The sequence below is a fragment of the Gastrolobium bilobum genome, unplaced genomic scaffold (assembly GCF_033153095.1).
Source record: "Gastrolobium bilobum isolate Gb01-03AN ecotype WA unplaced genomic scaffold, APGP_CSIRO_Gbil_v1 utg5148, whole genome shotgun sequence".
NCBI classification, from domain to species: Eukaryota; Viridiplantae; Streptophyta; class Magnoliopsida; order Fabales; family Fabaceae; genus Gastrolobium; species Gastrolobium bilobum.
Window position 1 is genome coordinate 125,786 of NW_026898045.1, and position 144,179 is coordinate 269,964.

Below are 144,179 nucleotides of genomic sequence, written 5' to 3' on the forward strand. Positions count from 1 at the left end.
ATGAGATACAGATTGTCCTACCAAAGAGAAATTATCAAAAAATGAGGAAAAGTTCTTGTGCTCAATTCTATCCAAAACAATTATTACCAGTTGTGGATGCGCTCAATCAACAATAAGATATGTTCATATACAGCAATGCATACAACAACAACAGTGATGAGATGAATATTGTCTTACCAAATAGAAATGATCAAAAAATGAGCCAAAGTTCTTGCAACCAATGCTATATAGCACAATGAACAGCACCCTACAAAGGCAAAAGAAAAAAAAACATGAAAAAAAAACACAAATATGTTGGAAAAAAAATAGCTATGAAAAATGTAGAAAATAAATCTTCTCCTCTATATTAGTCTTCAATACTTTTCATTGATTCAACAATACTACAAAATAAAATAAATTAAGACACGTGAAGACAAAAATTAAATTTTCTACCTAACATGAAGAAAATGATCAGACTAAATAAATACGTAAATCAAAAAACATATCAACACCCTTGTATAATAATAAAAAAAGTATATCAATATTTTTTTTAATTGAGAGTCAAACAGTAGTAATCATTGGAGAGACAATTTAAGCACATACCAAGTATCTGCTCTACTCCAATTTTGCAGAACCAAAACAACTAAATTAATCTCTAAAATACTTCCTTGTAGAAAATGTTAAATGTGCTATTTGTAACATTCACATCGTCAGCAAGTATTAAAATTTTCAATCTCGGTTTGCTCTTTACCCTTGATAATGCAACATATAATTGCCCATGAGTGAAGACAGGCTTAGAGAGATAAACACCAACACGAGAAAGTGATTGTCCTTGACTTTTATTGATAATCATTGTAAATGAAACGATAAGGAGAAATTGTCTTCTTTGAAAATTTACAGGGAACACATGGTGTAACATCCCTTGCTACAAACATTTATAAGGAATATTACATGATTTCTTTTATTTACATTTATATTTACGTTTACGCATAGTCAATGAGAAATAAGATAGAAAAGAATTAATGTTATTAATTAATACACATCGATGATAATAACAGTAAAGAAAATTATATAAACATCTCCCAACATTACTTTATATATATTGTTACGTCAGATACAAAAAGGAGTTATTTTACATAGGTCCTACAGTCTACTAAATATTACATCACTTCAGACTAAATATTACATCACTTCAGTTTATAATTTACATACCTTCATCACATAATTATACAATACAAAAGTCTTATCCTAATTTGGCTTTAGGTGTAAGTCTCCACACTCTCAGCATAGAATATGGAAGCGACTCTTTGATTTCCTACTACAATATAGAATTCTATGCGGCCCTCGTAAGAGTAAATATTGATACTCCATCCTTCACCTGCTAAGCTTGGAGTAGGCATTATGATTTTCTAGAAAGGTTAGCACAAAAAAAACACACGTGAGAAAATTCTCAGTGACATCGAGGTTTTCTAACTATAACCATTTCCAGCCGTAATAACGGAAAATACCATTCTCTCAGATAATTTAATAAAAATGAAATAATATAATAAATAATACATTATGTAATATTTAACTCAAGTTAAATATTTCCCAACTTTGTGGTCTTCTGCACATGAAAGATTTATTGTGGAGGAGCTCAAACCACGATAAGGCGTCCCTTACCCTACAATCGTCTGAACCCAAACTCTGTGGTTCAGTTCATAGCAATCTTCATCAGTTAAATATACACATTCTTTACGTAATTATTTGGTACCAATTAATTACTCCACTATGTAATCAGCAGGTGAAAAGAAATAAAATTAAAAAGGAAACCAATATACTGCAAATGAATAAAATCAAAGAATAAACATAAATAGAAGAATATATAAGGAAAAGAGTTCGGTAAAATGACAAAGGTATGAAACTTAAACATCGCTTTCCCATGATGATTGCAAAGAATACGAGAGAATGTTTTTCAACCTCTCAATATAACCTTGTCTCGTCGCTTTCCTTCTTTTCTTTTTTGCTGTTGATCTCTCTTTCTCTCTCGCTCTTTCACTTTTCACTGATCTCCCTCTCTCTTTTCTTTATTCTCATTGTCCTCTCTTTCTTCTTGTGCACAACGATGTTATATATATATATATATATATATATATATATAAAGAAACTTGCTTACGGTTACATTTCGTTAGATTCGAACGTAACTAGTAACTAAGTAATCATTACAATTCAGATAACTAACCACATAATACATTTCTAGAAAGATTCTTGTAAACGTTTATCAGATGGCCACACGTTACCTATTTACGTTTTATTTACTTACTGCAATATATTTATACATATTCTTATTTTTATCAATTATTATATTATTATTAGTATTATTTATTTTATTTATAATATATTATATATTACATACATTTATCTAAATTTTAAATTACATATTTCTTTTTTATTATTATTATTATCATTATTATTTTACATATACGTAAACATATATATATTCGTTCACGCGCTTCGCGTAAAAATTGATGCAAACGGCGTCTGATACATATCGACGCCCTTCGCGTAAGAATTGGCGCGACTGGTGCCAATTTTGGCTCTCTTGGACGCTAAAAGCGCCATTTCGGCGCTACTAGCATCGCTCTTTTTTTTTGTTTTGGTCTCTTGGCGCTGATGGTGTCAATTAAATTTTTTTTTATTATTCAATTTTTTTTAAAAACAAATTTTACTTAATTTTTTTTTTGAATATTACATTTCTCCCCTTCTAATTAAAATTTTGTCCTCAAAATTTTGACATACCTGTTAAGAAAAATTCTGGATACTTTTGTCGTAATTATTTTTCTTTTTCCCACGTTGCTTCCTGTGGTGAAAGTCCTTCTCACAATACTTTGATTAATGGAATTACTTTTTTTTCCAGTTCCTTCATATTTCTATCAAGAATCTGAATTGGTCTGGTCTTAATAGTTAGATTCTCTTTAACTTGTACTGAATCTAAATTAAGAATATGAGAGGGATCTGGAACACATTTTCTAAGCTGAGAAACATGAAAAACATTATGGAGATTAGAAAAATGAGGTGGAAGAGCAAGTTGGTAAGCAACTGACCCTATTTTTCGGAGTATTTGAAATGGACCAATATACTTAGGGCTTAATTTCCTAACTTTGAGGGTTCTGCCTACACCCGTGGTAGGAGAAAGTTTAAGAAAGACATGTTCTACTTCTTCAAAAGAAAAAGGTTTACGCCTGTTATCGGCATAACTTTTATGTCTGCTTTGAGTTTTTTCAAGATTTTCCTTTATCATCTGAATTTGTCTCGAGGTTTCTTGGACTAATTCTGGTCCAAACAACTGTTTTTCTCCTTTTTCATACCAACACACAGGAGATCTACACTTTCTTCCATAGAGTGCCTCATTGGGAGCCATTCTAATACTAGAGTGGTAACTATTGTTATAGGCGAACTCTATTAGTGGCATGTATTTATCCCAACTACCTCCCTGCTCCAAAATACAGGCTCTCAACATATCCTCTAAAGTTTGAATGGTTCTTTCAGTTTGACCATCAGTTTGAGGATGATATGTGGTACTAAGTCTTAACTTAGTTCCGAAGGCTTGCTGCAATAACCCCCAAAATCTAGAAGTAAATCTAGGGTCTCTATCTGACACAATACTTAAAGGTATACCATGAAGTTTGGCAATTTCTTTTATATACAACCGAGCTAATCTCTCAATAGAATATTGAGCCTTAATTGGTAAAAAATGAGCAGATTTGGTTAATCGATCAATGATTACCCAAATTGCATCATACCCTTCCTGAGTTCTTCGTAAACCCATCACAAAGTCAGTTGCTACATTTTCCCACTTCCATTCCGGTATGTCTAATGATTGAAGTAATCCTGAAGGTTGTTGATGTTCAATTTTTATATTTTGACAAACCAAACATTTTGAAACATATTCAGCAATATCCTTTTTCATTCCTGGCCACCAAAATATTTTTTTCAAATCTTGATACATTTTAGTGGAACCAGGATGAATTGTGAATTTACTACTATATGCTTCATTTAAAATTTCTTTCATTAATTCTTCCTTTCTAGGTACAACAATCATTCCTTGAAACTTTACAAAACCATCATTTTCTTTAATAAATCCTTCTTGTTCCAATATTTTTTCTAAACTAAGATCCTCTTGTTGAGCTTCTTTAACTTTATTTACTAACTCATTTTCAATCCTTATTTCACCAATACCTAAACTTCGAGGCAATACAGTTACAAATAATCTCATGTCCCGAAATTTTTCTAATAATTCCATTTATTTTATCATTAAACATGACATATGAAGAGACTTTCTACTTAAGGCATCAACTACCACATTTGCTTTTCCTGGATGGTATTTTAGTTCAAAATCATAATCTTTCAAAAATTCCATCCATCTCCTTTGCCTCATATTTAACTCTTTCCGATCAAACAAATATTTAAGACTCTTATGATCACTAAAAACTTTAAATTTAACTCCATATAAATAATGCCTCCAAATCTTGAGTGCAAAAACTACTGCAGCCAATTCTAAATCATGAGTGGAATAATTTTCCTCATAAGGCCTTAACTGCCTTGACCCATAAGCTACAACTTTTCTTTCTTGCATTAAAACACAACCTAACCCCTTTCTAGATGCATCACTATAAACTTCAAATTTTCCTAAGGGATAAGGGATTATTAAAATTGGTGCAGATGTTAACTTATTCTTCAAATTTTGAAAACAATCTTCACATTCTTGTGTCCAAACAAAAGGGATTCCTTTTCTAGTTAACCTAGTTAAAGGTAACACTTACTGTGAAAATCCTTTAATAAATCTTTTATAATATCCTGCCAATCCTAGGAAACTCCTGATTTCAGTAATAGTCTTAAGTTTTTCCCAGTGTACTACAACCTCAATTTTACTAGGATCAACTGTCACACCTTCTTTTGATATAACATGTCCTAAGAATTTAACTTCTTCCATCCAGAATTCACATTTTGAAAGTTTGGCATACAATTGTTTATCTTTCAAAATTTGTAATATTACCCTTAAATGTTTCTTATGCTCCCCTTTATTCGTAGAATATATTAAAATATCATCTATAAACACCACTACAAATTGATCTAGGTAAGATCTAAAAATCCTATTCATATAATCCATAAATACAGCTGGAGCATTTGTTAATCCAAAAGGCATCACTAAATACTCATAATGTCCATACCTAGTCCTAAAGGCTGTCTTTGGAATGTCTTCAGTCTTAATCCTAATATGATGATATCCTGACCTTAAATCTATTTTAGAAAATACTGTGGCTCCTCTCAACTGAGCTAAAAGGTTATCTATTCTAGGCAAAGGGTATTTATTTTTACTGGTGACTTTGTTTAGTTGCCTATAATCCACACATAATCCCATACTCCCATCCTTTTTCTTAACAAAGAGCATTGGTGCTCCCCAAGGTGACACACTTGGTCTAATGAACTATTTTGATAGAAGTTCCTCTAATTGTTTCTTTAGTACAACAAGTTCTACCGGTGACATCCTATAGGGTGCAATAGAAATTGGCCCTACTCCAGTATTAGGTCAATGGAGAATTCAATTTCTCTGTTTGGAGGTAAACCTGAAATTTCATCCGGAAAAACCTCTGAGTATTCAGAGACAATAGGGATATTGGTTGCTTCAGGTTTAACCTTTGCTTCTGAAATATTAAAGAGAACATATCCTTGTGCTCCATCTAACAAACTTTTCCTAAGTTCAGAAGTTGACAAGAATAAATATTCGCTGGGAAGTTCTGACTCTTTTGTGAAAATTATATTTTTATTTTGATAATCAATGACCACACAATTTGCAGACAACCAATTCATACCAAGGACTACATCAATGTCAATCATAGGCAAACAAACTAAATCTATTCTAAATTCTTTCTCTTTGACTTGAAGAGGACAATTTTTACAGACTTGAGATGTGGCGAATTTCTCTCCAGTAGGAAGAAAGATTTCAAGATAAGAAGGTAAAATGGAAATGGGTAATTTTAACTTTTGAGCAGAAGATAAGGATATAAAAGAATGAGATGCCCTATAATCAAAAAGTACAGTTAAAAGAGAATCTTTATTAAGCCTGTACCTTGAACCAAGTTTGAAGCTTGAGCTTCTTTCTGACCATCTAGGGTGAAAACTCTTCCTCTTGTTGTAGGTTGGTTTGCTGAATTCTGCCCTTGATTCTGGGACAATTCCTCAACATATGTCTAGGCTTTCCACATTTAAAGCATACACCTCTTCCTGCCAAACATTCTCCAACATGATTTTTCTTGCATTTTGGACATATCTGAATCTGGGAATTCGTCCGACCCACATTCTTCTTCCATTGCTAGCAAAATTGTTTCCCGAGTTTTGCACCCGTGAAAACCTCCCTCTATTATTGTCATCACTTCTTCTTTGATTTAAGGCTCTGTCCTTCTCTCTTGCATCCTCAGCCTTCTTCATACTTGCTTCAATGTCTCTGAACCTGTTTATTAATGATGAAAAATTTCTGATTTGGTTCCCTATTATCATACTTTTTAGTTCAGGTTTTAGTCCAGATTCAAATTTAGTTGTCAGTCATTCCTCATTAGGTTGATTCTGTATATAATTAGAATACCTAGATAATTCCTCAAATTTTGCCACATATTCTCCAACAGTCATGTTTCCTTGTTTTAGTTCAAGGAATTCTATTTCTTTTCTGTTTCTTACACTTTGAGGAAAATATTTTTCCAAAAAGGCATCTTTAAAGATTGTCCAAGTTATCTCTGTTCTTTAGCTTTGGAAATATCTTTTAGTATTTGTCCACCAATGTTCTGCTTCTCTAATCAACAAGTATGTGGCAAAGTTTACACGATGAGTATTAGGACAATCCATTACTAGAAATATTTTCTCAAGTTCTTTTATCCATTCCATTGTTGCCTCAAAGTTATAGTCTCCCCGAAAAGTGAATGGTTTATGCTTACGAAATTCTGTAAGTCCTTTATAATCAGAATTAGGTCCATCCAGAGCATTGACAATTCTAGGTCCACTTTCACTTTCATTATTATGGGTATGATTTCTGGTAGCACGATCCTCCCTCGACTCTTGAACAATTTGCTGATTAGTTACAGCCTGTTCTCTAAGAGCTTCTGCTACACAGGTAAATGCATCCGTTACTGGGTTAATTTCTAGTTCACAAGTTGAAGAAGATATCTGCCTTGCATCTGCCATAGATCTACATATATTGTTTCATGATAGTGAGTTGAACAGGCTTAGTAAAATAATTCAAAATATGCATAATCTATGACAAAATACCCAACAAATATAATAGTTTAGGTACTTTATTTACCTGAACCGCTACTCTGCTACCATAAAACGTAACATCCCTTGCTACAAACATTTATAAGGAATATTACATGATTTCTTTTATTTACATTTATATTTACGTTTACGCATAGTCAGTGAGAAATAAGATAGAAAAGAATTAATGTTATTAATTAATACACATTGATGATAATAACAGTAAAGAAAATTATATAAACATCTCCCAGCATTACTTTATATATATTGTTACGTCAGATACAAAAAAGAGTTATTTTACATAGGTCATACAGTCTACTAAATATTACATCACTTCACACTAAATATTACATCACTTCAGTTTATAATTTACATACCGTCATAACATAATTATACAATACAAAAGTCTTATCCTAATCTAGCCTATAGGTGTAAGTCTCCACACTCTCAGCATAGAATATGGAAATGGCTCCTTGATTTCCTACTACAATATAGAATTCCATGCGGTCCTCGTAAGAGTAAATATTGATACTCCATCCTTCACCTGCTAAGCTTAGAGTAGGCATTATGATTTTCTGAAAAGGTTAGCACAAAACAAACACACGTGAGAAAATTCTCAGTAACATTGAGGTTTTCTAACTATAACCATTTCCAGGCGTAATAACGGAAAATACCATTCTCTCAGATAATTTAATAAGAATGAAATAATATAATAAATAATACATTGTGTAATATTTAACTCAACTTAAATAATTTCCCAACTTTGTGATCTTCTGCATATGAAAGATTTATTGTGGAGGAGCTCAAACCACGATAAGACGTCCCTTACCCTATAATCGTCTGAATCCAAACTTTATGGTTCAGTTCATAACAATCTTCATCAGTTAAATATACACATTCTTTACATAATTATTTGGTACCAATTAATTACTCCACTATGTAATCAGCAGGTGAAAAGAAATAAAATTAAAAAGGAAACCAATATACTGCAAATGAATAAAATTAAGAGTAAACACCCTTTTTAGTCCCTGTCAATATCTACGAAGTCTTTTTTAGTCCCTGGCAATAAAAAAGGACCAAATTGGTCCCTGAAATTACAAAAAAAGGGTCATGTTGGTCCTTATGTCAACTCCCAAATATGTAGAGTGGCCATTTTCTTGTACTTTCAGGGACCAATTTGGTCCTTTTTTATTGCCAGGGACTGAAAAGGACTACGTAGATATTGCCAGGACTAAAAAGGGTATTTACTCTAAAATTAAAGAATAAACTTAAATAGAAGAATATATAAGGAAAAAAGTTCGGTAAAATGACAAAGGTATGAAACTCAAACATCGCTTTCCCAAGATGATTGCAAAGAATACGAGAGAATGTTTTTAAACCTCTCAATATTACCTTGTCTCGTCGCTTTCCTTTTTTTTTTTTTTTTCTGTTGATCTCTCTTTCTCTCTCGCTCTTTCACTTTTCACTGATCTCTCTCTCTTTTTCTTTATTCTCGCTGTTCTTTCTTTCTTCTTGTGCACAACGATGTTACACACACACACACACACACACATATATATATATATAAAGAAACTTGCTTACGGTTACATTTCGATAGATTCGAACGTAACTAGTAACTAAGTAATCATTACTATTTAGATAACTAACCAGTAATACATTTCTAGAAAGATTCTCGTAAACGTTTATCAGATAGCTACATGTTACCTATTTACGTTTTATTTACTTACTGCAATATATTTATACATATTCTTATTTTTATCAATTATTATATTATTATTAGTATTATTTATTTTAATATTAATGTGTTATATATTACATACATTTATCTAAATTTGTAATTACTTATTTCTTTTTATTTTTATTATTATTATTATTTTACATATACGTAAACATATATATATATTCGTTCACGCGCTTCGCGTAAAAATTGACGCAAACGGCGTCTGATACATATCCTCGTCTGATACATATCGACGCCCTTCGCGTAAAAATTGGCGCGACTGGCGCCAATTTTGGCTCTCTTGGACACTAAAGGCGCCTTTTCGGCGCTACTGGCTTCACTCTTCTTTTTTTTTTTGGTTTTGGTTTTCTTTGGTCTCTTGGCGCCAAAGGCGCCAATTTCGACGATGATGGCGTCAATTAATTTATTTTGTATTCATTTTTTATTTATTTATCTATTTAATTATATACTGTAAAATACTTGATAACAAACATATTTTTCGATGTAGAAGTTGTATGGTCACTGGTCAATCATTTTTATAGCATTTTAAATTTTTATAATTTGTTTTTACAAAATGGTAGATGTCATTTTTTTAATTTAATAATTTTTTTGAATTCTTTTACATTGATTATACATATTGTTTGCAAAATTAATTTTTATCTTTTAAGTTATAATTTTTATATTGGTTATACACATATATTTAAAATGTTTACGTTAAATATATTTTATATAAATACTTGTACAAATTGTTTTTTCTCTTTTTGTATTATTTTTTAGGTTAAATTTTTAATTTATTTTCTTTTAAAGTATAAATAAGTCATTCTAATTTTTTTTTGTATTTAAATTTCAAATTTCAAATATTTTATATCAACTCCATATATTTTTATAATTATAATTAAATTTATTATATACGTGTTTTTTCATTGTAGAAACATTAAATGCAGAACTCTTTTTCTACCCATCAAATTCAAAAATCAAAAGTTTTAATTTTAAATATTAAATAATTTTAATAATAAACAGTTAAACACTATTAGTATGCTTAACTATTTTCCAAATAGAAAGTAGTGAGAAACATTAAAATAGTCTGTAAAATACTGAATAACTAACATCATTTTACGATGCAAGAGTTGGATTGTCACTGAATAATCATTTATTCTTATAGTGATTAAATTTTTATAATTAGTTTTTTACAGAATGATAGATGTCATTTTTATTGAAATAAAAAGTTTATATTATTTTGTATTTTTTTTGTATCCAATTATTTTTTATTAGTTATACATATATTTTGAAAAATAAATTTTTAACCTATAATTTATAGTTTTTATACTTTTATTTTTTGTATTATTTTTTATGTTGAATTTTTTTTTTATTTTCTTTTAAAGTATAAATAAGTCATTCTTTTTTTTTTGAAGTTAAATTTCAAATTTAAATTATTTTTTTCAACTCTACATTTTTTTATAATTTTAATTTTTTTTTGATTTAATCTATAATTTTATATTATATTTAAATTTATTATATATATATTTTTTCACTGCACAAACATTAAATGCCAAACTTTTCCAATACCTGTCAAGTTCAAAATTCAAATTTAAATATTAAATATTTTTCACCCAATAGACATAATATTAAATACTATACATATCGTCACCAAAAAAAATAAAAAAATACTATACATAAGCTTAACAATTTTTCATGAAGAAAGTAGTGAAAAACATTAAAATGGTCTATAAAATATTTGGTGGCTAACATTTTTTTACGATGCAAGAGTTGGACGGTCACTGAATAATCATTTATTTTTATAGTGATTAAATTTTTATAATTTGTTTTTACATAATGATAGATTTCATTTTTATTTAAATTAAAAAGTTAAATTCTTTGTATATTTTTCGATACATAATTCTTTTGTATTAATTACACATATTTTTTGAAAAATTAATTTGTTATCTTTTATTTTATAATTTTTATATTGGTTATACATATATATTTAAGATGTTTATGTTAAAAAAACTTAATAAAAAATACTTGTATGAAATTTTTTAAGGAGCATGAACAATTTCCTGATATGGACTGGAATAATTTATTAAGGATAACCTTTGTTTACGTTTGCCTATAAGAATGATGATGTCATACATGTCTAATATTTTTCTAGTAAATAATTCAATTGAGTTTACCGAAAATAAAATAATGCAACTGAAATTCAAACCTGCAAGTTACAATAAATATGATCTAAATCCTTTTATTAACCCATTTCTAAATCCTTATATATTTTTTCGAGTAAATATTCTTTTTGGTCCTCAACAAATTTTACGATGCCCGCTTTAGTTCCCAGCAAATAAAAAGGCTCATTGTGGTCCCTATGAAATTTAAAATGAATCCGTTTTAGTCCTTTTAGGGACTAATATGGATCTTTTTTAAATTTGTAAGAGACCACGATTTCAATTAAATAGGTCCATTTTGAATTTTTTAGAGACCACAATGGGCTTTTTAATTTGTTAGGGACTAAAACGCGTATCGTGAAATTTGCTGAGAACCAAAAAGGGTATTTACTCTATTTTTTCAGCACAATTCACAATCCTATCATGCTAAAAAGTAATACATTATTACAAAAAAGAGAGAGTAATACATTACCCAAGTTTAGAGCTGTCTCTTCGAGTACTGTGATTATGGAGCTAAATATAGCACCATATTTCAAGCGATTATATATTTGGTGCTCATAAAATTTTACCTTATTGTGTTTTCAAAATTAGTTCTTTTCAAAAATTATATTTTATAACAAAATAAATATTATTGCTTTATAAATTTGTTATAAATAATATGTATGTCTCTAAGTCACTGTAAAGCGCACTTTATTATAAATACATTTTAGGGTTTAAAAAGTCAAAAATTAAAATTCCAAATGATATAGAAGGTTATCATTAATAGCATTAAAATTTCAAACTTTTATTTGACTATCTTTCTTTTTTTAATCATCTCATTTTTTCATGCATTTAATTACTAGAATGGCACGAAGTAATGACCTACGTTAATGGTTTTCAAATAAAATTCAATCTATTTGTTTAGGTTTTTCTTTATAAAAAAAACAAAAATTAAAATTACAAATGATACAAAAGGCCATCATTAATAACATTAAAATTTTAAACGTCTTTGGCTATCATCGGTTTTTAATCATCTTGATTTTTTAATGCATTTACTTTATTGGCACGACTAATGACCTTCTTTTCTTTTTCAAATTTCATTCATTATGTTTGTCTAATTTTTTTAAAAAAAATTTAAAATTCAAAATTGCAAATGATACATAAAGGCATCGTCAATATAATTAAGATTACACACATTTTTGACTTGCATGTTTTCTAAACATATGTGGATTTTATGATAATTATGGTTTTGGTTTTCTGATATGGAATATATATATATATATATATATATATATATATATATATATATATATATATTTATATATAACTCCAGAAATTTCTTGGAGTCTTTTCGTTTTTTGATAATTATGAAAAAAAGTATTCAATGTTTTTTAAAATGAGAGTTAACAATTCCCATGTAGAAAATACTTCAGAAATTTCTTGGGGTCTTTTGATTTTTTGATAATTATGGAAAAATGCATTCAATGTTTTTTAAAGTGAGGGTTAACAATTTCAATGTAGAAAATAATAGAAATTTAATACAGTTATCTCCCACTAAAATATGTTAAACAATTTTTCCACCTATACTATATCAACTTCAAATTTCGAATTTTAAAAAAGAAGTGAAATATTAATGCACCTGTCTGACTAATTAATACTGAACTCTTTTCGCACTAACTATTTAGTTTAAATATTTTAAATTTTGAATTAAAATAAAATATTTTTCATTCATTTGTGTTTCATTTTTTGTTTTCCATCTTATTATTATGAGTATTGACAACTCCTATTTTTATAAGGATTCCATTCATATCTCATTCATCTTAGGATTAAGTATTTTCCATTTTTATTAATGGAATTGGGAACTTATTTTTAACATCTGCAATTAGACTTATTCATAATAGGTATATTAGTTACTGTTTTTTTTTTGTAGTTAAATTCCAAATTTAAATTATTTTTTATCAGCGCTACATATATTTTTATAATTTTAAATTTTTTTCATTTAATCTATAATTTTATATTATATTTAAATTTATTACGTATATATATTTTTTATTGTAGAAACATTAAATGCTGAACTCTTTTTCTACCAATCAAGTTCAAAATTCAAATTTAAAAAATTTGAATTTCAAATATTAAATATTTTCCCACCCAATAGACATAATAATAAACACTATTAATAGACTCAACACTTTTCAATGCAGAAAGTAGTATAATTTTATATTTGTAATTAACGATGAACTATTTTTTTACACATCAAGTTCAAATGTCAAAATTCAAATTTGAAAAGTGAAATATTTTATAATGAATGCTGAACTTTTTTCCCAACTATCAAATAAAAAATTCAAATTTGAAATGTTTCTAAAAGTGAAAAAAATTAAAGTGGTTTACAGTGTGAACACAAAGTGAATATTGAAGTAGAGAGCGGCACATCAGCAAACTTGTCAAAAAATAATTTTCCTTTAGTATAGATATAGATTATAAAAAAGTATTACATTGGAATATACTAAAATTAATTTACATAGTTATAAAAGATGACTCAAATAGTAAATAAGCTGTTTAGTAATTAAGGGTTTTTATAATGAAATTTATTAATCTCCTTTAATAGAAAATAACTTGCATCATGCCATAGAAACAAAATATGTGGGTCCCATCATTTTATAAAAAGAAAAAAGAAAGAAAAAGAATGACACCGTTTTTTATGCCTCACTAGTATAAGATAATTGTCTCCGATAAAAGGAGACAATTTAAACCCTTTTTATAATTTAGACATACAATTTTTATTTTATTTTATTTTTTTCGGTTTTTCAAGTTCAATTGGCTTGGTGCTTGCTTGGACGTGTATTAGGAAATCCACTAATACACCCGCTGTTTTCATGTTAACTAATGACCCAAAAAAAATTAAAAAGAAGGAGAAGAAGAAGTCAAATTTAATGTTTTTGGCAGTGTATTCATACTTATAATTCCTTTTGTTATCTATTATATCAGTTTATTACTCTTAATTACATACTCTTATTGTAAATGATTAGAATAAAATATAAGAAAATATTAAATTGAAAGCTTTCATCATTTTCTTTCATGGACATGACTCTGAATGTTCAAGCAATACTTGAATGAATGGTTGTTGTATACAAGGAGATACTGACACTTCAAAAATTCTGACGTGTCGTGTCTGACACTTCTTGACACTTCCTGATACTCCAACACGCGTTATAGAAATTCAAAAAAAATTCAAAGGTTGCACTGCGTTGAGTTTTTGGTTCCAACTATTAAATTCGTTGGATTACGATTACAATTTTATTGAGTTTAATATATTATATTATATTTCTTTACAAAATTGATGAATATTATAAGTTTAGTTTCATTTTTTTGTTAAATTATTGAATATTAAATATAATATACACTACATAAATTAAAAATATTATTTAATATCAAAACATGTCCTAACGTGTCAAAATCTAACATTTTTTAGAATTAATGTGTTGAAATAACGTGTCGTATCGTGTCCCGTGTCGGTATCGATGCTACATAGGTTTTATATGTATGATAAATTTATTACGTACTACGTTTCATACCATGACGCTTCTTTTATTTAAAAATAATGTAAGTAAATACAACGAGCGTTACAAGTTTTTGTATTTCAGGGCTTCAGCCCGGTTACTACATTATGTAATTAATAATTATATAAAATTTGAATCGTTTTAAATAAGATTTACATTCAAGTAAAAGTTAGCTCAAATAAAATCATAAACAATGAATTTTTACATGTATGCCAAATATATATATATATATATATATATATATATATATATATATATATATATATATATAACATGTACGATATGTAATAAAATTAAAATATTAAGAATGAAACCAATTATAATTAGATAATAAAAATCATGTAAATGTAAAATAATGTGAGAACAAGTGTAAATGTACTATAAATCACATGTATGTCTGATTTTACTTAGACTAGTTTATTTAAATAATTTTTTTTACTCTCTTTCACACAAAAAAGGTTTTATCCTACCCATCCTTCTTTAGGTTGGATAATCAACATTTATGTTCATATAATGTGTATGGGAATATATTGATTCTTTATATACGGAAATAGATAAATTTTTATTTTGAAATAATTTAAATGCTGGAATATTTATCTTACCCTGTTGCCATGGCACCCGATACTTGGCTTGCATATTTTGATAATTCATATTAACTCCATTCACATTGGAAGGTCTAACAAGTAATAACTATGCATCATTTTCATACATCCATTTAGCAAAATGTACAGGTCAATCGAATTAATAAACGCACTAGTGATTGAAAATAATCAATAGTTTTTGTCTTGACTCTGTGAACTCGTTCATTATTGACTAGTTTATGTATTCTCACTCAAAATTACCTGAATATAACATGGGCTTTACTAATCTACAGTTGCATAAGGGAGATTATCTTTTATTACTTTCACAATCATACAATGGGACTCACATAATTGTAAAATAAAAAAATACAAATAAAAAAGCTAAACGTCCAATGTCTCTGTAGAAAAATAAACTACTCTCCCGCGGATGGAGAGTAGTTTTTCCCATATAATATTCAGCCATTTAAGTATTAACTTCGATAAATAAATAAATAAAATAAATTAAGTTGAAGTGAAAGAGTCTCAAGTAAAATTTGTGGTTGATTTGAGATTAACAAGGTTTTAAATTACTAATCGTAATCCCTATATAGAGCACAGGTTAATTTTGATCTCATACTCTTTTTTTGGAGGTAAAAATAACTTACCATTTCAGGAATTGACAGATACAGAAAAATAGAAGATAATAGTGATCAATTTGATCTCATACTCTTGCCAAGGGTTTCAATTCTGATAGAGATACACAAACCTACGAAAACTAAGTCAATTGCCCCATGGAATTAATGGTATAGAGTATAGACATGTATGTATTACTCTTTCAAACTGAGAGGTCAGGTCTAACTACTAATTAAAGCCATTAATGCTGATTGATATACTAGAACCTGCGTAGACTCAAATGAATTGACATGTTAATGTCATGTTATTAATATTATATTTGGTTTGGGCCTTAACTTTGTCTTTTAGTTTATGTGTGGATATGCAAGTCTCGTACCGTATACATAATAATGAGGGTCCTTGGTCTTTCAGTGTGATATATAGTTGCCCTCGTAGTGATCTTTGGGGTCTCTCTGGAGAAGAATATTACTTCAAATTTAACTTGCCGGCAGTGGGTTGGTGGGGGCATTTATTAACACCATGGTGAATGGTAAATACCAATATAAAATTTCTCTCACATTAATTTTTTTTTTTTTTTTTTTAGTACATTCTCATATTATAATTTTACATGAGAGTATTATGTAAAAAAATTTGTGTATATTTTTTTTAACATGCATTAAATAAATGAAGTCTATTCAACATTAATAAAAAGAGAGATAAAGATAAAAATTTCACACAACCTGCGGTGCTTCTGGAAGGTTCAGTTCTTGTCTGTTATTACATGCGGCTTGAGGGACCTCGGATTTATGGGGCACCCTTTCACAGCATGTCGTGGCTAACCTTGATTGGAAGTTGCCTTTCCCTTTTCTTGTTACATGATGATGATTGTTTTAATTTTAAGGACGTGGTTTATGACTCGTGGGTTAACTTATTAGGTAACCTTCTTGAAAATATTTCCTTCTTTACTTCTATGGTTAAGGTTTGAGGAGATCTATGGGGATAAACAGAGAAGAAACCACCGCTTGTTATCCAGATTAGAAGGAATCTCGAATCATTCATCTTTCACTTAAAATAAGTTTTAGAAAAGCATTCAAAAGTAGCTATTGTTGTTCAAGAAGAGAAGAGCTTACGTGGAAGCAAAAGTCTTGGTACTAAAAATATTTTTAATGGTTTAGCCACTGCTCTAGAGGCGTAGAAATAGAATGTTGGCTCTTAACTCGTAGCCATTGACATGCAAACGTTTTTATTCTCACCCCTAGTCTTGTTATAATTCAATCTTCTGTGTATAGCGATTATTTATAGCAAGTTCACTGTTTCCGGGGCTTTTCCTCTTTTATCTGACCATGATACCAGTATGTTAGTAAGGAAGATTCTCTTCTTGAAATTCGGCTGGCTCTATTCTCTATGCAGTTTTTTTTTTTTTTTGAATCTTTTATCCTTTACCAACTTCCTCAAAATTTAATTACCTACGAAAAAATAATAACAAATTTAATTAAAATCTAACTCAAAATGCAAAATTAAACTGAATTTAAAAAACACAACTCAAAATAAACAATAAAATGCTGTTTAAGTGACACACACTGCACTAGATATAATAAGGAAACTTGATCTAGAGAGCTTTATCAGTATTTTATTTAGAAAAAACATTATATTTATGACGATTATCCGATTCAGGACCTTTGAAATGGCTAAAGTTTACAATATACGCAAAAGCTATGTATACCTTTCCACCCTGTATGAACTAGTAGTAGAGAAATAATAAAGTTTTACTAGCATAATGCAGCAAACCTAACTTTGACAATTCAACGTAAGTACAAAATTTAAATTTTCAAACCAAACCTATCCAATTCAAAAACATTCCATTAGCAAATTCAGAGTCCCAGCTAAACTTTCCCATTTTAAATTAGAAACAGAGGAACTTTAAGGAGTCTCAATTTCACATTTTCTATTACATCCTAATCAAAACTGCATCAACAGTCAAACCTGTTCATAAATATGAGAGCTTAGAAAGATAAATTATGGTTAAAATCCAGAATCAACAAAGGAATTGTCACCCTAAATCAAATGATTAAAAACCATATAAGTCATTACCCTTTAAAGCTAATTGCCCACTAATTACCTCCCTGCTTCCAGCTCGATCAGGGTATCATTAGTTTATCCATTCTTTTTTAAATTTTTTTTGTGGGGATATTTTCAACTTCAACTGAAAAGGCTTGCTATCGACTGGTTGAATCTTATCATAATACAAATGATGCCATTTGCTTGCAAAATTAAGGATAACTGCAGCAGACTAAATGTAAGTAACATCACCATCATTAGTGGAGCTTTTACTTTCGTTGCCTCAAATTTCAACATCCCGTATACATCGTAGTAACTAGTAAATAAAATCAGCTCCCAAGCATTACGGAAATTACAAAAATATAAACAAGCAGGAGGAAGGTAAAGAAACAAAAATTGGAATGCTAAACTTAAACAAAAATACGAAATTTTTTATGCAAAATATTATCTACGCAGGAGGATACCTTCTGAACCCTGCTTCTGCATGTCATGTCATTTATACAAACTGTATGATCTGTTAAAGCACAAGAAAATTCAATTAGAGATGTGATGAAAATTTTAAATCAATGCAAGTCATCAACCACAAACAAATCAGCAAGTTAATCAACGGAAACATAATTAATAAAGCTACTTGTTACACCCTCATTTGAGGCTGATACAAAAATTTTGACAGTAAATATAAAAGGTAGATAATATCTGGCAAGAAAAAAAAAATGAGTTAAAGGTCTAAACAGATAATCAGGTCACAATGCAAGCCCTCCTCCTTTTCTTAGAGGGGGAACGCACCAATATGTACGCGACATGGAGAGAGCTAATAAGTAACTACTAATGAGATACAAACTTAGTTAACAATATACGTTCTTCTTAAGAAAATGGAAAGATTAAAAAGGAAAAAGTGGTACGTCACCTGACAATTAATTTCTTAGCAATGCTTCTAGCATGCTCCAAAAGCTGAAAGCTTTTGGCATGGTCATCATCTAGTATTGCAGCTTTTAAGTTTGAATAGAATTCCTTGTAAGCTCTACCAAACTCTTGACGTGGACAATCATGTGGTTGAGCCATGAGCTGATGTGGTTCTTGCCCTTGATCAATCATCGAGGCATCCAATAGCAGCTCCTTTCCTGATCTACTATGTATTCTGCTGTTTACTAGTGCTTCTAATTTGGAAGCCATGACAATGGCTCGACTAACGCAATGGGATGGTAACTGAAAAGCATGATGTTTCCAGTTGTCTTAAATGAGATTTAAAATTAGAAAATTCAACAACTTATCATTAGCGAGCTCAGTGCACAAGCCTAGATGCCAAGGCAATCCCAAAATTACTTAGCCCTAATGTTTGTTTGCAATGAACAGACTTGCTCTAAATGAGGAAGATTTACATTTGTGTCAAATATTTCTCATCAACTCAAACAAAATCAACCAATTGCTCTAGCAGCAGAGCAAAGTAATATATTCTATAATTCTGTGAATTTACCTGTGCAAGCTGGGCCACTTTAAATCCGAAACTCCTTTCTGATACACCAGGCACGAGCTTGTATAGATAAGTGACATCTTCATGATCCAAGTTGGACTTTTTACTGGCATCATCGTGTGAGGTCAGATGTGATACGTGATATGCTGCCACAGAGCCTGGAAATTCAGTTCCCAGGTTGGCAATCTTTGGATAGTGAGTGACAAAGAGGACCATGCTTCTTTTTTGCTTTAGAAGATAATGTAAAGCCGCATAAGCAATGGCCATACCATCATGTGTACTTGTACCTCTCCCAAGCTCATCAATGATAACCAGTGAATGTCCTGTGCAGCTATGGAGTATATGTGAAGTCTCACTTAGTTCTTCGAGGAAGGTGCTTCTCCCTTGCTGAATACTGTCAGAAGCACCCATTCGGGTGTAGATCCCATCCAGGACATGCAGTTTTGCTGATGATGCTGGGACAAAGGAACCAACCTAGAGAGATCAGGGCATGTTTTAATAAAGCAATAGCCGTAAGAGACACGGTTGCCAAAGAAAAGCAGTAGGTGAAATCTTTAGGAGATGGAAATAGTTCAACAACTTAAGTTGATAATAAGGGCAGTCTGGTGCTATAAAGATCCTGCTACGAGTAGGGTTTAGGGAAGGGTCAAAACCATTATGTGGGTCTACGCCGCCTTACCTTGCATTTGCAAGAGGCTGATTACATAATTGAACTTGTGATCTCTGGTTCATCCCCTTCAATTTAAGTTGAAAATATAGAAAATAATTTGAAAGAAAAAGATAAATTAATTTCAAGACATTTGATATATCAGAACCTTTCCCAGAAAGAATAATTTCCCTTAGTCATCTACAAAGTAAAGCATGTGCTCTAGGCATGATCTAATTACCCAAAACATTGAGAACATCATTGATATATACCTCTATAACATTTATATAACAAGGCATCCAATACCTTAGTTAGGGATCAAATATAACGGATACGGTTTATGCATTAATGACAGCAAATTAAAGAAGAAATATAACAGACACTGTATATTCTACCTGAGCCATTATAGCAATCAGAGCCACCTGGCGAACATAGCAACTTTTTCCCCCCATATTAGGTCCAGTAACAATCTGACAGTACTCTCTGTCTGCATGCATGTTTGTATCATTTGGGACAAAATTGTCTTGTAAGGTAGTGTCCAAAATCTGCACAGAAATGACTTACAATAATGAGCCTCTGGTTACCAATCAACAATGAGGAACTTGAATCAACTATGACTAATTTTGATGTTTCAGTATTCTGGTTATCTGGTATCAAATAAATAATACAAAATAAAGGGTTAAGTGAACATCAGATAAAGTTGCATAGGTCATTCAAACACAAACTTTTTTATCCTAAAGCCAATGCTCTCAGCCCTCCCAGAAATCTTAGAAAAGCTGACAAACACTTTGCAGGAAATAAATACACATGATGACATGCATTAAATACAACAACCCAAATGATGACAGGTATGAATTTGCAACTCAAATAGATTCAAATAAACAATATGCTGAATTTCATATGAACTTAAAAACCATTTAATTCATACCGGATGTCTACCACAACAAATTTGTATCTGAACAGACTCATTAGCATCTACAAACACTGGTTGAACATATCCCTGCCGTAGAAAACAGAGAATTATATTACAAAATATGGCAAATATTTGCTGGCAGTTAAGAACTCCTTCAAAAATAAACCTTATTTCTTGAAAGAATGGCAAGTGAATGCAAACAATCTAAAGCAGCTAAAGCTTGAACAGCAGCTTGAAACTCAGGATAGTATTTACTGAAGTCCCTCAGAAAGCTACCCCAAGCAGCTCGACAGGCAACAGTTAGCTCTTCTTTTGCTAATGATAACTTGTCCAATGCTGTCACTACTTCAGGAGGGTGATACCTATTTGTTTTCTTTGTGCTATTTACCTTAACCCAGTTTGAAGGAACCTTTACATCAGTTGATAACTGCAGCCAAAATAAAATGAATAGCAATTACAGCTTATTCACAATCAAGCATTAGTGCAATGGAAACATATAATAGTTTTGAACTCAATTGTTAAATCATAGTTTCTGACTAAAAAACAACAAGAAAAAGACAATTGGAATTAAATATTAAGATTACGGAAAGAAAGGAAAATAAAACTGAGACAGTTAGTAATATCAACTTCAAAATTAGAAACAGTCAAAATAACCAATTGGCAACAGGCAGTAAACATTGCCAATACATCCCTTCCCTTCTTTCGAGGAGTGCAGGTGGGGCAAGGGAAAGAGAAGTATGAGCATAATTTTCCTTAAAACCACTCCTCCGGTTTATCAATTTAAGAGTTAAGACAAAAGTTTGGAGTACTAAAAATATCATACAACATCCATGCAATATGAGCAAACGTTCAAGATCAATTTTTTTATTTTTGGGGGGGTTGTGGGGGTTACAATAGGCAACAACCAAAAAGTGAGAAACAAAACACAAAGAACTGGAATACGAAATGACACTTTGTAACCGTATTTCCAGCATCTGTGATGTTGAAATATTAAGGATTTTCCATGTTTCAATTAGACTACCTCTATCAAATGAGTTATGCCAGAAACACACAAGAATTCCAAATTTCGCATTCCAAGCCGTTTGCGATACAAGTCAATCAATGAATCTAATTGCTCCACTGCCATCCGAAAAGCCTTCCGAGTTCTGATGACCTATTCATAGTAATAATATCAACAAGGTTCAGGATTAAAGCACAAAAATAAAACGAAGCCCAACAAAAGTAAATTGTAAAATGTAAATTTTTCACATAAAGGACATAGACAAACCTCTGGAAATTGTCCCTCGGATGCAATGATCAAATTTGTTAGATCTCCTTGATCAGCACAGTCTTTGTTTAAAGATGACAACATTTTTGCAGCATTGCCAATAACGCTGGCAGAGGAAGCCGTCAAAATTAACTTTTTTAAAAGATTAGACCGCAATGTAGTATTATGCCCCTCTCCAACGTTTAGCTGCTGAAGCAGTTTTCCAGCAGACAAAATTGCTTGAATAACTGCAATGAACTGTAAAAATGACAACATGATTCAAGCAATCAATAGCTAGCAGCTCTGGTCAATTAAAAATCTTCTGAGAGTCAATTTATACCCATCCAATATGATATATGAAGAATCCAAATGCCTATAACTGTTCAGATATAGCAATACTAAAATTCTCAACCATTGCTTTACACTGCCTTGAGATTCTGCAGTTCTCAAACAGTAAGATCATTTTCACCCAAAAAACATAATAATTTCATTACACTTGTTCACTTCCATAACCCTGAAAAATTCATACATGGTTTAAAAACAGTCTATATAGATTTTTATATGGACTATACCTTAGATACTAACAATATATGTAAAGAACCTTGGGATACACCACCCCAAAAGCTAGCTCAAAGGGTGGGAGTGCCTAAGGCCTTATAAACTCCACATTAGTTGCACATACAACCAATGTGGGACTATATATCTCAACACGCCCCCTCACACGAGAGTCCACTGGGCTTGAAGGGTGGACAATGGGCTTGAAGGGTGGACAATGCACAAGCTCACCTACCTGTGTGAACAAAGAAATTCCACTTGAAGAAAGCGGGGGGCGGGGGGGCGGCGAGGATCGAACGGCTCTGATACCATGTAAAGAACCTTGGGATACACCACCCCAAAAGCTAGCTCAAAGGGTGGGAGTGCCCAAGGCCTTATAAACTCCACATTAGTTGCACATACAACCAATGTGGGACTATATATCTCAACAATATACAAACAAGAGAAGAGAGATTTACTTTTAATGCACAAATTCTAAAGACCTACTAAAAGAAGCCAAAGTTTGTACAGAAAATTGGCAAACTCCTGATATATTCCTCATATTTTGGTAAAGATTAAAGAAACACTTATATATTAGGCATCAAGGCCTCATCTGTGCCACGCTCATGTTACACTTGCAAACACACTTGTACAACTCGAATGGTGTACTGAATCAAGCTTTTATCCTTGGTTGCTCCCACTCAAAGCCTCAAACCATGTACTGTAGAATTACTAAAAAATTATTGGCATGCTTGTTGTTCTTAAATATAATATGGACCAAAGACTCACATCAGAAGGTTGAAATCTTGCTATGTCCAAGCAGAGAATCTTGCCATTAAGTAATTACATAATATGTTAAGTTCTCTTCCAACCTCCATCTCTCGTGTAAAGCTCAGATGTGAAAAGAAATGACAAGGAAGATGAAGACAATTAATTAAAGGGGAAAACATTTGTCATTTTAGGGCACAACTTTGTGTCATTTTAAGTGAAACTTTGTGTTATTTGTGGAGGAGAGAGAATGTAAAAGGCCAACAAATATATACCAAAACATGGTCCTTTTATTTAAAATGACATAAAGTTATGTCCTTTAAAATAACAAACTCTTTTCCCTTAGTTAAATTACAAAATATAGTGAAATACATGAGTGGACCAACAAGAAGCCATCTCTCACCTCAGCTGGGGAAGCAGTGCAATGGAAAATTCTTGTAATCCCACGCTGAATATCAGGTGCCCGGCCCAGAGTAGTCAAAACCAACGAAAGTACGTATGCTAACATAGATTGCACAGTTGCTACATCAGAATCTTTCTCAACACATCCAAGATTCTTCGTGCCATTACAAGATCCCATGGACTCTGCAATTTCAGATACAGCATGAAGACGAGCAGAAATCAAGGTTCTATCACACAATGGGTGAGATACCTGTATCATGTACAAGAACAACAATTAAAGAAAGGACTATCGAGAATTCAACATTCAATGGTGGTATACAGGAGTGGAAGCATCCAATACCCAATGCCTAAGAAGCCTGGAGCCAAATATAGTAAGAGTGTGATTCATAATTTGCAACAAGGAACCACTTTCAGATCCATCACTGTTATTTCTTAAAACCTGAAAACATATGAAACACTCATTAGCAGCAAGAATCTGCAAAGGAAATTTTAAGCTGATATGAAGAAAACACCAAACAATTCTAGCTTACACAAGAAAACTAGTGGAAAATAAATTTCATTATATGTTGTAAAATAATAGTATGGAATCATCCATGATCTTGTGGCCCCTTGTAAAAGAATGCAGCTATACATACTGTGGCCACTAGCCAGCAAGAAGCCATGATACTTTATTGCTATATTTTTATATGAATCTACAAGAACTAATACCTGAACCAAAGAAAGAAAGGGCAGTTTAGGTTTTGATTTGACTGGATGTGATTAACTGTGCCAATTTATCCATGTACCTCAGCAGTGCCAAAAAGAAAATGGTAGTCATAGTGTACATTTGTAGGAACAGTAATTAGTGAAGACTATGGTGACACAGACATAATGGAGAAATTTAACTGAATATTAGCTTATCATAGTTATAATGAACACCTTTTGTTAGATCTCTAAGTATCAATAGTAGTTAGTTACATCCGTTAGTTAATTAGAGAGGGGAAAAAGACCCCCCTGGCCCCTAGTTAGTTAGAACATTATAAATAGTAGGAGGGAAATAATAGGGATGAGTCTTTTGGTTTGGAAGTGGAATTTGGGAGGGAGAGTCCAGGTCTCTCGAACACCTGGAAGAGTTCTGTACTATCATGTATTTTCATTTCCTCATCTCTGAGCTTGTATCTCACTGATACAGATCCAGGGACAGAGGTTTCTTTGAATAAACTTTCCATTTCTTTCCTACATTCTGATCCAGTTCTATCACCTTTCTGTTAACATTTGGATGAAAGTCTTCAAAGTTTAATTACTTTGCAAAATGATTGTGAAAACAATTTCATCCCCCACACATAAGCACAGTTAATAATTGTCATACTTCCAAACAAAAATATGTTCCGGTCCTTACTAAACATTCTCAAGAAAAGAAAAGTAAAGTGTTTATTACCTCCAGTTGTTGAAGTGCATTGGCTGAGAGGCTCATTTCCGTATTGCTCGAGAAGGGCCTTAAAGATGCTCCTGAACACAGAATTCTTTCAAAACCAAATTCCTTTAAATGGCGAATACTTAAGGCCAAAGCTTGGACAGCCAAATCTGGCATGTTCATCACCTCCTTTATATACAAAAGAGAAAGAAAGATGGTTATCAATAGAAAGTACAAAAAATGAAATAAAATTTGCAGGCATATGATTTTCTGGGGAAGAAAAAATAAAACAAACAAAACTTAAATAGAAAAGAGAAGTATATGAAAATTCAGCAATTGGTTGTATTCATCATAAACTAAAATCAACTATGATAACAAATTCCAGTGACAAGATTATTAATCAGAACACAGATGTTGACTAAGAGAACAATGCATGCTCAAACTAACAAGCAATTATGATTTTAATACTTTTCAAAGCGTACTGTAAGAATAACAACTTTTATGAATATCAGTAATTGACTAATTGGTACCTTGACGACCAACTGCTGACTTCTGTGTTCAGACAAATCATTGCTTCGCATTGAATCTGGTGGACTGTCTACATGCATGTTCTCATACACTGTCATTACTTCAGCAAGAGCACCTCCACCAGTGAAGCAATCTCGTGAGGTACGCTCCACACGAACATTTGAGGCAGGTCCAGCAAAAGCCAGTAATAACTAATAATAGATCACCCAATCACATCATAGGATCTTAGGGAGGTAGAGAATTGATATTGGTTATTTTGAGTTTTTCTATGCGGATTATTATTGTAAAGCATCTAGTGATCATGAGAATATGTCTCCATGTTAGGATTGCATGATTTAAGATGAGCATAAAATTTTCTAAAAATATTAAGGACAACAACTATCAAGTCAGAAATAAGCTTGCCAAGCATAAAATCATTTCAACAATCTTCAAGTGGTTAAAATGTCTTTCTGTTTGTTTGAAGAGAAGATTTCTACGAATACTCAGGAACATGACGAAAATAAGAAAATTGTTTCGTGACGTAGTGAATTACACGAAATTTGAGAGAATGAAAAATCATGTTGTACAGGAAAATATGCACTATGCATAAAGGGTATGCGTATAAACTCAAATTGATCCTCTAAAAACACATGTTGGTCCTCCAATGATTTTGGACATCAATTTGAATGATGCTTATTTTACACTTTGACAGACCAAAATTGATGTTCAAAATCTTTGGAGAACCAAATTGAGTACGTTAACTTAAATATAGGAGACTGGATTAATTCATACCGACCACAATGGAAACACCCTTGCATTATATTGTGTCGATAAGTGGTTCAAATCAAAACATCCAATACTAGCAACTTTGGTCCTCTGTTCAGATAATTCAAAATTCCATCCATGCATTCAAAAGAGAATCTAAACCAGATTGTCACACCAAATATCTGAATCAAGATAAGGTATTTGTATTGTATCACCATCTTCCAAGTTAGCAGTTGAAACATAATTTTTAATAATCAATGCATCGAAATGTTTTTTGGAAAAAGTGTTTGTCATTTTAAATGACAGAAAATTATGTCATTTTAAGAGAGATACAGACACAGAAAATTTGAATTTTAAATTAAAAAAAACCACTCACTTTCTCTCTCCCATGATTTCTGTTTTTCTGTGTCTATATCTCTCCTAAAATGACATAACTTATGTCATTTAAAATGACAAACACCAAACCCTTTTTTTTTATACTTTCCCTTTATAATAAACATCCTTGCCTGGAAATATTTCGCTTATTCCATCAACCAAATAGCGTGAAATATTTATTTTAAAAAAATGAATTCAGCTATCGAAATGATTCCAATTTTAAACAAGAAGCGATGTTAACAAACGACATAATTCAACATCATCCTCTAAATTGTTATCTCTTCCAACAAGCAAGCCCTGAAGTCAGGCCAAGAAAAAAGTTACCGTGAAATCTGGATTTCAAATTCTTTCTGACAGGGTCCATGTACGATACATAAACAATTGCAGTTTCAAGCATCAACCATCCATCAATCAAAATCATTTCAAATAAAGTGCAGCAACTATAGACTCGAGTTCTATTTATAACACAACAGAAACAATAATACAATTCTTAAAAAGTGAGAGTTCATTTCTTCTAAGACTATTAACACTCTTGCAGATAAAAACTACCTTCTCTGTTTGGCTGGAAAGAGGGTCCCCAAGAAGCAACTCAGCGGGAGACAAGCTCACAATAACAGCCTCAAGCGCAATCCTCAAAAAATTGTCATTAAACTCTCCATAAACAACATCCCCCGTTGATATCTCCACAGCAACAATCCCAATCCTCACATCAAAACCACTTTCCACCCCACAATTTGATTTCTCTCCCAAAATGCTCTTCTCCACAACACACAGCAAGTAATTACTCTCTGACCCACACCCCTCTTCCTCTCCCCCCAAATCCTGAGCCGCCTCCAGCGTGGCCTTGGTGTACAATGCCGACAACCCTCTGCAAAACGGGCCTAACCGGTTCGAACCGTGAGCCTTAATGGCAGCAGTCTCGGTCTGCTTAACCACACCAACCTTATACCCTGCACTCACAAGCCTCCTCACATGGACATTCAATCGAAAAGTTGGTATGCTAGCAGTCAAAAAATTATGATCCATATGCGCATAAATACCCAAAACCCTAGCAGCATTCTCAGCATCTTGGCCGAAAAAACGGTACCTGTAACCGACTTCAACCATCAAAAGAACATCAGGGTATTTAGCTTTGAGCTCCAACACCTGTTGCTCCAAAGGAGTGTACTTTAAGGGTTTGGAGGACGAATGGGGTTGTGAGTGTGGGGAAGGTTCGAGAAACTTCTGGAGGAAACGCTGGTGGAGGGAGTGATCGGGTGGAGGAGGGAGCAGAGGGTTGTGTGTGTGAGGGGACAGTTTGGGGAGTTTGGGTGGCTTGTGAGGGGAAGTTAACTGAGAAGTTAGGAGGCGTTTGGATGGAGAGAAAGTGACGGTGGTTGAGATTTTGGGAGTTGGAGGGTTCTGAACCGAAGAAGAAGATAAAGGTGAAACTGAATCGGTGGTTGGTGATGGAGTTTTGGGTTTGGGCGCGAAGAAACGGGAAATCACTTGTTGTTTTTGCTTTCCCATGTTGACGGTGGTGGTGGCGCCGGTGCACCGGAGCGCACGGTGGTGTGTTTGGCAAGTTAAGTAGATTTGGCGCGCTTCCGCCTTTATCAGAAGAAGGGTATCGTTCGTCCCTCAAGCTTCTTTTATTTTTTATTTATTTTTTCTCGTTCCCAGTCCTCCTCGTTGAGAAATACAAACAAGACGAAAATCGTCGAAGAAAAAAAATATTAAATTGTAAAGAAATTTTTTTACTACATTCACGTAAAAGTAAAAGTGAGTGTATTCGAAAATCAAAAATCTGTTTTCCTTTGAAAAATAAGTAAAATAAGAGCGCGTTTATTAAGTTTTAGAAAAGTACTGTTATGACATAATTTTTTTATATTTTTTTAGAAGATACTTTTTAAATTTCTAAAAAAGAACAAAAACATTTTTTAATATTTGTTAGGAGAAAGATATTGTCACTGCCAATAAATTTCACTGTTAGATTGATTATGTTGATCCAACGGTTATTTTTATTTTTATCTTTTTATGGTTATGATTTCTCATATTTAATATGAAAGCATTAAATATGGAAAATCATAACCATAAAAAGATGAAAATAAATATAAAGTATTAAATATGAGAAATCATAATCATACAAAGATAAAAATAAATATAACCGTTAGATTAACATAATCGATCTAATGGTAAAATTGATGTAGTAATATTGATAGCAACATTAATTGGTTGTTACAATATTCTACCCCTATTTGTTATGTTTAAAAAAGTATTGTAAATACTTTAGGCATATTTTTAAATAAAAAATATTTTTCCCTTAAAAAGCTTAAATAAACGAGTTTGAAATACTTAAGTGTTTAGTTACAAATATTAAGTCAGCTTTCTATATATTTCACCATCCTATCCAACACAATTGGATAATATATATTGAGATTAATACCACTTTATCAAAGAGAAATATACAACTCATTAATTACTACTCCATTGTTTTTTTTAGTCAATTAGTTGATGCCTTGAATAATGACTTTTTATTATCAATAGATTTCAAGAATTAACAATCAAGTTGAGAATGGATTCTTAATTATATATATTAGAAACTTCATCAATTCCTAAGCGCTAGTTAGTTCTTAAAAATTGTTGGTGGAAAATCATTCACTAACTAAGTTATGTGAAATTTTCACATGAGATGATTCACTTCCTTCTTTTGTTCAACATTTTTTATATATTTACTAGTTTATCAATTATCCAATAATTCAGTTCAAGTAGTGTTGTAGTCGTTACAAAGGGTGGACTCTCTTAACAATTTTTTCTATTGTTAGAACTCAAACTCGATACATCTCAATAAGAGGGACAAATTCCTTGCCACTCGAATACATGATTGTTGACTTTGTTCAAATTTTAAATCCTAACAAGACATTATACGATATTTGAATTTAATAAATAGCATGTTCAGCAATAAAAAAAAAATAAAAAAATTTGTTCTAGGGCTACCAATTCATTCTATGGAGCAAAAAAATAAATCAATTTCATCAAGCACAATCTTTTACCAAATTTGTTCCATAGACTAAAAATTAATAAAAAAAATTATCTTTTGGAATGTTGTCATACACACCCTTGGCCCAATAAAGTCTTAATTATAGGTTTCACATGCCTTAATTTAAAAAAAAAAATATATGATTTGAGCTATTTATTTAGGGCTTTACTAATTTACAGTTGCATAAGGGAGATTATCTCCTATTACTTTCACAATCATATAATGGGACCCACATAATTATCAAATAAAAAATACAAATAAAAAATTTAAAAGTTCAATGTCTCTGTAGGAAAATAAACTACTCTCCGACGGATGGAGAGTAGTTTTTCCCATTTATTTATTTAAGCCTTTTTTTTTTGGAAACATACTTTAATTATCTCTTTGAGGCTCGTAGGCTTCCATTGAAATCTTCACAAACTTTGACTCTTTGAGTTGGCTATAGGATTAATTCGAAGTGCATGACAGGTCAAGGATAAAAATTTTAAGCCCCTCCCAATGGTGACATATGGGGATTGAACCAAAATTCTTTCCTCTCCATTACCTTTTAGAAGTAAGAAAAAATAGAAAAAATGTTTAAATAATTATTTTGTTTTATTTAAAATAAATAATGTGATATAAGTAGGCTTATTGTTACAAAAGAAGTTGGTATTTTGAAGTTATTTATTTAAAGGTAATATTGAGAGTAAAATACCATTCTCCTAATTTTATTCTTTTTATACGTAAAAATGGTATTTTGAAGTTATTTATTTTAAAATTTGTGAATGTGTTGTTACTCTTTCTATTATTTTGATTTATCTTCTATCTTTGAGTTTGTAAATTTGATAAATGTATTAATATTAGTTATGAGAATGATTTATAATCAAAATTATAGAACTACCTTTGGTACCAAATGGATGTTAATGCAATATATAATATTTTACTGAATGATTATGATGTGACTGACCCATAAGGAGATTATAATAGTTATAGAGCAAGCGACGCCTTATCATGACTCGAGTTCCGCCATACAAAACCTTTTACATACAGAACTCAACAGAATTTGGCCGCTCACAGAATTGAGCACTACTCATTTCAGTCAGTGACGGACCCAAGCAATTTTATTTATATCTGCACATTTAGGGATAGGGGTTCGGTGGTAATGCCCCGATTTTTTTTTTAAAAAAAAGTTTTAAATGTATTAAAAAACAAAAAGAATATAAACAAAAAAAGAAAAGAAAATTAGAACTTACTACAAAAATAAAGTACCTTTTGAGTTCTCAACAAAAACTAAGAGATCTAATTTAACCCCTTAGAAAAAAAATGACTCGTGATCCCTCTGAATTTCAAAATAGACACATGTTAGTCTTTTTAAGGGACTAATGTAGGTCTTCTTTGAATTTCAGAGGAACCACAATTTTAACTAACTGGGTATATTTTGAAATTCAGAAGAACGGATAGTCGACTTTTTTTTCTAAGAGATTAAATTGGGCCCTATAATTTTTTTTGAGTAAATACCCTTTTTCGTCCCTGGAAATATTTGCGAAGCACAATTTAGTCTCTCGGTTTAAAAAAGTCACATTTTAGTGTCTAATTTTTGAAAAAAAGGGACACGTTTGTCCTTCTGTTACATGGATTGTGACGGCCCTGTTGACGGAGGACAGGTGGAACGTTAAGTGGCTGAGTCACTAACGTCCTGGCCACGTGGATAGAAAGCGACGTCGTTTAGGTAGATGTCTTGTGTCTATCCCAATGTTTGGACAGGTGACCCTTGCATGAAAGGGTCAGTGACCCAAATTCATCCCTGTCAAATTAGGAACCCTAAATCAGCCTAAGCCATGAACAAAAAAAACCCCAAAAGCTCCCCACGATGAAGATTGAATAGAGTGTCAAGTAGAAGGTGTTTACTGGCTATTTTCTGGTGCGTAGAAGATGAGTATGTCATCTGGCTTGGGGGGATCAAGTGGGAGTACGTCTATTGGTTGTAGAACAAAGGGACTACCTGGCGGTCGAAGGTGCAAATGTGGGAGGCAAACAATCGTCTATACCTCCAAAACAGAGAGAAACCCAAATAGGGCATTCTTTGGGTGCCCTAATTTCAAGGTATACATTTGTAAATTGAGTTTTGATAACTTGGAATATTTGCTTACGGTGGACTGAAATTTTGGCAGGATAAGAAGCCCTTTTGTAATTTTCTTAGATGGGTAGATGATGTATGTAATGAAAGCTTGGAGCTTGAAGATGGAAGAATCAACAAGGTGGAGTTGGATGTTGCTGAAATGGATTTCAAGCTGAAGCATGTGGACATGATAATCAGTGACCAATTGCAAGCTAAGTTGAATGACCATGGTGTGAAGATTAGTGAGCAAGAACTGAATATCAAGGTGCAGAAAAGAAAGCTGAATGAGCTATACCTGAAGATGGTGGAGGAGTTAGATAAGATGGACAAGGAAATTAGGCATGTTGCTAGGGTCTTAGTTGCTACTTGTGTAGGGTTTTTGATGATTTATTTTTTGATTGCAATTGTTGTAACAATTAAATGTAGTGATCGAAATGTTTTTTTTCTTCAATGAAATGTAATGACAATGTAGTTCTGTTTGGTGATGATTAAAATTCACAAGATGCCATGATTACATGGCTTTGTATTTCTGTTTTATGTGCTATAAAATGTGAAATTGTGTATACTCGACCCTTTCATGATATACTAAGAATATGTCAATAGCAATTGTTATTGAGTTTTGGAGTAATACAACCCACATGGCAATGAACATATGAAGTTTAATACTGTTATGATTACACTGTCATGATGGGGCATAAGCTTTTTGTATAGGGGTTCACTTTTTTGTTGTATTGGCAACAAAGTTCATGACTGTATTTTTTTGTACCCCCATAGGTTCTGGTGCCCATCATAGGTTTTGTTTTTTGACAAGCCTTTAATTATGATGGAAGGGTATGCAATTGTAACTGACTACAACTTCCTTTTTTATATCAGTTGTTTCCCATTGCTGCAAGCTGTATCTGTATGCTGATTTGTTAATTTGTGTACGAATCTTTTTTATTCTGGCTACAATGCAGGTGGTCCAATTCTGGGTACTGTTTGGTCGTTGCTGTTTGGACAAATTTGAATGCAATGTGTTCATGTCCAATTTTTGGATTGCAACTTGTATGAATTGCAGCTTTTGAATTGCTGCAGCTTGCTGATTTTTGAATTGTTGCATTATGTCTTTGTGATGAACAACTTTTGAATTGCAGCTTGTGTCCAATTTAGTCTAAACAGGTCATGTCCAAATTTTAATTGTCAGGGACCAAAAAGTGCCCCGATATATTTTTTCAAGGACCTAATTGGCCCTCGATAAAAAATCCAGGGACTAAATTGGGTTCTAGTTTATATCATCAGGGTCCAATATCCAGGGACTAAATTGGGTTCTAGTTTATATCATTAGGTTCCAATATCCAGGGACCAAAAGTGCATCTTCTTAACATTATTCATCACAGTGGTCAACAAGTCATTCAATTTCATTCAAGAAAAACTACATTTCGTATAATGCATTTCATTGTTACAACCATTGCAATCATCACTGCTTTCTCTCCTGCACCTTCATACTCAGATCTTGTTGAACAACATCTTGCACCTTCGTCCAAAATTCTGTCAGGTTGTTCTACTCCCAAATGCACCAGAAAACTTGATCCCCCAAGCCAGATAACATAGTCATCTTCTTCTATGCACCAGAAAATAGCCAGTAAACACATTCTACTTGACACTCTATTCAATCTTCAACAAAATGTGTTTTGGGTTTTTTTTTTTATTCTTAGGCTGATTTAGGGTTCTAAATTTGGCAGGGACTATATTGGGTCACTCACCCTTTCATGCAACGGTCACATGTCCAAACATCCAACTAGACACAAGGCAACTATCAATACGACGTCGTTTTCTCTCCACGTGGGCAGGACGTTAGTGACTCAGCCACTTAACGTTCCAGGTGGCGTCCGTCAACAGGGCTGTCACTTTTCACTTAACAGAAGGATAAACGTGTCCCATTTTTTTAAAAATGAAACACTGAAATGTGACTTTTTTCAACCGAGGGAGTAAATTGTGCTTCGCAAATATTTCCAGGGACTAAAAAGGGTATTCACTCTTTTTTTTTTTATTGAGGACACAAAATATACTCTCTCTTTTTCTCCAAAAATTTGTGCGTGCACTTGCACACACTTGCACCAATACAAGTCCGCCCCTGATTTTAGTTAAATATTACATGTTCCTTTATATATTTATATGCAAAAATCCACAAATGTTTGGATAGAACCCACAAAGATTTAGATATGTGAGAAATAAAGAACTCACAAAAGTATGGGCTTGAGAAGTTTCATTTCAATGTTACATATTATTTTTAATGTTTATTATTATAATGTTATACACATATCATGGGAGAATGATATTTTTCACTAAAGTGATTAGATTAGTTATAGTTCGAAAACCTAATATTACGGAGATTTTTTCTCACGTGTTTATTTATTTGTTTTTATGATAATACTCTAGAAAGTAATCATGCCAATAAGTGTAGCTTTGGAGTAGTATAAAACACTATGAATAAGGACTTTGAATACTGTACAGAGTTCAGTGGAGCAACTAATAGAATAAAAATATTTATTTTCAGTTTAGATCATGATATACTTCGAATGTAATATTGAACTTGACTTTTGTATAGTCAAATTTTAAGAATATTTTTAATTTAATTTTATTATTACGTTGTACTTAATATTATGCAATGTTAACGACCTGATATGTAACAAGGTATTGCACCTATAATTTTATAAATTTAGAGGTTAGGCCTTTTAAAAATAAATCTATTGCCTATTTTTAAAATAAGTTTTCTTTTAGGCATAAGTTTGTTATATTTTGCTAACGACAAATATAGTTTTTTGATCTATTTGCGATATATATCTCTCTATACATATGGAGTATTTTTTTTTTCTTTGCGTCATCCATACATGACACCTATATTGCACCGACATTGACACGGGACACGGGACATGACACATCGACACGTTAATTTTTTAAAAATGACATATTTCGACACGTTGGGACGCATTTTGATATTAAATAATAATTTTAATATATATAATATAATTTATATTTAATACATATAACAGTCTATAATAAGTCATATAATCAATCGAATATTCAAATTTCATAACAAAAATATAAACAAAAATAATTTTTCATACTTTGTTAATTTTTCATGTCAAATTTCATAACAGAAAAAAATATTTTATAATTTTTTTTACCTTTAGTTAATAAAGTAAAATAAAAACAAAAAAGAACGTGTCAGAGCGTTGACCGCGTGTCGGAAAAAGTTGACTGTGTGTCAAAAAAATATGTCGGAACGTGTCAGAGAGTTGACCGCGTGTTCCAAAATATTGATTGCGTGTCGAAACGTGTCTGCGTCCCACACACATTTTTTTTAAAAAATGTGCGAATCCGGGTATCACAGCATGACACATCCATTTTGGTAGCTTTTTTTTATATTTTGTAATTATTATTTGTTGATATTACTTTAGTCATCTAAATTATTTTTAAAGACATATTATAATTAATTTATAATAAAAATTTTATTAAATGAATTGAAAAATATATTTGTAACAAAATAATAAAAAATAAAACATGTGACAAAATATAAATTCTTCGTTCACAAGATTGGATTAAACTCGCTGTTGAAATGTTTATATAAAAAAAAAAACTCGCTCTTGAAATGGGGTATTTATATCGCAGGTATATATATAGGTAAAATTATTTATCCGGCTGCTAGACGTCTAGTAATAAATCTTACACCGTTGATTGATTATGATTCTTCGTATTTTAATATTTTCACCCACCTTTGTATGATTATGATTTTTTGAATTTATTTGTTGAACGTCAAGCTACTGGAGAAAAGTAAAACCCATATATATATATGGGTTATGTTTATCTCATTTTACATGAGATAAACATCTCTCCTACACACACAAAAAGGGTTGGGTCCCACCACTTTTTTTTTCTCTCTCCTCTTACATGTGGGTCCTACTTATACTTTTATTTCTACAACATGAGGTAATTCTTTTCCTACAACATAAGAAAAATATATCCCTATATATATATATATATATATATATATTTATATATATATATATATATATATATTTTAAAGTAGCTTCCTTTCTCATAATTTCTTTTTTAGTTTTAATAGAAAACATATTATCATGTAATTTTACATTATTAAAATTAAAAAAATTTAGATAATTCTGATCATCAAATAAAACAAAATTATATCTAAATTTATATTTTAACTACTTTTTAAAGAATTTTAAGTATAAAATAGAATAACACGTCAATTTTTTTTTTTTTTTGTCTATCTTCTTTTACAAATAGAGAATGTAAGACTAATTACAAAACTGAGTGTTGTTATATATAAGGTCAAGCTTAAAAAAGTATCAATTTTCATTTTTTATGACTGTTCGATCCTATGGAATCGTGTAAAGATACCTTAGGGTATATGCTCATAGATATCTTAGCGATAAATATTCTGATTGATTTATAACCAATACTCCAATCACTCCGCACTATCAACAGACATATACCAAAGAAATGAGTATGTGCACAGTGTTAACAATAATAATAAATAAGTGTAAACGAAGTCTTTAGCCTTTTATTTTCAACCTCTAAATTATAGGGATAAGAGTTTTATCCCTGTATCTTTATTATCTTCTATTGTTGAGATGTGAATAAATTGTATCATAATCTCTTAAGAAATATGCGGTTAAGATATGGATCTATTTACCATTTTCACTCTAATTTTATTTTAATCTCATATTTCATTATTTTATAAGTAGTTTCCATTACAATGACCATATGCGGTTAAGATATGGTGTTAGCTACTTTGTTATTGAGGGGAGTGGGCCATGGCCCATGATCTGGTGTTGAGGTCTGGTTTATAAGTAGTTTCCAATTTCCAGCATGAAAGCCTCGAAGACAAAAACATCAACAATAGAAATGATATAAAACCCAAAACCCAATCATAGGAATTTTCGAAATACAAACACGGATTGAGTTTCTTCCATTCTCTGCTTCAACACAACACAACATCTTTTCTGAAAAAACACACAACACAGAACAACGCAAGATGGTGTCATCTCAGGTGGTGAACACATACCCGCTGTCCAGCTACACCTTCGGTACCAAGGAACCCAAGATGGAGAAGGACACATCTGTCGCTGATCGTCTCGCTCGCATGAAAGTCAAGTTTGTATCTTTCCTCATTTTTCCACCATTTTTTCTTTTCTGTTATATTTGAAATTGAAACGGTGGTTACTGTTTAGGTCACTGAATATCAGTCAAAACCCTAGAACGCCCTCAATTCCTCTTCCAACACCACCCCAGATACCTATTTCGATTTTTCTTTTATAAAATAGAGCTTTTGCATTAGATTTTTCCACATTATGAAACCTCTGGGGAATTATATGTATTGTGGACTGTTTTTGATATTTGGCTCTTAAGGTTTCCGTCTCTTCAGTAATTTTATTCATTTTTTTTTATTGTTTTCTCTCGTAAGTATGCATCTGGAGAACATCACATTTTTGATTAATTAAAAAAGAAAAAAAAATCTTCATTTTCAAGATGGGGCGCTGAGAATAAGGAGTTTCTGAAGACATATGAAGTTTAGAACAGAACAGTTTTTTTTTTTTTTTTGTAAAGTTAACTTTTCTGAATGTAATTAGTAATTTGAATACTTAAATTGTCACATAGACAGGATTTTGAAATCTCGAGTTCTCTTCCGGTTGAATCTAGGAGAAAAATGGATTGGTGGAAAGGGAAAGGGAAAGGGAAACTTTTTAGAACTGGGGTTCTTCTTATATAACCATTTTACTTGTTTCTTGTCCCGTGTACTGTTCAAATTCATTATATACACTAGCTGTTCTGAAATATAATTATTTCCTTTGTTTCTAAACTTCAGCTATATGAAAGAAGGAATGAGGACCAGCGTGGAAGGAATTTTACTGGTACGTTCAGTATTTTTTTTAAGGTTAAAATATGAGTAGTTTTTTTAAATATTGACGCACGGCTATTTTTTAATATTTATTAGTAGTCATCTTATATAAATTCATCATTAGCTAGAAAATTATTTCTATTATCTTGATTATCTACCAGTTTGGGGTTTGCAGTTAAGAAAATTTTAATTTTTGTTATTGTGGCAGATAAGAAACAATATTGATGTCATGATCTTAACTTTGTAAACATTCTCTTGTTGGATGCTAAAAGTTGGAACTAGTGTTGGTTGAGATTTGAGTTATACTTGTGAATTGGGACAATTTTGTCAATGGCTTGGTGAACTTAAAAGATTAGTATGACAAAATTTGGTTGCAGTATTTATCTAAATAGAAGAATGCTTGGCTCGATTTTATCATACCCTATGTTGCACTGTTGTCCCATCCACTTCCCCCATGCAACTTCAATATATTGAACCTAGTTCTACAAAATTTGCATTGTAGTGCATCTTTATTCGAGTCGATTCAGAAGGTAACCTTATAAACTGTACAATAAGTTAAAATGACAAATTTGGTATAAACTTATCTTGCTGTTTTGGTTAGTAATAAAGAATTGACTGGATAGTGGTAAGACTATGTACATTTGACCCTCCACAAACCTCATAATGGTGGGAGCCTTATGTATTGTGCTGCCCATTTTGAGAGGGTGAGTTTTAGTGCAACAATAAGATTGTTAACTTTTGACTTGGTGGTCACAATGTCTAATCGTGCAAATATCCTCTCTCCTAATGGGGGTAAGGTTGTGTACATCTGATCTTCTCCATCCCCGCAATGACGGGAGCCTTGTGTACTAGACCACTCCTTTTCTTATAAAGGATGTTGCAACAAAGCCCAGACACACTGGGACCATAAGAGCCCAACTAAGTGGAAAGAAAGGGTGGGTCCCACTAAGGCTAAACTCACCTGAGACATTAAAGTGATTAAACATTTAGTGATTTACTTTTTTAATTACTTGTTCTTATAATGTGTTTTCCTTTTCTTTCTGTCATGGTAAATGTTCTATTATCCCGTTGTTACATTCTCATCCATGGCGATTCTGTTTATTCTCCTGTCTCAGTTTTATGCTTTAATTTTGCAGGTACAAGAACACAATCATCCACATATACTTCTTCTGCAAATTGGAAACACATTCTGCAAACTCCCAGGTGGTCGTCTCAAGCCAGGAGAAAATGGTAAGATCTTACTTCCTTTGAATATGATAATCTGCAAATAGCTGCTTGCAATTATCCTAATGTACTTTTCTTTTTGGGCTGTTATTTAACTTTCTTTGCAGAAATCGAGGGCTTGAAGAGAAAGTTGACTAGCAAGCTTGGTGCTAATTCAGCAGCTCTTGTGCCTGACTGGCAGGTATTATTACTTACTTTTAAATGTTTGAACTCAGAAGAGACATGTTAAATTTGGCATTTTTCTACTATGCTCATATTCGTTATTGTTCATTTGCACTTATCCTTGGAATCCTGCAGATAGGTGAGTGTGTGGCAATCTGGTGGAGGCCAAATTTTGAAACCATTATGTATCCATACTGCCCTCCTCATATAACAAAACCCAAGGTAATTTGCCAACACAATATCATTGAACATTCTTGTGTTCCTGGTTCTGTTGGTCTATTCTTACAAGATCATTGAATGTCTTGTATGCAGGAGTGCAAGAAGCTTTTCCTTGTTCACTTATCTGAGAGGGAATACTTTGCTGTGCCCAAAAACCTAAAACTGCTTGCTGTTCCATTGTTTGAACTCTATGACAATGTTCAGGTATGGCAACTGTTTGGGTGCATGTTTAAAGTTTTCATCTTACGATTGATCATAGTATTTAGTTTTGAAACTAATTCACTCAACTTTGCTTATTATTCAAGATATGCTTGTAATTTTATGCTGTGTCATAACATTTGTTCATCCCTTGGTTGCAGAGATATGGGCCAGTTATATCCACCATTCCTCAGCAGCTTTCCAGATTCCAGTTTAAAATGATCACTAACTGAACGTAAATTAGAAGCTTCCATCATTATAAAATACTACTTCCATTCGTTTTTTTTTTTCTCTAAGAACTAGGACTGAGTTAGTAATACATTATTATCATTTTGCATAGACTGGCTAGAGAACCGGAGTTTTGAAGTGAGTTTCTGAATAGAGCAGTTATTTTGTGACATGGTTTGTTTGTTTTTATTCATTTGACTAATGGTTGATTTATTGTGCTTATCAACCCAAGATCGGAATCAACTCGTAGGCTAAAGCTAAAGTCCAAGTGGAAATCAATGTAATCAAATATTTATTTTTAGAGATTCTATCTATGGTACCACTTCCCTGCCCAGTTTGCCAATCTTGGAATAGAAGGGAAAAGGAACAGACATTGGTTATGCATTGCAATTTTTCCTGAGGATTAATGTTAAAAGGAATGGAGTGGTAAATATTATACATGTGAAATTACATGACCCTCGTGTGCCATGATGTGTAAGACCAACTAATGGACAAAATTTTAATTTATTTTTACCATATTAAATGGAAAAAGTTTTAGCGCACCCCCTAAATGCCCTAAGTTGCTGCTAGTGCATGCGGGGTGAACTGCCACCTGATTTAAACGATGATTGCATTTTTTCATTCTTACTTTTTGTGTAACACACACAAAGTTCAAATGCTTTCATATGAATTCTTTAATTGATTATTAATTTATTGTAATGAGAAAATGTCAACGAGGTGGACATGAAACTATTATCGGAGACGGAAGGAAGCAATGTCAACGATAATTTAATTGACATAGAAGTAGCGTTGGGAGTAAGAAAGGAATAAGTGTGTTTGTTGATAAGGTTTGAATAAATTGTTTATGCAAGGTTGTATACTTTATGACCATCTATTAGATGAAGTATTATTCAAGTTATCTTTATGCCATCGATTATATATAATCGTTGTTTCACGTTTTTGCACTCAGATTTGTTTTTGAAAACACAGATATGTGTATATTCGGTTGTTTATGGAACCCCACATGGCTATGAAACACTTTAAAGACGCATTTCAAAACTGTAAAATATTAAATATTACAAAACAAAAAAAAAACACTCCCAAGTTTTCTCATGCATCATAACCATTTTACATTCTTAACTTGAATCCCTTGAGAATTAAAAATAAATAAAATGAAAGAGCAAAATTTTTGTGAAATTTTTTAGTCAGAATAATGACACAGTTACCTCTTAGATGGGTGAGTGGCCTCTATCTTTTTTATTTTATCTAATAACTACTCTTGTATTCTATTAAAATTTTTACTTTTTTCCTTTGCTGTAACTCAGAATTATTATGTAAATCAAAATAAGTTTTATCGCATTTTGACCGAAAGACATTTGGGATTCTTTTTTATAGCACCCCCACCCAATAGTAGCTATTAGATCAAATGTTTATCGCATCAACCACATTCAATTGCAAAGACGTGTGAGGATTTTTGCCTAACAAATGAGTGCATTGCTATATCAGACCAAATCTTTACAATTGGGCCGATCATGTGATATTTCTCTACACAGGCCTGAAACCGTCTTGGGTCAGAGCATCTTGCAGTTGGGCTGCTTTATCCCATGGGTCTTCGATGGAACGCGATGGGGTGTACTTGCAAGACATTCCGACGCTCAAGTCAGATATGGTTCAAACATGTTTAATTATGTATGAGAAGATAATGTACCTTAGTATTGATACATGTATTTATAGTGGAGAGATGTGCAGCTTGGAGGGTGCCTTTCTTCATGGTGAAGGCAAAGGTTCTTCTCTATTGATTCTTGTGGGTGGCTGAGATAAGATGCAGTTTACTTGTCTTGGTGCCAAAGTATTAGAGCTGCCATGTTTAATGTTGAGGAGCTTGATGAGATAAGGCCATTAATATTGTGCAGCTTGACGGCTGTTATGAGCTTGCTGTTATAGATGAGATAGCAGTTTGTGGAGTTTGCTGTCTGTCATGGTGCTTTTAATATTATGGAGCTTGCAGCCTTTTTGGACTAAGGCTTTTCTTCATTGTGAAGGCTTTAATTTTGGGCCTTGTATTTGTATAATATTTATCCAGATTAGTTTCTATTTGCTATAATTTTAGCAGCAGGACCTTAATTCTGGCTCTCTTCTTTTCTTTATTCTCCTTGAAACAAAATTTCCAGGATAGTAACTATATTCATTTTTTGTGTCATTGATTTCATGTCTAGTAAACAATTACATTCGAAGAAGAAGTAAGCCAAGTCAAATCTACCTAACACTTGAACCAGGTCTCATCTATATAGAGTATATTCCCGTTCTAATATATTGTTTAAAATAAGCAAGTTCGGCACTGAAATCAACTAGAGAGGCTTCACTTTCTCAAGAAAACAAAGCATATGCAAGCTGATTCGAGTCTTAACAAATTTGTGTATAACCCACCTTTAACGAGCTTGAAAAGCAATAAGTTAAATAAGCGCTCTATAGTTGACTCCACCTTCGACCTTCAAGAAATATTGGTAGCATCTAAGTGGATGTTTGCATTATTGTAGTGGATGTGAGTGAGGAAGCATGACATATGCACAGGGCTCATTTTGATCAATGGTTGTGACTTGTGAGAGCCAAACCTCGTTTTGATCCGGATAGTGCTTTGTGTGTACCAAAGCTATATTTGACTTAGAGTAGATAAATTAAAAAACTCCAATTGCAACACATAAATGTTTAATAACTAATTATTTATGCTGGGGTAGTATCCTTTGACAATGATATTAAATTTTGAATTTTGATACCAAATTATAACTGTTGATTTTCACCAATCAATAATTATCGTTTATTAAAAATTAATAATTAATTAATAAATTTAATTTTCAATAAATAATAATTATTAATTGATAAAAATCATCGATTATGATTTGGTGTAAAGTATCCTATGTAGTTTATCCATTCTGCTTTTATTGGATGTTCATGATTTGTATATAGAAACTAGTGAGCGAGATTGGCGTATAAAATTCACGTAATGAATAAAAACAGAACAAAGTTTTTGTGGATCTCATGATAACCATTGTGAGTGCAGAAGAGAGGTGTTGACGTTAAAAGCAACAACAAACCATGCCTACTATGGCACAAAAGTTTCGTGGTATGTGTCATTCCTCTGAATAAGAAACATATAAAGGAAAACAATGCCAGACCAAGATTTATTTTAGCAAGGGCGGCTGTTAGGTTATTCCTTTTGTCAGTTTGTGTGCGTTGGATTTTTTTGAAATCGTAAGAATGTCCTTGGTATATATATATATATATATATAGGGAAAATGATTTGTCATGTTACATAACAACAAACCAAATTTTATACACACACAATTCAAGCTGGGTTCCACTTTTGATTTTTTTCTCATTCCACTATATAATGGACCCCACATATATCATGAGTGTGTAGGAAAATGGTTTGTTGTCATGTAACATGATAAAAATAAAACTCATATATATATATATATATATATGAGTTTTGCTTTTTCTGCAGTTACTGCAAATAAGTTATCTGCAGTAAGTCCAATACGACGTCGTTTTGGGACGGAAATTATGGTGTTTTTGTAATTTTAATTTATTTCAGTGTTATTATAGTCTTTATAATTATAATTTTTTAATTTTTCAATTTCAAAACGACGTCATTTTGAAAGTAAATGCAGATAACTTATCTGCAGTAACTGTAGAAATATTTTCCCCTATATATATATATATGAAAAATATTTTTACAACTACTTTAGATAAGATTATTTATAGCTACCCAAAAACTATGTCGTTTTGATGAATGGAGTTTGTTTATGTAATTTTAGTGAATTAATGAAGGGTTTTCAGTAAAATGCATATGATAAAAAAATAAACAAAATTACGGAAACACCCTTAATTAATTTATCTAAAATTACAGAAACACCATTCATTAATCAAAACGACGTAGTTTTTGGGTAGCTGTAGATAACCTTATCTAAAGTGACTGTAAAAATATTTATCCTATATATATAGACTTTAATGTTTCTATAGTGAATGTAGATAAGTTATCTACATTCGCTCCCAAAACGACCTCGTTTTCGGTTGAAAAATTAAAAAGTTATAATGAAAAAGACTATTATAACCCTGGAATAAATTATAATTACAAAAATACCTTAATTTCCGTCTCCAAATGACGTCATTTTGGACTCAATTTAAATAAGTTATCTACATTGATCATAGAAAAAGCGAACACACACACATATATATATATATATATATTACCATTTTGGGGAATATTAATTTTGGATAATGTTGTCTTTTAAGCAATTTAATAAGTAAGCACTCTACCAAAAAAAATATGCGGACATTTAGAAGTTGATTCTTCTATATAGAAACTTGAAATCCAGAAGTTGAAAGCATTGACCAATCTCTGAGAACACGTTGTGGTAAGCTATGATACACCGCAAAACGAGCTCGGTTCGACGGACCAACCCGCCCAACCCATCAAACGAGGTGGGGCGGGCTGAGTTTTTCAACCCATCTCAAAAGCGGGGCGGGGCGGACTCATTTTTTGGCGGGTTGATAGCGGGCATAGGCAGGCCGAGGCGGGTCAGTGTAAAATAGGCTCGGGCTGGCGGGCCAACCCGCCCAACCCGCCAAACGGGACGGGGCGAGCTTAGTTTTTCAGCCCACTTTCAAAAGCGGGACGGGGCGGGCTAACTCATTTTTTGACGGGTTGATGGCGGGGTTGGGTGGGGCGGGCGGGCCGCCCACTTTGCCACCTCTAGATGCACCGATACTTCGATACTGACACGAGACACGATACGACACGCCGACATGTTAATTTTAAAAAATGTCATATTTCGACACGTTGGGACACGTTTTGATATTAAATAAATTTTTTAATATATATAATATAATTTATGTTTAATACATATAAGAGTCTATAGTAAGTTATATAATCAATCAAATATCTAAATTTCATAACATAAATATAAAAAAATAATTTTTTGTACTTTTTAATTTTTCATGTCAAATTTCATAAAAGAAAAAAATTAATTTATAATTTTTTTTATATTTAGTTAATAAAATAAAATTAAGATTAAAAAATAAAAACGTGTCGGAGCGTTGACTGCTGTCGGAAAAATGTGTCGGAACGTGTCGGAGAGTTGACCGCGTGTTCTCAAATATTGACTACGTGTCTCCAGATGTTAACCCCGTGTCGGACACATGTCCGAGGTTGTCCGTGTCGCACACGTGTCCGACACGCAAATTTTTCAAAAAAACCGTGTCCTTCCTTGTTAGGTGGTAAGAATCACACTATTTGTTCATGAGAACTGATAATCGTAAATGGAGTTTTACTATGGTTCAAATTAATGAGGATAAATGAGTCAATGGCGTCATCTATTTTGACAAATATTTTGGAGAACATTTAAAATTGTATTCCAACGGAATTAATTAATAAACTTAAATCTTAATAATTAATTTGTTGCAAAATATTAATTTATGAATTACTTGAATTTTGAATTATGTAACCATTATACAAATCATGCAATTATTCCTCATTTATGTTTTTGTAACCATCACAATAATAGAGCATCAACTCTCCATTCATTGTTATATTCCTATATATACATAATGCTTATATTGAAAAATAGTTGATCGAATGTGAATAATAATTCTGCCCTACTCCTCTTTGTCTTCTCTCGTTCTTCTCTTTAATTTTGTCTAGTAACAAGTCTTTTCTTGATCTCTCCCATTCCATACTTATATTTAATATTATCATATTATTTAATGAGTTTGATTAATATATCACTAATAGTGTTTTTAGTCAAACTCATTAAAGTATATAATAAAACAGGATTGAAAAATAGTGTAAAAATGTTTTATATTAATAAACCACTAAAATTAATTTCTAAATTAATTTGGCTGGCCGAGCACCCTTTATTGAACTAAAGTAATATTAACATGTTCAATGTATCAAAAAAAAATATATTAAAATGTTCCTAAAAAAATATTGGATGCATATGGTAGCGGGCCAACTACAGCCCTATAGTTTTTGTAAAATTAGAGTGGGAATGAGATGATTTAAAAGAATAATAATAATGATATTTTCACTCCAATTTCATTACGTTATTGTTACACCAATTCTAGTAGCTAATAAAATTATAAAAATCATACTTACCAATACACATTCTCATTCTCTATTTTTTTTTTTCTCAAACAAGCATAGATATGTAAAATGTCTAAAAAAATGGTGTGTAGAAATATTTTTCCTTTTAAATTGATTGAATGTATATAAGCGAATTGTAATTGTAATTAAAATAAATTACATAAGGAAACAAAGCCAAATCATTGCATTCTAAATTGCTAAGATAGGGGCGTTTCCCCTTTCTTGTACCAAAAATAAAATAAATTGCTAAGATTAACATGTGAACAGTTCTTAATTGCATGCCCAAAGGCGAGGAGTACAAAATGTGTTATTTTTAAGATAAACAAGTTTTATTATGCATGATCCCTTTTGTTTATAAAATCAATATCTCTTACCTCTTAAGAACCAAAGTTTTACATCAAAATAACCCTTAACTAAAAGTGCAAAGGATAACAATTATGAGATTCCCTTTTGCCCTACAAGATAATAGTTGGCAGATGATGATTCTTCATCCTTTCCATAAGTTTAGGCAGAAGTTTAGGAAGAATAAAATAACTCTCTTGAGGACACTGCGTGCTTCGAGTTTTGTTAGACGAAAATACGTTCCTCTTGAGCTTTTGGCACGCCTACAAATTAATTTTGTTGGGTAATTTGGTTATAAGTCTTTGAAAGATCATTACAGGTTTATACTTATTTAAGTCCTTCAGAATATCCATCTTATTAGTCGATTTAAAGGGCAATTATTGAAGACTTTATGTTTCTTCCTTCTCATCAGTATTATTATTTAATATTATTTGACAAACTGAATAATTCTTGCTACTTAGAGGAGGCCAACTTGCAACCATGCGTGACAATATCTTATCTCCTTGTAATGTATATATAGTTTTTGGACCATTTTTTTTAATGCAAGTATAATCTGGCAAAGGGATTTTTGTGTTGAACTTTAGCTAAATATAAAAATGAATTATTGTTTAGTTTATACATTGAAGAACCACATTGCCCAATCCTCAACAATAATTTTGATTCCTTGTTGACCTCAGCAAGTCATTAGTTTATTTCAATAATCTCAAATTCGGAATAATGTGATGCAAACATGCTTCGGAATTTCCTCATGAATGCTGTACCTTTGTCTTGTCTCACTCGGATTCCTATGTTCCTTGACAAACTAACTGGGTATCATTTTCTTAGTCAATAGCTTGTGTTGCTTTGGTATATGCCTGATTGAAGGAACACAATGTACAAAGGGACCCTGAGATTTCCATTTTGAAATTTTAGCATTAAATATGATCATCCTTCCTAGCTTGTATAATTCCCTGGAAATAAGATAGGTATACATGTGCATGTCCCAACTTATTTATTGTCTAATGCCTTTATTTTTTAGAGTCGGAATAATTTTATACCGTTATAAGTTATAGTTTCAATTTTGGTCGAGAATGTTAATTATATCTAACGATCCCGATTTATTATACATGTGAACCTTTAGATGCAAGTAAATCAATGATTAAGATTTGATGTAAAATTTCTTATTTTTATACCGATATAAGAATAGCGTGCCCTATTTTTAATATTTCTATTTTACCATTACGAGGATTTAAAATTTAGGAATCACCGTTGCATTTACATGGTTAATTTTTTTTTCTCTATTTATATCAAATTCAATAGATTTATTTCTGCTGAACAGAACTAAAGCAAAAATGAGGTCATTGTTGGTTTTCCGTAGCAAAAGTGTTTTAAGAATGGAGAGGATTATCTCCGGTTACCGTCGTCATGAAAATAAAAAACCTACCTCTGCTTAGTTGACCATGGTAATGTTTCTCTAACTTAGTTGCTGGACTCTTGAAAACTGGTAAGTTAGTCAATGGAAAAAAATCCCATAAAAGAGGGGATCTGTTTTCTCATTTCAGAAGCGAAAGTCATTTGTTAAAATGAACTAAAATCTTGTATATTTTATAGTATCAGTTATTCAACTAGAGTCATATGTGATGAATGCTGTTGCAATCAGTTCCCCAAAGTTTACTTCTGCCAAATTGTACAAAAGTTCCTTTTATCAAGCAATTATGAAAGTGTAATGGCTATAGTAAGCACAATTTTTTTCCTAAAGCAACTTCAGCAGCACAAGCTTGTAGAATCTTCAAGCTTACCTGATCGGATGTTGCTGGCATTTAAAACTGAGGTCTTAATTGTATTAATTTTTTTTTATATTATTCATTTATTCGTCGATGACTCGATTAGTCTAATTTGAGTTGGGTAAAATCATACCAGCGATAAAATTCTTTCTATCAAATTTAATAATGCTACTTTACCAGAAGCTCAAAGTCAAAAATACTATTAAACTTGAACGATCCCTCACCGGTTGAAGCACGTATTTGTATTCAGTTTCTCTGTATTAGTTTTTATTTTATTTTATTTTTTATTTTTTTTGGTTGTAGATTCATATATTATTTGATTAATTTAGTTCGAATTTCCAAGATTATTTTTTCTATTGTAACTCAGATCTTTGGTTGAGAGTAACGAGGCTTGTACACTTGAAGCCATGGATGTTGTTAATCATTTGTATGTTACTTTCCAATGTTAATAAAAACGGACCAGTTTGGTTGGGTCGACTCAAAAATTGATAAACCGATCATATAACTGGTTCAGATGAAGTAATGGGCTGGTCATGCATTAGAATCGGTGAGACCCAATCGGTTAAGCAGTGACCTGGCCCGAGTTCCAAAAAAAAAATTCCAAAAGAAAATTTTCAAAAAATAAAATAAATCATAATGGAGAGTATTTTTTGCTTATTGATTTACATAGGTCATGTATCTACAACACTAATATTATCTCAATTATGCACTATGCAGGAAATTTTAATTTGATTTATAGTTTGGGATGTCGTTTACTGAACTGGAAGCCCCGTATCACGATCATTATATTTTTGTTCCTTTATTGAATAATAATGTGTGATTTATTATTTTTATATTAAAATATTTGAAATTTTTATAATTTTGTTAGATATTTGAATATGTTTTTAATTTTTTAATATAAATTATAGAATTACATATAATTATTAGGTCATGCGATCAAACCAATGACCCAGTAACCTAATATTTTAACTTGAGTCAATGAACAATTTTAATAAGATTGAATTTCCTTCAAATTTATTATAAGCGTAATTTGATCTTTCTGTTTACTTGTCGTATCTTCACAAAGGAATAGTGCACATGCAAGGAGCATCAACAAAAACAGGATCCCGTACCCATTTCCCATTTGTTGCCTTATTTGAATTTGACATACGCAGTTCATGGAATTTTAAAAAGAAGTTGCAAAACCCTGATATGATTATAATCAAAATCCATAATCTAGAAAGCATATCGGCTTGGAGGATTTAAAGTTTACACGTCAAAATGCATAATTTATTTTGGATGGAAATGGTAACGACTAACGAGAATGAATCCTCTTATATTTTATATTAATATGTTTATTTTATGTAAAAATTCTCAATAATTTATTAACAAATCAACCTATAATTTTAACGAAGTCCCTAAAACAAAGAAGAGAGAATTTTCATTAATTGTTGATAATTGATTCATGATTGAATGAGGAATACTTTCACATGATATGATTATATGATAAATGAGATGATGAGTACAGTACTTCGTTAACTGCTCTTGGCTGGAAGAGGATGTGTCGGCACGAGACAAATGTTGACTTGAATAAGCCTAAGTAATTAGGTGTACTGGCTCAAAGAATAGTCTCCTCCATAGCTTGGCTTCATTCCCATTATTACCACCTCACCATCATTAAGTCTACTTAATCTGGCTAGAGAATGAAAGTTTCATCAGTTAGATTAATTTATGTTGTTGGTGAAGACTGAAGACACTTTTATATCTTAAACAAAGCCTTTCAAATAAAATAAGATTTTCATATTAGGCAAGGACAACAAAAAGAAGAAGAACTAGACTCGAGATGATAAAGACACCAGCTAGTGTTATACCATATGATCTCGAATATGATTTGTTATTTATAGTATTTGTCATAAAAATGTTTAAAATAAGTTATTTGAGTACAAAAGCAAACTCCCTCAATAGTGTATGAAAAATTAAATTATGTAACTTTTGGGGATTTTGAACAAGTGATTGTAATTTTGATAAAGGTATGGAGTAGAGAAACATGGCAAACAATGATACCTTAGGTTCCAACATTTTCCAAGTTGGCACCCTTTCAATCTGAAAGGGTGAATTTCAGTAGGTAGAACACTTTTTCAACCCATGGGGTAGGACACAAACTTTTTGAATGGAAGCTTCTTGGTTTATATATTTATTTTGTTATTTCAACGCTATTTTTTTTATAACTTTTTAATTAGTTATAGAAAAAATGCACAAGCAAAACTATCTCCTACTTTATAAATATATCATTCTGGTTGTGCACTGTTTCCTTGCCAAATAATCTTTCCTTCCTCTCTCCAATTCTGCTCTGAAGTCTTTCATATCTGTTGTAGTTAATCCAAGCTTACCATTGAAGTTAATTTCTGTCAGGCAAAGCAAAATGGAGTGCCAGCCACTACAAAAGGCAAAACCAAAACACAGGAAGGGCTTGTGGTCACCTGAAGAAGACAATAAGCTCAGAAACTACATCCTTAAGCATGGTCATGGCTGCTGGAGCTCTGTCCCCATTAAGACAGGTTGGTTTCTTTTTTCTTCCCTGTTTTGTGATCCTTTATCAAACCATACAAGTGAGCATATTCCTGATATGTAGGCAAAGGAGCATTGTTCCTTACTCTTATACTTTCATATTATTAAATGGAGACATCCTTGGTTTTCTTGAAGGAAGGTTTCTCTTCTCTTAATCTGAAAAATATGCCTTCAGCTTGTTTGCACTCAGATTAAGTTATCAAATAGTAATGTGGGCATGCTTCATTGATTTTAACACCAATAAATTTGAGATATGTTGTTGTAAAATGCACCAACAATTAAGTCTTTTTCTTTAGTTGTGTAAAGAATCTTGAGATACACCACTCCCAAAGCTAGCTCAAAGAGTGGGAGCGTCCAAGGCCTTATAAACTCCACATTAGTTGCTCATACAACTAATATGGAACTATATATCTCAATAAGTTGTACTCATTATTATAAATTTGTCCAATCAATTCTATATGAGAAAAGGTGATATTATTATGGAAAATGATACTTGGGCAGCCTTTATCCCCCACAAACCCCTCTCAGACTCCCATGCAAGCCATTGCACACTTGGAGTGTTTGTGAGATTTGTGATGATCAAAGTCTATACAAGTATTATTACTATATTGTCAAAATTTCACAATCTTCCTTGCAAAAGATACACAAAGTACTTTTACACTTCTGCTTTGCATATTTTTACACCATATGGCTGACTAGACGAGCATTTTGAGTAATAGTAAATGTAGATTCTGCTGGTAATAATAAAAATGTTGAAGTCAAAACGACAGGCATTTGTTTTTTTTTTTTTTTTTTTTCTTTTCATGTTTACCTGATATTGATGGAGTGCAATTACATATACGTACAGGCTTGCAAAGGAATGGAAAGAGCTGCAGACTAAGGTGGATTAACTATCTAAGGCCAGGATTGAAGAGAGGGAAGTTCAGCAAACAGGAGGAGGAAACAATCATGACCCTTCACCACATGTCAGGCAACAAGTAAGCAAGAAGAGTAAATCTGCTTCTACTTTCTAAATTTTTAGTAATTTCAATTTTATCAGCAAATTTTAAGAGAATTAAATAAATTTTTGTAATTTTTAAATATTGATACAGACTTGTCAGGGGTAGGTGTTAATTATCTTTTAATTAGTGCATATGATGCAAGAAAAAGAAAAGCAAAGTCTCCATTTTAATGTTTGAGTCTTTGAAGTTAGAGAATGCAATTGGATTAGGGAGTGATTTCATATTTAATTCTATTTCATAGAAGCAACTGGGTCCTATTTAAACGAAAAGTAAAAGGAAGAACCGATAGGTCAGTCAAACCATGAATTGGCTTTGGATGTCATGCTCCTTTTTTTAAGGAGGGATGAGCATTGAAAACAAAAAAATATTATACTAACTATTCCTAAGCTCTCTATGTTAATCTAATTCAATATTATTTGTTCATTTTATAGATTTTCCCTTTATATATTCCAATAGGTTATTATCAAACATTTTAAATTCAAATATACCATTCACATAAAAAATGAGTGTATATATACTTGATAACATTAATTCATAGCTCCCTTCCCGAAATTTAGAACAGAAAGTGAACACTACTTCTTTCCAATTAATATGGAGTGGTGGTGGAATTAAATTGTGCAGTGCAAATTCTTTCCCCTTTTAATAAAGACTGATGAGAGAAACTTAAATTATGTTGGGCTAGGTGGTCACAGATAGCACAGCATTTGCCAGGAAGGACAGACAATGAGATAAAAAACCACTGGCATTCATATTTGAAAAAGAGAGTGGTCAAAGCTAAGGAAATGGAATCTCATAAACAAATTCATTGTGCTAACTCAAGTTCAGATACCATGGACTCTTCACCCTCTCTCCAAAAGCTTGCAACTCAAGGCCTACAGAATTATAACTTCCCCAAAGAGGCTCATCAAAGCTCCTTACCAAAACTGTTATTTGCTGAGTGGCTTTCTCTGGATCATCTACATGGTGGAAACTCTGCAAATTCAGTTGACTCTTTGGTCTTGAGGAATGGATTTGATCACAATTCAACTTTTCAAGAAGCTGCAATGCATGATATGTCAGAAGGACCATTTGGTCGAGATTATCATAACAGTCTAACTCATAGTTCAGCCCCTCACATGTTCAATTCACAGCTAAAGTTTGCAAATCAAATGGTGGGAAATGGCTTCATCCATTGTATACCTGGGGTTGACTTATGTAGCAATTTCAGCTTGAGCAATGATTCAATGTATGTATGAGGGAAAGTTTCCAAGGCAGGTCAGCAAGGAAGGATAATTATACATACTGAAACCAATCAAACTTTAGCTATATAAAATTAATACTTCCATTTATGTACTACTACCCAATTCTAATGAATTCAATAGGATACCAGACACGTGTAATCAATTGCTATTCTTCAAGAGTTGCATTTGCTTACAAATATTTAATTTCGTTTCAAATAAAGAAGTCAACATCTGGTGATCTTCAATGATTTTGCTGTAAATCTTAAAACATTTCTGGCATTGATTTAAGTGCTGTCTGAGATTATATGTGAAGAGATTTGGTCTTGGGAACTTAAACGCTCAAGCCTCAATGATGTAGCCAAATAAAAAATCACTACCTTTTTTAGTGACAAGGGTGTTGCTATTTTTTTTTCTTTTCTTTTTTTTTAGTGGTGGATCCCATCATTTTGTGTCTTAGCATAAGATATGCTCTCTCCTCTAGGGGTGTGCAAAAAAACTGGTTCACTTGTCCTGACCTTGACCCGACCCATAAATACCCATATTTTTTGAACTAGTTTAAATACTGATCCACTTTTATTTGGGTCAGTTTTAGACCTAACTCTTTTTAATATTGACACACTGACTCAAAACTTGACCCATACCCATTATATGAAAAAAAAATCACAATTACATTAAAACAAAAGTTTTAACGTAAAACAATTTCGTCAAAAATTTTTATGGAAAATATTTTCATAAAAATTTTCGCAAAATTTTTTGACAAAAAATATTTTCATCAAAATTTGTGACTAAAAACATATCGGTAAAAAAATTTGACAGAATATTTTTTTGTCAAATTTTTTTACGGAATCTAAATTTCGTCAAAAGATTTCACAAAAAAATATATTCATAAAAACTTTCGACGAAACACATTTTCATCGAAATTCTTTGACGGAAAAAAATTTCATCAAAATTCTTTACAGATTTCAAATTTCGGCGAAAGTTTTCGACGGAAACATTTTGGTTAAACTTTTTGACAAAAAAAAATTTCGTCGAAATTTTTAGCGAAACACATTTCTATAAAAAAATTTCGACTAAATATTTTCGTCAAGTTTTTTGATAAAGAATATATCCATCAAAATTTTCAACGGAACACATTTCTGTAAACAAAATTCGTAAAAAATTTTGACAAAAATATTTCGATAACAAATTTTGACAGAAAAAATATTTTGTCTAAATTCTTTAGAGAATCTAAATTTCGTCGAAAGTTTCAAATGAAACATTTTCCTCAAAACAATTTCCATTGAAAATTTCGACGAAACACATTTCCATCAAAAAAATTCGACGGCAAAAAATTTCATTAAAATTCTTTACAGATTTCAAATTTCGGCGAAAGTTTTCGACGAAAATATTTTCGTCATCAAAAAATTTTGAAGGCAAAAAATTTCATCAAAATTCTTTACAGATTTCAAATTTTGGCGAAAGTTTTCGAAGAAAACAATTTCGTCATCAAAAAAATTTGACGGCAAAAAATTCATCAAAATTCTTTACAGATTTCAAATTTCGGCGAAAGTTTTCGACGGAAATATTTTTGTTCTCAAAAAATTTTGACGGCAAAAGATTTCATCAAAATTCATTACAGATTTCAAATTTTGGCGAAAGTTTTCGACGAAAACATTTTCGTCATCAAAAAATTTTGACGGCAAAAAAATTCATCAAAATTCTTTACATATTTCAAATTTTGGCGAAAGTTTTCGACGAAAAATTTTCGTTAAATATTTTGACAAAAAAAAATTTTGGTCGAAATTTTTAGCGAAACACATTTTCATCGAAAATTTTCAATTAAATATTTTCGTCAAGTTTTGTGATAAAAAATTTCCATCAAAATTTTCAACGAAACACATTTCTATAAAAAAATTCCGTAACTTTTTTTGACAAAAAAAACATTTTGACGAAAAAAATATTCTGTCAAAATTCTTTAGAGAATCTAAATTTCGTCGAAAGTTTCAAATGAAACATTTCCCTCGAAATAATTTCCGTCAAAATTTTACATTTCCATCGAAATTTTGAATGAAAAACATTTCGTCAATTTTTTTGACAAAGTTCTTTTTTCGTTTAAAACATTTGATGGAAGAAATCATTTTCGTCAAAAGTGTTGACGGAAACTAAATTTCAATAGAAAATTATTTTTTGTAAAAATTTTGACGAAAAAATAATTTTGTGACGAAATTTTCGTTTTTTGCAACGTAAAAATTTTGTGAGAAAACCAAGTCAAAAACGGGTCAGGTCTGATTTGACCCAGTTCAGAAACCAAGTCAGACCCACTTCAGAAACCAAGTCAGGTCAGATCCAAACTGGTTCTGAACTAGTTCAACAAAATCTAATCCAATTCAAGTCAGACCTGACTTGGATCAAATTAAAGCGGGTCGGGTCAAAATACCTGACCTATAAAAACCAAGTTGGGTCGAGTCAGACAAAAACTTGACCCGACCTGACCCATGAAGAGCCCTACTATCCTCCAACATTAGAGTAGACAAACCCTTTTAGTAATGGTTCGATTCGAAGCTGACTAATACTAAACCACATACATTTATACAACCGCATGCTTCATAAATAGTTCATGAACACATTGATACATCATACATCCCCATACATCATAAATAATTCATTTAAAATACAAGATATAACTTTCAAACTAGAGAGCAACAACTCCATGACAAATCAGAGTTTTATTCCTTTTCTCTCTCTCATTCTCTTGTTTTTCCCGGATAATGACATGCAGAAGGGATGGCAGTGGGTCACTTCATATCTTTATTTCTTTCCAACATCAAAGTTGTGTATCGTATTTAATACTAGTGGGCCATGGCATGTCTTTAAGTCCTCCCAGTATTGAAGTCTTATCATATTAAACCGTCATCTTTAATCTTGATCCGAGGGAATTGTTACCAGCTTGAAATAATAAATTCATCTGAGAGGACTAAGCTAGCCCACAGAAGAGCCATCGAAGTAATGACAATGACCATAATAGGTGTCCATTTCAACGCAATTACCTGTGCTCCAAAAGAAAAAGAAAAAAATGCATAATTAACATATTTTCCTTGTTTTCTTGCCTAGAAATGGGGTAAAGAAAATAGCACTCAGCTTTAGCCAATTTCTTAGCCCGCAGCATTAGTTTATAATTTTCTATATACCATACCTCAAGGCGTGGGGAACACCAAACCGAGGATACAGGTTGATGAGTAACTTGTAACCTTCTCATTGTTTCCGTAACTACACCAAAAAATTGCATAACTTGTTTTTCATTTTGTTAATGCTTCTTATTGTGAATAATCACAGGTATTAATATGATATTGATAAGTTGTGGAGGGGAAAGAAATCTTACCTGAATTTCTCCTCTTTTCTAAAATGTTGGACATGTCTTCAATAGCAATATCTAAATCTTGTTTCCGTTTAGCATTAAGTTTTGATAGGTTGGCCTGAGTTCTTGTATCAATGTATTGTCTGCTAAAGTTTGCAATTATACCATCTGACAAAGAAATTGTGATTGGTTTGGCAAGGAAATATGGTGAAAACAAAAATTTAAAGTCAGTTATAGTATAAAAAAAAGGGGGACTTTCATTTCCTGTGTTACTAAAGAGTAACACCAAGTGCTAGAGAGTGATATCATATTGTGGCAGACTAATGATTCAAGGGAATTACCGAATTTGACAAAGCTGTATGGCCTTGTGATTTTATCTATGAGGGTTTTATCAAACTTCTCAAACTCCTTGTGTATATCTTGTAGGTAATGGAAAGCCAGTTTCCTTGGATACGTGGACTCACACAAAACAATGAAAATAACTCCGTTCTCGACCAAGTAGCTTAATACCAAAAAAGTACAATCACAATCAAATTTATGTTTCATATTTCTTAAAAGATCATCAAGTTAGCCTGTGATAAAGGACCAAGTAATTGAATAATATGAATCATAATAGAAAATTGCAAGCATGACAACAACTTCAACAATAAAAGAAACCAAAACTAATTTTGAAAGAAACTAAAAGAACATAAAGGATATGAAAAGGGAAGGATACTTGAAGCAGTAATGATCAATGCGAATGGTCATCTTGGAAGCCATCAATGCTCCCCTTGAAATTTCTTGGAGTATGAACTCTGCTTGTTGCTTGTAACATGAAAGATAGCCATTCTCTTCGTTCATATAATTAAGTCCTTGTGCTAGAGGCAATCCATCGCTTGCCCTTCCAACTATAGTTACCTTAACCATTTCCTATATATGAACCAAAACCAGTATCAGAAAATTTATCTCAAATGGATTGGTTCTCTTTCTGAATGATTTCAACAAGATAGATGGATGCATAAGTCATTTTAATATATAGAGTTTGTGCGGTGAAGGAATGAGTCAGAGAACTTAGAGAAGAAGTTATTCCTAGTGTGTGCAAAAGTAACCATTATTGGAGGAGAAAAGAAAAGGGGGTGGCAAAAGCTATAAAAGATAAACCCCTTCAACACAAGAAGAAGAATATGCATTTCCCTTCTTTGGCAACTTTTTCCTTCTTTTCAATTGTTATGGTCCTCGTGGAAAATTGTTTACTTTTTGGTTTTTTGAGTTTTTGGTACAAGATGAGTACTGTGATTTGGACACCAAAATTATGGTGCAACTTTTGCGCCATTCTAATTCTTGCTCAACGACAAGGGAAAAAGAAGTATAATTTTTTAATAAAATGTTTAGGTTATGTTATAGAGGAATTATGTGACTCATATTTGTTTTTAAAAATAAAAAAAATAAAAAAGTATGGGTTTCACAAATTTTATCTCTATAACATAACTTAAACACCTTCCTACAGCGTTCTATTTCTATTTGATTAAGGATAAATTTATTTTTCTACACTGAGAACACAAGTATGAAATAAAATAACATGTATTTTTTTTTTTGAAACTACAATAACATGTATTTAGTATTCAAATAACATGTATAGAAATAAAAAATAAAATAAAATAAACACTTTGGTATGGTATGAAAAAATTAAGTAAGGAAAATAATATCTTACGTCATATTCACATCTATATTTCTTATAATTTAAACACCAATTAAGTCAAAAAAAATTATATATAAGTAGGGATTAAAATTTTTTATTATAACAGATAATTTTATCTTTTACATGTATAGAAGTGTATGAACTTTATGTAGAGTCAAAAATAATAAAATAATAATTTCTTATAATTTTATGAGAAAAATTATATTTATAAATTTTTTATTTGTAATTTCTTACAAATTATATTATATATTTTCAGAAATAAAGCATGAGGTTACATTATGTAAGTACACTATATATACTTAACAATATAATTTATAAAAATTTATAAAAAAAATTTATAAGGAATTTTCTCCTAATATTGTACGCGTATAACAAATAAAATTATTTTTATTATATAAGAAAGATACAATCTCTTTTCAGTAAATGGCGTGGAATGGTTGGAAAGTGTAGAAGGTGGGGAGAAGCCACGTTTGAGGAAGGTTTGACTGGAGAAGCAGTTCAGATAATAAATGCATATGCCGTCAAGAGTCAAGAGTCAACACCGTCTTCACCTTAACCAATAAACATTGATTCCATCCATCACTTCCTTGTCTTTTCTCCACCGCTTCAACTCTTTCTGCTTTTCTGCAACACACCCTCAAACCCAAACCATCATCATGTTCCTCCTGTTCCTGCTTTGCACTCAGGGGAAGGAAGGATGAGTGGACCCTTTACCTTCTTCACTCCCCTCGTTTTCTGCATCTCATACACTCTTCGAGGTGAGGGGTGAGTGAGGCTTCTCTGCCACTATTATCTTCTCTGATAATTCTGTCATTTTCTCTGCTTTTTATATTTTGCCATTAAGAAGGGTATGTTATGTACTCTTTAATTAAATGTGATTCTGCACCTCTTAGCCGCCCAATTGTCCTATACATATACATATATCCATGCATTTATACCTCTCAGTCTCACCTGATTCATCCCTTTCCTTCTCCAACACTCACTCTTCTCTCTCACACTCTCAAACTCACTCCCCTTTGAATTGTTATGATGATTGATGAGTAGACCCTCTAGTTTAATCATCAGTTTGTGCAAATATTGTTCTGAAATGCTAATGAGGTGGTGAGTGAAGATGGGGAAAGCACCCTGCTGTGAGAAACATGGAGTTAAAAGGGGAGCTTGGACTCCTGAAGAAGACCTAGCCTTAGTTGACTACATCAACAAGCATGGCCATGGAAGTTGGCGTACACTCCCCAAGCATGCAGGTGCAAGTTCTTATTCCCTCTTTTTTGTTCTTTTCTCATTTCCTTCTTCTTTCTGCTTGTGCATTTCTTGTACGGTACTTTGTGGATGTTCTCTCTCTCTCTCTCTCTGTCTCTCCCCCTCTTTTTATTTTATTTCTGGAATCTTCTGGAGGAGTTTTGATTCCAGAGAAGAATAGGGCTTATGGTAAATGCAAGATTCTGTAGTATTGTTTTCTTACAACTGCAGTTTCCATTTTCTTCAAGGTTTTAGATATTAATCAGTTCAATACTCTGAGCTTGCTCTTCAAGAAACTTCAATCACAATGTGAAGTTGTTTCTATGATGAAGAAAACCTGATTGTCGCTTTTGGCTGTGTTCTCTTAGCAGCAATTTCTGCATGTTATGGTATTTTTTATTTATTTATAAAAACGGCAGTCTCTTCCTTCCTGCAGGTAATAATACTATATCACCAATGAGCTTATGTGAGTGTTATATTGTTAATTTAATTATGCTGTCATTCAATACCTTATGTAACCAAATTTGTTGACATGCATTTAGAGTACTATATTTCATTATATTTTGATTCAATTATACTTTCCCGTCTAGAAAATGGTTTGCGAAATCGTGTTGGATGGAGGATTTGATGTGCTATGAAAAGAGTGAAAATTTGACACACTGTCAAAATATATGAAGACATACATCGAAGAATCATTTATTTAATATATGTTTACGATTAGGTCTCCTACGATGTGGAAAGAGCTGTCGGCTTCGGTGGATAAACTATCTTCGGCCTGGCATCAAGCGCGGCCCATTTACTAATGAAGAAGAAAGTACTATTATTCAACTTCATGGCATGCTTGGTAACAGGTAGTGGATTGCTTCATTTGCTGATTTTCTTGAAAATGCACTCACATGCATACACCCAACCCTTGGTCCTGAAGGCTCATTTTATTCATAAGCTGGATTTTAGACATGTTGCATGCTTTAAAAGTACAAAACCTTCAACCTCATATAAATAGTTTCCAAATTCATGTGGTTAGATAAATAGGGTAAGGCTAAAATTTGATCACTTCCAATAGATATTGTTTCAGTTCTGTTTGATATTTTCGTTTTGTTGTCATTCTTTTAGTCCTTTCTGTAATCAAGGATCCTTATATACTAAAATCTTAAGCAAAAGGAGAACTTTCATGTCTCATAATATAACCAAAGCCCCCCCCTCCAATAACCCCTTGCTTGTTCTTCAATTTTTGGTTGTGTTGATTTGTACTTGTGATATTACTTTACTTTGCGTGTAACCAGTAACCATGCATTCTTTTAGGTGGGCTGCTATAGCATCCCAACTACCTGGAAGAACAGACAATGAGATTAAGAACTATTGGAACACCCATCTAAAGAAGCGCCTCCTTCGGTCATGTCATTCCCTAGGGCCAAAACAGCCATGTGTCATTCCTGATCAAAGGATTTTCAAGTCTGAATCACTTTCTACGCGTCACATGGTACAATGGGAAAGTGCCAGAGTTGAGGCAGAGGCAAGGTTGTCACTGGAATCCTCATTGCTTAATTCATGGTCAACGAGTAAAACATGCCCTGATTACTTTCTTCAACTTTGGCATTCTGAGGTTGGACAGTCATTTCGCTTGATCAAAGGAAATGAAGGAGTAGTGTGTCAAAGCCCTCTCTCACAAGTATCATCATCATCATCAAAATTGGAGTCATTTTCAGATGTCTCATTGCAGGTGAAAAACACTGTGACTAGTAGCTCCAAACCAAAGTTTGAAGATGACAACATGATCCAAGAACAATCAAGTAGCTACAAACCAAAGCTCGATTATGACACAGCTGGGTCAGAGTCAGGCAATTATGAATTTCTTGATACTTCTGATTCTGCTCTAAAGCACCTGCTAGACATGTCTGATAGCGATATAGGATTCTTGGCACAAACCGACAATTTCCTGAATCTCCTTGATGGTAGATGTGACTAAGATAGTCTACTCCATATTTCCACTTGGAAAGGCAATACTCTGCCTTTTATGATTTCTTCATTTTTGTAAATGCAGTTACCGTGTAGCTGGTTTCCAGCAGTGCGTTGTCCATGTTGCTAGTTGGTAGTTGGTTTAGAGGGGGAAAGGGTAGATAGAGGAATTAGCTGCTAGAGTTCAAGTTTACCAACCACTTCATGGCTGTAGCCAGCCAATAGTTAAATTAGTGGATTTAGAGATGATGATATTGTTCATGTCGTTCAACAACTGCTGCTTATGTGTATATATGGTTCCGAGCTATTGATGATGTGTTATTTGATTCACAAAAGTACAGGGCTTAAATATATCAAATGAATAGGAGTTATACTGTTGACATGCCAATAATGAACAAGAGAAAACAGCTTGAACTTCGAATCATCGGATCAACTTTCTGTAATGCTGAGACAAAATAAAGAGACTGCAAAATAAAAGATTAAAGAATTTTACACTATTTAAATAATTACTTGACATATTATTAAAAGAGTTTGACTTTTTATTTAGTTATTATTAGGAAGCTCATTTATTAATGTGGTAAAATTTTAACTTTTAGATCGAAATTAAGTCCCCTGAAAAATTGTTCTTTTGGATCATGAAAATATACTCGTATCAAATAGTCCAATAAGGCAGAATTAGTACTTGGAAGAATTGTAAGCATGGTAAAATTATCAGTTATATCGATCAGGGCTCAAAATGCAGACTCATCAATCCTTCTCCTTTTACCCTTCTCGAAACTGAGATGGGTTAGTGGATTAATGCTATTATTCCCAAATTGAGTAATGCAATTTCTTTATACATAGAGTAATTGGTATATATGCACCAACTTGTCACTGTGCACACAATAAATGAGCATGGACTGGAACTCACCAAAGACAACATAGCGCACATGTACTAAGGAAGAAATACACAACCATAATACAACATTTTTGTTAATCAGGCTCGAGAAGTGATGTATTAGAAACAACCAATGAGTTTGTTTGGACCTGTTCCAGTTGCCCTGTACTTTGCAGCTGTCTCCTCTGCCTTCAGGAAATCTTCCCCTTTTTTGGCCTCAATGTTTGCCTTCTTTTCTTCAGCTTGCCTGTGGATTGTAGCTATTTTATTTTTCAATTTCTCCTCATATTCTGCCTTTTTCTTCTCCAGTTGTTCCTACTCACAAGCACATTGAAGAGTCAACTTCCCCTCTATTTTGCTACATTCAATGTGTGTCCTATCTATCTTTGGTGTGAAAATTGGAAAAAAATCATTTTCCTTTTGATAAGGCATGTTAAAGTTTGGTGCATTTTTCTCTTAGATTGTTAGAATAAACATTATTTACAGCAACAGAAAATGCAAGTTTCATCATTTTTTTTGGGGAGCTGAAATATTAATATAAGAATTCTTGGGGAGGGGGCTGAACCTTTAGCCATCACTACTCCCCCGCACTCCGGATTAGTCTCATAGCCGGCTCAAAGAGTCGAAGCTCGTGGGGATACCGGAGGGAGCCAACTCGCCTCAAAGAGGTAATTAGGGTTGGGTAACTCCAAAAAAAAAAAGATCACTTTTCACAACAAAGATAACAAAATCTTTTGTTGTGGTTATTCCATCGGAAAATATGGTTATTCAAGAGATTTTTACCCCTCTCCCCCTTCCTATTCAAAATATTGGCTTGCAACAAAAACACATTTATAACCTGTCCAAAATAAAATGAATGAATGGAGACAGACTTTCAAAAAAGTTACAATAACTAATAAAATATGTTCTTACTTCAATCTTTTTCAATTCAGCCTCCGTAGCAGCTTTCTTACTGTTCTCCCATGCTGAGATGGTTGAAAGCTTTTTGTGAGCTCTGCTCATCAAATTCAATTAAATTAGTAATCAAAAGTTATTTAAATAACATCAAAGAACCAAACGTCCTCATACTGATGTTATAGTAACAAGCTAATTTGATAAAACGATAGCCGTCATTTGTTTCTAATTGGAATTCAATATATAAATATCTTTTTCAAAATTAATTTCATAATGACCACGTTAATGATGTTCTGCAGTGCCTGGTACATTTGCTCCAATGTCTGTTTCTATTTGAGCTGAAAAGGGAATGTATTGAACTACAATAATAAATTGATGTTTTTATAATTGAAGTTTAGATGTTGCAATGACTCAAGTGGTGTTCCCTTCATGGCTATCATAAGTCATTCATATTTATGCCAAGCTTCTTCGACTCCCTCCTTAAGAGTGGAAAATGAGATCAGAAATTTTCTTGTTAAAATATATAGTCCCACATTGGTTGTATGAGCAACTAATGTGGAGTTTATAAGGCTTTGGACACTCTCACCCCTTGAGCTAGCTTTTGAGGTGGTGTATCTCAAGGTTCTTTACATGATTAAAACAAAAAGCACAAAAGATAAACCAAAAATTGGGCCTGTGCATAATCTACCCTTCAAGCCTAAAGGGCTCTTATGTGAGGGGACGTGTTGAGATATATAGTCCCACGTTGATGTGGCCTTTATAAGGCTTTAGGCACTTCCACCCCTTGAGCTAGCTTTTGGTGCGAGTTGTGACTCAATGAAAGGTTGTAACATTTTTAGAACTGAATCCACATAAAAAATGAAACAAGCAAAGATACTTAAGCACGCGGTGCAAGCTCTTACTTGTTCACTGCTTTTGACTTCTCATTTTCTTCCCAGGCTTTGATTAGTGAAAGCCTCTTCTCTGTTGCAACTCTTGCAAGCACTGTATCTGAAGAAGAATGAGATGACATGATATGTAATGTCAAAATATGAAGTGCATAAAGGGAAATCAAGTGTCACAGTGATATACGACAAACCTCGGTCGACAGAGCCCTCAGATTGTTTTTCTTCAGCAGTTTCGTGAGTCTCTGAAGGTAACCAAATTAGCAACAATAAACACAATAAAACTGGATCTTTGCTTGAATAACAGAATCTCAATTAGTTTTCAGTTGGATGGTAACACACAGCAATTTGAACATATAATTCTTTCTAGTAGAACTACAACAGGGAAATTCCAGTAAAAGGAAACTGATTATAATAAATAAATCAAGCATGTCTTTAAACTCGCAGAAAGCTTAGCTTAATTAGTAAATAATGAGTTTTAACTTTGTTTTTTGTTATAAAAATTTGATAACCCATTAAGAAACTTGACAGGACAACTCATAATATATATATATACATGGGTTCGCTTTTTCTGCAGTTATTGCATATAAGTTATATGCAGTAAGCCAATACGACGTCGTTTTGGAACGGCAATCATGGTGTTTTTGTAATTTTAATTTATTTTAGGGTTATAATAGTCTTTATATTTATAATTTTTTAAGATTTCAATACTATAACGACGTCGTTTTGGAAATAAATGCAGATAACTTTTCCGTATTAACTGCGGAAACATTTTTTCCTATATATATATATATATATATATATATATATATATATATATAGGGTTATATTTATCTACTTTTACATAAGATAACTACATTTCCTACACACACAAGCTAGGTGGGTCCCATTTCTTTTTTTTTTTCTCTCTCCTCTTACTTATGGGTCCCACTTACAATCTTGTTTCTACAACATAAGATAAGCATTTTCCTACAACATAAGAAAATTATTTCCCATATATATATATATATATTCAGAAAAAAATGGAAAGCAAATAAAAAGAAAAAGAAAACTATACTCTGCAATTAAGATTAATTTACAAAGACTCTTTGTAATTGTTAAAATAACAGAGACCAGAAGACAAAGAAAAAAAAAATGAGACGTACGTTAAATATCAATATGGCCATCAAAACTGACAAAAAAAAAAAAAACACTTTAATAGATAACTTAAATCAGAGTAAGAAAACACCATAATGACTTATATATACATATATGAATCATTAGATACCTGTGGATCAAGCTATAAGAATATGTAAAATTTCTTATGTAAGTTGACGTTGCCCTGTATATGTATATAATATGACCCTTTTGGAAGGAGATAATGAATGAATGAATGAATGAATGATAAGAGGAGTATGGAGTGTCATACTGTCAACTATGGCAAGAGCTTTGGAGTCGTGAGCAGGTTTATTATCAGGAGGAGAGGGTTGTGGAATTTCAGATTTCTCCTCAAGCCTATCATCCTTTGGAGCGGCATGAACAACAGCTTCAGGTTCAGGTTCAGTTTCATGTTGATCAGGTGCAGGAGGATCCGATGGGGATTCGGACTCTACCTTTTTGGGTTGCTCCTCTGTCATTTTTCTAAAGACTAGAGAATTTAGAACTCCTTGCACTAAAGTTGTAACGGAACTCTAACTTAATTATCAGGAAAGTTACAAATATGATAGGAGAGAAAGAAAGATATAGATATAGAGAAAGATGGAGGGGCAGGGTTGGTTGGGATATTATGGTTGAAGAAAGGTAACTGTTAAACTCAAATTCCACAATGCTTAGCTGGGTGACTGCGGTAGGTACAAGTGCCCTCTGATGCAAAAGTTGCCAATGCCCTTCAATAGAGACACAGCCCCAACTCTGCATCAATATTTGTTTAGATTTTATTTATATAAATTAAATTAATGATAATATTACTTTCATGTAACATAAGAGTAGTTCTCTCATATTACAGAAAGAATTCAAATAGGACTCGCTATTTAAAAGAAAAAAAAAAGGGCACGATTTTCGAAGTGAAAGGAAAGGAGATAACTACTTCATGTAAAGTGAGAGTAATATTTCCTTTAAATTAATTACTAATAAAATTCATGTAAAATTCACTTGCCAACCATCAAATTTCAATGTATTCTTTTAATTTTTAATTTTACAATATTTTATGTTATTAACCTGTTGATACCAATAAGTTATTGGTAGTATCGTATTGATTGTTATTCATATCGTATTCAATGTGTCCATATCGTAGAAAAAAACAAATAAATTAACAAATATTCAACGTGTCCTAGGATAATGAGTCGTGGCAGTGCCAAACGTCACGCAAATGGTGCCCTGTGCTTCTAAACTTTTCTTAACTTTGAAAAAGAATAAATATTTACTTGTGTTCTGTCAAAAATTTCAGTTCTTTGAAATTAGATTTTTAAATAAGGTTCATATTAATTTCTCAAAAAAATTAATATAAATATTTTTAAAAAATAAAATAAAATGGGTTCCATATTTTTTTGTTAAGAAAGCATTACTCTTAAAAAAAATCATTGATTTCTTCTTTCTTCATGTCAAAGGAATCATTTGTTGTTTGGGGCCTAACCTGTCATGATCAAGTACATTGGTTTCTTGCTCGACTTGTAAAACCACGAGTTTACCGTAATCCATATTGTTATTGTTTTCATGGTTCATTTTCCTCTCTTTTTGCTTACTTCAGGATGAAATTAATTTTAATTAATTGAAATTTGTAATCTTTCAATATTTGGATACTTGTATATTATTTTGTAAGTGATTAACTGATTAATATAACTTAATGATTCAAACAAACCAAACATCATCAAACGGCTCCATAATTTATGTAAAATAAAATAAAAAGTTACACTTAATTCAATGAAAGTGATATCATGTATGATTACAAATATTACCCTTTATAGTTTATACAAAAGCAGTCTTCAAAATGGTTTTTTTTTTTTAATGTATGGAATTTCAAAACTCTCCGGGGAGTACCATAGATGAAATAATAACTTCTAAAAAAGTGAACTCGGTTTATTTCCTTTTTTTCATTTTCAATATTGAGGTTAATGACATTATGCCAGATAGTGGTAATAAAAATTTCATTATTAATCGATGGAATGAATACCAAATACAACAAAACACTCTTGTGCAAATAATTTTTCTTACTAAATAGCATGGGTGTTTTTACAAAAAACACAGGTTTCAAGGCACTTGAGTACTATAAGAGCTTAGGATGGTGCGCAATTAAGAGCTTAGGATGGTGCGCAATTGTGCCTGTTATAAGGAGGGTAAAGTTGTGATCCTCTTATATTTACAAAAAAAAATTTATAAATTATACTATGCCTAATATTATCGGTCAAGACATAATATAATTTATAAATTTATAAAAAAACAATTATCAATATAACCCTACTCTAAAATTATAGTTTGTCTCATAATCTAGGATAGGCCGTGTTGCTTCTGTAACCTCCTTGAGAAGCTAATCCCCTTTAATATAATGTTATTGGGGTTTTCACACCCTTTCTGTTCACTTATAGCTTTTCTTTGTCGTGTAACTTGTATCTTTAGCTTTTTGCACCTTTGCTCTCACCAAACAATAAGTGTTAAAAAGCATCATGTCAATTAATTTCATTTTCAAATTGGAGTAAGAGTTAAAACAAAGTATTTTCCTTTTTTTACCTTCTTTTATAAAATCGTGGAAATAAATATAAAGTGGATTACAAGTGTGCTAAACCAGTAATATATTCTAGGCTAAGAAAAGAGAGATTGTGGGACAAGGTTTGGTCGAACAAGCAGATGCAAAATGTAAAATTGGTGGTAAGATATGCCCCTTGTGTTGGCTCTTTCTCTGAGTGAAAACAAAAAACTCTTTTTGGATATTCCATGTCATTGTTAGTATCATGAAATTGCACGTGAATGCATCATCATGATCTCTAAAAAATGTTGGAACTGGGATTTTCCGAAATGGTATGATTTATTCTTTACCATCTGAACTAAGACTACTATTTCGCTGATGATAATAATAATAATAGGAAGTTATACTTACTATCTATTTTCGTTTACAACTTCTTACAACCACATCTTAATTGTTGATTTCCATCAATTTAACGGTTATAATTTATTAAGTCATATTTATTAATTAATTATTAATTTTCAATAAATTATAACTGTCATATTGACGAAAATCAACAATTAAAATATGGTTGTAAATGAAAATAAGTTATAAGTATATTCTTTCTCTAATAATAATAATTATATTTCAATGAAGAAGATCGATCATAAATTGTGGAAATAGTACGTTATGAAGTGAATTAATAAGAGTAACTATGAATGTGTGTATGGAAAAAATTTTGTTAATAGAAGCAAATCCACTTCGATGATCTTTATGCCTCAAAATAATTAGTTTTTAACCGGGAATATCTTGAGAAAACTAAAAAAATCAAAGAGGGGAAGCCCCTAGTCATTCAGGTAAATCATTGTGGAAATACTAAATAGTACGTTATGAAGTGAATTAATTAGATTGCTTCCTAATGGGATTTGGGGGAGGGGTTGGAGGTGGAACCAACGTAGGCTGAGAGCCACCATCCATGGGCTACGATGCAAGATTACAAGATAAGGATTACACAATTGGTAGCTTTAATAAATAGGAAATGGGTCATTTTCATTTCTTCTCAAAATAATTGAATGATTGGGTTGGTGTTGACCCATGACGTACATATTAATGAACCTGACCGGATCCATAGTCATTCATGGAAAAGCATCCCCTGCGGTTTTATGCTTGAAATTTACAATATAATTTAATAAATTTCAGCCTTTAAATCAATCATTACACCTTCTGCAGTTTTTTCTCAAATGCAGAAGATTGTAATCCGTCATCACTGATTTCCCTTGTTACATTTTGCTCTTAATTATTATTATTTTCTTTGGTATACGTATATTCCTTTTAAGTGATTAGGAATGAACAGAATTAATATACTTCAAAGTTTTAACACTTTGCGTTATTAACGCTCCCTGTGAATCAAGCCGGAGACAACTCTTGTTCCCACAGCTCATGAGATCTGGACTATTGAGATATACAAGTGTGATAAATCTCACATTAGTTGATAATGAGTTAAATAAAAAGTATATAAATAAAAAGACTCATAAACCTAATACCTTAAAAATTCTTTTGAATTGAGATGTGATGTCGAACTCATTTGATATATTTAATCCATTTAACTCATCGGTGATAATTTCCGGTCATAGGCTTCTCCCTGACCCGCCTTAAGGACTCTTTTGGGTTAGTTAGTCAGACACGTAGTTGATGAAAGTCTTTAAGTACGGTTTGAATTAGTTGAAATTTGAATTCAATTAGTTTTTTTCACAGCCCTACTAGAGTTGGCTCGCAATCGGATAAGGGTCTTTGAATATTGGGATTATGATGATTGGGACATGTGATATTTATCCAGAACGCCACCCTAGTGGACCCATTTAGAAAGAAAAAAAGTTGAAATGTAGCAATGAACCTGGGCATAAGCATGACTTGATACATTTAAACTAGTGGAGTTCATATCAGGTTGAATGTGTGTATGTGTATATATATATATATATATATATATATATATTCCTAGCAGCTAGCGAAAAAAGAAAAAAAAAATAAAAGGGAAAGAAAAAGATGCGCAAATATGTCAAGTTAAAGTAAATGCATAAAATTACACAATGGACTGAATTTTCAATCTTTTGCCACATATTAAGATCTCAACTGCGGACCAAGGAAAAGTTGACAATTAAATTACACAGGATATAAACCAATGAACAATCACATGTTTCAGGGATAATATTGATGATTAAATACAAGCTGGGTGTCCAAAAATACAGACACAACATATATTATTTCCACCTTCCCACTCCCAGTACAAACTAATAGCATACATGAGGTTATCCATGATAGTATGATGCAAAAATAAATCTATATGGCTGCGTAGTCATCTTCGGCTGCAGGAGCATCAGATGCAGCAGTTAATAAAACAAAGGCACCAAATAAGATTGTGATCACAGCAGTGAAGTTGACAAGTAAAGCCTCAGAACCATATTTTGCCAATCCTGAGTTCTCAAGGAAAGTGAGCTTCTCCAGAAAACCAAGAGAAGCAGTGCCAACAGCTAAGACATATACAAATATCCCAAACAGGACATGCCAAGGAAGTGAGTCACGTCTAATGGCTGAAGTCCCACCAGGGTAGAAAAATATCACAAACCCATATATCCACTGCAGGTAACCAATACAATGTTAGACAAAGTTTGAAGATAACTGAGTAATAATGCAACATGGTGCGGCAAAAGTCCAGATTTTCAATTCAGAGTTTGCACCATTGGGTTTATTCCTGGTGCTTAAATTGTAAGCCCAAGCTCTCATATTTCAGAAAGGGTTGAGAGAGCAATGCCTAAGTAAGGCAGTATGAGAATATGAAAATCATAAACTTAACCATAATCATATCTAGCATTCTAAGAATACTCTATTTGCAGGATAATTTAGTCTTATCCAATGGTTTACCTGAATGCCATAAAGGACAATAACCCCAAGTCCGAGCCATGAATGCAAGCTGTACAGATTGGCAATCCCACTTTCATTATGAAACTTGAAGGCAGTATAAATTCCAATTATTCCAAGTATTAATGCAATGGCGTGGAGAACAAGGTGTATCAATTTCTTCACTTCCTTCTTCAGGGGAAGAGATTTGTAACTTATAATAGCTGCAATATTTTTTAAGTTAGATTTGAGAAAATCAGAGAAACAATTAGTAGGTCAACTAAATCAAATGGCATTGATTCATAAAGCAGAAACTTGTAGACGAATTTTGATTACCTTCCCCTCCAATAACGATTAAGCCAATAATCATAAGAACAGGATGAATCTGTACAAAGAGAAAGATATGTAAGATATAAGGGACTTCACGAAAGTGATACTAGTCACTGATATTATAATAAATCAACTTGTTTAATAAGTTATTCTTCATACATTTCGTTGATTCAATAATTCATAACAAGATTCAATGATAATTCAGATTCGATGGATCCCATATCTGAATATCACGATTGTTTCAATTTCAAACTACTTAATTAAAATAAGCATATTATTCTTTTTTCTAGAAGAAAGCGACATGTGCTAATGGTATAATCAATACATGCGTGGTACACTACAAAATTCAAAACTCAGATTATCTGGAAAAAGAAAATATGCAAGGTTTTGACAGTCAAAACATTCACGAATCACGATAACTCGAAGCCAATGATGGCACCAGTGAACAACCACACACAAAATGACAGAAAGCTAAGAATAGCTGAAAAAGTCTCGAGGGTATCATTTGTCCAAGTCTAGTGCTTGAGTTGGCATCACATAGAAGCAGTATCACGTCCAAATTCATTTGCCACTCAAATACGGAACAGATAAGAAAGTCTAGTCCAAGTCCATTGTGCAGGATAGGAAATTTGGACCCCATCAATTATTAAATTAAAAATGGGTAGGTAAGAAATGGGGCCAAAAATTAATCAAAGCATTAAATTTAACAGATAATAATAAAATCTTCTAAGGAATAATACCATCGACTTTGATCCTAAAAGTTAGTATTGGAAGAATCCAGATAAAGGTTAGTTCTAATCATGTTTTAGGGAAACACAGCCTCCAGATAACTCCTGAAACTTGCGAGGTAGAAACTGACCAACGAAATAGGGAAAAAAACACTTGGGGTCCTATATGCTATTGCAATACTAACAGTCACTGGAATAAAAGGGGCTACTACCTCTTCTATTCAAAGATCAATGATTCAAAATGCAAAACAAAACAAAAAGAAATTTTGTGATAATTAACTTCATATTCCCTCTCCAACTCTCTTGGTCATCCAGAGGAGCTTTAATATTTTATTACAAGCAGAGTAGATTTTGAAAAAAGCAAAAGCAGGCCACTACTTTAGCCATCATCACATGGTTAGCAATAAAAAACAGAACTTCTGTTTATTTAATTTTTCAGACAACGAAAGGGATCTGGCACAGCTATGATATGAATGACTATAAATTAAAAACAATATCTAATATTTAATTGACCACGAGCGGCAGCAGCCTCTTATATATATATATATATATATATATATATATATATATGTCATTTTAAGAGAGAGATAGACACAATAAATGAAAATAATGGGAGAAAAAGTGGGTAATTTTTTTAAGGGTTTGTGTTTTCTAAAGTTACTTTAGATAACTTTATCTAATGTTCATCAAAACGACGTCGTTTTAGGGCGGAAATCATGGTGTTTATGTAATTTTAATTTATTTTAGGGTTATAATAGTCTTTATCATTCTAATTTTTTAATTTTTCAACCCTAAAACGACGTCGTTTTGATGAACATTAGACAAAGTTATCTAAAGTAACATTAGATACTTTTTTCCTTTTTTTTTTAATTTAAATATTAAATAAAAAAATATTATTTTGTGTCTATCTTTTTCTTAAAACGACATAACTTTATGTCATTTAACATGACAATTACTTTTTTCTATATATATACACGCACACATGCCCTACATTAAAAAAACACTTTTATTGTTGGGCTTCTCTTTTCTCATGTCACATGAGATATCATCTCTCATGTCATAGACACAATAAGTGGTGGGGCCCACCACTTACTAAAAAAGAAGAAAAACTAAAAAGATAGCACGAATTTCGATGTCTCACAACATGAGAAAACTATCTCCTATTACATAAGAAAATGATTTCCCTTTATTGTTTACCAAAAAAAAAAACACTTTTATTACCATTTGATCAAAATTAAATTAACGACTCTCGTTTCATGCCAATTTATAACCTTTGATTTGATTTTGATCGAACGATAATAAAAGTGGTTATAAGGAAAAAATGGTTGTAAGTATAACATTTTCCTAATTTTTTATAAATAAATCACATCAAAATTATTCAAATGTTTGCAAGCTTGAGATAAAAATTTATTTAAAACACCACTCTTAAAAGGCAATACAAATATACAATTATCGAATGGACATTAATTTTAAGACTCTGTTTCAAACAAATCGAAATTGGACCATTAAAAACCTTAAACTTGTTGCACGCTTCAATCCAAGCTATTTTTCAATATCAAAAATATAGACAAATAAATTTAGTTAACTATTCTTTGAATAAAATTTATTTAAAATAATTAATCATACAAACACCAATTTTTTAAGCTGCATATTAACACCAGAATTATTGACTATATTTGTATTAGGATAAATTTGGAAGAGCATTTATATCAACATTATACCTCCAAAGAATCACAACTTTGTAAAATTAAATACTTGATTACATAATTCAAAAAAAAAAAAAAAACGATTGCACAATATCACAGAAAACTAAGCATCAAAAGACACTTTGCAGTTGGGTTTAGGCCCCAAGATCTCAATTTCAACAATCTGCTAACACTAATGTAAGACCTAAATAGTAGAACTACCCGTTTACACACTCGTATGTTTATCACCGATATATAACCAAAAAAAGAGGAAAAATTAAAACTTAAACACTCCCCTGAACATATGGGTGTAGATAATACACCCCATCCCCACGCTAAAACAGTGACTCATAATATAAAACCTAACTGAAGTCATCGTTGACTTGTTAACAGGTAAAAATCCAAGTCGTTTATAAAAATAGCAAAATTGTAATTTTACTGCATAGAAACTCATTCCCCAGAAACTCGGAACACAATCGAAAACCCAAATTTCCGAATCAAAATTCAAATTCAGTAAAGACCCATTAAAATTTATTTTCCGAGAAAAAGGGAGAACAAGAAAACCCAATAACAAATCAAAAGGGAAGAGGGAAAATAAAAAATAAAATCAGAGACCCATAATCAAGGAACAAAGAGAGAGAGAGAGAGAGGTACGTTGAAGATGAGAGCCTTGTTGGAAGAATCCCAAGCCAAGCCACCCCTGAAATGTAAGTTCCAGACCAAGACCAAGATGATGGCAACAACACCCAAAAGGTGAACAACAAATGTGAACGGAAGTGCAGGTACCCCCAACGCCATCTTCGTCCCTCTGAGATTTAACAGTTAGTGTTCGTGTGTGTTGTTGGGTTCTCTGAAAAAGAGTAGTTTAAGGTAGTGGAACAAGAAACACTGTATGTGTCTATGTCTATCCACAACGACGACAAACACAAGCCTCGTAAGTCGTAACATAACATATCGTGTGTGTGGACCAGTAGATCACCTAACCACCGTTTTAACCGTCCGATGGAGACCGACGATCCTTTTTCCTTCTTCGCTAGATGCTCGCCACGTCGCTCATTCTCCTACCACACTTTCGTCCCTTTTCCATCACCTCTGAATTTAGTCTCATTAATTAAGTGAACATTTATTTTCTTTTTCAATGTTAATTTATTATTATTGTTGTTTTTTTTTATTGATATCATAGTTGTGCAAATCAATTTTTTCCAAGCTTTGTTTAATTGAGAAAACAAAATAAAAAATAGAGTTAATGAGAAAAAAAATGAATGTGAAAAGAAAAAATAAACATAAGTCATACATTTTACGATTTCTCTCTTCTATATAAAAAGCTAATCCTTAGTGTGTAAGTGAAAAGAAAAAATAAACATAAAACACTTGGATTTAATATTGAGTATGGAGTTTGTGTTGTTATAATAATTTTATTTTTAAGTGAAAACTAGGACAATTGTGTGCAACTTATAGCATGTTTGAATAGTGTTTATTAAGGTAGAAATTATTTATAAGTTAAAGTTAAAAAAAAATTAAAATTTGTTTGGTGATTATTTAAAAATATTAGCTTAAAAACACATATTTAAAGAAAAAAATTTCTCTAGATCTTTATAACTTTTTATTTTAAAAAAAATATACAGTTCAAAAAAAGCTCTTCTTAGGAGTTTTTGGCTTTTGACTTTTTCTTTCATTATAAAAAAAGAATTTTTTATTATAAGAATTTTTCTTAAAATCTGTTTAGCGTAACTTCTGCTTATAAGTAACTTTTAATTTACAAAAAAAATTATCCAAAGAGGCATTGAGGGAAAGTTTGAAATTTGTTTCGAAAAGGTCTATTTAGTAAAAAAAAAATATAAATTGTAATTATTTTTTTATTTTTAGAATCAAATTTAGTGAAGATAACTTAGCTGTTTTTGTTTTGTATTTTATCTTTTAATTTTCAAAATACATAAAACATAAAAAAAATTATTTTATTAATTATTCAACAAAATAATTTTAAGAAAAAAATACAACACAATAAAAGAGGGGTTTGTTTTTCTCATGTTGCATGAGAAAACAAACCCTTCCTACACACACCATAAAAAGGTGTGCCACTCATTTTTTTATTTTTTGCTTTTTTTAAATAGGTGGGTCCCACACATAATGTATCTATGACATGAGATTAGAATCTCCTACAACATAAGATTTATTTTTCCCATAAAAAAGACCCTTAAAGCTTTATGCATAAAGTTTTGTCGCCAATAAAATAAGGGAAAAATGTTTATCCTTTTAAATGATACAACTTATATTATTTCACTCTCTAAAAAGGTGGGACCCACACCTTTATTTTTTTTGTCAATTCTCTCTTCTCCTTTATCTATCTCTTTCTCTCTCTTTAAAATGACATAACTTTACGTTCTTTAAAATAACACACATTTTTCCCATAAAATAAGTTTATTCATTTTATCATCCTCTGATGAGTAATACTTTTCCCCATAATTTATGCCCTTTTTATTATTTTAGTCTACATGTTAATAAGTCAGAAGTTTTTTTTTTATTGTTGCAAGTAAAATTAATAAAAATACCAAAAGTGAAAAGTAAAAAAAAAAAATAGTTCTTTCATTTTTTAATTAATTTAAATTAACCAACTCATTTATTTATTTTTTATAAAAACAACCTAGTTTCCAATTGCATGATAAAAAAGTGGAAGTGATCTCTTCTTCCTCCAAGCCAAAATAATAATTCGATTTCTCTTTATAAATAAATAATTTTATTTATTTGGATAAATAAAATTCTTAAAATTTATTAATAATTTGCATTATTAACTTAAGGTAATTACTTTTAAATGAATGTATTATGAATATAATGAGATTACATTTCTATTATTACATGTGCATAATCATTAATTAGATTCCCAAACTCGATTTTAATTTTTAAATACAAAATTTTCACTATAAGTATACATTAACCTTTTAAATTTTTTATAAATTTAGTGCTCTAACTTAAATAATTTGATATTTATTAAAATTTTAAAAGGGGTTATTTATCTGAAGTAAGATATTTATATTACCAAAATTTTCTACTACTACTACACTACCACTTTAATCATCATTCGATTCAAAAGTTATTTTTTCTATCTCTCTTTTTATTTAATTTTTTCTTTAATCTAATAGTAATTAGAGTAGTAATGCAGTAGTAGTAAAAAAATTTGGTAGTATGAATATCCTATCTTGTTGATAAATTAAATTAAAACTTTTGTTTTAGTGTAAAGGAAGGCCGAAATCTAGAAAAACAAAATTGCGATGCGAAGCAAGAGAAATAATAACCTGTGATAAAGAATGTACAATGAAATTCGCAAACGCTAATCTAGCCAAGTCTTCAGGTGGAGTCACGAGGGATGCTCATGGAATCAATCTCTTGGTTACACGAAATAGGTTAATCCCCATTTATAATTAAGCGAAAAGGATGTCTTCTTTTATTTAATAAAACATCCTCTAAGATGAAAATATTAATTTTTTAGATTTTCATCTCCCTGTTAAAATGAGAAAAAAAAACTTATGCACTTTCATTTATGGATAAATTTACATTATTTCACTCTCTTAAAGAGGTGAGACCTACATCTTTAAAATTTTCCCAATCCCTTACTCTCTTCTATGATTTATCTTTTTCTCTCATTTAAAATGGCAAAATTTTATATCTTTTAGAATGATACACACTTTTCCCTTCGTTGATTGTAAATATTCTACTAGATAAATCAACTAGCACCTTATATATATATATATATAAGAAAAATATTTATCAAGTTGCTTAAGATATATTTATCTCCAGGCAATCTAAAACTATGTCGTTTTGTTTATTTATTTCCTTATATTTATTGATTCATCTTTGAATGATTATGATTTCATTTTTCTCTCTCTTCCTTTATCACCATTGAACCATCTTTGTACGATTATGATTTAGTAGCCGGGAATAAAGTTATCTCAAACAACTTGAGAAATATTTTTCTCATATGTACTCACACACATGAGACATGATATTCTTATTATCAATTTTTCTACTACTAGTGTAAATTCTCTCATCACCATTGGATTCAAAAGTTGTTTTGTTTTTTTCTTTATTCGTTCAACTTTTTCTTTAATCCGATGGTGATTAGAGTGGTAATTAGGAGTGTAAATGGGCTAGGCTTTGGTTTAAATAGGCTAGGCCTGTGTAAAAATATTAGGTATGTCCTGGCCTATTAGCCTGTGTAGGCCCCAAATTATAAGTCTGGTCTGACCTATACTTAAAAAATTGAAGTCTTGGCCTAGGCCTGTTAGTCTGTTTAAGCCTATTAAACATTCAACAATTAAAAGAAGAACTAAAATAATATTATTTTATTATTCAAAATTATTAAAATAATATATTTATATTATTTATTTTAAATAATATGATATAGGCCGGCCTGTAGGCTTATAGGCCCGACACGTACAAAAAAATATATGGCCTATTTTTTAAATAGATTTTTAAAAAAACCTTGGCATGTTCTATTTTACAATTTATAATAAGCCAAGTCTGACCTAATATAGGCTGGACCATAGGTCCCTGTAAACCAGCCTAGCCTATTTATACCTCTAGTGGTAATGAGATGGTAGTAGAAGGAATATCCTTCATATATATATATATATATATATATATATATATATATATATAAAGGCAAAACATGGCTCCTTTGTATCTTGGGCTTTTTCCAGTAAAGATATCCCATCAAGCTTATGGGCCATGATGAACCTATGTTATATTTTACTTCCCTGCGTATTTTGAACCTGATACACTGACAAACAATTCAGGCTTATCATGTTGACCTAATTGTCAGGCCAAAGCTGTACTAATTAAGGCTCCCAATACTGAGCCCAATGAAACTATACCACCTTAACTCTGGGCTTTATATCTCAGACAAGAAGTTTAAAACACAAAACATAACTCTAGATCATAAAGTTACAATAAAATTATTTTTCTGCTTATATTATATTGCATAAAGATGGATATCAATATAATGAAGGTGGTTTTGAATATTTCTTCATTTAGTATTGCAAATTATTGTTGAATATAAAATAATAAAACTAAGTTTTAATATTTGAAAAAATACTGTATATGTTGAAATTGTATTATTAGAATTAACAACCGGCAACAACTATGTTGGATCTTATTAAAAAAAAAAAAAAAATGAGTCGTTAATCAAGTAATTGAGCTAGTTGATATTATTTGCATAACTTTAACAATTCCTCTTGAAATCTTGTCTGTTATAACCTTTTTGTTTAAATTGAATGGTTAAATATAGTAGCTCAACTTGACCAATGCTTTAAAGACTTACTTGAATTTCAATTTAGAAATGCAAGGATTTGACAAGTACTGTCCCACTCCCATTTACTCAAATGGCTTATGGATTAGATAACTGCATTTTAAACGGGCATATGATAATGTAGGAAGTATAAGGCATATCAGATGAAAATATTAAAATCAAGGCCATGCCCCACTCCTGGATCTACCCGAGATTCACCATTTTAATCTCCTTATTTAATTTAAATTTTTTTTTTTGGCTATTCATATATAGGAAAAGAAAACTAATAACCAATAGCATCACCTAGACAACAAATGAACTTGTCAATAATGCATCCATCTGGTATTCATTATATTTATACCTACCGTTAGACTGAGAGGTAAAGAGGGATAAGATTCCGAGAACCAATGATTATATAACACATGCTATGATGGCATGCTTAGGACCATGCAAAGCCAATAATGGCATCAAAATTAAGTATGATAGGCAATACGTCGTGACCTGGAAGTTCCACAGAACAAGACATCATGCGGCTTAGAATAAACTTCACACGTAACGAACATCGATTTGCTACTCTTTGAAAGAGACATATCGAGAGCTTTCTTTTCAATTTTGGTAATCGTAGTTATTTGACTATAGACGTGTCCCTTCTACATAAAACCAAAAGATTATTCTTTATCAAATGATTATAGAAAATTGAGCACCTGAAATGAGAGCTGTTTGATATTCCACGGTGTCATATTTGAAAGGAGTTTAAAATCTTAATATTGGGATCCCCTGAATTATACTAATCACGAAGCGATTAACCAATTGTAATATCTAAAAAAAATTTATTCTTTTTCTTATTTTTCTTATAAGGAGTTATTATTCATTAATACTGATTAAAAATTGAAAATCTTTTGTCAAAACTGGGGACAAAAAAAGCTAGATATAATTGTTGATCTTTGTCAGTTTTGTTTGAATGTCTGTATTATCATTTTTGATCTTTTCGTGTTGATGACATTTTTAAAATAAAATAAAATAAATATTTCTTCTCTACATTTATCTATATTATATGTTAAGATTTTTTTTATGTTTGCTAAAAAAAAAATTATTCTATTTTAAAGACAAGTATATTAATAAATCAATATTAAGTAATTATTTTAATTTTATAATCAAAATTATTAAAGACAATGATGAATTGAGGATTGACGCGCGTATCTGTTAAAGTGAATTAACTATTTTTGATACCAAATTAGAAATATTTTACATGAAAAATGAGGGATATATATATTGATAGTTTTTTTTATGTGAATTTTTAATATAAGTAATATATTTATATTTTTTTAATATATAAACAGTAAATCCGATTAAACCCGGTTGAACCAGTGACCCAGTATCTCGACCGAGTCGATGACCGATCCGAGTTTTAAAATACTGGTTAAAACTATTAAAAATTTATTGAAATCTTTATCTATGTGTTATTAAGTTTATTCGCTCGAGCATTTTAATACTCAGTACCAGAGTCGGTAATAGGATGGAAGAATGTCAAAATCTAAACTGATTACTTCTCCTTTTTATGTTGTTACATGACAAGATTATTGTTCTTATAAATATTATATTTTTCATATTGTTTTAAATACGACAAGATATATTTATTTATTTATTTGAAGTCACACTTGCTCACTTGAGTACATCCAAGACCATATAAAGCCAAATTACATTTTCTCTTTCGAGATTGTTTAATTTTTTTTTATGAAAATTGAAAAAAGTCATAAAAAATTTTAATTTAAAAAATATATTATGTTTGATTAAATTATTCTTTTATTTATTTATTAAAGTTACCAAAAAATAAGGAAATATTAAAAAAATAATGACTCCTTAATTTTTTAAAATAACAAATGAAATACCCCTTTTTGAATTGGAAAATAACGAATATTTTCAAACGGGGGCTATATACCTGGCTACCGTTAAACTGAAGATTCCCTCGTTGAATAGGTAACACTGATTTCATTATTTCATTAAGGGTGTGTTTGGTACAGGAGAAATTTTTTGGTGACCGAGAATCATGATTAATGGGAATTCAGTAGAAATTGAGTTTACTTGGAATCTTACGAAAGATGTGTTTGATTCGCCAAAATATTACCGGGAATACTGGGTAAAAATTACTGATTCCATATTTGGTTTAGAACGAAATATGACTTGGAATATGAGGTTATTTTACAAAAATAACCCCAAACTATTTTTACTTTTGTAATTGATAGATTGGGTCTAGGTTTTTATGTGTATTGGGGTATTTTTGTCTCAAAATTTATTGTTGTGCTTTCCCTTTACTTGGTATTCTGATTGGTATTCCGAATTACCATATTATTTTTGGTAATCTGAATAGTGACTTTTCTTTATAAATCAAATTACCGGTAATCCTTGGATATCCGGGAATCGTAATTTATTCCTTCTACCAAACGTGGTAATTACATTTACCAAAGAAGAATTACCGGTAATCCTCTCAAAAAACTTGAACCAAACACCTCTTAATCTAAAAGACTTAATTGTGATTTGGCGTTTGACTTATTGCCTGAGTTTTGTGAAAGTGGGGACTAATCTTTATTAACCATTATTAGGATGTGTCAGTTTTTTATCCTTCAAGTACATTACTCCAAGCACACAACTACTAGCGGACGATTTTTTTTTCCCACACCATGTTTAAAAAGGCATATCAACTTTTTATTTATTTATTTATTATTATTATTATTATTATTATTATTATTATGATGCAAAACTGAAAGTTTGGGATGAGGGAGAAAAGTTGTAGCCCTCAATGTGGTGGAGAGAAAAGGAAGTCGCAGTGAATGCTTTGGATAGGTCACCAAGAAAAGAAATTCGGGCTGAATAATGAAGAGGGAATTTCTTATGTCTTTTTTTACAAGAAAGAAAACAAAGAAAAAGTGTCTCTTGATTTTGGGAATGGATGACTTACCCATGAAAGTGATATCTGGCTATCTGCAATGATGTGGGGGTTTGGAAACCATTAATATAAAGGATAACGGATCAAAATGTCACTGTTCACCAACTTTTTTTTCTAAATGTCACGCGAACAGTGTTATTTTTCAATCTGCCACGGGGAAGTTCGCTTCTGACACAGACGAACTCGGTTTGCTGACGTGTCACATTTTTAGTGGATAACAAGTATCAAATTTAAAAAAAAAAAAAAAATGAAGGTCGCCTACATGGTAGGCGAACTTAGTTAAAAACAGAGGTCGCCTGTGTCAGAAGCGAACTCTGACACCACCAGTTTTCTGACACATCATCATGCATAGTTCGCTACTGCTGCAAGCGACCTTGCCTGCGTGGCAGTTTGAAAAATTAGTTCAGGAGCGTGGCATTTAGATAAATTTGTGTGGAAACAGTGGCACAATAGTCATTGTTCCTAATATAAACCTCAATACAGCACAACACCAAAACTGTGATTTGTAAGCATGTGAGACCATTGATCTTTTTTGATCTGATGATTCTCAGATGAAGTGTCAAATATGACACTGATGTCAAAAGATCCTACCTATATATATATATATATATATATATCACATTTGAGAAGCTCTGTTTTGGAGCAACTGAATGGACATTGTTTTGTGGGGACTGTGCAGCGAGATTACGTGGCACCATGTCAGTAAGTTTAAGGCCACGTAATATCGCTATACTGTGTACCAAGATTACTTGGCAGGGACTAATTAGCTGCATTGTGCCTGTGCCACATTTTATGACACGTGGATTAAGAAGACAAATAAATGCTGATTTTTTTTTTGAAAAATATGATAAACAATAAAGATGATGTGTCCATGTGAAAACGATAAAGACGAATTGATATCCAATAAATGTTGATTTATTTTTTGTTTTCTTTTTGAAAAACATAATACACAATAAAGACGATGGAATGCCCATGAAAAAATTATAAAGACGATTTAATGTCCAATAAATGCTGATTTATTTTTTTGTTTTCTTTTTGGAAAATATGATACACAATAAAAACGAAGGAATGTTCAGATGCAGTATTCATGCAAAAATGATAAAGACAATTTAATGTTCATTAAATGCTTTTTTTTTCTTTTTGGAAAATATAATACACAATAAAGACGATGGAGTGTCCAAATAGAGTATACATGGAAAAATGATAAAGATGATTTAATGTCCAATAAATGCTTATTTGTTTATTGGTCCTCTCAATTCACCACATGTCAAATTGTTACTGGCGTCACATAAAACGCTGCACAATGCAGCAAATTAGGCTCTGCCATGTAATCTCGTTACACAGTGTAGTGAGATTATGTGGCCTTAAACTTGCTGACATGATGCCACATAATTTCGCTGTACAGAGTAGCGAGTTTGGGGACGTAACATTTTGACAAATTTTTTTCCTAGCATGGGAATCCGGTAAATTTTTACAAAAAAAGTTGCCAAAAGGGTTGTTTTTCTTGTTTTGTGCTTTGGTGGTCACTTATATTAATTGGGAAAAATGTGTGTCATTTTAAAGGATGTAAAGTTGTGTCATTTCAAAGGATGTAAAGTTGTGTCATTTCAAAGGATGTAAAGTTGTGTCATTTTAAGAGAGAGAAAGAGATAGATAAAGGAAGGCAGAGAGAGTTGACAAAAAAAAATAAAAGCGTGGATCCCGTCTTTTTGTGAGAGTGAAATGACACAAATTGTGTTATTTTAAAGGATAAACATTTTTTTCATATTAATTAGCCGGTAACATTTTTTTTTTTCAAAAAAGATAAAACTAGTTGTAAGAGTTATAAACTTTTTTTGGTGGTAAGTGGATCCGTTCCCTTTTTTAGCATGACAATCCGATAAAGCTTTACAAAAAAACTTGTTTTGTGCTTTGGTAATGGTGGTCACTTATATTAATTAGCCGGTAACAGTTTTTTTTTTCTTTAAAAAAGGATAAAGCTGTATAATATTTTCAGATCTTACAATGATGTGAATCTCATGTATTAGGCACCTAAATTTCAATTAAATTTTCTTTCAAATATTTTTTAATTTTTTTATATATCACTTGATAACGAAATACATCAAATAATGTGTGGAAAGTATTTTCTTTGAAGGCTTCCATGTTATGTTGATGTGTTAACAAGAAAAATAATTTGAATACGTTATGGACCTGTTTGGCCGCCGACACTGGCATGTGGTGAATGTGTGCACAAATGCCTAGTTTGCTTTGGTTTGTTTAACGAAACGTTTTTTTTTTGAAAAAAAAATAAAAATTTATTTGCTTGTTGGCAATTGAAGATTGGGGTTGAGGGGGGACCAGACCCTTTTGCATTTACAAGTCATTTATGATTAAACTTTGCTCATCATGTCATTGTAGCAGAAAGGTGCTACATTTATGTTTTGGTGGGTTGTTTCTTATCAAAGACAGCACAGAAGCACATGGACGAGACGTTGCTCTTCCTTTTTACTTAACCCTTTGGAAAAACATAGTTTGCTTCGTAAATTTGGTCAACCAAAGCGTTATTCTCATGCCCGTTTTAAATGTTACATCTTGGAATAATTACAATCTAGCTGCTGATTTTTACCTTTCTTCCTAACTCCAGTTTTTAAATCTTATTTCAAACTAAAGGCAAGTTCTCTGAAGCCCCAAATTCAAAATAAATCTGGGTTTGAGAATAGAGTAAAAGTAATTATTGTCTTTGTTTTACCGTGATTAACGCTCTTACATGTGTTGGGTCAATGTTGTCACTTCCATTCTTCCATTTTCCACTTTCCACTTTCCACAAAGCAAAAAGTAGACATAATGCGATTCAGCTGTGTTTAGATTAATCTTTGATTTTTAAAGTGATGCGGAGAAGCTTCTAATATCAAATTTATTATCTTTATTGCTTTTTCATAGTTTGCTAATCATTCAAGTTCAGTATCTCAGCCAAGAAATCAGGAGGGAGACTTCACAAGACTCTTGGCTTTCAGAACATCCCGAAACTTCGTTCAGGCCATTAACCTAATTTGTCACAAATAAAATTTCATTGTTTCATATAGCATTTCCCTGCTTTAGTCACCAATGAGGTGCCACTTATGAGAAGCTTTTCTGGCATCTACAACACTGCAACAACAGCCATATTTATTACCCTGAAAACATGTTCAAGTCATGGAGCAAGAAGAACAAGATCAGAGCCGTATTCAAATTGGAATTTCAGGCAACTCAGGTAAGTAAGATGAAGACAGAGAAATCTGTAGTCATATGCTACTAAATCCAAAAATGGGGTTTGATCTAGCTGTTATAATTGAAACATATTGCCCAAAAAGTTTGAAATTTACACAGCATCACATATTTGATTTTTGGATAGAAGAGTTTGAAAGTTTGTGTAATGTGGGGAATGTCATACACAAACCAATGTATAGATTCTGCAGGCAGTGTCTGACCTTGTTCTGCATCTCCTTTTTTTATCAGGTTCCAAAGATGAAAAAGTCTGCACTGATGGTATCTTTGGTGCCTGATGATGTTGGGAAGCCAACCGTGAAACTAGAGAAAACCGCTGTCCAGGATGGGACCTGCTTATGGGAAAATCCAGTTTTTGAATCAGTGAAACTCATTAGGGATGCAAAGTCAGGAAAAATTCATGAGAAAATCTACCATTTCATTGTTTCAACTGTAAGCAGTAGTTGTAATTTCACACTGTCCTTTAACCTATTACAGCGTTGGTTGGAAAGTCTAATTTTTATGGGTTCTTGCAGGGATCTTCAAAATCTGGCTTTCTTGGAGAAGCCTCAATTGATTTTGCTGATTTTGTTGCAGAAACCGAGCCAATGACTGTTTCTCTACCCCTAAAGTTTGCCAATTCAGGCGTAGTTTTACATGTTAGTATCCTCTATCTCCCTCTCTACCTTGCTTCTTGTCTCACTCTCAACATGAATATGAGCTTTGTTTCCTTACATGCTAAAACCACTTCAACATTTTCCAATTACAAAAACCATTCAATTCATAATTTCTCACATTGGAATTGTTGAGACAGGTGACTATTCAAAACGTGGAAGGATATACAGCTGAAAGGTGAAAATGAACCATAACATCCAGTTAATTTAACTTTTGCAAATTTCCTTATGCTTATTTTTATTTTACTTCTCTCCAATATGCGCTTACAACCTTATATCTTAATTGCAGAAATGGGGAAGATAATGTATCTGTGGGACCTTACAATGATGGAAGTTTGAAACACCAACTGAGCTATAGCAGCACGGATCATGAAAGTTATAATGTTGATGAAGTAAGGTCTCAAACATACCTTTATATGTCTAGCAATTCTATTTAACTAAGTTGAAACTTCCCTAAACAATAACTTCTTAAGAGGATGAGCACTGAAAATAAACAATCCATTTTATAAAACTATAGTTACATTAGCTTTTACTATTATCTTATAGGATGGGCAGATGGACAAGACCAGATCTGAGTATTCTGAACAAAATGCATCTAATGGCATCAGTCCTGGGGTAGCTTCATGGGAGGATCCTTATAGCTTCAGAGAGAATTCAATGACATCAAAAGGAACTGTTGAGGCCATTGCAACAAAATCCAAAGTGCATAAGAGGTCAAACACAGACTGGTCAATGGGTTCAGCATCAGATGGAAGTTTAGGTGACTGGACAAACAGCCTGGAAGATAATCTTCCAAGAGAAAGATTACGAGAGCCTTCAGATAATGTTACTGAAAAGCTCAAAAGTGAAATTACTTCTCTAAAGAGGCAGGCAGAACTATCAGAATTAGAGTTACAATCACTTCGGAAGCTGATAGAAAAAGAAAGCACTCGGGGACAGAATTTGTCTAGACAGATAATCAGCCTCAGAGATGAGAGAGATTGGCTCAAAACCAAATATGAGCAACTTAAGTCCCAACAAAACTTCAATAATGAGACCAAAACCTCTAATACCTTGAAGTCTGAGAATGAAGATACTAAGCTTCAGTTAGAGGCAATAAAGGAAGAGCTTGTTTATGAAAAAGAGCTGTGTGCCAATCTTCAGTTGCAACTACAGAAGACACAAAACTCAAACTCTGAACTACTTTTGGCTGTGACAGACCTTGAAGCAATGTTAGAGGAAAAGAATAAGGAAATATTGGATCTATCTACCAATATAAAATCCCAAAAGCTTACTAAAGAGCATGGTAATGCCAAAGAATTAGATCTCTTGCAGCACAAAATTGCAGACCAGAATGTTGAAATAGACAATTACTACAGGCAACATGAAGAGCTAAGCGAGCATATAAAAGAGCTCACTTTGGAGTATGATCTTCTTAAGAAGGAAAACGTGGATATCTCTTTGAGATTAAAGCAAGATGAAGCACAACACATCATGTTACAAAATGAACATTCAGCTTCTTTAGTTGCAGTACAACAACTTGAATCACAAGTGGAGAGATTAGAAGAAAAGCTAAAGATGCAGGAAGATGAATTTTCGGCATCTTTGGTCTGCATCACAGAACTGGAAAATCAAGTCAATTCTTTGGAGAAAGAACTGAAAATACAGGCAGAGAAATTCGAAGATGATCTTCATGGTATGCAATATGCAAAAACTGAACAGGAAGAACGGGCCATCCAAGCAGAAGAGGCCTTGAGAAAGACGAGACACAATAATGCACTCGCATCTGAGCGTTTTCAGGAGGAATATAGTTTGCTTTCTATTGAAATGGCATCCAAAGTTGAGGAGAATGAAAAGGTGACTATGAAAGCAGTCGCAGAAGCTGATGAACTCAGGCACCAGAACAAACTAATAGAAGAAATGCTCCATAAATGCAATCAAGAGCTCAGGCTTATTACAGGTCAGAATGAATTGAAAGTTCAAGAGCTCTTGAACCAAATAGATTCAAAAGCAAAAACAATAGAACAGATGTCACAAGAACTGGAAGTTAAGTCTAAACAACTTGAGGATGCACAAAGGCACAGGGATGAAAAGGACGCTGCATTTTCAAAGCAAATTCAAATGCTTAGATCTAGAATTAAAAAGTTGATGGCAGAGGAGTGTGCATTATCTAAACCCAAGCTAACAAAGAACATGACCGAGATAGTAAGGACAGATGGAGAAACAACCCTGGATGGACAACCGATTATGACTCCAAATGATGAGGAGATGATACTTGGCACCCTATTGTCAGAAGTAGAAACCTTTAAGATCCAGCACAATGAAATAAAACACAGTTTGCAAAAGGAACAAGTGGAGAAAGAAGATATGAGGAAACAGATATATCAATTAGAAGGAGAGCTGAGGAAGAAGGAAGCAGAATTATGTGCTATGGAAAAGAAGCTCAAGAATAACAAAGGACGAGCTGCAGCTACACATACGAATTTGACTTCAAGAGGCAATGAGTTTGCTGCGCCTCCTTCTGCTAAAGCACATACTAAGAAGTCAAAATCAGAAATGCATAAGGTAATTGTTTGGCTTCCATACATCAAATCAGAGATTGAGTATAATTATTATTGGTATTTCATATTATTATTAGGATGTGTTAAATGGCTGAATCACTCCCTGATAACTTATGCACACTACATATTAAAGAGTAACTAGTAACAAACTAACAACTTTTATAATCCATAAAGATGGGTACAAATTTTTGGGAAGTGATATTAGAATTTTCTACAGTATGGGGTCGAGGGGGTTGGTTATATACTGTATAGCAAACAATTGAACTAATCAGCGTGGTTGCATTTCTCACGTTGTGATTCTACTGATTGCTTTTAAACTAGCAATTTTGGAAACTACATTTGCTTTTCATTTTTCATACCAAATACATATGTAAATGTGACATACTTTGTAATATTATGAAAAATTACCAATAAGGGGAAAGAAGGACCTCTACAATATATATATGGACATTTTGGTCTTCTCTCAATATCAACAAATACATTTGAAAAACCATTTTATATCTTCCTTAAAAGATTATTGCAAAACGGAACCCACCTTTTATCTAAGAGAAGGAATAGAATCCCCTCATTAAATTCAACCAAACTGAGGGTGGTGAAAATGCATCTGCAGCATTGTTAAATATTCTGTGGATGTATTTCAGAAAATCTAAAATTTCTGTCACATACAGCTAGCAGAGTTTCAAACAAAATATGCCTAAAAGCCAATTTCTAAGGAACTTGAAACACATTACAAGCCATATGTACAAAAGCAAGCATAATATAAAACCACTTGAGAAACTTCAGGAATGAGAATGTTAAATTTTTTACGATCCACGAATCATGATAAAACTCTATATGGCAAGGTGAATAAGCAGATCATCTCAAACTTAAAATTGTGCTAAAAGAAAATATCTGATCATGGTTTAACCTTAGTGTAGATCTTCACACATTAGTTGATCTTGATGCTCTAGAATAACTCAGACTGGTGTTATATTTGTGACATGAAAAGGGAACGGATGAAGGAGGAACAATAGGGAAGTCAGCTCAGATCAAAGTTTGTCTAGCTCCGGGAAGGTAAAATCAAATTCATTTCCTTCCATCTGAGTCCCTAGTTCCCTTGAACATAAAAGATTGGTGCCACAGATGCCAAATTTGTAGTTATGCCTCACATCTCATCCAAGAACTAACTTTTATTAGTTTTTGTCTCCTTCTTACTCTGACAGTGAGGTTAAAACTTGCTTGGCAAATGAGGTGATTGTCTCCAATAATAACCATGATGAAGAGTCCCATACAGATGAATTGTTGAATGAAGTGGCAGTGCTGAAGGAAAGGAACAAGAATATGGAAAGCGAGCTAAAAGACATGGAAGAAAGATATTCAGAGATTAGTCTAAAATTTGCAGAGGTAGAGGGAGAAAGAGAGCAGCTTGTTATGGCTCTACGCAATCTCAAGAATGGCAAGAAGAACTAGAATTCTCTGCAGGTTCAATGTCAAGAACAAAACATACATTGGTTATGAAGGAGGCTGGATATCATGATCTCCAAAATGGTGGAACTAAGTTTAGCCAGTACTTTGCACTTCTGTTGTGACCTATATCCTGTACATCAACTCACAGTTTTACCTCATCTAAAATCTGGTGGGCCACTTGGTCCAATATTTGTTGTCTTACGATACAATGGCAAGATAGCCAGGGGTACGATGCTAGCCTCATACAGGCATTGTAGCCAATTGCCTATCATCAATTTGACATTTTTGGCATGCAATTAACATATAAACAATACATGCTTATGAATGACAATATGGACAAAATAAAGAGAAAAAAACAAGCTTTTAAGTTTAGAAATATACAAGCCTTGGTGGTATTACTAGTAGTTTTCTAAGGCTATAGTTAGAAGCTAATCTTAGAAGTTCCTATTTTAATGTTTTTAGTTATTGAAAAAACTGGTGTTTGATGTCATATACAGAAAGTAACTTTGAAAAGCACTTTGGTTCTTGGTAAAACACCACTTGAGTATTTTACATGGTTGAAAAACTCACAAGTGTGTAATATTAAGTTTGTTAATACCATTTTGACAATTCCAAAACATCATTATTGTTAAAATAAAAAAAAATAAAAAACAATTTTGACCAAAAATGAAAAATAAAATAAAATGTACAACCAATTGTTTGAAGTATGCTGGGAAAAGGCAATGAGTGGATACAAGAAATTTGTCTGAACTTGGTTGTAATCTCTGTATATCCGTTTCTTCACTCTTGAACACAGCTTTGTCCTCCCCCCACCCACATTTGGTATAAGCAACATATCCAAAGTTGTATTTACAGTATCATATCCAAAGTTGTATTTACCGTATGATATCCAAAGTTAGCGAATATCATAATTATTTGTATATATAAGTTGTCAGAGAATTAACGAAACCATAAAGAGAATGAAAGAGTACTTGTGTTTAGCTTTCCCCTCCTCCAAAGAGCCTCAGACACCTGTTTATCAGTGAAAAGGACAGTTTACGTGTGTAGTTAACCCACATTTGAATGAACCGTTGTCCTTACTCAGGTGGGACCCACTTTCCATATCCAGAATCTTAATCAACATGTCCAAGACAACAAGAACAATTTTGTTTTGGAACAAAGACGTCCACCATTTACTGGTCCACGTATACAAAACTACTCAACACGTGTCATATTACAGAGACGTGTCGGTTAAGCACACGTGTATCCAGTTATGAGATGCCACAGCCATGCAACGGTGGCATAGTGTGTCATGGCCTTCTCCCATAAAAGGTAAACCTTTTGATCTCTCTTTGTCATAATTATCATTAACGAGAGAGCAGTTTCTTTTCTTCTGTTTTTCTTCATGGATTCTAGAGTTGTTGAAAGTCAAGTGCATGAGAACGATGAACATCACCCCTACAATGTTGCCTCACAGCAAGGTATATGAATCACATTTTAAAGCAAGTTTTCTTAAATTTGGAAGCACCAACGCTAATTTATCTATAACTTTTAATTTTTTTAAAAATGATTTTTGAATGTTTATTCTTCTGCTTCAAATTTGGATGTAGTGGCACATGGTGCAGAAGAACCCCACTCTGACCATGAGAAGAAGTCTGTTCTGAATAAGGTCAAGGCAAAGGCTAAGAAAATTAAGGACACCATCAAGAAGCAGGGCCAACATGTCCTTGATCATGGCCATGAGTACAACAATGAAGATCAGCATATCCCTGATGATCATGACTTGGATGAGGATGAAGAAACTGTTGAAGACCCAGAAGTTCAAGGAGCACCAAGTATGTATTTTTCTACATCTTCTGCAATTAGATATGCTAGAATAGAAGGACTAGTAATAGAATCAGGCCTTTATTTGTAGATACTTTTCTAAATATTTTTCTTCAAAATAAAAGGTATTCAGAAACTTTTTTGGAAAAATTGAATCCTTTTCAATGATGGAAATAAAAAATAAAAAATAAAAAATATATGATATAAGTTGATTTGTATGATATGCTTGGATGTTCAGCAGTGTATGAAAGTGAAGCTGTTAAAAGTGCTACACCAACATCTGAGCAAGTCAGAAATTTAGGGAAATCAGGAACTAATTTTGGAGGTGCAAGAGTCATGGGAGAAGAACATCATCAAGATCCACTAGTTGTAGGCGATTCTTCAACTACTGAAATCAATCAAACCATATCCTCTGACCCAGACAAAAAATTTGCTGGGGAAGAGAAGCCAGGGCAATATAAGGTCAATTTGGAGAGGCCAATAGGCTTGGATGAAGATCCTCACGCGCCAGGAAGTAAACCTGAGGCATATATTCCTCCCAATTATCAAACTAAAGTCACTGATCCAAGAGGGGCAGGTAAGTAGGACGATTAAACAAAGTTGCTAAACTCATTTTTTCTTTTTCTTTTCTTTGTTTTGCTATGGACCCTGCATTATGTATTAATATGTAAGTGTACAATTGTAAAAGATTTAATGGTTAAATTAATAAAATGGGTGTTTATTAAAGTTGATTTTTTTTAAGAGAGAGGCAGACACACAAATTTTTTTTATTTAAATTTTAAATTAAAAAAAATCACTCACTTTCTCTTTTCATTTTTATTTTTCTGTGTCTATTTCTCTCGTGAAATGACATAACTTGTGTCATTTAACACCAAACCTTTCAACTATACCTTCAATTTTGCAATAAAAGAGTGGCGTTTGATTTTAGTATTGGTGACTTGATGGGTCTAAGTTTGCTAAGTATCCAAAAATTGAAAAATCAATACACTGAATAGTGTAGAATGTGAGTGTGGGTAACAGATTTATGTACCATTAGAATAAGAATTTTATATGTGATGGCTTACAGGAATTGATGAAATAGAAATTACACCAGTTGAGGAATCTTTTGCTGAAATGAAAGTCCACGATGAGCCAAAACATACCCCAGAACCAAATGTCAAGCCAACTATTGTGGATACTCAATACAGTCCTGCTGGAAGCCATGAAGAGCAACAAAAAAGTGGGGATGCTTCTAACATGTCAGGGTCCACCGCAGAATATGGAAAGAACATTGCTCACTCTATGGCAGAGAAATTAGCTCCAGTTTATGGGAAGGTTGCAGGGGTAGGAAGTGCAGTCAAGTCCAAAGTGTCTGGAACTATAACTGGTGGTGTGAGAACTGAAACAAAAAATGGAGTTGAAGAAGAGGACAAAGGGGTTTCTGTGAAGGACTATTTGGCTGAGAAGCTAAGGCCTGGCGAAGAAGACAAGGCACTTTCTGAGGTAATCTCAGAAGCTTTGCATAAGCGGAAAGAGGAGGAGCCAGTGAAAATAGAGCATGAAAACTTAGATATTGTTGATGACAAGTCAGAGAAAGTGTATGAAGAAAGCAGTGTGAAGAGTCCAGGAAAAGGTGTAGTTGACAAGCTTAAAGGTGTTGTTGGCTCTTGGTTTGGCAAATCAGAGGAAAATCAATCATCACAAGGTAAGTTGCCTTGACAAGGTTTCTTTTTCTAGCAGGTTATGCAAAATGTTGTTATATAATTCTGATTTGAGGTTGTTGTTATTTATAGTTGCTGGAGGTGAAGATTTATCAGAGAATAAAAATTCTGGAGCAGAAGTGGAACATGTTACCAAGTTGTAGGTGAAGGAAGAATACATGAGTGATCCAATTGAAGAACAAGGGACTCCTTAAATTTCTTTGTGGATAATACTTCTGAGCAGTGCTACCGTTACATGTAGTTAGATACTTGTACATTGGTGGATTGATGTGAAAGTTATTATATGTTTGTGTAGATCTGGAATTTATTTAAATTATGATATTATTGTAGAGGATGAGAGACTAAGACTCTGTTATTATTAGGTTAAATGAAAAAAAAACACCACTATCTTATTGTATTTTGTATTGTAATAAATACTTCAATTCAATTTCTGATATGTTATTACATATTTTTACGTTCATAATTTTTTTTTTCTCTCCTTGGTGTGTTTATAAATTTTAAAGAATTTTTTTGATTAGAAGGCTAAAATTAGAGATTAATAAACACTTTGAATTTTTGCTTGATAAAGTGTTTTAAACTTGATAAAAAATCGACATTAGATTGGCAAATAAAGCCCGATATATATTTACATAACTCAAGCCATATAAAATTAAACATTGTGTTAGCAGTTATCTAAAATTTAGTTAAGTAGGACCAATTTGATCAGTTAAACCGTTGATCGAATCTCATATTGATATACGTCAAATTATTTTGATGATTCAATTGTCTAAAATAAATAAAGACTGGTTTTTGTAAAATAAGCTAGTTTATGTCATAGAAATAAAAACTGAACTTACTTAGATACAGGAAGAGTATGCAACTTTTTTTCCAATAGAACATATATTACTTTAGATTAACCAACAAGAAAGTTATATCAAGTGGTAAGTGCAGTTTTAGAGAAAGGATAAGTGTTCAAATCTGAAATCATATGTTTACAAATTTTTTTTTATAAATTTTTGTAAATTATATTATGTACTTCTGAAACTTACATTAGGTTACGTTATATATTTTTTAGAGTACATAATATAGTTTGTAAACAAAAAGTTTATAAATATAATCCTCTCTTTAAAATAAAGAGAGAAGTGTTTCTCTAGTGACCGGCGGAGATACAATTATCTCCAGTAAACTCAAAACGATATCATTTTGGAGTTGGAAGATTAAAAAATTAAAATAATAAAGATTAATATAACTCTGAAATAAATTATAATTACAAAAATATATTTCTCTCAATCCTAAAATAATATAATTTCGAGTTTACTAGATATAAGTTATCTCACTCAATCACACTTAATCTTAAAAAATATAGTGAGTAGTTTTGCAAACTAAAAAACTGTTTTTAGAACTGAAAATCAAATAGGCTCATTCATGATACATGATACATCTAACTTTCATTCTCTCTGTTTTTTAGGTTTTAACTTCTGATTCAACCTTTGGAAGATGGAAAAGGAGAAACAATGAAAGATGTCCAACAAGAAACCCACACTCAGAAGTGTCTGAACTTGAAGATGGAAAAGGAAAAACACTGAAAGATGTCCATCGAAATGAGGGGTAGAATGCGTCTAGTAGAACTAGAATTGTTCTTCTTTTTCTAAAAGTTAAAATTTATAGCTTTTAAAAAAAATTGAGTTTTGGCTTTTTCCTTAACTTTTACTTTTTTTTATAAGTAAGTATCCAAACACTACACAAATTTCAGAAGCCCCTTTTTTTTTTAAAGAAACATCTTTTTTTTTGAAAAAAACCCATCCAAACATCACCTTAAGAGCAACAACATTATCTAGTAAAGAACAACCTGATTCGGAAAGCATGTCCCAATAAAGCAATGTCCAATTCATTTTGTAATGGTTTGTCTGAATGAGCCCAAAATGCAATGGACACTGCTTAAAGCCCAAACTCAGAAGAATTTAAAAAATGCATGTTAATAAAACGATGCGTTTCGAGACCATTTTTTACTTTCTTCTTCCTTGCTCTCCCGCGTTAGGGTTTTGTAGAGTTCCCATTTTGATTTTTTTCTTCACTGTATGAGCCCGCTCACACCAGAGACAATGAATTGGAGCTCCATATGATGCCATTTTTTGACACCCACAATGTTGTTTCGACCAGTACTCTAAAATACCGTCCGACATGGTACGCAATTTTGTCCCTTTCATGTTTTTCTCGTTGCTCTTGTAGACTCAATCTGTTTGGTGAAACCGGGTTTTCGATTCGATGGGTATTCACCAAATCACATGCACAATGGGCTTCTCGAAGCTTCCACAGCAAAGGAACTCCGTTCTACTATTAGGTAAATCGTGTTCGTTGCGCATTTCAGAGTTGCAGAGATGATGGGTTCGAATTCGAACCATGAACTCAATAGCCCTTTTAGGTCCAAGAATGGTCCACAAATTTTCACATTGTTTGATTATTTCGAGGAGACTATGTAACCATCCCTTCAATGGTGATGAATTTGAATGCGTTGAGGAGCCTTTGAAAAAAGTAGGTTCAGATTATGATTCCACTGTGGATGAGAGGCTCCATTTGAACGAGGATTGGAGCTGTAACCAAAAGCCCTTTTCACTCAGAAAAGGGTTCTTAGAAGCTGTGAAGTTAGATGCTAAGAGGGTCCTTGAGGTTCTTCGGCAAGATGGTCCTGGTCTTGATTCCAGGTTGGTTTTAGCTGAGTTGCATATAAGGCCATCAGGGCTTCTTGTGAGAGAGGTTCTCTTTGGAATTTTGAAGAGCATAAATTGTGAGAATAAGACCAGGTGTGCAAAGCTGGCATATAAGTTTTTTGTGTGGTGTAATCAACAGGAAGCTTACCGGCACACTGCAAATTCCTATCACTTAATTATGAACGTATATGCTGAGTGTGAGGAGTTTAAGGCTTTGTGGAGGTTGGTTGATGAGATGATTGAGAAAGGGTTTCCAGCTACTGCCCGTACTTTCAATATTTTGATACGTACTTGCGGTGAGGCAGGCTTGGCTAAGAAATTGGTGGAGAGGTTCATAAAATCAAAAACTTTTAACTATAGGCCTTTTAAGCACTCGTACAATGCAATTCTGCATGGTCTTCTCGTTTTAAAACAGTACAAGTTGATTGAGTGGGTTTATCAACAGATGTTGCTTGAGGGTTTTTCCTCAGATATTTTCACTTATAATATTGTTATGTATGCCAAGTACAGACTTGGAAAGTTGGATCAGTTCCACAGACTGCTTGATGAGATGGGTAGAAATGGATTTTCTCCGGATTTTCATACCTACAACATTCTTCTTCATGTTCTTGGTAAAGGGGACAAACCGCTTTCAGCTCTTAATCTTTTAAATCACATGAGAGAAACAGGTATAGAGCCAACTGTGCTTCATTTCACCACATTGATAGATGGACTCAGCAGAGCTGCTAATCTGGATGCTTGCAAATACTTTTTTGATGAGATGATAAAGAACGGGTGCATGCCAGATGTGGTGGCTTACACAGTAATGATAACAGGATATGTAGTAGCTGGTGAGCTTGAGAAAGCACAGGAAATGTTTCGTGAGATGGTTTCTAGAGAACAAATCCCAAATGTGTTTACATACAATTCCTTAATTCGGGGATTATGTATGGCAGGAAAGTTTGATGAAGCATGCTCAATGCTCAAGGAAATGGAGGCCAAAGGTTGTAGTCCAAACTCTGTTGTCTATAATACATTAGTGAGTAGTTTGCGGAATGCTGGAAAGATTGCTGATGCTCATGAAGTGATAAAACAGATGAAGGAGAAGGGGAAGTATGCGGTATAAGATATAGACATATAGAGTCATAAGGTAGATTTTCAAATTGGATATTGTAATTCACGGGGCATCAACTTTTGATCTGGCTAAGCGAGACCAATTACCTGCTGCTTGTTCTGCTGGTTAGAAGCTGGAGAAATAAAGTATGTGGTCCCCTCCTCCCCCTCCTTCCCCTAATATACATTTCTTTCTACACTCAGTAACTGACATGTAAACCTGTATGTCCATTTTTTCATAATATATGATCAATAGTTATTGTTCATTATTTTAGGCTATGCTTCTTTTAATTCATATCTTCTTGCATTTGCCAAAGAGCTTATTCCTCAATACTAAGGTTCTTAAATGGTCTTTATTTATTTTAGGGAAAAGTGTGTATCATTTTAAAGGATGTAAAGTTGTGTCATTTTAAGTGAGAGAAGAGATAGATAAAGGAGGAGAGAGAGTGGACAAAAAAATATAAAAGTGTGGGTCCCACATCTTTGTGAGAGTGAAATGACATAAATTGTGTCATTTAAAAAAACAAACATTTTTCCCTTTATTTTATAGTGTAAAAATTATGTTACTTGGTAGTAACTAATTTTTTTGGGCTTAAGTAATATAAATTATAACTGGAGTTATTTATATCAATTCTTTGGTTTTTGCAGTAACTATTTATAACACTGGCGGACCCACTTGCGGGAATTGCGGGCAAATGCCTGCAAATGCAGACATAAAATTTTTGGTTTCAGTTTTTTTTTTTTCTTTTTTTTTGGTTGCAGGTCCTTATTTGTCTCTTGGTTCAATATATATATAAGGAGTAAATACCCTTTTAAGTACCTAACAAAAAATATGGTTCCCATTTTAGTCCCTTACAAAAAAAAATTAGTCTCGAGGTCCCTAAAAAATTTAAAGTGGATCAATTTAGTTAAAATTGTGGTCCCTCACAAATTCAAAAAAGATCTACATTAGTCCCTCAAAAAGACCAAAATGGGTTCACTTTGAATTTCATAGGGACCAGGTGACTAATTTTATTTTATAATGGACTAAAGTGGGGACCAAATTTTTTGTTAGGGACCAAAAATGATGTTTATTCTTATATTAGTTAGCAACGTAGTAACGTACGGAGATGATTAAAACAACGTAGCAACACAAATTGATTAGAGAGAAAACTTATTATTCCTCCCCTGTCACGTACCCATTCCCATGCTCTCTTCATCCTTTGTTTCCTTTTTCATTTTTATAAAAAGAGAGGATTGATTGCAGGACTGACATTCTCAAATAAGTTAATATCTAGAGACGAGACTTTCACTGTGATTTTGCTTGCCTTCTGTATAGGTAGTGTTGACTTTTTTATTCACCACTATAAAATAGAGTGATGATGTATGGATGTACTGGAGTATATTCTCATATTTGTTTTTGAGGATTGGTAAGATTTAGGAGGGGAGAATAATTGGTCAAACTATTGCCTGCAGCTTTTATGGAAGCAACTAGATTATGAGCGGGTTCAAGCGTTGATTTAAACTTTCTTTACAAAAACAAAATTCGGGGGCGCTACCCCCGAACCCCCGTCACTAAATGTGCGGACATAATTTTTTTTTTCTGGGTCCGCCACTGATTCATAAGTTATACATGCATAAAGGATTGATCATGTGAATGCTGGACAGTCAATCCATTAATTTTGTACACTAGTTTCTCTTGTTTTTTTTTTTTTTTTTTTTTTGGTAACAACACTAGTTTCTCTTCAACTTTTGGAAATTATGGATTTTAACGCCATCTTGCTTGTTTGAAAAACTTTTCTTTTTATCACCTGAAAAGTCAACAGTGTTCTAAAAAAGGGCAAACCCCTTATCATTGCATTTGTGTGAAGAAGCTATGTCCTAGACTTGAATTGCCGATCACAAAGGAAGAACCTTATCAGTTATCATATCACTGCTCCAAAGGCAACATTGTTCTATTGAGGTAAAAATTTCATTCTTATAGTTTATAGTATGACTGTTTGCTATAATCTTTTTCCACTGTAACCTTTGTTTCAGGATGAATTTTTTTAATAAATGATCAATTACGTATTTTAATTATTGGGCTCATCCCCTTCTTTTGACATTTGAAGTGGTATCATTTTCATTTGTTCCTTATTGGTTATTGTTTTATATCAGCTGAAATTTATGTCTATCATTCACGATTTTGAGATTAAATTTATAAATAAAATGTTCTTTTAATTTGAGTTGTAAGACTTAAGTCTCCTGGTTCATTAGTGCATTTTCACAAATCCAGAGCAAGCAATAGTAGCTTAAAATATTGCCAAGAGGCAGGGATGCAGTAATTTATTATGTTGCTTTCCACACACATGCTTAAGTTGGTTGCTTTTCTTCGTGGCTTCAAAGACAGCCATTAGTCTGCCTGCCATGTTACAGACGAGGATTGAAAAGCATATCCCCTTTTACTGTCAGGCTATTGTTATGGTTCATTTGTTGGCTTTATATTTTTACTGTGTATACACATGATAGGAGTATTCTGTCATATGCAGAATGGCAGCGCTAACTCCAAACAATTAGGATACTATGCAATATGTAATCTTCATCTTGCATGACATGTTTTCTTGCACATGCCTATGGTATTGGGCATATTGGAGTTTGTTGTAGATAACAACTCGTCTTGGTCTAAAAAACCAATCTTATCTGTATAACTAATGGCATTGAAGATAAAATACATATTTTATTTACTCATTTGGATTGCAGTTGCTTTTGTTGTTCGCCAATTTCCATCTTCGTTGTTCGTTTGAAAATTTTCCTAGGTAGGGACCTCCTCTTCAATTTCATACACATAGATTTTGGCTAATTGTCTTTTATTTATCATGCTCGTGATGCTTACATAGACCACTTTAGTACAGTTTTTCGGGTACATGGGGTCAGGTAGCTAAATCTATAAAGAAGGCTAGCTTTTAATTCTCTACTCCATTGTTTCTATCGACCTTTATCTAATCTGAGTCCTACCAAACCTTTTTAACTCTCACCCGGAGCGGAAGGTTCTTTTTCTTCTATAAAACCATTATCATATTTACTTTTGAATCTGCACTCATAAAAAGATGCACATTTGTTCTTGCAATTAAAAGCATAACACGTGCAGTTATGTTATTCTTTGTACAGGATCAGTAGATTCAGGACAGCCTCATACCGTTACAGGTACTAAATTTTCTGCTTATGGGATTGGCAAGTCAGAAACCTGAACGCAAGTGTATTCATCATCTAAGTCGTGGGGCTCGGTATCTGCCTTCAATGAACATGGCCATTGCTCTTTATTTGGTCTGTCTGCTAAGCCTATTGGGCTTTTTGTTTTACCTCTTGGTCGTTTCTACTTGGTTGTATGCTTGTATTATTATTCTTGATTGAATCGGTCAGTTGTAACTGACCATCATAAAAAATAATAATTGTCCAGTTACATACTTTAATGGAGACTGGCTGGCATTCCTAGAGGTACAATCATGTCACGAATGCCTAATAGGACAATTGATCAATGCAATTTTTTAGTAGGGGAGGCCCCACCACTATAAAGGTGCCTAGAGACCAGGGAGAGGAGAGGAGGGGATAGTAGAGTGGAAAAGAAATGTTCCATGGAAGGGGTGTATTTAACTCTTGCCGCGAAGCAAGAACACTTTGAATCAATAAGGAGTTCATAAACTGAGAACTTTTATCAAAGGTACGACTACAAGGAAACAAGAATATAGAAAAACACAACTCTCGATCATCCAGCCTCCTTGAGCCTGTTTGGATGCTCTTATTTTTAAGCTAGAAGCTACTTTAAGATAAAGTTAAAATAAAGAGCTTAAAAAAAGAAGCTAAAAGCTGTTTGGAAATTACAAAAAAAAATTTAGCTTAAAAATTACTTAAAAGCACATATTTCAAGAAAATTATCTTTTTTTCTATCTTTATCACTCTTCATTTAAAAAAAAAGCACACAATTCAAGAAAAACAAATAAGAGCTAAAAAAAAGCTCCTCCTAGGAGCTTTTAATTTTCAGCTTTTTCTTCATTATAAAAAAAAAGCTTTTCGTTATAAGAGCTTTTTCCAAAACCTGTTTGGCCTAACTTATGCTTATAAGTAGCTTCTAGCTTAAAAATAAGAGGATCCAAACAGGCACTTGGTTAACTTGAATTTCTCCTTAAAATTGCATTTTTAAACAAGGAAATCAAGTGGGCCCTACAACATTCTCATTATGCCATATTTAAGAATAAGAACGTAAATCTATTCCTTCCGGGGGTTAATAACATGATCAGTATTACTTATCATAAGCTGGAGAATTCACGAGTTACAGAGAAAGGGCCTCTATTATTTTGCGTAAAACCACTGATTCTTTTTCCCCCGCTTTATTTTTCTTTTCGGTCTTATACTTCTCAGGATTATTTTTTGTCATCTCAGAGAATTTTTCAAATATATATCAATCTTCGCCTGTAGTTGTACTTGTATGACTAGTCTGCAACTATGTCAAGCCATTTTTGGGTTCTTACTATTTTCTCACATGTTGAGCATAATGTCGATAAATACAATATATACTGAGGAAGCACTTGTATGCTTAAAGACGCAGAGGACACATAATAATTATTTAAACAGTCACGAGCTTATACTTATTTGAAGTAATTGTGTCCTAACAGTTGAAATTAGTAACTTGCTGAATGGTTTTCAGGTTAGAATGTCATAAAATTTAATAGACTTCCGTGTCATTGTTGTCCATCATGTGCAGCCATACCTAACCAAATGATTCAACAAAATGATCAATGAAAAGGCTTTGCTCATCAAGCAATCTTGTAAATTTGAGTTATGTCTCGCTCTCATAAGAATGATTTGAAGACCTTTCCTTTTGTCTTCTCTCAATTTTAAATAGCAAGGTTGGATTCCTTAGTCCCTTTCGGACTTTGGCTTCATCTAGCTTTTACAGAAAATGAACCATAATGAATGGAAGAGGATTTTTGCGTTGCCATTTCTTTTTTGGCCTTTTACCATCACTTATTACACTTTACAAGCATGAACAAAAGGAACAGATATCATCAAACTTAAAAAAGTTATTTGCACAATGAAAAATTTTCGTTATTCATGACATGAACTATATGAACAATTTTGCAGCTTAGCATGACTTCTCTCTATATAGGAAAATATGAAAAATCCAATGATATGTATTATTGTCTTTTATTTTTTCTCTTCCTTTTTCTCTTCCTTCTTTTCATCTTTCTTTTCCTCTTTCTTCTCTTCCTTGGCAGGTCCAACTGATATTATATCTACCTTACCTACTTTCTTCAGCTTCTTCACTACTGCCACTGGATCCATTTGACCAATCACTGTTAACTTCTGTTCCTTCACATCTGCAGCAATCGAATCAACCCCTGTTGATCAAAGTACCAACACTTAAAACATATGGATCCTCAGTTGAATTCCATCAACATGTATCCAAGGCAAAAAAAATTGGTTTTCTATGAACAAGATTTAAGGTTTATGAGTCAGGAAGAAAATGAAATTATGAAAAAGCATGTGAAAGTTAAAACACCCACCAAAGATATCTGCAGCTGCTTCTATTGCTTTCTTCTTTGTTTTGTCATCTATCATAGTAAGGACCTTCAACACCACCTTCTGCTATGGATCCAGTGAAGGACAGCACATGCAGACAGAGATACAAGAGGATATAATAAAATTTGCATCAAATAATTTTAAATTGAATTATGCATATAAATATAACCAAATAATCATGAACATGTACAAAAAATTAAAAAAATAAATCTGCAAAAAATGAATATGAAAATCAGTACCTGAGCCATTCCGAAGAGGAAGATGAGTGTGAAAAAAGGCTCGAGAACTTGTGGCCTTTGTAAAACAAGGTAAGGCGTGAGGTTGTGGATTTCTTCTTTTATTTGTGGGTGTCTCTGTGTGTGTTACATCCAAAAGATGACACTTTATACGCAAATTTCTGGCCAGCATGGCGCAACTCAATATCACACATAGGACAAATGTTTGACTACATGATGGCATGCTACACGCCATTTGAATTTTCTTTTCTTTTTTCTCTCACTTTCTTGTTATCTTTTCCTACCTAAAGAAAACAAACATTTTTGATCATGTCAGGAAATATAGATTAATAATATGTTAAAACATAAGTGAAATGGAAAAAAGAATTAAGATTTTTTTTTTTAAATGGTTAGCTTTTGACTAATTAGTTGTCATTCAAAAACAAGCATATGTAGATGTAATAAGATAGTTAGTGATGTTCAAATCCATGCTAATTCATCATTTAGAATTATGAGTTTTTTATATAAATGCCAATGAGGCAACAACACAAAGTTGCCTCATCAGGACAAATAATTATAGTACAGAAAACTAACATGAAGAAAACCATGTCACTTCGTAGCAGACATCCAAATGGCTTACTTGTATAATATTATTCTATATATGATTGTCTGTTCTACAAAGTGCATTTGGTGTCATAGAACCTTTGAAAAGGAAAGATGATACAATACTTAAAATACACTAGAACTTAAAAAAACATAAAAAAACAAAAAACAAAGTAGGATCCTACAAGAGCTAAACTTATTCTAATAGATACATCTTTCTTCTTCTGCAGGAATAGATTATATATAACAAAAGTGGTTCATCTCTTTTCTACAAAACTCACTCCATTTGTTGTAGTAAATGACATACATTTAGAACTTCCAAATAAAAACCAATCTTGTTGGTTGAAGAAATTTTTTTGAAGGATTAAGATGGTAAAGCGATTTCAAAATTGTAAGCAGACAGCCAAAGAGAGTTAATTCCAATTGAAGTATCAGCTATGCAAGGATGACTAAAAATTTGAAAGATCATGGTGGGATTCAAATCTAATGGTTAGAACTTAAAAGTTAAGGTTACATACACAGTTTGTGGGTCATGTGATAAGGAATATTCAGGAATCTCTTTGTTAAAAAAATGTTGAAATATAAGACTCTTCCCTACTCTACATGAGAAGTAACAGTAGAACTCACTACACAACACAATTAAATGTAAGGAGGCTTTTGAATATCTCCACCCACGTTGTCAGAACTCAGTTGGTGAAATGGTGATATATATGCATGTGAGTTTACTGTAGCAATTGTATCCAATAAAGTTATGGTTTATATTATGAATTTCTTACGTGTTTTTGCAGATCTAAATTGTTCTCTATTTTATGGACAAAATAATTTGTTAGTTTTTTTTTTTTTCATTCTATAAAGACTCTATTTCTTTGTTTATTGGGGAAAATAGAATTTATAGTAATTTCGTTGTCAAAATATTTGAATTAAGATGTAATATTAGGTTTATATTTGTAATATGTTACTTAACCCGTTAACTGTTTTATTTTTAAGCTTCTCATGACCCCATAACAAGTGAGTAAATGATTCAGTTGGACCATTGGTGCTCGGATTCATACCTAATCCAATATAATTAACCTCCTCAATTAATTTTTTCCTGGCCATGAACGTGTTTGAAAGGTTGTTTATACTGATTTTGTTGTGGCCATAAACTTGTTTTAAAGGTTGGATCAGTGAAATCCAAACAATCCAGCGTGACACATGCAATCAATGACCCACCGGTAATTTGAAATAATTTATTGAATTGAATATGAGAACAAATTGTGGGAGTCCAACCATTTTATAAATTAGGGTTCATTTTTTCTGCAGTTACTACATATAAGTTATATGCAGTAAGCCCAATACGACATCGTTTTGGAACGAAAATCATAGTGTTTTTGTAATTTTAATTTATTTCAGGGTTATTATAGTCTTTATAATTATAATTTTGTAATCTTTCAATCCTAAAACGACGTCATTTTAAAAGTAAATACAAATAACTTATCTGCATTAACTACAGAAATAATTTTTTGTATAAATAATAGGGGTAATTCGTATATCTAGATAAATTATCTCTTCTTTGTACATCTCTTTTATTTTGTATTTAAATTATCATGTGGCAGATTCTACAATTAGAGAAAAGGCTACAAGACTAATTTCAAGTCAGATGCACATTAGAAATGGAACTTGGATACAACCTATGTCTCTTGTTAATCACTTGGATACCGAGTCCTTAGTGTGACAACTCACTAGATTAGAATTTAACATGATTGAGGTATCCTAATTTTTCTTATGCGTTATTCTAATCTAAGAATTTAACTTAATAATAATTAGGATTTTAGAATGTGTAGGAAATTTCACGTCAACCATTTCCTATGATACATTATGGAGTTGTATACCTCGGAATGGGGCAAATTTTATATCATTTTGAAGCTCCTTATGTCTACTTTTTACCATAAAAATTCTTATATTTTCTAGAATGGTGCTATTTTGTTATAATAGGTTGCTCTTGTTCATGGAATTTCCACGGGTGGAGATGCAGCTTTGATGCTCAGTATGATTATGGTTAGTTTCCTGTGTTTCCTTTGATCACTTGATTAGGTTTACCTTCTTCACACGCATTCTTAGAATTTTTACCTCTGCTGTTCTGTTTGATGTGGATATTGGATTGGTCTTGAAATAGAGTGAAGTGTGAAATTATTTTACCTATAATTTTTTTTCTATTGCAGATCCTTCATGACAAACAAATAATGCATATTTTGGTGGCTAGCGCAAGTGTTAAGACATAAGCCTTTAGTTAGCATTTTTCTTCTGTTTCATGTATTTTTTTTAGACTTCATTTGAATTTAAGTTATCTTTTTTTTTTGGTATGCGATTTTTTTTTTCATTTTGATTGTATGTAATTGTAGTATATTTTAAATGATTTTAAAAAAATAAAAGTTGTTTTTACTGCTTATTTTTTTTTAATTATTAAGCAAAAGCCCAGCGGCGATCTTTAATGGCTGCCATATCTTTTGTCCAAAGAAAAAGTTTAATGGCTGCTTATTCCGTTGATTGAGAAAATCAACTTCAAATCACGCAGATGGATTTAGTGGCCCCATATTCGTAGGCACTTTTTAAAATGACGTCAATATTTATGTTGGCAGTTTAAAATGCCATCAATTTTTGTTGAATTAAAACCCATATGAATTTAATGTTTTTAAAAAATTAAAAATATTATTTTCGACGGAATTCTATGTACATTCCGTTGTAAACGGTTAAGAATTTTCAACGGAATTTAATTCTGTTGAAATTTTCGACAGAGTTATACATGAAATCCGTTGCAAACTGTTACAGTACTTTCGGTTGAAATTTTTGCCGTTGAAAATCGTTAAAAATTGAAACAGAACTTTTCGACAGAATAATTTTTCGTTGAAATTACAGACGAAATTGTCGATAAATTCCGTTGAAGTTTACAACAGAATATTTTCTGTTGCAATTATCGACGGAATTATAGTTAAATTCCGTCGCAAATTGTGACGGAATTTTTTAACGGATATATTTTTCGTTGAAACTTTCAACGGAATTTTTTATTTTAATATTATTTCATGACTTTATTTATTTGACGGAAAAGTAAGTCTTCCAACGGAAAAAAATTCCGTTGTAAATACCAACGGAAAAAAAAATCCGTTTCCTTTCGACGGAGGGTTATCCAACAGCAGAATTCCGTCAAAAATTCCGTCCAAAAATGATTTTTCAACGGAATTTTCATAATTTCCAACGGAAAAATTCCGTTGAAAATATTAATTTTTCTATTAGTGTCTATATATATAATTGATGATATAATACTTTATTTAGATCTACTTTTTTCTTAAATTTTATTTTAAGACAAAAACATATCATTCTCTCTCGATATATTTTAATTTTATATATATATATATATATATATATATATATATATATATATATATATATATACTTTTTTAACTATTGTCATTACAAAATTTTCATACTTAATTGAATTATTTGTTGTCATATATTAGTAAAATAATTTAATACTCTAAACAATTATGTTATGATCAATCAATATTTTGTAATAATATGATAAGACATGATTAAACTATGATGTACACATTTTTTGCGTGTAAATCAAAATCAATAATTTAAAGCAATGTTATAAAAACAAACCCGATTATTGAATCGGTCAGAGTGCTGGGTTACTAGGTCATTGGTTCAACCAGTAGGTCATTAGTTCAATCAGTGAGTCATCGGTTCAATTGCATGGCCTAATATATATATATATATATATATATATATATATATATATATATATATATATATATATATATATATCTAATTTTGATTTGAGGATACTGATTATAAATTTTTTGTTTTTAATTAAAATGAATATAAACACGTTACTATAAATAAATTAATAAATAAAGCTAAAGCTGCATACATGTGAATAGAAGAAAAATGATACATGAAAAAAATATGAAATATAAAAATTATTTCGAAATTATTAAATTTTCTTTTTTTTAAATGAACCTTTTTAGTTTCCATTGCAATTTATATGTACTAATTAAATAATTACTTAATTTACCAATTAAATCAACCCTTTTAGTCTTCCAGTTGTAATCAACTTGGGAGAAAATCAAAACCATCATTTCTTTTTATTCACATCAGCGCAGAAAATAGCTTGTTTGCAGCACTTTCCCCCTCCGCCTTTCCCATTCATTCTTCTTTGTTTCAATGTGTTTATTTTTCTTTTCTTTTATGGTTAGAAGAAAGGACTGAAAATCCTTGTTTTAGTGACTCAAATCCACTTCTAAGCAGCTTTGGGTCCAAAGGACAAATCCACTTCTAAGCAGCTTTGGGTCCAAAGGACAGGTAGCCGGGAGCGAGCTGGATTACTAAGATTGGTTCTCGCGTACCTGTTTCCAAAAGAATGGGTAAGTTCAATTCAAGTGTTCATCGATCGGGTGGATCTAAATCTGTTATTTTTCTATTTCTTCATTTATCGATGGTCGAGTTTTCTTCTTCTTCATCTATCATATCGGTGGAGTTTTCTTCTTCTTTGTCTGTCACAGATCTTGAAGGATGTCCAGAAGAGATATGGGTAAAGTTCATCATCGGGTTGATTTGTTTGACCCGCGAGTCACCGATTTTGCTAATAACCGACCGGTTCAACCCGATTTACACTGGTTCACTTACATATCCGATCCTTGGTGTAACCCGGACCAGTCACACCTTTGATTTATCAGTTTTCAGTTTAAAGCGTCCGGACTGGTTCGATTTTTATAACACTAATTTAAAGTATGAAAAATAAATAGTAAACTCTCACAAACAAAAACTTTGTTGCAGACCTAGTTGGGTGTATGAAAAAAAAGAAAGGTAAGAAATAGACCAAGCCCATATCCGCTATCAATAGTGAAGAAACTAGAAAGCCGAAATTACCCATTCATTATATAGAAAGATTATTCATGGGTTGGGATTTTGATCCTCTAAACTGTATAATACAAATCCAATAATGAAACCTTCAGAAATTTCATAAAAGGTAACCTTAATATAAATGTAACAGCAACAATAGTTAATTACATTAGCTTTTATTGTGAATGAGATTCATTACCTATATCAAACAATGTTGTTTACACTTTACGATTCTTAAACATGCTTAATGAAGTGTTGGATTACACTACAAGCAAAAACACCCATTAATGGCTTCAGCTCCCCTTTTCAACACACAAAGTCTCACACAAACACAAGGGTATCTGATTAAACTATTTCAACAATTTAAAGTCTGTTTTCATGGAGGAGAGAAGTAAGATTGAAGTTTAAAGTGTTCTAGCTTCTATTGGTGTTATCCTGTTTACAGCCGGTTTGTTAACATACATATGGTACAAAAACGCTTCATAAATTAATTACTTTGGCGAAAGACTTGACATATAAGCATCACCGTTACCTTGTGTAAATAGGTGAATAAAAATTTTCCTTTATTTTATCTTTACGTATTGCCAGACATAATTTATTTTCCAATATTCTTAGATTGTACAATCTCATACTTGCATAGAACTCTTATTTGCTTTTTCGGTGACTATATTAAATAGTCAACATACTATCAGAATATGGTAATTAGTACCATTTTGGATAGTGGCAAACAGACAACATAACGACTATATTTCGAACTATCTGGGATCAAGTCCCACATCATAAACAATCCCTGTATATCAGACAATCCATACAGAGTTATAATCCATCCATGGATTCCTATAGAGTATGACTCCGTGCCAAAACTCATCAGACCTAAACTTACATACTTTTACATGACAAACACAAGACAGATAATTGAAATACATTATATAATAAACTATGGCTCCATGCTAATACAGACATACATGCTCAGACGAATACCCAACATTCACAAAATAAAAGGCTTCACATGCCTCTCAAAGGAATGGATAACAACTATAAATGCACGATCATATATTATGCCTCAAAATGAATCTATACAGTCATCCATATACAAAATATATAACTAGCTACTCCAGCATAATGTCTAGCCACCCTGCACCGGCCTCTTGCCTTGAGGGGGCTCTCCTGCTACAACTGCAGTACCTGAAATGTAAATTCTCAGAAAGGGTGAGATTCAACTATCTCAACAAACCCAGGGTTTATGGAATAGTCTCGACCCATGAGTTCACTTCTTGCATGAAGGGTCAGATACATAGCATAACAAACATCCTATAAGCATAACTAAGATTGGACATCCAGGAGGTTAGATCCTCCCTCGGATAGTCATTACAAGATACGACATCCAGGAGCTTAGTTCCTCTCTCGGACAGTTCATACATAATCTTCGAGCAACATAGTACCTCCGGAGCACAACATATATATGTTCATTGGTCAAGAACTAGTAATTATACGAGTCATACAAATCAGATACTTATCATATTCAAGAATCAAGACATCAAGTATACATATCATATAGTCACATATCATAGCCTACATGAATGCAACAATACTAAGCATCTAACATAGTCAGATATACAGACATACAAACCACAATCCTACTAGATCATGGTGGAACAACAAGTTAGGAGAAAACTCTTTAAACCAAGAGCTTATCTCTTATAGCTCCCAAAGCAGGCTTACTTGATATCCAAGAAAACTAAGTAGACTTTTCCAAAACTTGATCTCGAAGCACAGTATCACTTGGTTCTGACTTGGTTTATCAACCAATACCAATGAATACAGATGCCATCAATCAACAAACAGACTTAACACGTATTCGAAGAAATTTACATTTTACATGCTAATTTCCAAGTTCAAGATAATAATACACATGATTAATCAACACTTTAAAGTTCCTAATCATGCCAAGACAAATCCAAAACATAACCAAACCATGCCAAAACAAAAGTCACACCACTTGAATCACAAGTCAAAAATGGACCCCAAAACTAGTTAACTTAGAATATTAACCCAAGGTAGGTCTTTGTCACTTGGCATAGGCTTAACATGCCCACCAAAATAACTTACGAATCATAACTCAAAGTCCAATACATATCCAACCCATTTAATTACTTTAAGGTCGAAAATGATGCCAAGGAAAACATTAAAGAGGCTTCACGTCAAACAAGCTTACAATGTCTTAAACATACTTAAAATGAACCTAGAATCACATTCCAAGTTCCATCCAAAATTAACTGAGCTTCTAAGTCATCTTTTCTTAATATGACCTAGACATAATATTTCAAGTTCATTAACCTTTCAAGATTTTCCTTGATAACCAACAAGTCCATTATACATGACATAACATAATGATCATAATCCATCATCATTCAACAATTAATCAACTTCCTAGGTCAATTTACCTAGTATGGTGTTACGAAAAATCGGCAATTGTACCGATCGTTCCAAGTAATAAAATGATGAGTAGAGTATCGTCTCCACGAGGATTGAGGCACCAAAATTATTTTAACTATTCCTCCCTTGTTGGATTAATAAAATTGGTTTGAGAATAATTGTGGTTGTAAAAATTGAGAACTATTCAAAAACTTGTGAATAATTCAAAGATGCTTTTAAAACCTTGAGAATAACAGATTAAAATTGAGAAAATATTTAAAATAATATTGCGATAAAAGACGCCAACACCTTTATGATCCCCACCTTGCACTATGAATTAAGTTTTACATTTAATTTAACCATTGATCAAACAATTCACCATATATTAATTGATTAGTTAAGCCCTAATTTCTTAGTGATCTTAACTTTATTAACCCTATCAGAATCCTAATCCCTTAGAAATTCCTTTTCAAGTTAAGCCTTTAAATCAGTGAATTTTTCACGTTTGCAATTCATGAAGCCTATCCCTAGTGCGTACATGAATTGTTATTTTACCCTTTGTCAGGAACTAGAATCTCAATATTCCTATTGAAAACCCTAACCCTCGCAATCCTAATAGAGTGATCGGTTCTAAAAGAATTATAAAATGAAGAACATGATAAAATAAATACAATTGGAATAAATAAATATAAAAATTAACCAAACTACAAGGGATTCACATTAAGGGTTGTGACCCTTACCACAATAATGAAAGACTAGCCAGATATGTTCATGTCTGACAATTCAATGTATGAAAAAGAAATCATGAATAAAACAACAACCAGAAAATTTGGAGAAGAAGAAAGCTTGAATCTTCAATCCAAAAGCTTGCTTCGATTTCTACCTCCGTATTCTTCTCCGTGCAAAAGTTGTCTCTCTTAGGGTTTCTGACTCCCTTTTATATCCAATGACTCAATCAGGTTATAATCTTCCAAAAGATTTGATTATTCTTTCCGTTTCTGTCCTAATCTGCAAATTAGGAAGCTGCAATCACGACGCCCGCGCGATCAGCGCCAGATCCGCGCGATTCGCGCGGGCGATAAGTTGATATTCCTGTGCTTCGCGCGACTAGCATGAAAATCACGCTATTAGTGTGAGATTGCAGTGAGTACTCCTTCACTTGGCGCAACTAGCGTGGCCATTAACATGAAGTTGGCGCTAATGGCGTGAAATTGGCGCCATTAGCGTGAAGCATCAGTGGACGTTTTTACTTTGGCGCGACTAGCATCAAAATCCATGCTATTGGCGTGGAATAGCATTGCTCCCTTGGTTTTCACGCTATTAGCGTGAAATTCACGCCATTAGCATGAAAAGGCAGTGGATATCTTCAACTTGACGCTAGTTGCATGAAGTTGGCGCTAATAGCGTGAAGTTCCTTCAATATTCACGCCACTTGCTTGAAAAGTCATTGGTCATGACACGATCCGCGCCAATCTCTCGCTTTCCTCCTATAAAAACATTAAATCAGAGTGAAAGTGTGCCTGAAGATGGATTATCAATAATTCATTAAAAATAATACTTTTTATCACTGAATTACTGTCAAATCCTTATTCTTTTTACTCTGAAACATCTATATGCCGAAGGCACATCATATGGCCGAAACATATATAGAGTGAAGCTCAATGGATTTTACACATCTTCTTTGTTCCTAAGTGATCCAATCATCATCGTACAAACCAATATACCTTAATTCTTATTAGAATTCCAACAAACAAATCATCTCCTTCATCAACATGATCATGGCAGAAATATAGGCATCAAAAGGAATTTATGGATTTTTATAACTTCCAATCAACTTATTCATGGTACAACCAACTTAATCAAACACAAGACACATCAAAACCTCATCAAAACATTATAGAACCCAATCCCTATACATTTTACACTATATGACATAATGGCATACATAAAGGAAACATATGCCTTTCAAATTTCTAATGACTTTTACATAATTCCTTGAACTTCAAATTCATCAAAAGATGCGTCTAAACATCAAAAAACATCATGAAACACTACTCTTCATACATTGTTCCTACATGGCCGAAACATTGGTGGCATAAAGGGTTCGTGGATTTCTTTACGTTTCAATCACTAAGATAATGATCCATTCACTAAATTCATATCCAACATTCATGATTTCACCTAGGCATTTCATCAAACACTTGGTCCTCACTCTTTTTCCTTCATGGGACGAAATATACATTAGAAATAGGCCATCCCATTTTCAGTTTTCAACATCCATTCTCTATGATTTTACAACAACAACCAACAACAAGACACATTAATACACATTTAAAATATATCAAAACATTATCCTCCAAGCATATTGTTCAGCCAAAAAAATAGCAATAGACCAAGGATTAAAGCATGGAAACTCACCACTTGAATTGTAGCTTCTTTACACCAATGTACTCCAAAACATCAAGAGATCATTTTCCACATTTAAAACCATGGAAACAGTCCCATTTTTTAACAGCAGTGAACAGCAGCAGTGCATATAGAGGGGAGAAATCTCTTCAAAAATAGCCACCCAAGATGAACCAAGTGGTGGTTAGACTCCTAAGACCTAAAGCTTCAAGTTTTGTGAGATAGGAAAAGTGGAAAAATGGACTAAACAAGGAGCTATGAGCTTGCCCTTCCCACCATTCAAGCATCGACCATGAGCAGGGGAAAAGAAGAAATAAATCACGTGGAAGGAGAGAGAGAATGGAGGTGACCGAATTTGGTAGGAGAAAATGGATTTAAAATGGATATATGTTGACTTTTTGACTTAACATTTATTTTATATATTAATCTCAGGTTAAAAGAGACAGTTATCTCATGTTATATAGTCAAATTAGTGAGCTTCATCACTTGAAAAAATAAAAGAAAAGAAAAAGATGACACAGTTATCGAAAGGTGTGTAAGAGAAAAAACTTGTCTTATGTGACACGAGAATAGCTTTTCCCTTATTTTATTGGTTAGTAATTTAACTGATATAATTAATTTAATTTTTTTAGTCATAACTAGCTTAATAAAAAATATTATAAATCCATAATTTACTCCAAATAATGCAATTATATCAACAAAATTAAATTTAGACCAAGTTTTGTGTATTTGCAAAACTATCTTTAAACTTTATCATAATTAAACTTTGACCCACAAGCTTATTTAATAATACTAATTGAGTCCTATACTTGTTTGGCATGAATGATATACTTATCCATATTATCAAGTTAATTTAATAATTAACTTATCACAATTTTCCTTTTTTTTGCATAACTGTTATAGCGGTTAACGGAACCCATTGCAGCAAGTTTTATTATTTAACTTAATATTACATAATTAACTCACCAAAGCTTGCATCAAAACTTACTTATCTCAACATTACAAAACTTACTAATCATCTTATATTTGCAAGATTTAATAGTGTGGGTTATTATAGTTGGTTTCTTGAAGAAAAACTAGAGAATGTAAAGGTTTAAAAAATGTGAAGCACCCAGACTAAATGCCATCCAATGTGATCATAACATGGGAAGGGCAAGATTTAAAAGTAAAGGTTCCTTTTTGTGATGTTTAATGCAAGTCCATCGCAAAAAGGAACCTTAACTTATTCTCGAGAAGTAAAAGTTGAGAGGTAAGAGTCAAGGCCTTCTGTTTTGCTTTTATGTATGCTTCTTGTTAATATCAATATTTACATAGCTAAGAAAATAACTCCCGGTAGATGATTGGTTGGGCAAAGAAAACAAGTAAATGCATTTTATCCCCCTTGAATTATAGTTGTTCTAAACCCACTTTAGGTATTTCGCCTAACCCTTTAAACTTTGGTTTTTAATTAAAGCGTTAGTATCATTCAACTTTAACTGAGGTTATCCTTTGAAACCCTTATAACCAAATTTTAGGCTGTTAAAATCAAATTTATGAAGGTAAAGTGATTAAAATATAAAACTTTTTGTAATAAGTTATCCTTTTATGGTTTTATTATTTTTTGTGTAAAAAAAAAAATATTTGTTCTTTTAAATAACATAACTTATATCATTTCACTCTCACAAAGAGGTGGAACCCACACTTTTATATTTTTTTTGTCCACTCTATCTCCTCTTTTATCTTTCTCTCATTTAAAATGACATAACTTTACATCCTTTAAAATGACACACATTTTTCCAAAAAAAAAAAAAGATAGTAAAGTTCTTCAAATCTTACTACGTATTTGTCTGCATCCTCCTTTACTCACACCCTTTTATAAAATTTTCTGACTCCAATATTAAATGAAGTATATCTATTAGTGTAATGTAATCATTCAGCGCAAGTTTACAGAAACTCTTGATTGAGTTGATTCTTCTGTATGACCATTCCAATTTCCAACTACAATCTACAAAGTAATTGAAATAATTTTTTTTTTAAACACATTTCTTAGAGAAAATGAACTATGGAAAATTTAACTATTTTGCCCAATTAATGCATTTACTATGTGAATTAACATATAAATGAATTGAAGAATTCCACTCACGAAAACATGTGCCACACTGCATGCATTATTAATTACTAGACCATAACACAAATTTCAAACTTTATTTGGAATTTGTTTATTTGCTGTAAACAATAACTAGTGCTCAAACTTCAAAGCATAAACTACTTGCTACAATTACACAGTAAATCTTAAAATATCTATCTAAAGCCATACAACATTGTGTCAACTAAAGATGAAATTAAAAAAAAAAACAGAAAAACGACACAAACCTTATTGAATTTACTAGTAAAACATATAGAAAAAGAAAGAAAAGAGAAACAACAGTCACCCACTCATACGGCTTCTCATCATCATCATCAGCTTCTTTAGCTTTGCCCATTTTATAACAATTGCCACATAAATCTTGTCTGTCTTGTCATCCGCCCATCTGAAGTAAGCATGTCTAAAACTCTTGTTGAAAAATAAGGTCCCAATAACTCCCCAGAAACCAGTAGCAAAGCCAACCGCTATTACAAAGTAGAACCATATTTTTTCTACCTTTTCTTTCTTGCCATCATCAATATCATCTTCATTACCTTTGCTTTCAGGAGCTGGATTTGATTCGTCACCAGGACATAATTTTGGAAGTGGAGATCCACAAAGATACAGGTTGTCAGCATAAATAGATGAGTCATATGTTGAAAACTGATTACCTTTGGGAATTGGTCCTGAAAAATTGTTGTGTGACAAGTTTAAATGGCTCAAGAAAGTTAAAGCTGGCATGTTGTTTGGAATTGTGCCTGAAAGTTGGTTATGAGACACGTCCAAGGATTCCAATGATTTCATATCACCGATCATCTTAGGGATCTCTCCTTTCAAATGATTGTTTGACAGATTCATGCCATGTAATCCAGTGAGCAAAGTTATTTCATTGGGAATGGACCCAACCAAATTGTTTTCTGACAAGTCCATGATGACTACAAACTTCAAGATTCTGATGTACTCAACTTCTGTCCCTTTCATGACTTCTTTGACATCCTCATTATACCATCCAGGAGCCTCTGCGACAGAATCATTATGCGGCATGGGAACCAATTTTGTATTGGCTTTATCTGATGATTTGTCCAGAGTCATTCCTCTAAGATTGCCTATGCACCAAGGTACTGAACCTTGTAATTTGTTGCGGGAAAGGTCCAAAATTTTCAGTGTCGTGAGTTGGCATAATTGTGAAGGAATGCTGCCACCCAACAAGTTTTGCCGCAGTCTGAGAATTTGTAGTGAAGGAAAAATGTTTGTAGTCCATGATGGTATACTCCCAGAAAGTTGATTCTCACCAACATCCAAAATCACCAATTGCTTCAAATTTCTCAAAGACAGTGGAAGCTCACCTTGAAGGCTGTTATTATTCAAATGCAACCATACCAATGAGGAAAGATTCCCGAATGAGCTTGGAAACTCACCCGATAGGTTGTTGGATGACAAATTTATTTCTTCCCATTCTTCATTATCCTTCCAACAATTTGGAATTTCACCAGATAACTTGTTCTTTGAAAGGTCAAGGTAGCTCAGCTTAGTAATTTGGCACAAAGAGATTGGTATTGAACCATTTATGAGGTTATTTCCAAGAATCAAGTTATACAATCGGGGCATCATATGGCCTATATTTTCTGGAAGTGATCCACCGATTTGGTTATTGGAGAGATCCAAATAATATATGTAGGGCACAATTGAGGGCCATTCTCTTGTAGAAATTGTACCCTCCAACTTGTTTGAAGAAAGATCCAAATACGAAAGTTGGGGCATAAGTTGCCAGAGACTTTGAGGAAATAAACCATAAAATTTATTAGAAGAAAGATCTAAGGAAGTTAAGTTGACAAGTTGTCCCATATTATTAGGAATGATCCCGTCCAACTTATTGTTAGATAAATCAAGTTCATTCAACTTTTTTAATTTTGGCACTAGAGAAAAGGGAATGGGCCCATAGAAAAAATTTGAGCTGAGATCAAGGAACTCTAGATTTTCAAGTTGCCCCAGCCAAGTTGGCAAGCGATCACTAAATTCATTATCACTTAAATCCAGTGCCTCCAAATCATATCTAATGCATCCTGACAATTCGTAGCTTCCAGTTAGTTCTCCTTGAAGCTTATTTCCCGAGAAGTCTAACAATTTGAGGTGGCACATGTTTCTTATAATTGATGGCAGAGAACATTCCATATGTGGGAGTTCATTCGACGAAAGATCAAGGACGATAAGACTCTTCAACTTAGCAAACCACGATGGAATCATTGAACTGAAATTGTTCATGGAAAGGTCTAGGAACTCAATAGAAGTCATGTTTTGGAAAGTCTCTGGAATCGGACCACGAAGCCCATTGTGAGAAAGATCAAGATACGCAAGTGATGTCATGTTTCTGAAAGCATCAATACTTGCGACACGAAGCCCATTCCGTGAAAGATCAAGGAACTTAAGTTTCTCAAAGTTTTGAAACCATGATGGAACTGAAGTGAAATAGTTCCACGAAAGCTCAAGGAATTCAATTGAAACCATGTTTTGGAATGTCTCGGGAATTGGACCATGAAGCCTATTGAAAGAAAGATCAAGATGCACAAGTTTCTCCAAGTTAAGAAACCATGATGGGATTGAAGTGATCTTGTTGTCAAAAAGGTAGAGGGATTCAATGGAAGTCATGTTTTCAAAATCATCAGAGAACCATGATGGAATCGAAGTGATATTGTTGGCAGAAAGGTCGAGGAATTGAATGGAAGTTAAGTTTCTGAAAGCATCAAGAATTGGACCTTGAAGCGAATTATATGAAAGATCAAGATAAGAAAGAGATGTCATGTTTTGGAAAGCTTGGTGTGGAATGAGATATTTGTTAAGTTCACAACCACTCAAGTAAATATGTGACAAGGAAGGAAGCATGTGAAGTACCTGGAACATCTTGTCTGCATCCCCAAGGTTAACACCACTCATGTCAAGGTGTTCTAATAATTGAAGTTTAGAGATCCAATTGATCATGTCACCGTTTGATAAATCTTGGAAATTGTAACTGAGATCAAGATGGTGCAGGTTGGTGAGATTTCCAAGATTGTGAGGAATCCTCCCGCCAAAGTTAGCGTCCGAGAGAGAAAGATACCTAAGCCATCTCATAGAACCAATGAAGTTTGGTATTGGACTAGAATTGAAATCATTTCCACTCAAGTCCAAGTAAGTCAAGTGTTCCAACTGCAACAAAGATGGATTAACATTTGGAGCTTGCATATGAACTCCGTCTTGCACAGTATCATCTTGTAGAGAAAGTTGCTTGTACTCTATATACTCCTCAGATTCTGGTGTAACCAAAGGTGGCATGAAGAAAGGATACCTGAGATCAAGGTTGGTAGGATTACTGAGATCAAGCTTGATAACATGAGCAGTAACATTGTCACAGGCTATGCCTTCCCATTGGCAACAATGAATACCTTTCCATGAGGAAAGCCTGTTTGATGGATCATGAAGGGATGCTTTGAACTTGAGAAGAGCTTGCCTCTCTCGTTCTATGCAGGGGAAGGTTGAATTTGAACACAAGCATATTTGTGCAATTTCAGCCAACAGCAAAAGGACAACACATGTTGCCACACTCAGGTATCTTCCCATTCTTAGTGAAACAAACAAGTACATTGATTGGAACAGTCAATGGTATTGATGGCTTTCGCTCCACTCTGACAACTCTTATATATACTAAGAAATTTACACTTGTTGGAACAATGCATGCATGATGAATTTCGTGGAAACATCAACCCCCAATCAAATGTTAAGTCAAGTTTAAAAGCTTTGTCATTATTCGAGGAACTGGTACACATGTGCTGAGCAATTTCTCTCACAAGTGGAAGACTAAAGGGGTGGACGAAGACTATAACCAAATTGATGGAGATGGTAAACGGCGTCAACGCACAAGAAATTTCGAGGTTGGACTTTGATGGCCCTTTAAGGACATGAAAGAGACATTAGTTGCGTGCGTGCTTTTTGGTTTCCCAAAGCTATCATTACCAACTATCAAGTAGAATGAAGAAAATTGAATCGTTGGGTCAAATCAAGGGGTCCTGCAAACACCAAGTACGTTACAACACAATACAGAGTGAACAAATTAAGGACAAACATTGCGTATAAGAAACTAATTCGGAGACGGGCGGGAACTCTGCATGGTTCCGTTCGGTTTCTTTGCTGAGCAGTGAGCAGTGAATTGGAAAAAAACAATTCAATTCTTATAATTTAATTAAAGAAAAATTATTTGTCATTTTAAACGACATTAAGGTTATATCATTTTAAAAGAGAAATAGACATAAAATAATAATTTTTTATTTAAAATTTAAATTAAAAAAAAAATCATTCATTTTTTCTCTCATAATTTTCATTCTTTGTGTCTATCTTTCTTAAAATGACATAACGTATATAATTTAAAATGACAAACATTAAATCCAATAATTAATTTATAAGTTTAGTGAATTGAACCGGTTCATAACCAATTCTAAATTGGTTTTCAAATTTATGTAGCAACACGAGACCCGAAGTTACAATTTATGTCGCAATTCGAGACACGTGACATGACACGATATTTTAATATGTTAATTCTAAAAATATTAAATTTTGACATATCAGGGTAGGACACGTTTTGATATTAAATAATATTTTTAATTTATGTTATGTATATTATATTTAATATTAAATAACTTAACAAAAAATTGAAGCTAAACTTATAATACTCATCAATTTTGCAAAAAAATATAAGATATTAAATTCAATAAAATGATAATCGTAATCCAACGAATCTAATAGTTGGAACTAAAAACGCAAAGCAACACAAACTTTGAATTTTTCTTTTTGAGTTTCTATAACGCGTATTGGAGTGTCAGGGAGTGTCGCAAAGTGTCGTCAGAATTTTTGAAGTGTCGATACTTCTTAAGTTACAGAACAGGATAAACAAAGGACAAACATCGCGGGCTATTTCACCCTTTTGCCCCTCATTAATTATTTAATAACCATTTTTTCCCTCATTCAAAACTATCTACCAATCTGCCCCTCTTTAATCGATTAAGTCAAAAAATTAATCGATTAAATGGTCAAAATAAGCAAAAATCGTTGACTTGAAGATTTAGTTGATTAAATCTTCCTATTTAATCGATTAAATCTCCCATGCATAAGGTTGTTCTTCTGATAAAGAGGAACACAAACTTAAATCAACAGTGCATTAAAAGTCAGATAATCGATTTTCCAAAAAATCCCACATTTAAATTGGGTTTCTAAATAGTGCGGATATCTATGTTTCTCATAAATCCAGACAAATTGGATAGATGAGTTTTTGGTGAAAAACGTTGAAACAAACATGGTATTTCTAAAAGCCATACTTGAGAAAGATAGATATCTGCTGAAAAGCTCCCAACCAAACACCACCTAAAGGACTATTATATTTTAAGGTGCTTCAAGTGCATAGTTCAGTTCCATTCGGTTTATTTGCCGAACAGAACTAAATTAAAAAAAAAAAAAACAATTCAATTCATATATAATTGAATTGATTTATTAGTTTAGTGAACTAGTTAATAACCAGTTGTGAATTTTATATATATATATATATATGTATATATATATATATATATATATATATATATAAATCATACTAAATATTAAAAAAAAAATACATAAGTGAAAAAAATTAAATAAATAAAGAAATAAAAATAAAGAAAAAAGAAGACAATAAATAAATAAATGAGAGAAAAGAAATAGAGACGAAGAAAGAAAAATTAATGAAAGGAAGAGGGAAAAAATAAGTTCGGTTCATGAACTAATTTTTAAAAATAGTTCAGTTCAAGAATTAATTTTAAAAAATTAATTGGTTTGAGTGTAATATTTTTTGTAGTTCTTTTTCACAACCTTAAAATTAATTTTTGACACAGTTCTGAAACCATATGAAAAGTATATAAATATTGAGGAAAAAATAAGAAAATCATAAATATAGATAATATCTTAAATTTGAAAAAAAAAGGTAATACAAAGTTTAAATTAAAAATAAATTAAATTAAAAATAAGAGAGAAAAATACATAAGAGAAAAAAGAAAAGAAGAGAAAAATAAAAATAGAAAACTAAGGAAATAAAGTAATGAAAATAAAGATAAAACAAGGGAAAAAATAAATAAGGAAGAAAAATAGAGAAAAAAAATATAAAAATTAAGAGAAGAAGTAAACAAAATTAAAAAAAATATAATATTACATGTATAATATTATTCCATGATTGTCTGTTAACAGATGATGCAATACTTAAAATCCACTAGAACTTAATCAAATATTAAAAAACAAAAAACAAAGTAGAATCCTACAAGAGCTAAACTATTCTAATACATCTTTCCTCCTCTGCAGGAATAGATTATATATGACAAAAGTGGTTCATCTCTTTTCTACAAAACTCACGACATTTGTTGTAGTAAATGACATACATTTAGAACTTCCAAATAAAAACCAATATTATATTCTATTTATTAAGAAGTTGGTTGAAGAATTTTTTTTGAAGGATTAACATGGTAAAGCCATTTCAAAATTGTAAGCAGACAGCCAAAGAGAGTTAATTCCATTGAAGTATCAGCTACGCAAGGATGATTAAAAATTTGAAAGATCATGGTGGGATTCAAATGTAATGGTTAGAACTTAGAAGTTAAGGTTACATACAATTTGTGGGTCATGTGAAGGGAATCAGGAATCTCTTTGTTAAAAAAATGTTGAAATATAAGACTCTTCCCTAGGGTTGTGCATGGGTCAGGTCGGGTCAGGTTTTTTGTCCGACTTGACCCAACTTGGTTTTTATAGGTCAGGTATTTTGACCCGACCCGCTTTCATTTGATCCAAGTCAGGTCTGACTTGGTTTGGATTTTGTTGAACTAGTTCAGAACCGGGTCGGATCTGACCTGACTTAGTTTCTGAAGTGGGTCTGACTTAATTTTTAAAGTGGGTCAAATCTGACCTGGCTCGTTTTTGACTTGGTTTTCTCACAAAATTACGTCGAATTTTCTATGTTGCAAACGACGAAAATTTTGTCACAAAATTATTTTTTCGTCGGAATACTTTTTGTCGAAAAGCGACAAAATTTTTTCTCTAATGAAAATTTTTACAAAAATAAATTTTCTATCAAAATTTAGTTTTCGTCAAAAGTTTTGACGAAAATTATTTCTTCCATCAAATGTTTTAAACGAAAAAAGAATTCTGTCAAAAATTTTAACAGAATGTTTTTCGTTCAAAATTTCGATGGGAATGTGTTCTGAGAAAAATTTCGACGAAAATTGTTTCAAGGGAAATGTTTCATTCGAAACTTTCGACGAAATTTAGATTCTCTAAAGAATTTTGATAGAATATTTTTCCTGTCAAAATTTTTTACGAAATTTTTTTACAGAAATGTGTTCCGTTGAAAATTTTGATGGAAATATTTTTTATCAAAAAACTTGACGAAAATATTTAGTTAAAAATTTTCTGGAAATGTGTTTCGCTAAAAATTTCGACGAAATTTTTTTTTTGTCAAAAAGTTTAACGAAAATTTTTCCGTTGAAAATTTCACCAAAATTTGAAGTCTGTAAAGAATTTTGATAAAAAAATATTCCGTCAAACTTTTTTGATAGAAATATGTTTCGTCGAAATTTTCAATGGAAATTTTTTTGAGGGAAATGTTTCATTCGAAACTTTCGACGAAATTTAGATTCTCTAAAGAATTTTGACAGAATATTTTTTCAGTCAAAATTTTTTATTGAAATATTTTGTCAAAAATTTTTACAAATTTTTTTTGCAGAAATGTGTTTCGTTGAAAATTTTGATGGAAATATTTTTTATCAAAAAACTTGACAAAAATATTTAGTCGAAAATTTTCGATAGAAATATGTTTCCGTCGAAAACTTTTGCCGAAATTTGAAATCTGTAAAGAATTTTGATGACATTTTATCTGTCAAAAAATTTCGATGAAAATGTGTTTCGTCAAAATTTTTGATGAATATATTTTTTTGTGAAATATTTTGACTAAACTTAGATTCAGTAAAAAAATTTGACAAAAAAAATATTCCGTCAAATTTTTTTACATAAATGTTTTTAGTCACAAATTTGTAACTGTGATTTTTTTTTTCACATAATGGGTATGGGTCAAGTTTTGGGTCAATGAGTCAATATTAAAATAAGTTAGGTCTAAAACTGACCCAAATAAAAGTGGGTTAGTATTTACAAGAGTTCAAAAAATATAGGTATCTATGGGTCAGGTCAAGGTCGGATCAAGGGCAGGGCAAGTGAACTGGTTTTTTTGCACACCCCTACTCTTCCCTACTCTACATGAGAAGTAACAGTAGAATTCACTACACAACACAATTAAATGTAAGGAGGTTTTTGAATATCTTCACCCACGTCGTTGTCAAAACTCAGTTGGTGAAATGGTGATATATATATATATATACACATATATATGTATATATATATATATATACATATATATATATATATATATATATATATATATGAGGTAAGATCATTTGACACCAGTGTCAAATTTCAAATTTGATACCTCATCTGAAAGTTATTAGATCAAAAAAGATCAATGGTGTCACATGCTTACGAATCAGAGTTGTTGATATTTTTTGATCTAACGACTCTCAGATAAAGTGTCAAATTTGACACCATTGTCAAATGATTCTACCTATATATATATGTGTGTGTGTGTGCGCGCGCGCACGCATGCTGGTAGTCCCTCCCTACACATTGGGCCCAATATCGAAGCCCATTTCTAGAGGGTTGTATAGGATCTCCTTTCTTCTTCCCCATGCACTGCCGCCTTTGCACTTAGGGAGTGGGTTCAACATGTCTAACCTGAAAAAGCTAGGCTGACTAGGTGAGAGTTTTTCACACTCTTTTTCCCATGCTTAAAAGAGGCTTCTCTTCTCTAAATTCCCCACACACATTGAAGGGGATCATTTTCTCTACTCACTTCATATGCAGTTACTCTACATAAACGGAGAGTTATCTTAGCCACTCTCATACACTCCCCCTTGATACGCATACATATGAAGCTTTAATAGAGTCTTGGTCTATACCACGACGGTTGAAAATAGGGGTGTTCATGGGTCGAACCAAACCAAATTTTTAAAAGAACCGAACCGAATTGGTTTAAATGGTTCTGTTCAATTCAAAACCAGTTCGATTTGGTTAGAAACGGTTCGGGTCGACCCCTATTCTAAAAAAAAAAAAAAAAATTTAAAAAACTAAAGTAATAAAAATCAGTTTGGTTTGGTTCGAAAATGGTTCGGTTTGGTTCTTGAACTGGTTCTAAAAATCGGTTCAATTCATGAACTAGTTCTTTAAAAACCGGTTTGCTTCATGAACTGATTTTTAAAAATCGATTATTTTAAATGCAATTCGATTTGGTTCATGGTTCGGTTAAATTTTTTGGTTATTTTCTGAAAATACCCTTTTAGATCAATATATTACACCTTCAAAAGGTACATCTATGAACCTTCACCGGTTCAATATGCATGTGAGTTTACTGTAGCAATTGTATCCAATAAAGTTATGGTTTATATTATGAATTTCTTACGTGTTTTTGCATATCTAAATTGTTCTCTATTTTATGGACAAAATAAATTGGTAGTTTTCTATTTTTTATTCTATAAAGAGTCTATTTCTTTGTTTATTGGGAAAAATATAATTTATAGTAATTTCGTTGTCAAAATATTTGAATTAAGATGTAATATTAGGTTTATCATTGTAATCTGTTACTTAACCCATTAACTGTTTTATTTTTAAGCTTTTCATGACCCCTTAACAAGTGAGTAAATGATTCAGTTGGACCATTGGTGCTCGGATATATTCATACCTAATCCAATATAATTAACCTCTTTAATTAATTTTTTCCTGGCCTTGAACGTGTTTGAAAGGTTGTTTATACTGATTTTGTTGTGGCCAAAAACTTGTTTTAAAGGTTGGATCAGTGAAATCCAAACAATCCAGCGTGACACATGCAATCAATGACCCACCGGTAATTTGAAATAATTTATTGAATTGAATATGAGAACAAATTCTTATTAACCACTAGGGTTAGCCTAGTGGTGTGGGGTGTGTGTAGTGTAGGGTGTTGTGTTCAATTCCTTGTAACCTCAAAAAAAAAATGAGAACAAATTCTTGGAGTCCAACCATTTAAATAATAGGGGTAATTCATATATATATATATATATATAATCGGCTTTGTTTTTCTCCTTTTTATATGAGAAAAGAAATTTTCCTACACACACATATTTAAGGTAGGTCCCACCATTAAAAAATAAAAATAAAACACAGATATCGATGTATGAGTGACATGAGAAATATTTTCTCCAACAACATGAGAAAGTATTTCCCCATATATAAATGATGATATAATACTTTATTTAGATCTACTTTTTCTTAAATTTTATTTTACGATAAAAACATATCTTCTCTCGAGATGTTTTAATTATATATATATATATATATATATATATATATATATATATATATATAAAAGTAGGATCCTTTGACATTAATATTAAATTTGAAATTTGACACCTCATCTGAAAGTCGTTAGATCAAAAAAATCAATGGTGTCACATGCTTACAAATTAGAGTCGTTGATCTTTTTTGATTTAATGACTTTCAGATAAGGTGTTAAATTTTAAATTAGACAATAGAGTCAACAGATCCTACCTCATATATATATATATATATATATATATATATATATATATATATATATATATATATAACTATTGTCATACAAAATTTTCATACTTAATTGAATTATGTGTTGTCATATTAGTAAAATAATTTAATACTCTAAACAATTATGTTATGATCAATCAATATTTTGTAATACTATGATAATACATGATTAAACTATATAGCGTACACATTTTTTGCGTGTAAATCAAAATTAATAATTTAAAGTATGAAAATAAAAAGTAAACATACAGCAACAGAACCTTTGTTGCAGACCAAGTTAGGTGTCTGAATAAGAAGACTTTTTATGGAAAAAGACTTTTTATGTTGCATGAGAAGTCTCCTCTCTTACCACTCTCACTTTGATGTCCATGTCAATTATTTTTTTTCTTTTTTATTTTTTCTTTAAGGTAGGCTCCACCCCTTTCTCTCTGTTGAAAAACTTGAATTTCTCATGCAACATGAGAAGTTGCAAGCCCATATATATATATGCTATTTGTTACGAAAAAATAATTAAAAATAGATATTTAGTTTTATTGAGGAAGTCTGACTCAAATGGCTTTAAGCCTGACATCATGCACAAGTGTCTTTTGGGATAATTTTAATTTTTTTAATCTGATCTGATAATTTTTATTCAAATATTTCAAGATTTAAATAAATAATATGAGCCCACCATAAAAATAACTGTCCACTAAGATCAAATAGACTACACTAATAACAAAGCAAGAAAAATAACTATCCATTATTTAAACAACCCAATAATTCATAAAATAATAAAATAACAAATAAAATTGCAACATTCCCTCCCCCTAAAATTGCTCTTGTCCTCAAGATCCGCTTCTCTTTCACTTTCGTTCATCACCACCTTGCTGTCGTTCTCTTTTGTCATTGCTTGGATGGTGAACAATTGTTTGTAACGATGGTCTGCAGTGAAAGCACAACCCCTACTGTCGCCGCTCACATATCTCTTCAAATGTCAAACAGCGAACGAGAGTCGAACCAATGGAGGAGGCGCCACTGCCGAAAGATGCAGCATCGCCAGTGAGAGTGGATAAAGATGAACCATTGGTGTTGCTAACTATTATGGTGGGCCTTATATAGTTTTGCCAGTCCAATAGTAGATGAGAGTTGAACATTTGTCCATGCTGAGACCTCTTGCACAGGTGTCTTTTGGGATAACTTTTCTAATCTGATCTGATAATTTTTATTCCAATATTTCAAGGTTCAAATAGATAATATGAGCCAACCTGTTAAGATATATAAAATCATTAATGTAGCTTCACCCAACAGCTTAAGCTTTTGGGTTGAATTGGTTCTTTACATGGTATCAGAGCCTCGTGTCCCGGGTTCGATTCTCGCCGCCCCCCACTTTCTTTCAAGTGGAATTTCTTTGTTCGCACAGGTAGGTGGGCCTGTGCATTGTCCACCCTTCAAGCCTCGTGTGAGGGGGCGTGTTGAGATATATAAAATCATTAATGTAGCCTAACCCAACAGCTTAAGCTTTTGGGTTGAATTGGTTTTTTACACAACCATAAAAATAACTACCCACTAATATCAAATAGACTCCACTAATAACAAAACAAGAAAAATAACTACCCACTACTTAAACAATCCAATAATTCATAAAATAATAAAATAACATAAATAAAAATTGTAACATTATCACACTGAAGGAACTAGAAAGCCGAAATGACCCATTCATTGTACAGAAAAATTATTCATGGGTTGGGATTTTGACTTTTGAGCCCTTAACCTGTATAATCCGAATCCAATGAGGAAACCTCTAGAAATTTCATAAAGGGTAACATTAATTTAAATGTAACAGCAAGTAGAATATAGTTAGTTATATTATATACGCTTTTATCGTGAATGGGATTCATTCCTATATCAAACAATGTTGCATACCTGTGATTATATATTGCTTGCACTTTCTATTCTTGAATCATGCTTAATGAAGTGTTGAATTACACTAAAAGCAAAAGCATCCATTAATGGCTTCAGCTCCCCTTTTCAACACATAAAGTCTCACCCAGACACAAGGATATCTGATTAAACTATTTCAGCAATTTAAAGTCTGTTTTCAAGGAGGAGAAGAGAAATAAGATTGAAGTTTCAAGTGTTCTAGCTAATTCTGTTGGTTTCTTTAAGAAAAACTAGAGAATGTAAAGGTTTAAAAATTGTCAAGCACCAAGACTAAGTGCACACGATATTCTGACACGTTAATTCTAAAAAATGATAAATTTCGACACGTTAGGACACGTTTTGATATTATATAATATTTTTAATTTATGTAGTGTATATTATATTTAATATTCAATAATTTAACAAAAAATAAAGCTAAACTTATAATATCCATCAATTTTGCAAATAAACATAAGATATCCCAAATGTTTATATTAAACTCAAATAAAATAGTAATCATAATCCAACGAATCTAAAAGTTGAAACTCAAAATGCAATGCAACGTAACCTTTGAACCTTTTTTGAGTCTTTGCAACTAGTATTGGATAGGGGTGTTCATCAACCGATTCAAATCGCGGTGACCGAACCGAAAAATCGATAACCGAATAAACCGAAAATCGAAAAATCAAAAATCGAAAAAAAGAGCAAATTTAAATTGGATTGGATCGGGTTTTGGATAGGTTGAGGAAAACTGATCCAATCCAAACCAATACAATATATTAATTCCCCTCTACCTACTTGGGTCTTTCCCTAATCATAGCCTAAAAATTTCTAATACTTCATATCTCATCAACAAAATTTTAACTTCGTAGAGCTTCATATCTCATTTCAAAAAAAAAACTATATTATAGTTTACTAATGCTTTTATATTTCAAAAAAAAAATATTTACAAAGTCAATATATACAAAAGATGTTATTTGCACAATAATCATGAAATAAATTTTAGGATTTTCAATAAACCGAAAACTGATCCAATCCAAATCGAAAAAAATTGGATCGGATTGGATTTGAAAAAAATCCAAACCGAAGGGATTGGATCGGATGATTTTTGCTTCCAAAACCGATCAAATACAGACCGCGAACACCCCTAATATTGGAGTGTCGGTGAGTGTCTGGAAGTGTCGGACACGCCACGTTAGGAATTTTGAAGTGTCAGTGCTTCATAGGTCAAGAGTTCTTTGGTTCAAATATGCTCCAACTAAGTTAAAACTTTATTGAAAAAAATAAAGGGAAAGGTTATACTTACAACCTATTTTCATTTATAACATTTTACAAATGTAAGAACCTGCACCGTTAATTAAGGAAGTTAATTAATTAATTATGTGAAATTAGTAAATAATTTCATAATTGACCCTAATAATTATTATGAGGCTTAGATAATTATGGTAAGTGATTAATAATGCTGAAAGTCGCTTTTCGGACGAAAAGCGCAGATACCGGTTCTGCTACTCGGTATAAATGCATACCGATGAAATATCCCGGAAAATTATAAAAAATGCATGAATATTCCTAGAATAATATTTAGGATTTGAAAAACAAGTTTCAAGTTAAAATAATGAGAACTGGTGCCAGAATTGATACTGGCTATGGAAAAGCGCGTACCAGAAAGGTGCTGCGAAAAATAATATAAAAATATGAAAAATCTTAGAAAAATGAGTAGGTTCAAAATCCTAAGTTTGGGATTAAAATGCTAAGTGTAGCAATTAGCGCTAATACTGTGCGTTTAAACCTTAACTGCCTATAAATACTCATTCTTTGGGCACAAAACCCTAGACTTTCTGTTGCTACGTGACTTGGGCGGCTGGAGTGCACTCTTGCACTGTTCCATTTCTCTCTTCCATTGTTCTTGACCAAAACTCAACCAAGAGACCATTTATTGGTTGTTTCTTCATCCTAAACACTTGGTGTGAGTGAGGGATACCATTGGGGGTGAGTGGAGGACCTTGTTCTGAGCTTTTGGCCACTGGTTTGGTGGTATTTAAGGGCTGTGTTCTGAGTTTGGGTGAGAGGGTTCATCTTCTTGGCTTGTGGAGCTTCAAGAAGCTACCTTTGTGAAGGAAGAACCAACATTTGGTGTGTCATTTTCGTTTCTTTGCAAGTCAGAACTGTGAGGACTTGGTGGTGAGCTCCAAGAGTGTTCATTTTCTGAGTTTAAGCTTGGGTAAGCTTCATCACCTTTGATCATGGGTTTTAGTGGTTAAAAATAGAGCCTTGATGCATGTAATGAACTTAAGATCATAATCTAAGGTTGGGTAATGTTAAACACACCTTAAAATGCATGTTTGAGCTTCTGTTTTCGTGAAATGAACCACCTTTGGGAAGGATATCTCGCGAAATGCAGAACTGCATTCTGTCGCGAAATATCCGGAAATGGATATTCGGATATTGATATCCGGATATGGGGTCTGCGGATATCCGGATATTGATATCCGGATATTGCCCCGACAAATATCCGGATATTCTGGGTTTCCGAGAACAGTAAAGGTACTATTCATACAGAATGCTATTTTGGGTTTGTGGACCCATGATTGGCTACTGTGGACTTCTGTAATGATTAATGTAAGCCAGAATCTAAGTGATTAAGAGCTTGTGGCTTTGTGAGAAGCCTAAAGACGTAAAACGTAAAGGAAATGCGTTGTCTTTGTGTCTTATGCTTGTTAAGTATGATTATTGATGTGTTGTTGGTCCGAAACAGATTGTGATTCTGTTGTGTTTGGGCTTTGAGCTAGTATGGACTCTTGGCATTGGATAGTTAGCTTGCAAGGTAAGCTTTCGTGTCCTCAGTTTAGCCATTGTTGGTTCTACCATGTCCCATGGGGGGATGGTTTATATGCATGATGTTGTTTTCATGTATTGTTTTGATAAATGCTATTGAGCTGTTATATGCGAGTGTCTTTATGATATGCATGTGGTGTTCCACCTATACGGTAAGCCTGAGTATGTGGAGACATACAAGATGGTGAGACTGTGGGTGAGGTGCAAGCAGTGTTCCTTGTACTTATTGTGGGGTTGTAGACTTACGTCCTGCATTTCTCTGCCGAGTAGAATAGTTAAAACACACATGTCATGAATATCTGTTGCACTGCATAGTTTGGGAACTTATACTGTTAAATGCTTTTGAACTTATATTGCACATGTGAGTGAGCTTGGGGTGGAAGATCCTTGAGGACCCCTTGTCTTACTGAGATTTCTTGTTTAGAGATCTCACCCCACGTTTGGGGACGCTTATTTCAGGTTCAGGTAACTTGGGGGCTGATGCCCCTAGCAGCAGGAGGCCGGAGCTTAGCTGATATTGATGTTATATGCTGACATGTTTGGATGCTGGATTATATCTGCTGATGTTATGCTTTTAGCTTGTTATTATTATGTTGCTGTTGTTGAGACTTTTGTCGGCTTTATTGCCTTATTTGGTGAGCATGGGGTTTGTCCATGCCACATTGATGTTAGTACTTTTAGCTTGAGTTGTATAAACTATCAGGATTTTTCGGTCTACGTGTTGTAGTTCCGTGACTAGAGACATATTGATGTTAATTTTATATTGAGGTATTTCACGTTAGCTGTCTTTTGCAATTTACATACAGACGATGTTTTATGAAATGAATTAAGTAATTCAACTTGGCTAATGATAATGACGACATAATTGAAAAGAAAAAGATATTTCGCATTTTTAAATTAAGCGTGGCTTGATACAATGATATGATAACAAACCGGATATATACGGGGTGTTACAACAACCATATCTTAACCGTTGATTTCTGTAAATCAACGGTTAAGATTTTTGCAAATAAAATTTATTAATTAATTATTAATTCGCAATAAATAATAACCGTTAATTGACGAAAATCAACGGTTAAGATAAGGTTGTATGAGGTTGTAAACGAAAATAGGTTGTAAGTATAATCTTCCAAAAAATAAAAATAAATGCGCACAACTCGCACGTGGTATCAGCATGGACTCAAAATAACTGACAATAGGAGTACAGGGATGAGATGAAGTGCATCCGTTTGTAGGAATAAATCTTTGGTGCTACTGTTGCACCAAGATTCAATGCATCCCACCAATGGAAGCATTACACATCATAGGAAAGAGAAAAAATTTGGCAGAGAAATAAAATCTTTAGTTGACATGTAATATTTTTATTGGTGGGATGTACTGAATCTTTGGTGCAACAGTAGCACCAAAGATTTATTCCGTTTGTAGCTAATGGAAGACAAAGGAATATCTCTCTAATAATCAATTTTAAAGATAAAAGGTTCACTTGATGTAGCCACTGGCCACGGAGGGCTTAGGAACGATCGCTCCCTCTCAAATTCATTAAATATTTATCTTAAATTATATTTAAATTAAAAAAATATAATGGAGTATAAGTTAATTCTCCTTTGTAAGACTTGTCAACTTACAAGGATCAACGACTGCCCTCACACACTAACACGAGAATTTTCAGCGTGCTTTGTCCTCACTCGCACACTTCCCGAGAAAACTCTATGGAGTTCTTTCGTTCCAGGCTACCGAAAAGTAGATGCCTCTTGTTAGTATAGGTAATACCAATTAATTCTTATAAGTTATTCTCATCTATACCGTCCCATACCAGCACAGTCTTTGGAATCCCTCTCTTTCGGGTGTTGATTCGATTCATTCATGTACCCCGTCGTTGGAAGCCTGCCAGGAGCCGCTCCTTTTCCATGTCCTTTCGCACCGGCGATCACTCCCCGCCCTAGTTAGCGCCCGGGATGTTACATGAGTTGGCGCTGACGGCGCCGTAAGACGTGAAAAAGTCAATGTGCTAGCTAGGGGTGCTAAACGAGTCAGGGGCCTTTGGCTCGGCTCGTGAAGGCCTGAGCTTACATGTCTAAAATTAATTGTTGGACCCAGGATTGGACTTGTATAAAAACTCGTTTAATAAAAAAGCCTCAGGCTCCAATTCAAAAGCTCGGCCTTAGAGCCTCTCAGGCTTGCCTAATATATTATTTATTTATTTTTTATACTACTTGTGAGAGCCTTCTCTCTTCTCAACTCATTTCATCCCATTTTATTAATTAAACAGACTTTTTAAATGATTTTGTTTTATATTATGCTATTTGGATATACATTAAACTTATGAATATTTATGGAATTACTAGTGCTGTTGATTGTATATTTTGTTTGGATAAATTTTTGTTGTCCTATTTTTTTTAAACAGGCTAAACAAGGCTTTTATTTTTTGTAAATGAGCCAGGCCACAGGCTGATATTATATTCGTAACAGGTAACAAGCTAAGGCCAGTCTGACACATTTGAACACAGGCTCGGCCCGTTAAGACCAAAGCTCGGCTCGGCTCATTAACACCCCTAGTGCTAGCGCTATCAGTGCGGGACCCTACGGAATTCAGCACCCTTTTCTTCAAAAATTCATAACTTGAGCTATGGTGCTCCGATTTGAGCGCGGTTTGATCCCAAGCGTAGCTAACGAAAAAATCTATAACATATTGGGAGATGAGTACCATAGAATTAGTATAAAATTCCTTAAGTAAATAAAAAATGGAGGTGTTTAGTGATGAATAACAATAAAAATGTGTTTTTAAGCATTGTTGGTCTAAGGGGACTACTTGGCACACTAGGGTAGCAACGTAAGGTCTACATAAAATTACATTAAGTATTCCACTCGTAGTTTAAGTTATGATTACAGTTTTGGAATTATTTTAATTGCGGAATTGATTTTAAACAGAAACGTTTATAAATAAAAAAGAAAAGAAAAAATTTATCCGTATTTTAATTCAATTGTTATGATTGTAACTACGCTTAATGCCATACGTAATGTTAACAAACAGATTCTAGAACAGGGTGTTACATCCTTCTTCATTTTTATTATTCTTCATGTAAAAAAAATGATTTTTTTTTTCAAATCTAACTATATATTAACTCATTATTGTGCTGTTCGGCCTTAATTAATGTTACTGTGAATCTCATTTTACTCACCCTTTCATAAATTTTCTGACTCCAATGTTAAGTGGAGGGTATCCATTAGTCTAATGTAATCCTTCAGCGCAAGTTTACAAGAACTCTTTGATTGAGTTGATTCTTTTGTATGACCATTCCAATTTCCAACTCTAATCTAGAAAGTAATTCAAAGATTTTTTTTTTTTAAACCTTTTTTCTTAGAGAACTGAACTATGGGAAATTTAACTTTTCTGGCCATTTCACATATTTATATAGGGAAAATCAATTGTTACGTTGCTGCAAACAGATCTGTTTTCCTGCTCTCCCTTCGAAAGCAGCGCTTTCTGTTTTTTAATTTTTTAATTTTTTGTTTACGTGGGACCCACATCTCACACTCTCAGCTGGAACCAAAATTGTTGATCCTGTAACCTGACCGATACATTCCCCGTTTATATAACCACAAGCATTTACTATGTGAATTAACATGTAAATGAATTGAAGAATTCCACTCACGAACACATGTACCACACTGCATGCATTATTAATTACTAGACCATAACACAAATTTCAAACTTTATTTGGAATTTGTTTATTTGCTGTAAACAATAACTAGTGCTCAAACTTCAAAGCATAAACTACTTGCTACAATTACACAGTAAATCTTAAAATATCTATCTAAAGCCATACAACATTGTGTCAACTAAAGATGAAATTAAAAAAAAAAAACAAAAAAAAAAAAACCGAAAAACAACACAAACCTTATTCAACTTACTACTTAAACATATAGAAAAAGAAAGAAAAGAGAAACAACAGTCACCCACTCATACGGCTTCTCATCATCATCATCAGCTTCTTTAGCTTTGCCCATTTTATAACAATTGCCACATAAATCTTGTCTGTCTTGTCATCCGCCCATCTGAAGTAAGCATGTCTAAAACTCTTGTTGAAAAATAAGGTCCCAATAACTCCCCAGAAACCAGTAGCAAAGCCAACTGCTATGACAAAGTAGAACCATATTTTTTCTATCTTTTCTTTCTTTCCATCATCAATATCATCTTCATTACCTTTGCTTTCAGGAGCTGGATTTGATTCGTCACCAGGACATAATTTGGGAAGTGGAGATCCACAAAGATACGGGTTGTCAGCATAAATAGATGAGTCGTATGTTGGAAACTCATTACCTTTGGGAATCTGTCCTGAAAAATTATTGTGTGACAAGTTTAAATGGCTCAAGAAAGTTAAAGCTGGCATGTTGTTTGGAATTGTGCCTGAAAGTTGATTCTGAGAAAGGTCCAAGGATTCTAGTGATTTCATATCATCAATCATCTTAGGGATCTCTCCTTTCAAATGATTGTTTGACAGATTCAAGCCATGCAATCCAGTTAGACAAGTTATTCCACTCGGAATTGATCCAACCAAATTGTTTTCTGACAAGTCCATGATGACCACAAGCTCCAAGATTCTGATGTACTCAACTTCTGTTCCTTTCATGACTTCTTTGACATCCTCTTTATACCATTCAGAAGGCGCACCCGCAGCCACAATCTGAAACGGAGGCTCAGCCACAGTCGGAGACGGAGGCTCAGCCGCAGTCGGATTAAGCATAGGAGGATTTGCAATGGACTCATATTGTTGCACCGGAGCCAATTCTGTATTGGCTTTGTCTAATGATTTATCCAAACTCATTCCTTTAAGATTGCCTATGCACCAAGGTATTGAACCTCGTAATTTGTTGCGGGAAAGGTCCAAAATTTTCAGTGACGTGAGTTGGCATAATTGTGAAGGAATGCTGCCACCCAACAAGTTTTGCCGCAGTCTCAAAATTTGCAGTGAAGGAAAAGTGTTTGTAGTCCATGATGGTATACTCCCAGAAAGTTGATTCTCACCAACATCCAAAATCAGCAATTGCTTCAAATTTCTCAAAGACAGTGGAAGCTCACCTTGAAGGCTGTTATTATTCAAATGCAACCATAACAATGAGGAAAGATTCCCGAATGAGCTTGGAAACTCATCCGATAGGTTGTTGGATGACAAATTTATTTCTTCCCATCCTTCATTATCCTTCCAACAATTTGAAATTTCACCAGATAACTTGTTCTTTGAAAGGTCAAGGTTGCTCAGCTCAGTAATTTGGCACAAAGAGATTGGTATTGAACCATTTATGAGGTTATTTCCAAGAATCAAGTTATGCAATCGGGGCATCATATGGCCTATATTTTCTGGAAGTGATCCACCGATTTGGTTATTGGAGAGATCGAAATGATACATGTAAGACTCAATTGAGGGCCATTCTCTTGTAGAAATTATACCCACCAACTTGTTTGAAGAAAGATCCAAATACCAAAGTTGGGGCATAAGTTGCCAGAGACTTTGAGGAATGGGACCATCAAAAGAATTTTTGGAAAGATTAAGAAAATTTAGATTTACAAGTTCCCCAAGACTTTGAGGAATAAAACCACCAAATTTATTAGAAGAAAGATCTAAGTAACTTAAATTGACAAGTTGTCCCATATTATTAGGAAGTGCCCCGTCCAACTTATTGTTAGATAAATCAAGGTCTTTCAACTTTTTAAATTTTGGCACTAGAGAAAAGGGAATGGGCCCATAGAAAGAATTTGAGCTGAGATCAAGGAGGTTTAGATTTTCAAGTTGCCCCAGCCAAGTTGGCAAGCGATCACTAAATTCATTATCACTTAAATACAGTACCTCCAAATCATATCTGATGCATCCTGACAATTCGTAGCTTCCAGTTAGTTCTCCTTGAAGTTTATTTCCCGAGAAATCTAACCATTTGAGGTGGCACATGTTTCTTATAATTGATGGCAGAGAACATTCCATATGTTGGAGTTCATTCCACGAAAGATCAAGGATGACAAGACTATTCAACTTAGCAAACCACGATGGAATAATTGAACTGAAATTGTTCCTGGAAAGGCGGAGGAGCTCAATAGAAGTCATGTTTTGGAAAGTCTCTGGAATTGGACCACGAAGCCCATTCTCTGAAAGATCAAGATACGCAAGTGATGTCATGTTTCTGAAAACATCAATACTTGAGACACGAAGCCCATTCCGTGAAAGATCAAGAAACTTAAGTTTCTCAAAGTTTTGAAACCATGATGGAACTGAAGTGAAATAGTTCCCCGAAAGCTCAAGCAATTCAATTGAAACCATGTTTTGGAATGTCTCGGGAATTGGACCATGAAGCCTATTGAAAGAAAGATCAAGATGCACAAGTTTCTCCAAGTTAAGAAACCATGATGGAATTGAAGTGATATTGTTGGCAGAAAGGTCGAGGAATTGAATGGAAGTTAAGTTTCTGAAAGCATCGAGAAATGGACCTTGAAGCGAATTATATGAAAGATCAAGATAAGAAAGAGATGTCATGTTTTGGAAAGCTTGGTGTGGAATGAGATATTTGTTAAGTTCACAATAACGCAAGTAAATATGTGACAAGGAAGGAAGCATGTGAAGTACCTGGAACATATTGTGTGCATCCCCCAGGTAAACACCACTCATGTCAAGGTGTTCTAATAATTGAAGTTTAGAGATCCAATTGATGTCACCGTTTGATAAATATTGGAAATTGTGACTGAGATCAAGATGGTGCAGGTTGGTGAGATTTCCAAGATTGTCAGGAATTCTCCCGCCAAAGTTAGCTCCCGAGAGAGAAAGATACCTAAGCCATCTCATAGAACCAATGAAGTTTGGTATTGGACTAGAATTGAAATTATTTCCACTCAAGTCCAAGTAAGTCAAGTGTTCCAACTGCAACAAAGATGGATTAACATTTGGAGCTTGCATAGGAACTCCGTCTTGCACAGTATCAACTTGTAGAGAAAGTTGGTTGTACTCTATAATATACTCCTCAGAGTCTAGTGTAAACAAAGGTGGCAGGAAGAAAGGATACCTGAGATCAAGGTTGGTAGGATTACTGAGATCAAGCTTGATGACATGAGCAGTAACATTGTCACAGGCTATGCCTTCCCATTGGCAACAATGAATACCTTTCCATGAGGAAAGCCTGTTTGATGGATCATGAAGGGATGCTTTGAACTTGAAAAGAGCTTGCCTCTCTCGTTCTATGCAGGGTACGGTTGAATTTGAACACAAGCATATTTGTGCAATTTCAGCCAACAGCAGAAGGACAACACATGTTGCCACACTCAGGTATCTTCCCATACTTAGTGAAACAAACAAGTATATTGATTGGAACAGTCAATGGTATTGATGGTTTTGGATGATGGCTTTCGCTCCACTCTGACAACTCTTATATATACACTAAGAAATTACACTTTGTTGGAACAATGCATGCATGATGAATTTCGTGGAAACATCAACCCCCAATCAAATGTTAAGTCAAGTTTTAAAGCTTTGTCATTATTCGGGGAAAGACGTACATATATGCTAAGCAATTTCTCTCACAAGTAGAAGACTAAAGGGGTGGACGAAGACTATAACCAAATTAATGGAGATGGTAAACGGCGTCAATACAAATTTCTAAGAAGGACATCAAAGAGACATAGTTGCGTGCTTTTTGGTTTCCCATAGCTATCATTATCAAGTAGATGAAGAAAATTGAACCGTTGGGTCAAGGGTCCTGCAAATACCAAGTAAACAATAGAAAGTAAACAATTGGGTGGTCTTCCTTCAATTTCCCTAATTCATAGTATATTTTTAAGTGCTTCAAGTGTGCATGGTTCACTTCGATTCGGTTTATTTGCCTATAAGAACTGAATTGGAAAAAACAATTCAATTCTTATAATTGAATTGATTTATTAGTCTAGTGAACTAAAATGGTTCATAACCACTACCAGTTTTGAATTGGTTTTTAAAATCAAATTTGAATTCAAATAAAAATTATAAAAACATTAAAGGAAAAAAATAAAAAAAAAATTATATATATAAATCATACTGAAAATTAAAAAAATAAATAAATATTTAAAAATAAAAATACATCAGAGAAAATAAAACTAAAGAAAGAAAGAAAAGACAGTAAATAAATAAATAACAGAAAAGAATTAAAGAGGAAGAAAGAAAAATAAATGAAAATAAGAGAAAAAAAACTGATTTGGTTCATGAATTAGTTTTTAAAAATATGTTATAATATGTTAATAATAAAATAAATAATAAGAAAATAATAATATAATAATTGATTAAAAAGTAAAAATACGTATAAATAAACTACAGAAAATAAATAAAACGTAAACATATAACGTAAGACCATCTGATGACCGCTTAAGAATATTTTCTAGAAACTTACATGTTGATGATTACGTGGTTAGTTATTATTTGAAAAGTAATCATTAATTAGTTATAATTTAACTAATTCGTTCGAATCTAACGAAATCTAACTTAACCGTAAGCAATTCTCTTTATATATATATATATATATATATACATCGCTATCCATAAGAAGAGAAGGAGAACAGCCAGAAGAAAGAAAAAGAAAAAGAGAGAGAGTGAGAGAAATCAACAGAAAAAGAAAAAGAAAGGAAGAAAGCGACGACGCAGAAGGTAATATTGGGTGATGAAAAACGTTCTCTCATTTTTTTAAGGAAGATTTATTTACAAGCTTGTGTCGTTTTTCTAAACTCTTCTCTCTATTTATTCTGTAGTTCAAGTTTATTACGTTACTGTAGTTGATTTTGTTCAGTGATTTCATTTCTTACAATACCTTTAGCTCCTTCTAAATTTTATTTCTTTTCACCTACTGATTACATAGTGGAGTAATTAATTGGTACCAAATAATTATGAAGAGAATGTGTAAATTTAACTGATGAAGACTGTTATGAACTGAACCACAGAGTTTGGGTTCAGACGATTATAGGGTAAGGGACGCCTTATCGTGGTTTGAGCTCCTCCACAATAAATCTTTCATATGCAGAAGACCACAAAGTTGAAAAATTATTTAGCTTCAGTTAAATATTACACAATGTATTATTTATTATATTATTTTATTTTATTAAATTATCAGAGAGAATAATATTTTCCGTTAATACTGCTGGAAATGGTTATAGTTAGAAAACCTCAATGTTACTGAGAATTTTCTCACGTGTGTTTGTTTTGTGCTAACCTTTCCAGAAAATCATAATGCCTAGTCTAAGCTTAGCAGGTGAAGGATGGAGTATCAATGTTTACTCTTACGAGGACCGCAGGGAGTTTTATATTGTAGTAGGAAATCAAGGAGCCGCTTTATAATACCCCAAACTTAAGCATTTAATTGATTAAAATATAATACCCCAAACTTAAGCATTTAATTGATTAAATTTAATTAAATAATTAAGCATGTTTTAGTGAGTAAAATTAAGTATAAGACTTAATTAAATGAATCTGAGTCACTTTGGAGTTAAAAAGTGTACTCAGTGAAAATTAAGGAGTATAAATGGGTACTGGCAAAAGTGCCCAAAATATAAAAATAAAATTATAAATATTCCTAGAATAATATTTCAGACTTTTGGATAAAGTTTGGTAATTAATGGAGTTGAATAGATAGATGAACCAATACCCACTTGATTCCACTTAACTAATGTTAAGTGACTTAAAAGAAAAAAAGAACCCAAAACCCTCCCCATTCCCGTCGCCAGAAAGAAGAAGAAGAAGGAGGAGAAGAAGAAGAAGAGGGAGAGAGAGAGAGAACCCTAGAACCTTGAGTTCTTCACCATTTTGGGTGATTCAAAAGCCTAAACTACTCCAAATCTTCCCCTCATCACTAATCCTAGCTTGGTTCTTAGTGGGGAGTGTTGTGTTGTGAGATATCCTCCTCCAAAAATTCGGCCCATTGGAGAAATTGAGGTGTTTGAGAGTTTCTACCTCCATGGAAGCTTGAGGAACGCTCATTCCTCTATTGTGTGATCATTGGTGGTAAGTTTCCACTCTCTTTCACATGATTCTTGGAGATTTGCATGAGTTTAGGGTTAATGAATAGTGTTTTAGGGTTTTTATGAAATGTTGAGTAGATTGGCTATGTTCAAGGAAGAATGAGGCTTAGAGTATGTTGTGAAAAATGCTAGGAATGACATTTAATCGGTAGAAATGAGTTTATAGTGTTATTTTAGTATGCTTTGATGTTTGGATAAATCTAGGCTTGGAACTATGGATTTCCTTGCATTGTTAGCATTGTTTGATTGTATTCCTTGTGTTGATAGGATTGAGGCAAGAGGACCAAGTGGAGTGACCAACCCTTGGGGTTGTGTGCAATTGAGGAAAGCTCAAGAGCAAGGTAAACCTTTGGACCTTGTGGTTGATCCCATTGAGTGTTCCACCATACTCCATTGAGGAGAAATGGTTTATGAGATGTGATATGTAATTATGATTGTAATTGTATGCTCATGCATTGATTCATGCATTGATACATGTTATGATTGATTGATGATTATTGGTTGATGTTTGATTGTTTAAGAGTAATTGAGGAATTATTATAGAAGTAGCAATAATGAATGAGGTAATGGTTGAGGATTGTGATTGAGGTTATGAGTGATAGTATTATGATGAGGATGATTGGTAGGAACTTCCCTTGGAAACAGCCCTATGTGGATCTCCATGTGGTTAGAGCCTAAGAGGAACAGCCCTATGTGAATCCCTCTTGGAGGTTCCTAGATTGAGGAAAGGACTTCCCTTGGAAACAGCCCTAGGTGGATCTCCATGTGGTAAGAGCCTAAGAGAAACAGCCCTTTGAGGATCTCTCTTGGAATAGATTGAGGAAAGGACTTCCCTTGGAAACAGCCCTATGTGGATCTCCATGTGGTAAAAGCCTAAGAGAAACAGCCCATAGTGGATCTCTCTTGGAAGTCCATGTGATGCTTGCTGATAAGAATGTGTTAAGCTATTATGATTATGTGTACATCAAAGTGAACCTTAGGGTGGAGTGATCTCCAAGGACCTCTGGTTTACTGTGATATATTCGTATATCTCACCCCGTGTTGTGGGGCATCATTTCAGGTACTGATAGAGGTGAGGTTGATCGAGGCAAGAAGCATGAGTAGACTGTACCTGATAGCTGGACATGTTGAGTTGCATGCCATTTAGCATTGCTATATGTATATTTTGATGTCATATGATGTATTTTGGAGGACTTAGTGCATGATCATTGTAGTAGTAATGGGTATCTGATACATGGTTACTTGCTTTGATCATGTTCATTTTGTAGCTAAGTCCTTTGGCATGTATATGAGATTTGTAATTAAGACATGATGTAATATTGTAAGTAATGAAGATATTTGTGTATAACGATTACTGTAAGTTAAATGCATGAATGTATTTTTATGTATTGGATATGTTGAGCTGGAAAGTCAATTAGGTACCTTGTGCTAAGTTGGGAAACGTTGAGAAAACAAAGGTTATGCTGCCCAATTTCCGTTAAATCAATGATGAGAGGATGAGAGTTAAGCAATGATATAGGGATATCACAAGCTTGTTAAATAGGTTGTAAAATGTGTAGGATTGATTCCCCAAGAAAGATGCATGAAAAATATGAGTATAGGAAATTGTCCAGAAGAGGGGGCTTAAGCCTGCAAATGGAGGCTTAAGCCTGCTCAGGGGGCTTAAGCGCCCATGAGGGGGCTTAAGCGCCCTGATGCACCTGTGAAGACCAAAAGCTTTCTGCCGCCTGGGGCTTTAGCGCCCAAAATGGGGGCTTAAGCGCCCAGGTAGCGCGCTTAAGCGCCCTGGAGCGCGCTTAAGCTCCCTTGGTGGCTAAAAAATGTAAATTCCCTCTGTCTGTGGGCGCTTAAGCGCCCTGGAGCGCGCTTAAGCGCCCTGCCCGCGTAGTTTTTCAGCATACACCTGAGTTAGCAAAATTGTCATAACTTGAGCTACAGAGCTCCAAATGAGGAGCGGTTTGAAACCACGAGTAGCTAACGAAGAGATCTACAACATAGTAGAAGTTGGGAAATAAATAAGAAGTAAATTAATGGTTTAAAAATGGAATAAGAACATGATGTTAAGCTTGGTTTATCTGATTCCGCAAAGTAATATGGTTATGATCACACAATTGGATATTTTAAATTCGGCGTCGTTTTAAAAAGAAAAATTTATCCGGATTTTTAATTGAGCCAATGTGATTGTAACTGCGCTTAATGTCATAATGCGATGTTAACAAACCGGTTCTAGAACGGGGTGTTACACGCTTCAATATTCGATGCTGATAGCGTGGAGACCTACACCTATAGGCTAGATTAGGATAAGACTTTTGTATTGTATAATTATGTAATGTAAAATATAAACTGAAGTGATGTAATATCTAGTAGACTGTAGGACCTATGTAAAATAACTCCTTTTTGTATCTGACGTAACATTATCTATAAAGTAATGTTGGTAGATGTTTATATAATTTTCTTTACTGTTATTATCATCGATGTGTATTCATTAATAACATTAATTCATTTCCATCTTATTTCTCACTGACTATGCGGAAACGTAAATATAAATGTAAATAAAAGAAATCATGTAATATTCCTTATAAACGTTTGTAGCAAGGGATGTTACAAATAATACCACAAATTTGAAAAAAAAAAGTAATAAAAAAAAAGTAAAAATAAAAGAGAAAAATACATAAGAAAAAAAAATTAAAGTAAAAAATAAAAATAAAAAAACTAAAGAAATAAAGTAATAAAAATAAAGATAAAAGAAGGAACAAAATAAATAAGGAAAAAAAAATAGAGACAAAAAGATATAAAAATTAAGAGAGAAAATAATGATTCAGTTCATGATTTTTTAAATCAATTCGGTTCTTAAACTGGTTTTGAAAACTAGTTCATAAACTAATTCAGTTCATAAATTATGTATAAATAAAAAAAATTCAGTTCATAAAATGATTTTTCAAAAATAATTCAGTTCAAGAACTTATTTTTAAAAAATAATTTTTTTTAAGTGCAATTCAATTTTTTGATTTTTTACACTCCCTTAAATTCAAGTTAGACATAAGGAGATGATGGGGATGAGTTGTGATTTCATTTTACACGCTGCAGGTTGTGTTATGATCTATTAATCGAAGGCAATATCACTTTGATGAGCCATATTAAATTGTTTATAAAGAAAGGGAAAGGATAGAACATTAATCCAAATCAATATCTAATCATTTTTACTGTGAATTGTTTGCCGAATTCATTATTATACTAGAAATTCCTTAACCCACCATCTTTTTTTCCCTAATGCACAATAGACATGAAACACTCTAAACAGGAGTATAATGGATAGAGTAGTTGAGATCAAAACTCAAGTTTAAACTAAACATTCCTCCAATTCCAATGTATTTTTACTTTCCTTAGAACCAAAATTAAATAATTCCATTTACTAATAAGCTTAAGTTAAATGAGTTCTAGAAACATTTACACTACAGAGTACATGCCTTTTTTGGTTCATTCATCACCGCGCTCATCACTCAGCCCTAACTGCTTGGGCCAGCTTCATCATGATTCTTACAACAAAACCCACTGTGATCATGGGGATGTTTATCAGAGTGATGTGGTACGTCATCTTCATCGCTGTCATCTTCATCAAAGGGCTTCTGTTTATGAAAGATGCAGCACTTCTTGGAACTCTTCTTCTGCATGTACTCATTGTCTACTGTGCCCTCTTTCCATGTGACCTTCTTCTTCTTGCGATTGAGGGGGAGGAAAAGGACTTCTGGTTGCTGTTGTTCGTGCTGAGATGAAGAGGATGATGACTCAGAGTTTTCAATTGTTATGGTTGTGGTGGCAGTGATAGAAGGGGAAGATAGGGCTGCTGGCCTGGTGGTGCTCATGCGTCCGTCCATGGTTGGCAAAACAGAACTAGGTTCTTTAACAGTTCAAGTGCTTGGAGAGGCAGAGAGCAAATTTATGGGATCTTGACTGAGTAATTTTCTAGGTTGCTCTGTATCCTGTTTTACTCCCCTTCAATCCGATTTTAAGTAAGAAATCTGAAATAATGTTAGTGCTCAATAACCAACTTATGATTTGACAAACTTATATGATGCTCACATATGTTGTGTACTTT

At 32.7% G+C, this 144,179-nt stretch overlaps 13 protein-coding genes and 1 pseudogene across 19 annotated transcripts; 6 read left to right on the forward strand and 8 right to left on the reverse strand.

Annotated features, from left to right (window-relative positions):
- Positions 1-18,191: 18,191 nt before the first annotated feature.
- On the reverse strand, positions 18,192-28,545 carry LOC133312386 (DNA mismatch repair protein MSH3). 2 transcript variants are annotated; one of them, XM_061513563.1, is made up of 13 exons: positions 27,475-28,545; positions 25,809-25,997; positions 25,303-25,467; positions 24,226-24,324; positions 23,887-24,135; positions 22,203-22,439; positions 21,957-22,088; positions 21,102-21,362; positions 20,951-21,022; positions 20,418-20,567; positions 19,380-19,850; positions 18,813-19,111; positions 18,192-18,419 (listed from the first exon to the last, which is right to left on the reverse strand). In XM_061513563.1, the coding sequence occupies exons 1-13, from the start codon at positions 28,432-28,434 to the stop codon at positions 18,398-18,400; spliced, it is 3,306 nt and encodes a 1,101-aa protein (XP_061369547.1). In that variant the 5' UTR covers positions 28,435-28,545; the 3' UTR covers positions 18,192-18,397. The 2 variants fall into 2 exon arrangements, with proteins under 2 accessions (XP_061369547.1, XP_061369548.1); XM_061513564.1 differs by lacking the exons at positions 18,192-18,419; positions 18,813-19,111 and having other exon boundaries at positions 19,617-19,831.
- Positions 28,546-36,934: 8,389 nt separating this feature from the next.
- Positions 36,935-40,034, forward strand: LOC133312387 (pre-mRNA cleavage factor Im 25 kDa subunit 2). Its single transcript, XM_061513565.1, has 7 exons — positions 36,935-37,196; positions 37,909-37,954; positions 39,078-39,171; positions 39,273-39,346; positions 39,463-39,549; positions 39,640-39,750; positions 39,906-40,034. Exons 1-7 carry the CDS (start codon positions 37,078-37,080, stop codon positions 39,975-39,977), a joined length of 603 nt encoding a protein of 200 aa, XP_061369549.1. The 5' UTR covers positions 36,935-37,077; the 3' UTR covers positions 39,978-40,034.
- Positions 40,035-50,599: 10,565 nt separating this feature from the next.
- On the forward strand, positions 50,600-52,981 carry LOC133312402 (transcription factor LAF1-like). Its single transcript, XM_061513579.1, has 3 exons — positions 50,600-50,735; positions 51,593-51,722; positions 52,429-52,981. Exons 1-3 carry the CDS (start codon positions 50,600-50,602, stop codon positions 52,979-52,981), a joined length of 819 nt encoding a protein of 272 aa, XP_061369563.1.
- A 2,903-nt stretch (positions 52,982-55,884) lies between these two features.
- LOC133312396 (25.3 kDa vesicle transport protein SEC22-1) lies at positions 55,885-57,258 on the reverse strand. Its single transcript, XM_061513574.1, has 5 exons — positions 57,016-57,258; positions 56,642-56,802; positions 56,325-56,468; positions 56,139-56,212; positions 55,885-55,992 (listed from the first exon to the last, which is right to left on the reverse strand). The coding sequence occupies exons 1-5, from the start codon at positions 57,204-57,206 to the stop codon at positions 55,885-55,887; spliced, it is 678 nt and encodes a 225-aa protein (XP_061369558.1). The 5' UTR covers positions 57,207-57,258.
- Positions 57,259-58,593: 1,335 nt separating this feature from the next.
- LOC133312370 (transcription factor MYB17-like) lies at positions 58,594-61,741 on the forward strand. The gene is made up of 3 exons (XM_061513543.1): positions 58,594-59,222; positions 59,939-60,068; positions 60,520-61,741. Exons 1-3 carry the CDS (start codon positions 59,090-59,092, stop codon positions 61,181-61,183), a joined length of 927 nt encoding a protein of 308 aa, XP_061369527.1. The 5' UTR covers positions 58,594-59,089; the 3' UTR covers positions 61,184-61,741.
- A 219-nt stretch (positions 61,742-61,960) lies between these two features.
- On the reverse strand, positions 61,961-65,597 carry LOC133312371 (remorin-like). The gene is made up of 5 exons (XM_061513544.1): positions 65,237-65,597; positions 64,023-64,073; positions 63,847-63,934; positions 62,963-63,044; positions 61,961-62,365 (listed from the first exon to the last, which is right to left on the reverse strand). The coding sequence occupies exons 1-5, from the start codon at positions 65,442-65,444 to the stop codon at positions 62,171-62,173; spliced, it is 624 nt and encodes a 207-aa protein (XP_061369528.1). The 5' UTR covers positions 65,445-65,597; the 3' UTR covers positions 61,961-62,170.
- Positions 65,598-69,693: 4,096 nt separating this feature from the next.
- On the reverse strand, positions 69,694-74,034 carry LOC133312372 (transmembrane ascorbate ferrireductase 1). Its single transcript, XM_061513545.1, has 4 exons — positions 73,755-74,034; positions 70,694-70,742; positions 70,382-70,581; positions 69,694-70,096 (listed from the first exon to the last, which is right to left on the reverse strand). The coding sequence occupies exons 1-4, from the start codon at positions 73,896-73,898 to the stop codon at positions 69,800-69,802; spliced, it is 690 nt and encodes a 229-aa protein (XP_061369529.1). The 5' UTR covers positions 73,899-74,034; the 3' UTR covers positions 69,694-69,799.
- A 10,433-nt stretch (positions 74,035-84,467) lies between these two features.
- Positions 84,468-89,469, forward strand: LOC133312380 (uncharacterized). The gene is made up of 8 exons (XM_061513557.1): positions 84,468-84,554; positions 84,800-85,000; positions 85,084-85,206; positions 85,362-85,399; positions 85,511-85,613; positions 85,768-87,765; positions 88,750-88,814; positions 88,964-89,469. Exons 1-8 carry the CDS (start codon positions 84,486-84,488, stop codon positions 89,208-89,210), a joined length of 2,844 nt encoding a protein of 947 aa, XP_061369541.1. The 5' UTR covers positions 84,468-84,485; the 3' UTR covers positions 89,211-89,469.
- Positions 89,470-90,523: 1,054 nt separating this feature from the next.
- On the forward strand, positions 90,524-93,141 carry LOC133312377 (low-temperature-induced 65 kDa protein-like). 2 transcript variants are annotated; one of them, XM_061513548.1, is made up of 5 exons: positions 90,524-90,667; positions 90,797-91,021; positions 91,249-91,587; positions 92,077-92,694; positions 92,783-93,141. In XM_061513548.1, exons 1-5 carry the CDS (start codon positions 90,592-90,594, stop codon positions 92,851-92,853), a joined length of 1,329 nt encoding a protein of 442 aa, XP_061369532.1. In that variant the 5' UTR covers positions 90,524-90,591; the 3' UTR covers positions 92,854-93,141. The 2 variants fall into 2 exon arrangements, with proteins under 2 accessions (XP_061369532.1, XP_061369533.1); XM_061513549.1 differs by having other exon boundaries at positions 90,525-90,667; positions 91,252-91,587.
- Positions 93,142-94,739: 1,598 nt separating this feature from the next.
- On the forward strand, positions 94,740-99,991 carry LOC133312378 (pentatricopeptide repeat-containing protein At3g60050-like). Of its 3 annotated transcripts, XM_061513552.1 has the most exons (4): positions 94,740-96,380; positions 96,473-96,636; positions 98,340-98,431; positions 99,616-99,991. In XM_061513552.1, exons 1-2 carry the CDS (start codon positions 95,090-95,092, stop codon positions 96,523-96,525), a joined length of 1,344 nt encoding a protein of 447 aa, XP_061369536.1. In that variant the 5' UTR covers positions 94,740-95,089; the 3' UTR covers positions 96,526-96,636; positions 98,340-98,431; positions 99,616-99,991. The 3 variants fall into 3 exon arrangements, with proteins under 3 accessions (XP_061369536.1, XP_061369535.1, XP_061369537.1); XM_061513551.1 differs by having other exon boundaries at positions 94,740-96,636; XM_061513553.1 differs by lacking the exons at positions 98,340-98,431; positions 99,616-99,991 and adding an exon at positions 97,138-97,265.
- A 1,514-nt stretch (positions 99,992-101,505) lies between these two features.
- LOC133312379 (heavy metal-associated isoprenylated plant protein 39-like) lies at positions 101,506-102,381 on the reverse strand. 3 transcript variants are annotated; one of them, XM_061513556.1, is made up of 3 exons: positions 102,264-102,381; positions 102,009-102,087; positions 101,506-101,822 (listed from the first exon to the last, which is right to left on the reverse strand). In XM_061513556.1, the coding sequence occupies exons 1-3, from the start codon at positions 102,270-102,272 to the stop codon at positions 101,650-101,652; spliced, it is 261 nt and encodes an 86-aa protein (XP_061369540.1). In that variant the 5' UTR covers positions 102,273-102,381; the 3' UTR covers positions 101,506-101,649. The 3 variants fall into 3 exon arrangements, with proteins under 3 accessions (XP_061369540.1, XP_061369539.1, XP_061369538.1); XM_061513555.1 differs by having other exon boundaries at positions 102,009-102,090; positions 102,264-102,366; XM_061513554.1 differs by having other exon boundaries at positions 101,506-101,843; positions 102,009-102,090; positions 102,264-102,366.
- Positions 102,382-114,837: 12,456 nt separating this feature from the next.
- On the reverse strand, positions 114,838-118,261 carry LOC133312382 (receptor-like protein 46). Its single transcript, XM_061513558.1, has 2 exons — positions 117,072-118,261; positions 114,838-116,999 (listed from the first exon to the last, which is right to left on the reverse strand). Exons 1-2 carry the CDS (start codon positions 118,240-118,242, stop codon positions 114,952-114,954), a joined length of 3,219 nt encoding a protein of 1,072 aa, XP_061369542.1. The 5' UTR covers positions 118,243-118,261; the 3' UTR covers positions 114,838-114,951.
- A 15,548-nt stretch (positions 118,262-133,809) lies between these two features.
- LOC133312376 (receptor-like protein EIX1) lies at positions 133,810-137,428 on the reverse strand (annotated as a pseudogene).
- A 6,161-nt stretch (positions 137,429-143,589) lies between these two features.
- Positions 143,590-143,946, reverse strand: LOC133312397 (protein phosphatase 1 regulatory subunit INH3). Its single transcript, XM_061513575.1, has one exon. The coding sequence runs from the start codon at positions 143,944-143,946 to the stop codon at positions 143,590-143,592; it is 357 nt and encodes a 118-aa protein (XP_061369559.1).
- Positions 143,947-144,179: the final 233 nt, after the last annotated feature.

Bases quoted from the DNA above. Each gene is read 5' to 3' on its own strand.
- LOC133312386 (XM_061513563.1), bottom strand. From the start codon at position 28,434: ATGGGAAAGCAAAAACAACAAGTGATTTCCCGTTTCTTCGCGCCCAAA. The intron at 24,325-25,302 runs GTAATAAACACT...ATATGTTTTCAG, and splicing joins ATGCACTTCAACAACTGGAG to GTTTTAAGAAATAACAGTGA. The intron at 24,136-24,225 runs GTATTGGATGCT...TACATGATACAG, and splicing joins CCAGGCTTCTTAGGCATTGG to GTATCTCACCCATTGTGTGA.
- LOC133312387 (XM_061513565.1), top strand. From the start codon at position 37,078: ATGGTGTCATCTCAGGTGGTGAACACATACCCGCTGTCCAGCTACACC. The intron at 37,197-37,908 runs GTTTGTATCTTT...TCTAAACTTCAG, and splicing joins CTCGCTCGCATGAAAGTCAA to CTATATGAAAGAAGGAATGA. The intron at 39,751-39,905 runs GTATGGCAACTG...CCTTGGTTGCAG, and splicing joins AACTCTATGACAATGTTCAG to AGATATGGGCCAGTTATATC.
- LOC133312402 (XM_061513579.1), top strand. From the start codon at position 50,600: ATGGAGTGCCAGCCACTACAAAAGGCAAAACCAAAACACAGGAAGGGC. The intron at 50,736-51,592 runs GTTGGTTTCTTT...ATATACGTACAG, and splicing joins CTCTGTCCCCATTAAGACAG to GCTTGCAAAGGAATGGAAAG. The intron at 51,723-52,428 runs GTAAGCAAGAAG...ATGTTGGGCTAG, and splicing joins CACCACATGTCAGGCAACAA to GTGGTCACAGATAGCACAGC.
- LOC133312396 (XM_061513574.1), bottom strand. From the start codon at position 57,206: ATGGTTAAGGTAACTATAGTTGGAAGGGCAAGCGATGGATTGCCTCTA. The intron at 56,213-56,324 runs GTAAGATTTCTT...TTTTTGGTGTAG, and splicing joins AGAAAAGAGGAGAAATTCAG to TTACGGAAACAATGAGAAGG. The intron at 55,993-56,138 runs GTATGGTATATA...TTTGGAGCACAG, and splicing joins GGTGTTCCCCACGCCTTGAG to GTAATTGCGTTGAAATGGAC.
- LOC133312370 (XM_061513543.1), top strand. From the start codon at position 59,090: ATGGGGAAAGCACCCTGCTGTGAGAAACATGGAGTTAAAAGGGGAGCT. The intron at 59,223-59,938 runs GTGCAAGTTCTT...GTTTACGATTAG, and splicing joins TACACTCCCCAAGCATGCAG to GTCTCCTACGATGTGGAAAG. The intron at 60,069-60,519 runs GTAGTGGATTGC...GCATTCTTTTAG, and splicing joins CATGGCATGCTTGGTAACAG to GTGGGCTGCTATAGCATCCC.
- LOC133312371 (XM_061513544.1), bottom strand. From the start codon at position 65,444: ATGACAGAGGAGCAACCCAAAAAGGTAGAGTCCGAATCCCCATCGGAT. The intron at 63,045-63,846 runs GTAAGAGCTTGC...TTTGATGAGCAG, and splicing joins AAGTCAAAAGCAGTGAACAA to AGCTCACAAAAAGCTTTCAA. The intron at 62,366-62,962 runs GTAAGAACATAT...GCTTGTGAGTAG, and splicing joins CTGAATTGAAAAAGATTGAA to GAACAACTGGAGAAGAAAAA.
- LOC133312372 (XM_061513545.1), bottom strand. From the start codon at position 73,898: ATGGCGTTGGGGGTACCTGCACTTCCGTTCACATTTGTTGTTCACCTT. The intron at 70,743-73,754 runs GTACCTCTCTCT...CTCTTTGTACAG, and splicing joins ACAAGGCTCTCATCTTCAAC to ATTCATCCTGTTCTTATGAT. The intron at 70,097-70,381 runs GTAAACCATTGG...GGTTACCTGCAG, and splicing joins TTGTCCTTTATGGCATTCAG to TGGATATATGGGTTTGTGAT.
- LOC133312380 (XM_061513557.1), top strand. From the start codon at position 84,486: ATGTTCAAGTCATGGAGCAAGAAGAACAAGATCAGAGCCGTATTCAAA. The intron at 84,555-84,799 runs GTAAGTAAGATG...TTTTTTTATCAG, and splicing joins TGGAATTTCAGGCAACTCAG to GTTCCAAAGATGAAAAAGTC. The intron at 87,766-88,749 runs GTAATTGTTTGG...TGACATGAAAAG, and splicing joins CAAAATCAGAAATGCATAAG to GGAACGGATGAAGGAGGAAC.
- LOC133312377 (XM_061513548.1), top strand. From the start codon at position 90,592: ATGGATTCTAGAGTTGTTGAAAGTCAAGTGCATGAGAACGATGAACAT. The intron at 91,022-91,248 runs GTATGTATTTTT...TTGGATGTTCAG, and splicing joins AGAAGTTCAAGGAGCACCAA to CAGTGTATGAAAGTGAAGCT. The intron at 91,588-92,076 runs GTAAGTAGGACG...GATGGCTTACAG, and splicing joins CACTGATCCAAGAGGGGCAG to GAATTGATGAAATAGAAATT.
- LOC133312378 (XM_061513551.1), top strand. From the start codon at position 95,090: ATGAACTCAATAGCCCTTTTAGGTCCAAGAATGGTCCACAAATTTTCA.
- LOC133312379 (XM_061513554.1), bottom strand. The intron at 101,844-102,008 runs GTGGGTGTTTTA...TTTGATCAACAG, and splicing joins AGCAGCTGCAGATATCTTTG to GGGTTGATTCGATTGCTGCA.
- LOC133312382 (XM_061513558.1), bottom strand. From the start codon at position 118,242: ATGGGAAGATACCTGAGTGTGGCAACATGTGTTGTCCTTTTGCTGTTG. The intron at 117,000-117,071 runs AGTTCCTTGATC...TGACATCACTTG, and splicing joins TCAAAACTTTGAGAAACTTA to CGTATCTTGATCTTTCTCAC.
- LOC133312397 (XM_061513575.1), bottom strand. From the start codon at position 143,946: ATGAGCACCACCAGGCCAGCAGCCCTATCTTCCCCTTCTATCACTGCC.